The 144,179-nt window shown below is 41.6% G+C and overlaps 1 pseudogene; it reads left to right on the top strand.

Moving 5' to 3' along the window:
• Window positions 1–138,314: 138,314 nt before the first annotated feature.
• Window positions 138,315–139,798, top strand: LOC150018933 (band 4.1-like protein 5 pseudogene; annotated as a pseudogene).
• The last annotated feature ends 4,381 nt before the right edge of the window (window positions 139,799–144,179 follow it).

A 144,179-nucleotide genomic window follows, 5' to 3' on the forward strand; every position in this document is an offset into this window, starting at 1 on the left:
GTCCCTTTACGTGGATGGATCAGTTGACTGTGGAAGGCTTTTGGTCTCAGCCTCTAGCTGTGGCCCCTGGAGCCTGCTTTTGGAATCATCCCAACAGAGACAGCCTGGACCCCTGCTGTGGAAGAAGCTGTTCTGACAAATGCTCAGATGTTGCTCATCCCCTCTCAGACTGCAGTGCAGGGTCACAGCCTGCTCTGCTTGCCAAAGAATCTGTTGAGTCTGAGTGTTTTTTTATGGGGATGGGGAGAGGGATGCAGGGCCAGGGTCACAGGAATTTAAAGGAACTGAACAGATTTATTAAATGAGATCTCGGTAGGACTGAACTTTTAAGTTGTCATCATTTGTGCTTGTGATTCTCACCTGCAAGAATGAGGGTTCTTAGTAGTAAGCAATAGAAGCTAATTCCAGCTGATGACGCAGGGGAGGTTTGATAAAGGGATGTTGGGTGCCTCACAGAATCAGTGGAGTCTAGAGAACCAGGCTTGAGGCTATATATCTAGAATAATGTCCCATTACATGTTGCAGAACTGGCCTAATGAGAAAGCTGCTGTTACCATCCCCAATTGGAGGTGACAATGTACATCCCTGCCAGGAACCTGATTATCAGTGTCAGTGTCAGTGCCACATCTGTCTCATGACTGTAACCTTGGCCATTCCTGCTGCGTCTTAGTTACCAGCTTGTGTTTTTAGCTCAAAGGAGGCTGGAGAATGGATGGTTGCTCTTGTTACTACCCTTGGGAGGAAGGAGCCATTGGGTGGGAAACTCCTCAAATGTAAAAATTGTGTGCAGAAGGTGTAGGCAGTGAGAAAACTTGAGAACTCCCACGAAACCTCTGTGTAAGGTGTGCACCTGCACCTCTGTGAGAAAGCAGCTTCCATTTCACTCAAGAGTGCTGCCTGCGGGAGTTAATGCAGTCACCACATCTTCAAGGTGGCAGAAGTGGGATCAGGCAGTAGGTGGGGCTTGTTGGGCTAAGTCATAAGAAGAATACACAAGTTCCTTGTGGGAGTGATGGGAGGACAGGGGCCTGCATGAGGGTAGCAGTGACAATGTCTGGGGTCTTTCCTCTCTGTGTCTCCAAACACAGATGATGGGGTCTCAGTTGGTCATTCTGGTTGGTCCTTGCCCTTCAGATCCAGGTTGCTAGGCTTCCCTAAAGCTGTGTGCTGTAAAATGCTGGGCCATCTAAGATTTGCCTAGCAGAAATCAAAGGAGGAAGGCAACACATGGAGTCCGAAAGTGGAACTTAATTCATCACTGTCGTCTTTTTAAAAAATACCTTCTTCACTCTCGCAACAAGATGGGGCATCCACAGAGTCTTGCTTGGAGACTGTGCTACCTGATACCTGAAACAGGTTTCCAAAAATAAAGCTGACATTTAGTGAATGCCATGTGTCATGCACTGTATGGAGGATTTTACATAAATTATCTGAATTAATCCTTGTAGAAATATGATGAAGTATGAGCTATGATTATCCCTATTTTACAGTTGAAGAAACTCAGGCTTAAAGAGAATGACTAGCTCAGCCCATGGTTAGCCAGTCAGTAGTACAGGTGGCATTTGAACCTGAGCATTCTGACCTCAAAGTCCATGCTGCTAAACTCCTTCTCTAAGATCTTGCCTGAGAGCTCCCAAACATAAGCCCATGTCTCCTTTCTCCTTCTAGGCTTCAGTCTAAGTCAAGATTAAAAATCTCTGCTGTATAGAGATGGCTGTGTTAAGTCTTACATATGAATAGAAGACCCAAAATGACAGAGTGGCAGCCCCTTCCTAGGTCATGGTCTGCCATCTTCAGAAGCTTAAATCTGAAGTTTAAATAAATTGCTCATTTGTGAGCAAAAGATGACCAGGGCACAGAGGAGCTGAGACTGAAGGCAATATCTCTCAAGAGGATGTTCACATATGAAGCTCTCACTATTTAGAGGAGACCCAGGAAATGACCTAGGTAAGTAGGGAGATACAGGAGTCTGGAGAGAAAGAAAAGAGATGAATCATTGAAAAGATGAATGGAGAGAAGAGGCTTGACTGGAAAAGAGTAAAACGAGGATCACCCTGGAAGTCTCAGGGAGCTGGAGGAAAGCCCTCAGGCTATATTAGGTTTTTTCCTCTGGACATACTTTCCACATATTTTCTGATTATGTCTTTAGTTGGTTGCCTGTCCTACTAGACTGCAAATTACTCAAGACAAAGGGTGTGGCACGCAGTAAGTGCTCAATACATGTTTGTTTATTGAGATGAATGAATGAGTCCTATACCCTAGGGACAGTAAGGATTTGGGGGAACTAGAGAGAGATCCAGCCTGAGAAAGGAAATCCTAATACTCTTTAAAATTAATTTCTGCATCTAGTTGGGCAGAGGCATTCTGGAGATGTGAACACCTGGATGCTGAATGTCCCACCTGTGAAAGGATGCTACACTCCGCAACCCCTCTTGTTCCACTGGGGCTGCTTATGCTCATGGAGCACCAGGGGTGACAATCAAGAGCCAGAAATGTATCCATTCTTGCTATCCCAGTAGAGGGAGGTGGGTGAAACCTATACTCCGAGGCTAAAAGCTGTCAGGTAGAAAGACATAAATGGCAACAGAGATGGGGAGCAGTAAAAAGTCATGAGTCAGCACAGTATCTTGGAGGAAGCTTCTGCATTAGAGTCATTCATTCAGTATATGTTTATTGAGCATTGATTGTGTATCAGACACTGCTAACCACAAAGGACAGAACAGTGAGTGAGACAGACAAGCCCTGCCTTCACAGTGTTTATAGTCAGAGAAGATAATCCACAATTAGGATGTCTGAAAAAACTGGGTTTCAGGGGTACAGGGTGCTATGGGAGACAGAGGAAAGGCATGGAGCCTAGATTGAGGGAGTTGTAAACAAGCCAGGGGAAGGTGGTTTCAGTTATAGGAAGGAAAACCTGGCCTGTTAAAGGAGCTGAAGTACGTTCTATCCGGCTGGATGTAAACTAGGACTGGAACAAGGGTGACAACCAGAGCATTACAGCTTCTAAAGACCTGGTTAGCCATGCTAAGGGTTTAGACTCTGTCCTGATATAACCTGAGAAAAAACCGTAATTCCATGTTGTTGAGTTTCCATATAAAGTTGCATTTAGATAAAAGAACTCCAACCACCAAGTAATGATTTAAATCTTTACTTAGATTTCATAAGAATGTTAGGAGAGATCCATTTCACAACCCACGGTAACTCCTCAGAAGTCCCTTTCTCCATCATCGTCTCTCTCCCCACAGCTGCCTCTGACCCCCCAGATCCCACACTTCTTCTCCAGCCCAACTAATTTGGTTTTTTCTCTCTCTCTCTCCTTACTCTTCTCCCCCAGCCTGTGTGGTGTAGTTTTAATGATTAGGCATCGAGTCAGCCTAAAACAACCTTAACCCAGGGCTAAACATGTGAGCCTGTTAACCTTCCTCTCCTAATCCTAGTTCCTGGTCTTACGCATGCCCAGCGAGCCCTACAAGGCTTGAGAATTCAGGGCACCTTTGCCACTGGGCTTTTCCCGAGGCCATTGCACATCTTCCTGTTGCCTGCACAGCAACCAGCTTTGGATCCTGACAGGGCAGAAAAGAGAAAAAGTGACCCAAGAAGGCCCAACTGGAAAGAAACAGAAATCAGATAGAAGATCACCCAGCAGAGTCATGAAACCAAAGGATCTGGGAGGAAATTGTACATCTAGATGCAAGGCAGTGGACAGAAAGTTGAAAAGTACATAAAAAAGGAAAGTTTTAAAGTGAAAGGTAGAGGTTAGAGCCAGTAGAATTTTCTTGAATTGGAGAGGGTAGCACCTGGGTTTTTAGAAGGCACCTGCAGCCTGTGATCTGCAATTGAAGGAAAGAAGACAGGCCATGGTAGCCAGGCAACCAGCTCAGTGCCCCAAACACAGAGGGTGGGAAGGAGGAAGAAGAAGAATGAGGAGGAGGAGGAAGGTCTAGAGAATGGAAAATAAGGAAGAGAGAAACAGTATACTGTTCCCTCCTCTGCTCTAGAGGTCCATCACAAACTGTGTTGGCTGGACTCTCTCCAAGGGTCCTAACACCTGATTTTACCTCTAATAGGTTTCATTAGAAATGGTTGTGAAGTACTTTTTTCTTTAAAAAACATCCATAGAGATGTATGCTTCTCATTAGCTTTCCTGTTTTTGGAACGTTGAATGGAAAACCATTATCCCAGAAAGCCAGTTCTAATCCTCAACAGATGGGCAAGAAGTGCTCATTGAGTGGCTTCCCAAGTGATTCCTGAGGCAGTGCTGCCCTGCAGAGTGTGAGCTGGACAGCTTTGGGGTCTGAGGGGCAGACAACTCCTGAAGGCGGACCAGTCATGAGAGTGTCAGCCATCCAGCTCTTTACAGGAGTTGAATCCTGTGCCCCGATTTGTGTAATTCTGATGAGCTGGTAGATCACTGAAGAATCATCTAGATAATGATTGTCCTCAATAGGAGAAGATACATCTGCTAAGACACCAACATTACAGCCTTTTAGGCCTTAATTAACACACTGATATACACTCACCTGGAGTGAGCAGCTGGCACCCAGCTTGGCAGTGCATTGCATATGGATGAGTCCAGACGCCAATGTAGACAGGGCTTTTTGAGTGAGTAATCCAGGTTCTCCCCCTGCCTCTGTGGGCCCCACTATCAGACATCAAAAGAGCTAGGCCAGCTGGGTAGTTTTTGGATCATAATCTCTAAAGAGCATGATAACATTACCCAAAATGTGGTAAGATGGAGAGAACTTCTCTCAGGAAGAGTATTCCTTGAGCTCATTAGGAATGGTCTGATAAACCACTTGGGGGTAAAAGGGAAGCTTGACCTACGAGTACAACGAACAGTTGTTAAATTGCCTTTTACAGAAGATGAGTCCAAATAACAAGGGGCTACTGTTTTAATGATGGGGGTACATGTGTCTGGTGCTAGAGTAAATTGCTCAGGGAGGTTGAGAGCTGGCAATATGTTTTTCCTTCCCTACCTCTCCCTACTTCAAGCTTAGAGCCTCCTCTAAAGCTTTCAGTTGCCTTGTCCACAGCAGTCCTCCAATGGCATTTATAAAAGCATATTGCTTTTGTTGAGAAGGCCAACTTCTTTTCTTCCCCACCCTTCAGTGGACTTCCCCTCTGCCAGCTCTCCATGCAGGGCTCACAAAGGCAAGCTCCCTCACAAGCCAGGTGTCGGTCCTCCCCCCAGTCCCGTAGCACTTGCAGGCCACTCCCCAGCTTTTGCCCTCATTCCCACAGGCTTAGTCCTTGCTCTGGGCCTCACTCATTGAGACCTGCACTTTACCCTCCAACAATTTTAATTTTGTTGACCGTATTCTTCCTGGGTTTTGAACTTTTGATTCTTGCAGTCTGATACTGTGACCACACTTCCAGTTTGGAGGAGACCCCTGCAGCCTCAGATGAGAGAACTTTGCCCTAGCTGTCAATGAGGGAACCTCCACCTGGACCCACCCCCATCTGACTCATGCAAGGAGGGAAGGATTGCATGGCTAAAGCCTTCAAGAGAACCCGCTGTGATCCTGTTGGGCTTATGCTGGATACTGGGCTATACAGCTCTGAGCATGAGAAAATAGTGGGCTGAGAAGCAAGGCACTTTAAAGGGTTGGGAGATTTTTTTCAACCCACAGGCAAGGGTTCACCTTTTATTAAGAACAGCACCTCTATGTATGAGCCCAAAGAAAACCCTGTGAAGTTATAGTTACTACTGATTGAATACTTACTACAGTCGATTCTCAATCTTTGCGGGAGTTGTGTTCTATAAAGTCTCCAAGAATTATCAGATAACGAACTGTTTCTCCTAGGGGAAATACAAGGTTAGTTTCACCCCAACCTCTGGTCATAATATTGTTGTCAACCATTCAACACATACCCTTGTTTTATATGTGTTTCTGTCTAAAGACACCTTATTTAATATATGTTGTTGATTCATAACATTGCACTCATGGCCAACCACACTATAACTCATGCCTGAACGAAGTTCATCTAACACATGGATTTTCTCCAGAAGGCACATTCAGTCTTCTCTCACATGGGAATATTAGGCAGCACTGCAGCACTAGGCTTGGTGCCACTTTAAACAGTCAAATCACACACACACACACACACACACACTCACAAACACAAATATGAGGAATGACAGAAAACAAACCATGAGAAGGACGTTTGTTTGCAGTATGAGAGCTGAAATGAGAAGGCAGAGCATTACTTTGTTTAGTCACAGCAGGACACATGTACATCAGGTCATTCAGATTTGTCACTGCTTTGTGCATGTCTGCAAATGACTGAAAATGCTGTGAGTATTGATTTGGGGATTACAAATATATTTAGCAAGTAGGCAAATTTGCAAATAATGACTGAATGATGAGGATTGACTTATGTCCGGCAATACTCTGGGAGGTGATGATGAGTGTGACCCATATTCTACAGATGCTCTTGGAAAGTCCGCATTTGACTTTTCTTCTCAGCCCATTGGAATCTGAGGTCTGGAGGGGAGGTTTCTGCTGCACAGAGCCAGTGTTCCAAAGGAAATCCTTCTTTTTCCAAAGGCTCAGCTCCTTTGTGGGTGGAGGAGTGACCTTCAGCGGGAATCACCTTAATAGTTAAGGGGCAGAACATCTGTGACAGCTCTGTTTGTACTGTACAAAGAACAGATCCTTGTAATTTGGTTCTTTTTGAATCATTGCTAATAATTTTGCACTCAATTTCCATTTAAATGGAAACATTAACCTCTGAAGTCTGGAGAGGAGCCTAGGAGGGGTTCATAAGTATGGCTCTTATCTCTACGGCTCAGAGCATCCCAGGAGTAAGTCCAAACATACTCCTAAATCACTTTCCTCAGTAGATGAGGGTCCCACTCCTATTTGAAAGACCTCTCCCCTCTCTCCCAGAAAGAAAGTCCACTCTCTCATTTACTCACCTGCTGCAAAGTGAGAAAGTTCTTTCTTAAGTCTAACCTAAAGCTTTTCTGCTGGAAAACACAGGGCTTCTTTTTCTTGGCCCATCTCTGGAGCAGGCATTGGAAGCCCACTCCCTAAGCTGACAGTAAAGCTCCTAAAAACCGAGCAAGAGAACCAGGTGAGGCTGGAACAAAGCTCATGTGTCATCAAAAATAACATTTTGTCATCCAACAAGAAGCCTTATAATGTCATGTGAGTCATAAAACATTTTCACATGTATTCTTTAACTTTATTCTCATAATTCCTTTTGTGAAAAGGTACTCCACTTACCTGATTCTAAGATGAGGAGACTGTAGAGTAGAGTTATCCTAAACCAACTAGTAACTGGCAGGGCTGTGAGAAACGCTCACAATAAAAACTGGGACACAGGACTTGAGCAGTAAAGCGAGGCCTTTATTCACGAGTCTGCAGAGCCGGGCGCACCCTCACAGCCAGGAGAATGTGCGCCCCAAGTAGACAAAGGAAACTGGTTTTATAGTCTTAGCTTCCCCACCCTGAAATTGCCACCCTAAAGTGATTATCTTCCTTGATCTAAAGTGAGAGTGATTAGCTTCCCTGCCCTAACGCAATTAGCTCCCCCTCCCCTCTCCTTCTTCCGCGTTTCTCCATTACTGGTTACTCCGGAGTTACAATCTAACACGGTTATCTAAATGCCCCTTCTGTGGTTTGTAGATATGCCAGTGCTGTCAATTCCCTTCTCAGAGATCCTCTAATTACATTTGCCCTTAAGACCCTTTAATTACATTTGCCCTTTGTTACTAATGACTTTTTACTGGTTTGGGAGTCACTATGTCCTTGTTTCTAACAGAGCTGACGCCCCAGAACCCCTGGCCTTTACTCTGCAATGATTCGGAAGTGCTGAGAGCTGGTCAGCATCTATATCAATAAGTTAATAATGATGATGATGATGTAACCTTGAATTTAGTCACAGGATATCCCTAAGTCATCTAACTTCCTCCTTTAAGGTTTCAACAAAAATAGCTTTCCCTGCCCTCTCATATATGGCAGAGAATCTCTGTCTTTGTCCTTAGTGGCTGCACCTTTAGGCCCTGAATTACTTCTAAATCCTTGGTTCTCATCTTGTGTTTTACTTCCTGCACTGGAGCTTCCTTTTTTATTTTTTTCAGATATTATCTCCACTCATGAAGAGGACAAGCTGAGATGTGCAGATGTGAAGAAGCCACATACATTTGGAGGTGGATGAAGGGCAGAAATCCAGCCATGCAGGATTTGTCCAGTTGGAAAACCTGAGGTATTGCCTACAACTAGAGGGAATTCTCTTATTTATCTGCCCAAAAAGGATGCTGTCTTCAGATTTGCACAAAGATATCTGATAGTCTGGAGCTGGTTTCAGGGACACCTTCAAGGTCACACATCTAGAGAGTCATGTGGCCAGAGTGGAAAGGGAGGTCAACTTCCATTTTCTTCCCTGCTGGTGCTTAGTTTCCAGACTGGGAGAGCGAGACTGGGGGTGGGGGTGAGGCAGAGGAGAGCAGGAGGGGGTGGAAAGGGGACAAAAGCTGCCCTTGACCTCTTTGGGGAAGTGCAGCCTCTCTGGTCCCACTTCACAATCATCCTCCTCAGCTTCTTTCTCTTCTGCTTCTAATAACAAAGCAACCTCTTCGGTCAGCTTCCCCTTTTCAGGATATATGTCCTTCTCTTGTCTGCCATTTACTGTTAAGTTTCTAAAAGTAGTAACAATTAGAGAAGACTGCCCATCATTTCTGGTCTTTCTTTTTTATCTTAACTTAATTCTGTTGGTTTTATCTGCTGTAAATTTTGACTGAGCTGGAGAAGCCTCTGTAGACTGTGAATAAGTGTGGCGTGTGTGCGTGCACATGGGTATGTATTTGCATATGTGTATACATATGTGTATGTGTCTCTGGGTGCATGTGTATATGTGTATGAGTGCATTATGTAGCTCTGTGTTTGCATGTATGTATGTGTGCACACACATGTGGGTATGGGTATATATCTGCACGAGTGTACACATGTGTCTGTGCACACATGTGTGTGGGTGCATGTGGCATGTTTACATGTATATGGGGATTTCTAGATCAGTAGGAAGCAGGAAAGAGTGGTGACCAGTTATCTGTTGTTATCCATGGGCTTCCCCTTGCAGGACTCCTGACATACAGGGATGTCTCAAGGATGTTGGTGACTGGATCAGATACTTTCCATTTGCTCAGCCATATTCACTCTCCAGCTCTCTCTGCCCGGGTCTCATCCCCAGGGACTGACCTGATAAGATTGTATCAATGTGCTCCTTGCCTTCTAGATTTCTGTTGAGTTTGGCCAACAGGGAGCCTTTGTGGTCAATGGTAGGGAAAGGGGAGTGTAAGGTCAGGGCATTTATCCGCGGGGCCTCTTTCCTGAAGGATTACTTTGCGCTGGCCATGTTTGTTGACCTCTCTGCTGGCTCATTCCTTTTGGGTTCTGGTAACCACCCCTTCCTTATCCCTCTAGACTATCCCTTCCTCCTCTTTTTGTAGTCTTTTGTTAAAACTTCCTGTATCATCCTGACTTGAGGGTGCTCTGCATTCTCTATTGGGATCCTGACTGGTATAGAGACTGTCCGGTGAGGGTCTTGGTGAGACCCACCAGCTAGCTGCATTTGTGATCCATAGCCAGCCTCCATTAGTCTCTGTCCTTCTGGGTCTGGGTCTGGTTCCCTTCTGGCTCACAGGAAGAAGTTGGATATTGAGCTTTGCAGTTTCCCCAACTGAGCTGTTTTCTATAGGCTGGTACTTCTCCTTGCTCAGTGGAGCTGCTGCTCTGCTGGGAAGGAGGGCACCATCTCTCTTCTTCTGCCTATTATGAACATTCTCTCCTAAAGAGTACCCCTGCTGGGCCAGGAGAAAGGTTTGAGCAGATTTGTACTCAGGAATGGGCTGTTAAGACCCTCCTCCAGTTGCCCGGCTCCCTTCTCCACACACGAGGTGAAGTCTGGCTGCTGAGCTCTCTGATGGCATCTTCCATGTGGATGCTGCTGGGCTGTGGGTGGATTTCCAGCATGGACCACAACATGCCTCCCTCCTTCCCATTTTCCTTTAACTCTTTCTTCCTCTGGTGTCCTGGCTCCCCCGCCTTTTCCCTGGATAGTTCCCTACAGAAAAAGAAAAGCCCATGTGCGTGCATTCAGCACTTCCTTTATCTGGTCTAGGGTGTCCACGCAGGCTGATAGCTGTTCTCTGTGGCCTGCTTCCTGCTAGCTCTCCATGGGGATGTGTAGCCTGAGGCCTTGGTGGTTGCTGGCTCCACAGCGGGGGAAGGAGAGGTTGAGCTCTGGTCTCATGAATGGGAAACAAAGTGGTGTTGGCAGTGGTTGAGGGAAAGGCCCATTTTGAACAATAGCTTGTTTCCCTCTAATGTCCTTTAAGTTAAACACATCTTGCCAGAATAGAGATTAGTTTCCTTCCAACAACTTCACTTCTTTTTAGCAATTAAATTTCATTTCTATTTCTTGCAAAAATTTATTTTCTCCTGTTCTGGACTACATTGTAAAGCTCCTTTATATTTAATGTCAATTAAGGATGTTGTTTCCAAATACTTTCTTCCATTTTATGCCACTAAAGGGCCAAAGGGCAAAGGGGCTTTGAGGTGAAAACCCTTTGTATGGTTAATTTTACGTGTCCACTTGGCTAGGCTATAGTGCTCAGTTGTTTAGTCAACTGCCAGTCTAATGCTGCTGTGGGGATGGTTTTAGATGTGATTAATATTTAAATCAGTAGAATTTTAGTAAAGTAGTTTATACTGCATAATGTGGGTGAGCCTCATTTAATCAGCCAAAGGCCTAAAGGGAAAAGACAGGTTCTGGAAGCAGAAGCCATGAGACCTCAAGATCACAGCATAGAAATCCTGTGCGAGTTTCTAGGCTGCTGTCCTGAGGAATCTGGAATTGGGTTAAGAGCTGCACCATCAGGGTTTCCAGGTGGCTGACCTGGCCTACAGATTTCTGACTTTGCCACACAACCCTCCTTTTCCCTACCCCTCCAACCTTGTTGTGTGAGCCAATTATTTAAAATAAATATCCTTAAAATAAATAAAATAAATTTCATTGTAAGTTTATATACCTGTAATTTATTGTTAATGGCTTTGTTTAACAACATGCTAGGAGAATTTCATAAAATTTAGCAATCTGCTGTAGAGAGCCAGAACACATCACTCTCTCTAGGATACCTGTTTTTTTATTTTATTTTTTCCTCACTCAAGGACATTTTTTAATTGCTTTTAGAGAGGGAGGGAGGGAAAGAGAGAAACATCGTCATGAGAGAGAAACATCAGTTGGTTGCCTCCCATACACTCCCGGATCAGGGATTGAACCTATAATCTTGGTACATGCCCTGACTGGGAATCAAACCTGTGACCTTTTGATTGTGGGCCCATGCTCCAAGGAACTGAGCCACACCAGCCAGGGCAAGACACCTGTTTTGAAGTCCAGGATTCCAAAGAACACAGTTTGAACAACTGGTGTATACCTCCTAATTTTACAAGATGAGGAAAATAAGAGGCTATGACTTTATTAGGGTCATAGAACTAGAAGAAATACACTGTGCTCCAGATTAAAGGGCATTATCCCTTCCCCTGTGGAAGAGAACCTGTTCTCCTCTCCTCCCTAGACACACAACTTAGCTACTTTCTGCAGCTCCCCTTGCAACTAGGTGAGCCATGTAACTGATTTTGGTGGATGGAACATGAGCCTAAGTAAAGTGTGCTGATTCTACACCAGCTTAGCCATAAGCTATTCGGTATGACTCTCTATGATCTCTATCCTCATCCCCAACCATGTCACAGGGAGTGAATGGTCCCCATGGTCCTAGAGGAGGAGGAGCCACATACTGGAAGGAACCAGATTTCTGAATCACTGGGTATGAATCACCAGACAAGAGCCACCTAGGATAGATATACTCAACTAGGTACCTCCACATTAGATGTGAGAGTGAGAAATAAACTTTTATTGTGTTAAACCACTGGGATTTGGGTTGTTTGTTGCAGTAGCTAGTGTTGCTTACATGGACTAATACACCTTGGAAGTGAATAATATAAAACAGGCCCACTTAAGTCATAAGGTATGAATATATAACTGAAAAGAAAGGAGGAATGGGAGACAATAAAGGACAAGCCTTCCAGAGGATATAAAACTGTGGAAGTGTAAAGGCAGAACACAGGAAAGAAATCAATCTGGCAGAGAGATGAGTATGTGGGATCTTGGCTGTGATATGACGACAGATGTGAAATATAATGATACTAACACTAATGATCATATTAGTCAGCACTCTTCACGTGTGAGTAACAGGCACCAACTGGAGCTAGCTTGAGCTTGGAAAAAGAATATTTATTTTAAGTACACAGGAACATCTCATGGAGGCCAAGGGCAGGAACAGAGCTGGGCCTCTGAAGGGTCTAGAAAGCACACAGGCCCTGTCACTACCTCTTACCTCTGTACTTTTTCATGCCTGCTTCAATGCAGACCAGCTTCATCTGCTATGTGCCCACCACAGTGACTGGAAGGTGGCCATCTCCCAACTCCTGGATTCACTGCTATAGGCCCAGCCAACCACACTGAACTGTCACTCCATTTGTCCTAATTCCACATGGACTAAATTAGCTACCTTTGGACCTTAATTTCAGAGTCCAGAGAGACTCTAACTGACCCAGTGTGGTCAGGTGTGCTTCCTGGCTGAATCCAGGGAGGTGAAGGCCAGGAGTAGAAGTCATATTGTTGGCTGCCAGGGGCCTTCCTGCTACTTGGAGGGAGGTAATTCCCTGAGAAAGTGAGGTGACTGTTGAGTTAAAAGTGGCCAGTTTATAAAAACTATTTGGCAAAGAGGAACAGTCCATGAAGAAGAGGGAGGAAGAGGCTGGACTATGCTTGAGGTTCTTCTTCCAAACCTGACGGCTGGGTGACTCACTCTGTCCCTCTGTGGAGGCCCGAGGGTGGGGCAGGAGAGAAGGTCAGAGGGCTACCCTGGGGCATTCTCTGTGCAGGGGGAATGTCATGAGTGCACTTCAGGGCTCTTTCCCTCTTCCTCTCTCCCCTTCCCAAAATCCAGACCTGCTCTCTCTCCTTTATTTGTGACTGACAGAAACAGTGCCAGATGGAGTCATACTGCAGCCAAAAGCAAAAGGAATAAACAATAATACCGATCCTATCTTTATTTTGTCCTTTCTTTTTTTTTAAGTATATTTTATTGATTATGTTGTTACAGTAGCTCCAATTTTTTCCCCTTTGCTCCCCTTTGCCCAGTACTCCCCTTCCCTCCAGTAATCCCACCCCCCTTAGTTCATGTCTGTGGGTCATGCATGTAAGTTCTTTGGCTTCACCCTTTCCTATACTATTCTTAACTTCCCCCTGTCTATTTTGTACCAACCGATCATGCATCTTAGTCCCTGCACCATATCCGCATTTCTCCCCCTCCCCCCTCCCAGCTGATAACCCTCCAAATGATCACCATACCTATGATTCTGTTCCTATTCTGGTTTGCGTAGTTGGATTTTATACTTATTTTTTAGATTCATTTGTTGATAGTTGTGAGTTTGTTGTCATTCTAGTGTTCATAGTTTTGATCTTCTTTTTCTTAAGTAAGTCCCTTTAACATTTCATATAATAATGGCTTGGTGATGATGAACTCCTTTAGCTTCACCTTGTCTGGGAAGCACTTCATTTGCCCTTCCATTCCAAATGATAGCTTTGCTGGATAGAGTAATCTTGGTTGTAGGTTGCTTTTCGTCACCTTGAATACTGCTTGCCAGTCCCTTCTTGCCTGCAAAGTGTCCTCTGAGAAATCAGATGACAGTCCTATAAGCACCCCCCAGTAGGCAATTCTCCGCCTCTCTCTTGTTGCCCCCAGGACTCTCTCTTTATCTTTCACCTTTGGCATCTCAATCATGATGCATCCTGGTGTGGTCCCCTCTGGGTCCAGCTTGCCCAGGACCCTCTGTGCTTCCCGGACCGATCTCCTTTGCAAAATTTGGGAAGTTTTCCTTATTTTTTTCAATTCTTGCTTCCTCATTCTGCACTGGTTGACTGTTTTTTTCTTTCTTATGTTCCAAAATCATTGATTTGAACCCTGGTTTCCTTCCCTTCACCATTGGTTTTGTGTGGATTTTCCTTCTTTTCACTTAACATAGCCTTCACTTCTCTTATGTGTTTCTGTACTCAAGCATATCTGTCAAGCCTGTGAGCATCTTTATCACCAGTCTTTTGAATTCTGCATCTGTTAGGTTGGCTATCTCCTTGTCACTTAGTTCTCCCACTGGAACCTTGATTTGTTTCCCCTTTTGGGCCATACTTCTCTGTCTCCTCATTCTGACAGGCTCCTGTGTTCATTTGCCTCTGCATCCCAGGTAGAGCTGTCCTCCTGTTACGTTGGGAGAGGCAGAGCCTTAGGGATTCATTAGTACAGGGTGACCTGTTTCACCACGTTGTGGTGCTGTATATGGGGGAAGGGTCTGAGAGGGAACAATGCCGCCTGGCCAGCACTTGCCCCTTTTCCAGGCTCCTCTCCCACTTCTGCACCAGACTGGTGCTCTGCTAGCTGCTGCCCTGGCTGTCGTTCCCAGAGTGGGTGGGTCTGCATACGTTCTAAAACAGTGTGCACCTTTTAAACAAGTGGAGTCTGCTGAGAGACCATTTCTGCCTCCACTCCAACCCCCACTGGTCTGTACAGTCAGAGGCAATGAAACTTGATTTTCCCTGGTGCTGGGACTGTGGGCTGCGAGGTCCAGTGAGGAGCTGGGAACGCTCCCTAGGTGTCCCTCCTGACTTTTTAAAACATGTGACTGCGCTTTCTGGTGGCCTGCCACTGCAGCCGCTGCTGCCGCCACTGCTGCCACCGCCACACTTCATCCTCTCCACCCCAGCTCCGCCCCTCCTATCTGTCTGGATGAGTATTTCTTCTTTATATCTTTGTTTACTGGACTTCCATGCAGTTTGATTTTCTGGAACTTCTGGTTGTTTCTAGTTTTGAGGTAGGTGTATTTCTTCTTAGTTGAGGAGGGAGACGCAGTGTGTCTGTCTACGGCTCCATCTTGGCTGGAAGGCTCCTTCATGGATTTCTTGCATTGACTTTGACTTTTAAATTACTGCTTCAACATAATATTTATGCTGGTTATTGAGTACTTGGTACTCTCTTATTTTGTGCTGAGGCTACTGCCTCACTCTCCTCACACTGGTACCAGCCTTGCCTGTCAAAGGTAGTTGAAGAGTAACATGAGATCCATTTCCTTTCCTCAGCAGCAAGCCCTTCCTGACTCCTTGGGTTAAAGGTTTAATTCAGTGTGGTTTTGAAAAATAAAATTGTTTTCTGCATATACTTGTATGTGTGCAGAATATCATTGGAAAGTTACCCAAGAGACTAGTAACAGAGGTTGCTTCTGGGGAGAGGAAATAGGAATTAGAGGAGGAAAGAAAGAGAGGTTTGCCTCAGCAAATGCAGTTTTAAGAAAAACTGTATTAAGATAAATATTTTTTTCTTATTATAAAAGCTGTATGTTTGCTATAGAAAATTAGAAGATACAGATGCAGCAGGAAACAGAAACTAAAAAATGTGCTGAGTGATGAAATTGTGAAACTAAAAGCAATCTCATCATTCAGCAATATTCTGTTAATATCTTAGTGTTTATCTTTTTCTATTCATCTATGTGGAGATTACCGAATTGGTATGATTGTGAATAACATTTTGCTTTTTTATTTAACATACATAGAGTATATATGTTAAACATATTCTATTTAGCATATCTTTTTGCTGCACATTAAGTTTATTCCCAAGTTTGCATGATTAAAAACAGTGCTGAGATAAATAACCTTGTTCTGTAAACTTTTGCATATTCCTAATTACTTTGTTAAGATGAATTTCGGGAACAGGACTTGCTGGTCTCAAGAGAATATGGTCACTTTGAGTTTTTTGGTACATATGGCCAAGCTACCCTCTAAAAAGCCTGTACTGTTTATACTACTACAAATGTATATGAGTCTTACTGTCACTTTAAAACCCAAACCACTGGTGGACTGAGCAGAACATGAAGTGAGTATATCTAAACCTATATAACCTGAATATTACTATAATGTTCTGCTCTTATAGTAAAAATCAGTCACATCATTGACATCTAGTTTGTACTGAAACACTGGAAATGTCATGAAGGAGAAGCTGCGACAAAGTTTTGGGGAAAAATCTAGGATCCCAGAAGTAGAGTTGCAAAGGAGAAGTTGATCCTCTTTCTCTCAACAGCAATAATTAGAATTCTAATCTACTGGGTGGATGAGAGAGCCCCTTCCCCACTTACCTGACCTCTCATCACTTTCTAAACTTTTTCTAAATTCTACCCTTTTCTTCAAGTTTTAGACACTCAATTTCCTTGGGTTTCTTGGACAATGAAAATCACCAAGTGGTAATACCGCTTTTAAAAAGCATTAAGAAAGGCATTTCTTTTCAGATTTGCTACCTGCTATTTCCCCAAGTCTCAGATTTACACATTCCACAAGTTATCATCATCGTTATTGTCAGGAAAACTTCAAGAAACCTGCTAGTGAAGCTCTATTTCAGACTGACTTTCTTTTCTTCTTGCAGACTCTGGATTCAGTAAGCTTTTTGTCCCTTTTCATAGCTGCTATAGCCTGTTCTGCCTCTTGGGATTTTCTTTCTCTGAGAAGGAGATACCTTTTAGAATTCTAATTGTTATTGTGATTATCTTACCCTGGGAGTTAAGAACAACAAGGTTAAGAAGTTTCACTTTGTGCTCTCTGTGCCTGGGATCTTCTCGGTAGACTTTATGCCCCATCCCCAACCCTTGGGAAAAGATGGAAGTCAAGGCCATTTCATTGTCCAAGGTTCCAGTAGTTGCTCCAAAGATATTATGAGTTCAGAACAATTTTCTGGGATCCATATGAATGTTTGGTTTATTGTCCATCCTCATAAGTAAACTAATAGGTAGAGTTTGACGAAGGGAGTAGAGAATCTTTGAGCTCTGGTCCTGTCCTCGGGTGCTGTGAGTGGCCTTAAACCTGTCCTGTCAGGATGCGGTCCTGAGGGTCATACTTCTCTGGCTTTTGTCAGCCTCTTCCTAGATCTGTGAGAGTCTTTTATTTGCCCAGGGGCCACAGTAGACAAGGGGGGAATGGAAGACTGGTTCCTTTTCTACCTTTTCCTTTTGTTCATGCACACAATAAACAAATAGGCTTTTTTTCTATTTTACTTCTTTGCATTACTCATTATGGAGTGTTTGACTGAGATAAGCCATTTGAATGGACTGAGGAGAATAGAAATAGGTGATAAATGACTGAAGTTTGTCCACTGAAGTAATTTTTCAGCAGCCTCCAAGATTATCTCCCTATTTCCTCACTGTTCCTGAAGCACACACACAACATCACTCACTTTAATGGATTTTTAAACCACTAGTTAATAGAAAGAAAGAAAGTGGGTAATATAATCAACTAACATGTGCCAGGTATAAAGATTCAGACAATGTCATGAAGTTCTCAAGTGTTATTCTTAATCTATATAGGAATGTAAATGTACTGGTTTTTAGAATCCCTCTTCAGGCTCCGTTCTAAGAGCACCAAGAGTAAGAAGCTCTATCCTCTTTTTTTTTCTTTTTTTTTTTTTTTTACCAAGGCTTTGAATGGAGCTTCTCAGTTCTCTGCTCACTGAGCCTTGGAGACCTATTTGGGTAGAGCATCAGCTATAAACCATTCTTAAGCTAAAAATGATCAGTAGGGGATGGGTAACTTTTCCCAATATTTGGAAAACATTACGTTAATTGGTAGAACTTTCTCTTTAAATTTCATTTCCTTAAGCCTTTGACACAAGCTACTCCCCTTATGTAAACTAGAATCTGGTAGTAGATGGTATCTGACATTGCAAAAAAAAGGTATGTCGAGGTATTGCAAGTTTAATATGTCTATATTTCATGATGTTCCATGAAAAACAATACAACTCATAATTATATAGCCAAAAGGACAAGCTTGATTAATGCCAGAATAGATGATACCTGTGCTTCTTAACTCAACAGGGACATTTATATCTTGGAGAGATAGTAGGTCGGTTTTGTGGTATGTATTTGTACATATTTCCCATGTACCTCTAAACCAGTGGTTCTCAACCTTCCTAATGCCACGACCCTTTAATACAGTTTTTCATGTTGTGGTGACCCCCAACCATAACTAAAGCATAGTGATTAATAAAAAAGAAAAACAATATGTAATTATATATGTGTTTTCCGATGGTTTTAGGTGATTCCTGTGAAAAAGTCGTTTGACCCCCAAAGAGAGATGAGTCACTCAACACACTGGCCTCTGTGCTCTGTGATTTTCTCACAACCATCCATGTGTTCTTTTATTCTTCCTTGCCTCTCACTCCTATCTATGATCATACTTTGAGCTTTACAATCAATAGAAACTTTACCACTTCCCAAATCTAAATTTTAAACATTTTCTGACCCACCTCCTCTCCTTACTCCTTATTTATTTATTTATTTTCTTGCCTGTATACCTCCTCTACCATAAATCTTTGACTTCATGGAGACCCTTAATTCCTTGACCCCATTCATTTCCCATTTTCTATTAGCACCTGCCTAGCTTTACTTCTTTCCTTATCAGCTTAGATTCTATGGCCTATTATAATTCCTTCACTAATACCCTCCGATCCTTTGCTCCTCTCTCCTTCACTAAACTTGTCTTGCAAAACTCTTCTGTTGGACTTCTAAACACTGTTTTTCTTCTCTGTGCCTACTCCTGGGCAGCTAAACATTAATGGAGAAAAATCACAAAACAAACTTTGTTCTTTTTTTTCAATTACAGGTGTCCCATTTTCCTCCCATTGCTCTCCCCCACCCAGCCCACCCCTTCTCCCACAATCATATCCCTCCACAAACTTTTATTTTTTTAAAATTAAATTTATGATGACACATTTCTCTTGGGCTCTCATCATTGCTTGGCTACCCTATTGTCCTTGCTGTAAACTTACTGTTTTCCAAGATAACCATTTCCTGCCTTCTCTTCTTTCTCCAAACTCCCCACACTCATTCTCAGTTGATGACCTCAGTCTTATTTGAGGAAATAGAAACTATTGGATACTGATTCCCCTTTGAACCTATAAATCCACCTACATTAGCAACAATTTTCTCCTTTCCTCCTACTACCATGGGAAAGTATCTCTTCTTAAAGGTCAATTCTTCCTCAGATGCTCTGGTTCTGAGTTACTTCACTTTCTCATAGATTGTATTTCTTTGGTTACCCCCTGTCCCTACTGCATCATTAACCTCTCCCATGCTACCAAATCACTCACATCACACAAACATGCTCTAGCATCTCCTAACTTACAAAACAATAACAACCTTCCTTTGATCCTACCAATCTAACCACTGCTTTATCTTTGTTTGTTTCCTGAGGGAAGGACTTTGTTTTAGTCTCACACCTTATATTTACAACTCGACCAATTCCCATCTGGCTTCTGCCTCGACACACCCCCACACAATGAAACCTCCTCACAGAGTTCCTTAACCACCGCATCTAAATAACATATACAGCTTCCTCCTTATTATTTGAAAATAATGAATTAGTCCTTTATTTCTTGGCTTCATTGAATTTAGGGTAATGCAGAGTTTTTTGTTTATTCACTTTCTATAATCTTTACTAGAATTTAAATTCTGAGAGCAGGAACCATGCTTTCTGTGTTTCTCATTATGTCCCTATGCCTGGTACAGTGCCTGATTCACAAACATGTAGAATGGATGGATGAATCAACAATGAATGTTACATAAAGATGCATACCATGCCCAGCCCATTCAATACATTTCATGAATCTCAGCTCGCCTTTGATTTGAGTCTTTTTCTTTCTGGGATATAAGTGGGTGGAACTCTAGAACTGCTTGAACTATTTCTCCTGGAAGATTAGTGTGTTCCCAAAGTGACCAAAGGGTTCTTTTTAATTTTTTTTTTTACAAGGATTTGTCTTGTCTTCTACAGTCCAACAGTCACTATAGAGTAGGTAACATGATCTTTAGGAGAAAAAAAGACTGTGAAGCAATGGATTGAATCCCAGCATTGCCCCTTGTGAGTTGTGCAGTCTTGGGCAAGACACAGCCCTCTCTGATCCTCCATTTTCTTGTCTGTAAAAATGCAGAGTAATATTTCTTTAATCTACTTAAAAGGGCTGCGGTGGTGATTAAGTGGGTTAGTGTAAGTGAAAGATCTTTTTAAACTGTAAAGCATTGAATAATTAATTTCCAAAGTTTCATGGAGCTCTTCTTGTCAGAAAGTAAACAGTGACTTTCAGATCCCTCCAGGAATGATTTAAATAATGCCCCTCCACAGTGCTTGACCTCTGCTGGGCTGGGGCTTCACTGAAGTCCTGTGACCTCTTCCCGCCCTCACCTACTGCCCAACTTTTTCCTTTCCCATAGTAAATACACGCATCAGCTGTTTCTGCTCCAGTAGTTGCAGTTTCTGCCTAGTAGAACGGAGGGAATGTGGGGCTCACTGGCCTTTGGGTCAGAATTATGGTCTGGAACCAGTCGGTGATATTTCTTGTTTGGGTCTGAAGCAGATGCCACACTACTCTTCACCATGCCCCTTCTACTCTCAGTCCTGCTGGAAGGGAACTGGAGCCAGCCTTGCCCCTCATAGTGTCTGCACAGATTCTCCAGTTGACTTGATGATACCAATCTTAGATCCTACAGGAGGAGAGCCTCTTAGCTTTTCCAGAGCACCTGCCCAATGCCTTGTCTTATAGACTCTCCTGTGGTAGGTACTCAGTGCAAGTACTGGGTGTCAAAGAGGCTGTGTTATCCAGGTTGGACAGGGGTTGCCTACCGATGCACCATAATGCAGTCCTGCCTTCAGGCTTTCTCCTGGAAAGCTCTTCTTCCACAACACTTCTAACATAAATTTTACATCACTTACCCCATAATTCAAGGTCTTTCACAATGTGGCACTAAACAACCTCCTGAGGCCTGTTGCCCACCACACCATACGTTCTGTTCTAGCCTCTCTGCTCTACTCACTGTTCACTGCATACACTTGCTTGCCCTGCCTTATTCTCCATGTCCTCAAAGTTACTCCAAGAAGTCTTCTTTCATTCACTTGGCCCATATTCTCTTAAGGCAAAGACATTTAAGGACTGCATGGAGTAGCACCTTCTTTGCCTATTTGCTTCATCATTCTAGCATTTACCTTTCTTTTTCCTTTCTACTCCACTACCCTGAGTATCTGGCACTCCTCTCAATCTAGTACCTTGAAGGGCAAGGACTGAATGTTATAGTATTAGTAACACAATGCCTGTCACATAGAGGTGCTTAAAGGCATTTGTTGAAAAAAATGAACAAACGAATGACTAGTAAAAACACCATCTTTTCTTCAATGTGCTTTCTGCACAGAATTTTTTCATTTCAGTTTTTTAATCTCTTAGAAGTAGTACCTTGAAATTTTTTCAAATCCTATGTTTTCTCTGGTACTTTTCTGCCTTGCTCTGCCTGGGTATTTATTCATTTAATGTATACAAATATATATATGATATATATATATATATAATATATGTTTGCTACTATTTTTAGCATAGTACACTTATATTAGGCAGAAGTTTAGATGCAAATTCAATTCTACTTTCCATTTCCTTTTTTAAAGTATATTTTATCAATTATGCTGTTACAGTTGTCACAATTTTCTTTTCCCTTTGCCCCCCTGTGCCTGGTACGTCCCTTCCCTCCAGCAATTGCCCCACTTTGTTCGTGTCCATGGGTCATGCATATAAGTTCTTTAGCTTCTCCATTTACTTTACTATTCTTAACATCTGCCTGTCTATTTTGTACCTACCAGTTATACTTCTTTTTTTTTTTAAATAATTTTTTGTTTATTTATTTATTTATGTATTTTTAGAGAGAGAGGGAGAGAAACATCACTGTGTGGTTGCCTTTCACTTGCACCCCCAACTGGGGACCTGACTTGCAACCTAGTCATGCACCCAGTTATACTTCTTGATCCCTGCACCTTTTCCCCCATTATCCCCCTTCACCTTCCCCACTGATAGCCCTCCATATGATCTCCATATCTATGGTTCTGTTCTTGTTCTAGTTGTTTGCTTAGTTTTTTTTTTTTTTTTTTTTTTTGTAGATTCACTGGTTGTGAGTTTGTTGTCATTTTACTGTTCATAGTTTTGATCTTTTTCTTAAACCTGTCCTTTTAACATTTCATATAATAAGGGCTTGGTGATGATAAACTCCTTTAGCTTTACTTTACCTGGGAAGCACTTCATCTGCCCTTTCATTCTAAATGATAGCTTTGCTGCATTGAGTAATCTTGGTGGTAGATCCTTGTTTTTCATCACTTTGAATACTTCTTGCCAGTGTCTTCTTGCCTGCAAAGTTTCTTTTGAGAAATCACCTGACAGTCTTGTGACAATTCCTTTTTAAGTAACTCTCTTCTTTTCCCTTGCTGTTTTTAAGATTCTCTCTTTCCTTTCACCTTTGGCATTTTAATTATGATGTGTCTTGGTGTGGTTCTCTTTGGCTCTAGCTTGTTTGGGACTCTATGCTTCCTGGACTTGTATGTTTACTTCCTTTGACAAATTAGGGAAGTTTTCCTTCATTATTTTTTAAAATAAGTTTTCTATTTCTTGCTTTTCATCTTCTCCTTCTTGCACCCCTATGATTTGGATGTTGGTACATTTAAAATTGTGCCAGAGGTTCCTAAGCCACTCCCTGTTTGTTTGTTTATTTGTTTGTTTCAAATTCTTATTTCTTCATTCTGTACTGGTTAACTGTTTATTTCTTCCTTATGTTCCAAATTGTTAATTTGAACCCTGGCTTTCTTCCCTTCACTATTGGTTTCATGTAGAATTTTCTTCATTTCACTTAGTGTAGCCTTCACTTCCTCTCTTATGTGTTTGCTGTACTCAATCATTTTTGTGAGCAACATTATCACTAGTGTTTTGAACTCTGTATCCGTTGGGTTGGTTGTCTCCTCATTGCTTAGTTCTCCTTCTGGAGCCTTCATCTGCTCCATCTTTGGGGCCATACTTCTCTGTTGCCTCAACTTGACTGCCTCCTGTGTTTGCCTCTGTGTCGTGGGTAGAACTGTCTCATTTGTTACATTGTAAGGGACAAAGCCTTAGGTATTCATCAGTGCTGGGAGACCTGTTTCATAGCCTCGTGACATTGTATGTGGGGGAGGGGTCAGAGAGGGAACAATGCCCCTTGCTCAGCACTTGTCCCTTTTCTAGTCACTTCACCCACTTCCTGTATGCTACTGGCACCGATTTAGCTGTTTCCTGGTGTTGGTTCCCAGAGCGGATGGGTTGGCGGACATTCTAGAACCATGGGGTTCCTCTAAATGGACTCTCCCGAGAGAAAGTCAGTTTCTCCCACTGCCCCAACCCCCACTGGTATAATATAATGATTTCCTATTTGTGTAAATATCCTAGTGTTGTCTGTGTTTTAGTTTTTTTCTTCCCTACTAGATTTTAAGTTCCATGAGGTTAGGATGGTGATGTTACATAGTGGTTAAGAGCATATTTGGGGAACCAGACAAATTTGAGCTCAAATAACACCTCTACCACTTATCAGTTATGTCGTGTTTATCAAGTTACTTAACTTCTAAGGGTTTCTCTTTCTTCATCTATGAAATGGAGATAATGATAGATCTTACCTATTGAGGTAAAATTGTGAGAAAGAAAGTGATAGCATATGTAGTATGTTTAGCAAAATGCCTAGCATTAATAAATGTTCAACAAATGATAATAATAATAATTGTTATTTTAGGTTCTCTTTTCTACAACATATGTCCTCATACCAAGTGCATGGTAGGTGCTTATCCAGCAATTGTGGTTTATTCAGAATCTATACAAATGAATTCATATCAAGAGTTAAAAGGGAAAGGGCAGACCAATGAACAGACTTGCCAAATGTTCCACAGAGTTTATCTGGGTCAGTGCCTAGGTAACCTGAATGCTGGTCTAGGGCTCTTTGCCTTTCCTCATGTTGTTCAGTAGGCCAAGAAAGTTCTCTTGGGTGAAGAAAGGGAGGAGATTATCGTGTGATCTCCAAGCAACACACACCAAAAAATAAATTATAAATACTTTATTAGGCATTATTTTACCTTGGTATAGATAAGAAAAAATGGAAGTAATTAGGAGATGAGATTTTTTCCCTAATAGAAGAAAAAATGTTTGACTAATTACAGCAACCTGAATATGGTTTGGGTACCCTATATCTCTAGTTCCCTAGTACTGAAGGCCCAATGGTCACTTGCTAGGCTGGACAAGATGACCTGAGGGGCTTCCTTTATCACTGTAGTCAGGCTGGTACCAGACACGTGTGATGGAGAGCAGCATGTGTATCAGAAGTTGCCACTGTCCTCCACACAACCCTTCTTATGTTCAAGGTCCCAGCTGCAGAAGTACAGGAAGATTTTCAAGAATGCTTGTGAACTATGTCAGTTATTCCTGGCTTGGCCTGGAGGAAGTTCTGACATGTTCTTCAGGCCTCTGCTGCCCTAGTTCCCACTGCCAGGAGGACTCGACAATATCCCAGACTCTATTAACTGTAGTTCTATTACACCTACACACTATGGACCCTTAAGATAGTAAATCATGCTGTCCCTTTGTCTTACTTAAACACTACCACAGGATGAGGTCCCTGGACAGAGAGAGATGTCCCTTCCTTCACCTCAGAGTGCAGTCTGTTTCTGTGGGTCAACTCAGAGCTCCCAAGTCCTCTGTTCTGCATTTAGCAGCCCCAGTCCCTCTGGGCCCAGCTGCAGAGGTGCCCTTGGGTCAGAGTGCTGCAGAGGGAACTGTGGAAAGCATAGCTAACCTAACAGAGGGAGGGATGGGCAGGCAGCCACTCTCAGAGAATGAGTTGGAGCCTGACGAATGGAGAGACTTTTTGTAAGATCAGCAAAAGAGGAGACACAGACACTTGACCTGGTTCAGAATTATTGCAAATCCATCAGGCTTTGTGCAAATTGAGACCATAATTCAGATTGTTCATATCATCACCAGCATCCCCATTTCCATTAAGACCTGCTGTCCATCTCCCCTGGGACTGGCTCTGTCCAGCAGCTAATTGAAGGGGTCAAGCTACCACTAAATTAACAAGTCACTCTAGAGGGGTCAGCCTCTACCCCAGCCCCTCCAACTCAGAAGCCATGGTTAACCTTGGAGGGGTTTCTATGTCCTTCTCAGACTCTGTGCAGCTTCAGTAGGAAGATGCTTATTGACAGGGTGTGATGGAGGGAACACTAGACCGAGGACCATATGAAGTGGATCTGAACCCCCAACTCTGCAACTCATTTGCTCTATTATCTCAGGTAATTTATATAAATTGCTCAAACCTTAGGTTTCTCATGTAAAATGAGAAAGATAAAATATATACCTGCTTTATCTTCCTACTACTCTATCTGGTGTTAATTCCGCCTGATGATGTAGGTGAATATACTTCGAAGTTTGTAATGTGTTATGCAAATATGGGTGTGTCTGGATACTTCTTTGGGCAGCTTCAGGGGCTCTGTGCTGAGTGAGAACCCATCAGACATCTATCACCTGTCCAGACTGTCCTTTTCCGAGGGTTGGTGCTCTGTCCTGTTTTTCTGTGGATATATCCCCTCAGGGAGAGGCTCATGCAAAGTGTATCAGGTACCATTAGAGCCGGTAGCAAATACTCTGAGGCTGGGGCCCCCATACTCTCCTTGGACCCTGCTCAGAGAAAAGGGAAAGTGGACAAGGACCATTATTCTGTACCTTTGTGACAGGTCCTCACAAAACACTTTTGAGATAGATATCATTATCTTCACTTACAGAGGAAGAAAGGGAGGCATAAAGAAATTGAACAATTTGCCCATAGCCACCCAGCCAGTGAGTGGAGGCCTGGACTTGATTCACTTTGTCTCAGAGCCCCCTCTTCTGACCCCACCTGCTGTCTTTGAATTGGCCTCTGTGCATTTTGTCCTGGGGCAGAGGCAGGAACAGGGACCAAGTAGCCATCCCTTCTGAAGTGAGGCTTCTTGTTGAGGCGGATGGGGTAGATGGGGGCCTCTAAGCAGCAGCCTGAGGATTCCCCCATTCTCTGGAGAAACAAAACAGGATGTCTTTGGGATCACCCTGAGACTCATGCCGGGAGTCCTCTGCTCTCCATATTTGGGAAAAGCTTGGGGCTCAGTCCTGCCTTGGGTTAGCTGTGTAGCCCCCTCTTGTTCCTCTGACCCTGTGCCTCTCGTTAGCCCCACCCCACCTGGCTGTGTTACCCATGATCTTCCTCTCCTCACCTTGACCTCAGTCCTGCAGCCCTCTGGGCCTGAGGCTCTCTTCTCTGTGGGCACCCTGACCTGGCCTGCAAGCTTGTGCTGGCCACTGCATTGCAGGCCTCGCTAGTTTCTGCTCCCACAGTCCCCCACAGCTGCGGCTCCTTTCTCAGACCACAAAAGCAAGTTTCAAGTCATTTTTAGAGGCTTATTTTCTAAATTAAACTGAATGGGAGAACAGCCTAAAGGGACAACAGACTTCTTCTTACCATTGAAATAGAAATTAACCAGAAGGGGAAAAATACTGTGTGAAGAGATCCTCAAGGGACAGTCCAATCCTGGTTTCTATGTAGAGCCAGTTGAAGTCTGGCTGGGCCTGTGCACCTGCTTTGAAAACATGCAGATAGTGAGGGGCAAAACTAAGTTAGCTCCACAGAGGCTCTGACTTCCAACTCTCAGGAAACCTTTGGGGGTTGACTTAATTTTCCATGTTTTATTAAAGATGTGTTTTCATATATTACAGTGGCCAGGCTCTAGGATACCACAGAAGCATATCATTCCAAGGCCTCCTTGTGACATGTCTCCCCACTGCAGAGGAGGCCCCTCTGGCTCATTCTCCAGAGGGAAAGGGTCAAAGTCAAGACCTACATGGCTATGAAAAGAGCCTGCTCCATCCCTTCAACTGGAATGGGTCTGGTCCCAGGGCTGATTCAGGACGACTGACTGAGCTCCCATATGGCTGAGGTGGAATTCCAGGGGAAATGACAAAGCCTCCTGCCACCAGCCAGGAAGGATTTTGGGCAAATAACTGCCTCAGCAGTTCTCTGAGATGATATATTTAAGGTGGCATAGGCACCAGCTTCAGATATTCATTTGCCATGTAGGATACTCATGTTTCCTCTGTTTATCCAGGCTGCTGGTCTGCTGCCTCCTTAGCTCCTTGGGTACTAGCCCCAGCCTAGACCCTACTCCTCAACTCCTTGTGGCTGTTATACTCCTCTCCGTGTCTCTTCTCCTTCTGCCCGTCCCCTGGGTCCTGATCGAGTGCGGGTCTAGCCTCTACCATCCAAAGTTTTGATATCTGGCTGGCCAGACTCACAGGGACTAAGGCTCACCTCTCAGCTTCTGTTCACTCAGACGGGACCCTGTTTGTCAGAATTGAGTTGGCCTAGCTGGGGAGACCTGTCTTTGCTGCTCCTGACCTCTGCAAACAAGCTGTGGTGTTCGTGTCCATTTTTTCAGTCAGGAGCCAAGCACGCATTCACAAGAAGGTCCCTGAAGCAGATGTAACCATAATACAGAGTTGGCCATTGTACCATCTCTGGGTTGGTCGTCAGTGGCAGTGATGGTTACCTAGTGTCCTTCAGTCCATAATCAGGGCTCCTTAATCAAGGTGCACCATGCTGGCACCTTGTACTCCCCCTTTTCCTTATCAACTCCTCTTAGAGCTGGAGAGGAATGCCCCTCCAAGCATTTCTGTGGGATATTCCTTCTGATAAGTGGTCACACTGAGGTGGGATACTGGTAGAAACTCAGTACATTCATTTTCCCATGGGTACTTTTAAATGTAGAAGTGCCTGAAGTCAGCAGTGGCTTAACCTAACTTCAGAGCAAAGAGTTGCTTTCCATGATGTCCATGGAAGAGTGATCCTAGGATCGGGGATGGGCCAGAGCTTTTCTAAGGACAATGAAGGTACCAAATGACACTTACTGCTTGCAGGGTGTTTACAGGATTTGACAGGCATGTCTCATTTTAAATCCTCTGCTAGGAAGCACTTTGTCTCCTGTGTTTCAATTCAGACTCTATCACCTGGTGGTTGTGGTCTTGGGCAAGCTACTTAATCTCCTTGAGCCTCTGGTCTTTCACCTGGAGGTGAGAATAGCTCATGGAGACCTTGAGATAATTACATTTGCATAATGATTAGCAAATATTAAGCATTCAATAACTGTAGCTCTTTCTTTGTAAAATGAGCATGATTATGTGAGGCTAAGTGAGAAAATGTAAGTTAAAGTGCTTTGTAATGGTTAAGGGCTAAGTATGACATGTTTTTGTTATGAACTTTATTTTATCATTCTCAACCTGGATGGGGGAATCAAAAAGCCCTCTACCCTCTGCGTAAGTGCAGCAGGAACCTTGGCCCCAGCAGAGCAAAGCTCCCCTCTTCTGAGTCTGAGTCCACCCCAGCAGGTGACCAAGGAGAAACCTGTGTGCTCTGGAGCCAGACAGGCCTTGCTGCAGTGGGATTCATGTAATTCCCTCCGGAATCATGGAATAGTCCCCTGGATTGGCCTGTGACTCCCAAGATGGTCTCTCATCTGATAAGTCAAACTGATTAGCCACATCTGAAAGTTACTTATTACCAACGGTCTGAGATAAATCACAGTAGTGCTCCTATGTGTCTTTGTGAGAGGAAAAGAATGAGAATGGATCATATGGGGTTGAAGGCAAGTCCCAATCTCTTCCGGTTTCCCAAGAGCCAGCCTGGTCTTGCTTCAGAGAACACAATCTTCTTTCTCATAGTTGCTATTCCTTTCTGTCCTCTCAACACCTTTATCCACCATTGCTCCGATCATTCATGATAACATACTATTTTGTTGTCCTTTTCTTATTTCACTTTGTTTGGTAATGGTTCTGATTTTTGCAGGTCCTATCCAGATGCATGGGGTAAAAGGAAAAAGTTTAGGACTTAGTAAATGAAAATCACTTAACTCCTTGGTGCCTTTGTCTCATTTGGTGAAAAGGGACTAATAATCAAATGAAATAAAAAGCATAGAACTGCCTTGTAAACAATACTGCAATTAAAAAGTATTTGCAAGTCCCACAACCTCTGAGTCCTCTCCCTCCTTGGCCCAGGCCATTCCTGCCTATTGAATAAAAGGAAGAAAGAGAAAAACCGGCACTTATGTAGACCAGGTGCTTTTACATACCCATTTAACAAGTTTTATTGTCTGTGAGAAAACCTAGGCTTAGTTAAATGTGATGTATTCAATATCATACAATTGTTAATCAGAAGATTTGAATATGTATGAACCTAGAAATGGGGTTTTTCTGTTTATGGTGGGTTGAAAAACTGCCTCAAATATGTCCAAGTTCTAATCCCCAGAATCTGTGAATGTGACCTCATATGACAAAAATGGACTTTGCAGGTCTGATTAAGTTATAGATCTTGAGATGGGGCAATTATTCTAGATTATCCAGGTGGGACAGATGTAATCACAGGGTGTGATTATAGAGAGAAGGTGATGTAAAGACAGTGGCAGAGAGATTTGAAGATGCTACCTTGCTGGCTTTGAAGATGGAGAAACTAAGAAACAGGCTGTCCCGTAGAGCCTCCAGAGTCAATCAGCTCTGTTGACAACTTTGCTTTGTGGTAGGCAGTTAGACAGATGTGAGCGGAGCAAGGATGATGGGCCAGGTGCAGGTCGCCAGGGCAGAAAGCCCCAGGTGCCTACCAGTGGGCAATACTAGGGAAACAAGGACCTCACCTCCAGGCTACATTTCATATTGGTTGTCAGGCTGTTCAGACCCTGCCCTGACTTTTCCTCCCCTGGGCTGTTGCTAGTCATGTGGATTAGATAGATCCCCTTCGAGGGGTTGCGAACCAGGGTGCTGGAGAATATCCCTTAGACTGTTAAGCCTCCAGGAGAGTGAGGGTCTGGTCATCATCACATACATCCAGGCCTCAGTTGTATTTCAGCTCCAGGCCCAGAAGAGCAGCAAAACCAGACAAGCAATGCCAAGGCTGACCTCAGGACCAGCTGCACTGCTTAATGACTCCCTGCTCTGGCACCAACCAAACAATGGAGAGCACAACCCTGCAAGGACACACCTGGGAAGCCGTTGAATATTCTACTGAGGTCCTCCCCTGGGACCTCTCCTAAACCCCCTGCGCTTAAAAGCCCTAGGACTGAATGCGGCTCTCCCTAGGGAGCACACCAGCGCCTCCCCCACCCCCTAGGCACATTTTCCTTGCTTCTCTCTTTCTTCTAAGTTCTGGGGACCCTTCTTTTGCCTCAGCAACTTGTTTCCTGAGCCCATTTCTTCTACCTCAGTGACTTTCTAAATAAACTTTCTCTTACAGTTTGAGTCTTAGCTCTGAATTCTTTCTTAGCCAGAACTCAATTACTGAGGTTGCTGAACCAAGGTCCAGTCTGACTCCACAGGTCTAACACCTGGTGCTATTTCACCATCAACACCTTTAGGCCAGTAAAACAGATTTTTGAATTCTGACCTCTAGAATTGTGAGAGAATAAATTTGCATGTTTTAAGCTGACATGTTTGTGATGATTTGTTGCAACAGTCATAGGAAACTAATAAACCTCTATACCTTGTTGTGTCCTTTGTTCACCATTTTATAGACTCTTTGTTAACCTAAAAGTCCAAATTATAGCCTTCTCTTGACTTTCCCATGCCCTGGCGGAGGCTGGCAGTCCTTCCTGGTCAAAACAATTGGCTTACAAATACTTAACAAATACATATACAAACTATGAGGCCAATCCTATGCAAGGCATTGAGACAGATGCCACAAAATGGCCCCCAAGAAGTTTATTAGTTATCTATAGTGCAACCCCAAAACTCAGTGGCTCAAAACCAAACACATTTTATTATCTTACAGTTTCTGTGGGTCAGAAACCCAGTTGTTACTTAGCAAGTTAAGTGGTTTTGGCTCAGCGTCTCTTGTGAGGCTGTTACAGGAACAGGGGAGTCCAAAAACAAACCCCAGAGTTTGCAGATGGGAGATAGGGAAAAGGAAGCAGCTTTCAGGATGCCTTTGCATGCCTGGGGCTAGTGGCTGGACACTTTGTTGCACAAAGATCCGCTTTGAAACTTCCAAGGCTCAGGAAGATGGGAGGGTTCTTAGACTGTGGGATGGTACGGAAGGAGCCTACAGAGCCTGCATAGGGTTCTGTGAATGGTCAGAACTGCTTGCAACACCCACTGCGTCAGAGGACACAGTCAGGGATATATAAGCAGCGGCGGACATTTTAGGGGGTACTCCCTCCATGTGGCTTGGAAGAGTGGGTCTCTCCAGGCTGCTTTAAGGGAGGCCCTTGCCATGCGGTTTGCAGGAAGAAGGCAGTTTACAAGGAGGCTGAGAATCTAGGCGGTCCTGCATTGAGAGCTGGAGGGCACCACAGCACAGAAAGGACCTCCCCAATCAGAATTGAGTGATTGGCAGCTACTGGTAAAGCTGAACTGTGCCTAGAAAGTAGGGAAACTTTGTTTCTAACTTTCCTAAGACTGGCCAGGTCTGGGAGTGGGAGGCAGAACTACGTGCAAATAAACAATTCTTTTTCTTTTCACTAAACTCTGGTATTGAGGGTTATAATTCTGGCGGCGGGCAATCGGGCCCCTAAGTAAACAGCCCATGGGTTCTGTTTCAATCGGAGCAGCCCAGGGGTTCTGTTACAAAGGCTGCAAGTCAAGATGTTGGTTGTACTACAGTTATCTGAAGGCTTGACTGGGGCTGGAGGATCCACTTTCAAGGTGGAGAAAAAATTAGAACTTCATATCAGAAAACCCTGGTCTGGAATTTCGTTCCTTCTCTAGTGAATGACCCACGAGGTTGGCAGCAGAGCTCAGTTTCTTGCTGGTTGTTCTCAGGAGGCTGCAGTGTCTTACATGTGGACCTCTCTATAAGACTGCTGGAGTACCTCTGGCATGGCAACTGGCTTCCCCCGGAGCTACAGATCAGAGAGAGAGCACACAGAAAGAAGCTTCTGTGCCTTTATGACCTGGTCTTGGAAGTCACCTGCTCTTACCACCACCACATTCTATTTGTCAGAGAAGCAAATTACTAAGTGTAGCCTACATTTGGGAGGTGGGATGGGGGTGGGAATTAGACTCCGTTATTGGAAGGAAGGAGAATTTGTGGACATACTTGAAAATCACCTCAAGGAATTTATAGTAGTGAGGCAGAGTCTGAACATTCCCGCAATGGAGAACCACACAGGGCAGCCTCTAATCACAGGCAGAGGTGGCTCCAACTCCCCGTCCCTGGAGTGAGGAGTTGGAAAACAAAGGTGTGGACTGCAGGGATCAGCAAAACTCTTCAGGGGCTGGCACAAAAGAATGAGTGTGACCTTAAAAAATATGAACACCACCACTTCTAAAAATTATTAAAAGCAAGTTGTGCACAAAATAGACAATTCGAAAACGCAGAACATTAAAAAAAGTACAAAATCATACAGGTAGAAAAGGAACAAGAAGAGCATTCCCAAGGGGACAATAGCAGAAGTAAAGGTAGGAATCAAAACGACCTGCGCCTGTGGTTTCCTAGCAGAAACAAAAGGAACCTGTGATACAGAACTGGATTTTGTAAACCAACAAAAACTCAATGAGTAGGAGGGAAAGCAAGAGAAAAAGAGAGTAGGAGTAAAATTTTATAAGAGCATTTTATTGTACTTGGACCCAGGGGTATAACAAGGTAGTATAGCAACAGAGAATCAAGAACCCAATACTATTCTCGGACCCTAATAGGTGCTCAGTAAATATGAAGAATGAAAAAATAAAATCCTGGAAGCTATTAAGCAATGCTTAAAAAATCAGCAGAATGCATTGAGTTAAGTGAACTGAGCTATGTCATTTATTCCTAGCTTGTACCCTGAGATACTCTCCCACTTTAGTGGAATAATTATGTTAGAAGTACATGGAGTGCCAGAGTTAGAAGGGTTACAGGGGCTCTACCACAGGCCCTCGTTTTAGAGATGAGGGAACTAGGATGTAACTGACTATATGCTGCGCTACTGTGCTCTCTGGGGGGCAGCAGAGGGGTGAGGAGCAGATGAAGAGTGTTAGTTTTCTATTGCTACCATAACAAAATACCACAGACCATGTGGCATAAACAACAATTTATTTCTCACAGTTTCGGAGGCTAGAACTCCAAGATCAAGGTGTTGACAGGGTTGGTTTCTGCTGAGGCCCCTGTCATTGGCTTGCAGAAGGCCACCTTCTCAGTGGGTCTTTACCCCCCCCCCCTTTTCCCTGTGTGTGCATACCGGTGTCCCTTATAAAGACATCAGTCCTATTGTATTAGAGCTCACACTTATTATCTCATTTAATCTCAGTTAACTCCTTAAAGGCCATATCTCCAAATACAGTCACATTCTGAGGTGCTGGGGGTTAAAACTTTAACACATAAGTTTCGAGGGGACACAATGCAGTTGATATCAGAGAGGGAAACAAAAGACAAGAGAAAATGGCAAATTCTAGAGTCCCAAAGGAGTGGGATTTGAAGGTGAACTCTCCCCAACCCTTGGGTGGTGACAGTGGAAAGTTAAGGAGAGAAACTGAGATATTGGAGAGATATTTCCAACAGGGAGCTGCACAGTAGTGGGTCAGAGAATCCACAGGAGGTGAGGAGTTGCCCTTGGCATAGACTTTCCAAGATCTTACCCACCCCCAGTATCAGGGCTCCCTTCTCTCATCCCCTAACTCACTCCTGAGACAGTGGGAGTCCTTTTATTTTATTGTCCACATGGGAGACAGGAAAGATACACTGGTAGTTGAAAAGCAATGAACCTGGGTGTCTGACACATCTTGTTAGAACTTCATCTTCCCTCATATGCATATTTATATGTATGTATATCACTTGACCTCATATGTATATTTATGCTTAAAGATAAACATTTAAGAAGCTGCGTGTAGCATATTTCTTTGTGTTGGTTGCGTTGTTCTAAGCTAAACATTTTCTTTGTTTTAATTAAAGAATCTATTGGAAATTTGGAGTGAAGAGATGGTATCATTTCAAATTCTAGTATTTGAAGTAAGTTGTCCCACAGAAAACTCACCTGACAGCATAGTGACAGAGGGGGCAGCCTTGGTGAAGTTTAATTTGTACCCATGTATCTACCAGAGGCATTTCTCCGATTTTTCCATATCTAGTCAGCACACCTTGAATAACTTTATATCTCTTAAGAAGACAATTTTGCATGATTTTGAACACAGAATCCAAGTCTTGATCTGCACATTTTATTGTAATGGGTAGATTTTGTTATAAAGTACCTCTTGTGATCCTCTAAGCTTTAATTAACTTTAAGGCTATAATTAACATTTAACTCTACTTCAATCTTTTCATTGTTTCTGCACCACACTTCAGGAATGTGGCTTCATGGCCATTTTCTTGACCTTGACTTCAAAACTACCTGCAGTTTCTACTTTAGATAAATGAGTGGACATTCAACCTAGAGTTGGTTGGAGCTGGGAATGAGGTCTACATGGTTGTGTTCAGGAAGAAGGTTTGTGGGGAGACATTGCTGACGGGAATATGCCTGCAGATGAGCAGACGAGTCACCATTTTCTCCATACACCCAGACTGAGCCCTGAGCAAGTGGAATTAAAAAACACTGACAATTATTCTATTTAGAGGACTGTCCACATCTCCACATGCTTGGGTTGGGTAATTCCTAGTTTTAAAATAAGGACAGGTGACCAGCCCCCATCCTGAACCTATCCAGGAGACCACCAAGAATCATCTCAGTAGAACAAAAGGTGTTCCTAACATCCAGGAAATTCCAAGGGACTTAGGCGCTCCATGTAAGATGCTTCTATTACCCTCATCACCCAGGAAATTACAAGAGCTTTAGGGCCGCATGTTAGAAACTGGAATCAAAGACCAAATATTAGAACAAAAGATGCTCCTAGTTCCCTTATGATTCAGGAAATTACAAGGGTTTAGGACATCTTTATCATGAACTGAGTCTAGAGACCAAATATATATTTCTAATTATGTTACAACATCACAAATAAATTGCTTGCTAGAGTAACTCAAGCCAAGATAGAGTCCCATGACTGAGTGCCAGACATTAGGAGAGGTACCTGCAGCACCACCTGTGTCCCAACTGCCCAGAACTCAAGGTCACCATCCAGTAATTGTGTGACCTTGGGAAAGTTATTTAATGCTCTTTGTGTCTTGCTTTCCACACTGAGAAAAAAAGCCATAGCCCCAACTTCATAGTGTTGTTATGAATGTTAAATAAAATATCCTATAAAAAGCAGTCACAATAATATCTGGCACATAGTAAACACTTAATATATTGACTCAGAAATCTTGATGTTGTTCTTTTCCTTTTTTTAAAAATCCTCAACCAAGGATATACTTATTGATTCTTAGAGAGAAAGAAAGGAAAAGAGAAACATGGATGTGCGAGAGAAACATCAATCAGTTGCCTCTCATACATGCCCTGACAGGAGATCAAACCTGCAACCTAGGTATGTGCCCTGACTAGGAGTCGAACCTGCAACTTTTTGGCGTACAGGACAGTGCTCCAACCAATTGAGCCACCTGGCCAGGGTTTGAAATTGTTCTTAATGCCTCTTTCCCCTTAAAGCTTCATGACCAAGTCTGGACAAGTTTATCTTCTCAATGTCTCTCAAATTCACCAGATGCTCTCCACACTCTACTGCTAGCTGAGCTCTCTTCTGGTTTGCAGCCAGCCTCCCTAAATGGTCTCTTCACCTCCAGGAGTGTCCTGTAACTGCCCACTTTCTGCATTGCAGTCCAGTGATCTTCCTGAAAATCAGACCTCCTGTGGCTGCTTCCCTACCTTAACCTGTTCTGAGACTTTCCATTTTCCTCAGTAGAACGGCATGAAGGACCCTCTATGGCCTGACCCTTGCCAGTCCCTTGACTTCACCTCTATGTATTCTACTGTGCACAATACATCTAGTCCTATTAAACTGCCTCTAGCTTCCTGCACACACCATGAAGTCTTGTTTTGTGCCTTTGCTCATGTTGGTTATGCTGCCTGAAATACCTGTTTCATCTTTCTTCATATGGATACAATTAATTTATTTTCTGAACTCAATTCAGATGTGTTTGCCTCCAGTTGGCACTGTTCGGTGCCTGGACTCAGCCTAGTGGTTCTCCTCTCTGCTTCTGTGGCACATGGTATACCCACAAATCACCGTGCACCACTCTGTAGAAATAGAACTATTTGTTTCTCCAGTTAGATGGCAAATGCTCTTAAGACAGAATCTGAGTCTAATTCCCCTTTGATTCTTGGAATCTAGTACAATACTTGACACACGATCTGCATGTAACATGTTTTTGTTGAAGTGAACTGCTCTGCAGAGAAGGCAGTACACAGCCAGGATTTAAACTGTGACTGCCAAAGTGACCAAGTCTCCCTACCCAGTACAGGGAACTCAGATGCAAGCATGCACTCTCTCTTCCACCAGCCCTACCACCTCCACCCCTTAGGGTTCTATTTTGGCCCAAAGCAATTTCTAGCTCACAGTATCCTGTCATTCTCTGTGCTGCTGAGACAGCCACTGTCACCTTGTTGTGGTCCAGGAAGCTCTGCCAGGCTCTCCGAGGTCAGCTACCGCTCAGGGACCCAGAGTAGACAAACAGGCTGTTTGTGGGCTGGGCTTGCAGGAGTGTGTTTTGATAGAAACATGAGAAACGCAGATCAAGCTTGTCTCTCTGCCTGCTAAGCTTACTGTTTATTGTTGTAGCCTCAATGTTTGGAAATGTCAGGCTCCAGATGCCTTTTCACTCCTCTGGCTTCACCATGGGGGTCAGAAATGTACCGTGGCTGCAAAGGAGGTTTGAAAGAACTTCTCCTGTGGCTTTCTTCACAGTTTTGGGACACCACAAGCCAATTGTGTTTCTGATTTCCAAACATTTCCACATTCCGTAGAAATTCCAATGTCTAGCGAGGCTGCTGGGGGCAGAATGAAGGTCTTGGGCACACAGGCCACTCTGGCAGTGCCTGAAGCTGTCTGGGCTCATCCATAAGAGGAATCAGGCTCACCTTCTATCAGGTGTAGCTGTGGCCTTTCCTACCACTAGGGCCCTTACCTGACTTGGGGCTGTAGTTCAGACCCTTGAGGTCTGGTGTTAGGGTTTTAAATTATTCTTTCTTTTCCCAGAAATGTTGGGGCACTATGTGTGTTAGGTAATGGGGAGATAAACAAAATATGGCTCCTTCCCTCAGGAATTTGTAGTTCAGTTGGGAAAAGAAATAGAAAAAAAAAAGGCAAGAGGTCAGAGCCCTAACAGACTAAGTATAGAACTCCCTGAGAGCACAGAAGAGAGAGTAACTACCTCTGCTTGTCAAGGGAGGGGGCAAACCTTGACCCAGTCCTCAAGTAAGAGCATGAATTCAACAAGACTCTCGAGGTAGAAGCCTCCCTATTATTTCTTCACCTGAAACCCACACTATTCATAGTCCACCAAAATTATTTTTCTCTTTCTTTTTCTTTCTTCCTTGTCTTTTCTTTACTCTTCTTCTCTTCTCTTTCTTTCTTTCTTTCTTTCTTTCTTTCTTTCTTTCTTTCTTTCTCTCTTTCTTTCTTTCTCTCTTTCTCTCTTTCTCTCTTTCTTTCTTTCTTTCTTTCTTTCTTTTTCTTTTCCTTCCTTCCTTCCTTCCTTCCTTCCTTCCTTCCTTCCTTCCTTCCTTCCTTCCTTCCTTCCTTCTTTTTGACTACTTCAACCTCAGAGAAGAGTTCAAATTGGTCCTTAGGTTTAATACACAAGATCTATCCTCAGTAAAGACTGGGCCATTAGCTTGAAGCTTACAGCCCCTATAGTCTCTGATATAAGAGCTCCATTTTCTTCCCTTGACTCCTAAAGGTCTAGAACATCATCAGGGCTGAAAATAAGGGGAACCAAATAGCTTAAAACCCTTTGCAGTAGAATGGAGCTGCTCTATAAATGGTGAAAGGCACACCCTGAAGGAGTCCAAGCCATGGCTGCACACAGGCTCTGTCAGAAGGAGCTGGAGAAGCCAGCCAGGGCTGTAATTAGTAGGACCTGTAATTGTGGCATAAATTAGAGCTCAGGCACTGACAACTATTGTTAGTGAAATGTCATGTTTTGAATGCAAAAATACAGTTAAAATGTAGAGAATCTGGGTGATATTAATGTATGCAAATATGCTTCAATTGAAGCTCAGCAACCACTGGTTTAAAGACCTTGATTAAAATACTTAAGCAAATATTATAATGGCTCTTATGATAGGCCATGAAAATGGTAAATGACACTACAAATACCACCAAGAAATATAGCCACCCAGACTTCCCTCTGTGTTAAGTATTGACTGAAGAAAACCAGAAGTTCCCAGAGTGGGGATTCTCCCAACTGATCTCTGTGATGTCTAGGGTCTGAGGGTCCCTGGGTGTCAGGGTCTTCAGAAGGCAGTTCTAAGAGGGAATGGAGCAATGGCCCCTTTTGACTATACTGTTCTGCTGACCAGCTGTCTCCCCAGCAGATCTTCAGCCATCTGAGGGTAGCAGTCATGTCCATTCATCTCACTGAGTCATCTCTTTATTCCTGGCCCCTGGCTCTGTGCCCTGCACATGGGTAGTACTCAATATATAGCTGTTGAAATAAACTTCTCTGTATCTTTACCCCTGGAACAATATTAACTGAGGAAATTTGACAACAGCTGATGGATCTCAAGGTCCATGCTCTCTCTGGCATCCTGGCAGCTCTGGCTTCTTAAATGTATGTTCCCGTCTCTATATCCCTGTCTCTGCTCTGGCTGAAATCCCAGAAGTCTACCTTCTCAGTAGGGAGAATGGACCTGTGCAGCACTGTACTGTGGAAGATGTGTGCTCTTTAGTGGATGCCTTAATTTTATAAATCACTAAGGGTAGATCTTGAAAGCCCTGAGTTCTTACAATGACATTTAAAATATAGTGAAATTAAAATAAGCTTATGGGCAGTAAAATCAATTATTACATTTTAGCCAACAGAAGTTATTTCAATGAAGACAGAAAGAGTTAGTTCAGACAAATACATGTTTAGAGCAGGTAGATATATAAATAGGTCCTCAATCTATAAAATTTGCCAATTCATAATGCTAGAGATATTATAAACATATACTGATGCCATAAGAAAAAGATATATAGCAATTTCTGTCAGGTTCAGAATGAGATATGAGAAACCATGCTTTGGGGAAGGTATATCCTTAATCTTTTACAATCACATCTTTCTGTTAGTGCTTTTCTCAAAGAAAAAAAATATAGGGCTAAATGAATAATGAAGCACTATCAATGAACTTAGTGGACATTAGTTGTCACTGTTAATGCTCATTACTAGATGTTGATACCACTTACTGAGTTACTATTTGCGAGGCATTGAACTGACACCTCCATATTTTACTGTGTTGGCCAAGAAATCTGTTTAGTTTTTTCCATAAAATAAAAAACACAATTGACTTCCGGCCAAGATGGAGGCATAGACCAACGTGCTCTGTCTCCCTCCACAACTAAGAAGGACTACAATTACCACAAAACTAAAAATAACTGGAAGTTCCAGAAAATAAAGCTACATGAAAGTCCAATATATGAAGTCATAAACAAGTGGTGCTTGTCCAGATGGGTAGGAAGGGCGAAATTGCAGCTGCAGCAGCGAACAGTGGGACCCAGTTAGCAGACACCTGTATTTGGGGGGAGGAGAGAAGTGCCTGGGAGCCGGCTCTGGCTGCAGACCAGACCCATGGGCTCGTGATTCCAATGCCTGGGAAGGCAGACCCCATTGTCTCGGACTGTGAGGCCCAGAGGGCGTGGGGGCAGAGGAGGAGGCTCCCAGTTCCTCAGCGGAGAGTAGCAGCAGGAATCCAGCTTGGGCCCCCGCCCCCATGCAAAGTGCCACAGTGTGGTGAGAAGGGTCGCCAGGTTGTGACGAACCCAATATAGCATAAGAGGCGTGATAGCGCCCTGCCCAAGAAGGAAAGGTAAACAAAACGGTCAGAATGGCAGAATTAATGATTGAAATACCAATCACACAGCTAACAAAAAAGCAAATAAGACTTGACCAATGAACAAATAGCGAATCTTTCTGAGGCTCAGTTCAGAGCTATAGTCATAAGGCAGCTTACAGACCTAACAGCTGGGCTGAATCAAGACAGGGAAGCAATGAAGACTAGTCCTGCTGAAATGAACAAAAATACATACAAGACAAGTGGTGAGGAAGGGAAAGCCAGGGATCAAATCAACAAATCAGAACATAGGGAGGGAACAAACAATCAACCAGTGCAGAAAGAGGAAACAAAAAGTGAGGAATATGAGGAGAGAATCAGAATCCTCTCGGACAGCTATAAGCAAATGGACATTCAAAGTATAGGATTGCCAGAGGGTGAAGAAGAAAAACTCAAAATTGAAAAATTATGTGAAAAAATAATGAAGCAGAACGTCCCTAATTTGGGGAAGGAAATGAACTTACAGGTCCAGGAAGCACAGAGAGTTCCAGATAAGCTGGACCCAGGGAGGACCACACCAAGACACATTATCATCAAAATGTCAAAAATTAAAGATAAAGAGAGAATCTTAAAAGCAGCAAGAGAGAAGAAAAGAATTATGTACAAAGGGGTCCCAATTAGACTATCAGCAGATTTCTCAAAGGAGACTTTACAGGCAAGAAGGGACTGGCAAGAAATATTCAAAGTAATGAAAATCAAAAACCTACAGCCACAAATACTCTATCCAGCGAAGCTGTCATTCAGGATATAAGGGCAGAGAAAGTGTTTCCAGGACAAAGTAAAACTGAAGGAGTTTGTTATATCCAAACCACTGTTATATGAGATGTTAAAGGGACTTGTTTAGAAGAAGAAGGATCAAAACTATAAACATTAAAATGAAAACTATCACAAGAACCAACAGCAGAAGCTAGGGAATCGAAACAAAGGCAAACTAAGTAGGTAACGAGAGGGGGAAAAGAATTATAGGTATAGGGAACATATTGGGGGGAGGTCAGCAGGGAGGGGCAAGGGGGGAAAGGGAGGAAGATGATGCAGGAATTAAGAAGCATAGTAGGAGGGAGTGGAGTAGACAAGAAGATGCTGAGAAGAGCTATATGCACAACCAATGGGCATGGACTAAGTAGGGGAGACAACTGGAGGGAGGGAGGTCATAGGGTGGAGGAGAGCAGGGGGAAAAGAAATTGGGACAACTGTAACAGCATAATCAATAAAATAAAATAAAATAAAATAAAATAATAAAAAACATATTTTTCATTTTCATGAATAACTATTGATTTTGGTATTTTTGAAGATATTGGCTATCTCCCACTTCTAGTGAGTAAAGGCCAGGGGTGCTGCTAAACATCTTTCAAGGCATAAAACAGCTCCACCACAAAGAATTATTTGGCCAAAATGTCAATGCTACCAAGAAACTTCAGAAACCACTTTTGATACTTTGGATCACTCACAGCACCTTCTCCATCCACTGTTCAAATTTTTTTGTGTGTTTCAGTTGTGTTTTTACCTTTCTTGAAATAATAAAGCATAGTACACCAAAAATGCTGCATATTTTCTTCCATCTTCAGTATTAAAACGGCTGCACAAAAATTCATGGGTTTTGGTAAATTCTTTTTCTTTAAATGCACTCTGCTATGACAGCTGTCACAATACAATCTAACAAAATTGTTTTGAATGAAGTTAAGGACAACTAAGCACTACTAGAGCCATCATATGGAAAAAAATTAACTTTCTGGCTCACCCAATATTTACACAATAGTCTTACATGGTACATATTATTATCCTTCTGTAATTGATAAAAAAACTATGGGTCATAAAGATTAAGTAACTTTCCAAGGATTTATGATAAGTAAGTAGTAAAGGGAGGTTTAAGAAAAAATTAAATCTGAAAATCTCTTTCAACTGGTGTGTTCAGACTACTCATAATTAATATAAATTATTGATATGGTTAGATTCATTTTATTACTACAGCTCTCATTTGCTGTGCTCAGGGCAATGCTGTGAGAGAAAATGTAAAGGAAAACCCCAGGAACTCATGCTCATATTGTTTGCATCTCCAGGTGTTAATTCCTTTTAGCAATCTACTTGCTCTTGTTCCAGTCCTCAGAGAGTTGCTTTTGGTATTTTGTCCAGAGACCTTAGCTGTAAATCAGCAGGAGAGAAAAGCTTTTCAGGACATTCCACCTTGGAATATCCTTAGGGTAAAGTAGAGTTTGAACTCAGGATTGTTTGACCATAACCCTTCCATTTTTCGTACTGCCTCTGATTCCTATGCTCCTACATGACTACCAGATTGGACAGGAAATTGTCCATAAAGCGTCATGTACTTTCTTCACCTTTGCGCATGAGGTTTATGATTCAGCGAAGGGGGCAGAACCAGTAGAAGCCAGCAGTTAGTTTATCTTCACAACCGAAACAAATGAGCTACATGATGACTTGCTCACTTACTTAACAGTTGGCTTCTCTTAGGGTTGATAACCCCACCTCCTCCACACACTCACTTATCCAAACTGCACAAAATTGTCCTAAGAATCCTTGATTTGTTTGTGTCTCATGGCTATGGCCAGAGGCTGGAAGAACCTGAGAAAAAAAGAAAGAAGAGGAAGTGGAACAATTGTAGAACCAAGTGCAAACAAAATCTTCTTTTTTACATTTCATTCTGTAAAAGGAGCACAAGAAATGCACACAAATAATGTAAATTCCCCCAGGGGAAATGGATTTAATTATAGAACAACACTGCCCCCCCAAAAAAATAATTAAAAAAAATTAATACTAGTACACTGAGCTTCAAACACACACACACACACACACACACACACACTCTCTCTCTCTCTCTCTCTCTCTCTCTCTCTCTCTCTGTCTCTCTCTCAAGGACTATGGAAGACAGATGAACAAGCAAGAAAGAACAGAGAGAGAATCCTGCATATTTACAATTCACAGTGTCGGGGCAATGCTCCATTTTGTGTGTATGTACTTTTGTATGTGTGTAGAGAGGTTTTTCCTTTTAAAATTCTACACAGAATCATTCTGAACTGCACATATTTTACTTTTCCGATTAGCAAAAATTACTATTTGCTTTTCTTTCCTTCTTGTCACTAAGGCAGTAATTGCACCCTCAATGAGAGAATTTTGCAGGCCACTTTCTCATTTGCAGGCACTTCCTGGACAAAATACAATAATAAACCATAATGAAATAAAGTTGGTTCATTGGAGAAGACCAGCCTCTCCTAACAGACAGGCCATTAAAGGTGGATTGTGGAAGAGGATCAGCAAGCAACCATCATAAATGTATCATCAGGCAAATTACCAAAGCATTTACTACTCAGTGGTGAAAGAAAGTTCTTTCCAATACCTTTCCCTAATGCCACCATAATTGGGGAAATATCTCCTGATACAGGGCTGCGAAGCTCATTATCTGGATGGGCACTCAGCTCTGCTATCTGGCACCAGGTGCATTCTGTCTCGAGGACTTCTGTGAGGTTTAAAGGCCCTGATTGGGTATGAGCATACCAGGTAGCTGTGTATTCCTCACTCACATGGCTCTCTGGGAACTACTGGAGTTTGTAACAGAAATGTGGCAAAGGGTGTGGTTAGGAGTAGCTCACCCAGGGCTATTTTTATAGAGCTTTCAGAAGACAGCTTACTTGGCTTTGAAAACTGGATAACATGGAGAACATTTCCACCACTATAGTTTATCTTTCAGGAGTGAGGTTTGGGGGCATGCTTTTTCTTAACTTGCAGATAGTAATTATCTTCATCTCTCTTTACAGTTTATAAAACACTTCCACAGGCATCAGTTCAGTGGATCCTCAATACAGCTTTGAGGATAGATGATTATTATTCTCATCTTACAGCCTGGTAAACAGAAGCTCCCAGAGGAATAAGAAGCTCCCCCCAAATCAAACAGTGAGTTAAATAGAAGAATCTGAGGTTTTTAACTCTGATCTTCCTGTGATTGAAAACACACCTCTTAGAAGTGTTTCTTCCATTGCTCAGCTGTCTTGCAGAATGAAGACCTGTGCAGGTAATGTCTCTTCCACAGCTGCAAGCTCCAGCCAGTCAGGGATTGAACTGAGCATGTCTTTCTTCTACAACAGTACCCTGGTCCCTGTGTTCTGCATAGTGGAGTCTTCATGAATTGGGTTGATTGAAGACGGTTACATACAATGGAAATCAGGGGCTGCCTACATCTAGTGCAGTGCCTGGTACATGGTAGGTACTCTATATTTGAAGAATGAATGGATAAAATTATTAAAAAGCAGCCATGTGGGGTAAGTATGAAGTGCAGGGTGAGGTAGGGAGATAGAATGGGAGGAAGGTGCAGAGACATGGGCAGAGTTCAAGCTTCAGGCTCCTGATGTGGTTGAAATGGGAAATTTGATCAATGACCAATTCCTCTGATTGAGAGAAAGATGTTTGGGGACAACCTCTCCATGCACTGGTGTGGCCAAATGGAGCTCCTTGGATTTTGAACCTAGTGGTCTTAGAAGTGATTTCAGATCAACTACCTCTTATGTTCACTTCCTCAGTCTCCTCTATCTTAATATTCTGAGTGCTCACCTTGTGTGTTATAATAGTGATAGATTTAAAAACAAAGATCCTGAGAAACATGGGTCACTCCACCAGAGCTCACATTGAATTTGATAGAGGCTGATATTGGATTGGGGAGGCCGGAGAGTCACATATGAAACCTAAAATATAGGACCAATAGGCAAAATAGCACGTCAGGCCACAAGTGAAGAAACAGTTATTTAATGAGAGTTACCAATGTGCCAATCACTGTTTTGTGAACTGGGGCAGCAGAATAAACAACAAAGTTCTTGCCCTCATTAAGCTAACATTCTCTAGTGGGGGGAGACAGACAATATACAAATAAATGACTCCAAAAATGTTAAGTGCTGTGGAAGAAAATAAAGCAAGATAAAGGAGTTAGAAAGTGTGTGTATCTGAATGTGTGTGTATGTGTACAAATGTGTGTGTGTGTAAGTTATTTTCCAATGATACTGCCATTGCCAACAATATGAAATTACTTTTAGGGAATTCCTTGCAAAGCTCAATCTTTCGTGGATGAAAGTCTAGAGATTTTTTTTTCTATATATTTTTTCTTTCTTGTGTTTCTGGAAGCAAATCACATAAATTGCTTGATGGTTCAAGGCAGGAAACTTCTAACCAGTCTGAGGGGTGGCTTGGGAGATGCCTACAGGGGTGCTGGCCATGGAACACCCCCATCCTTCTCCAGTCTTCTCCCCACTTTGACTTCCACCCATGAGGACACAGCATGCTACTCTGTCTGGTGGGATAACTTGAAACAGGAGCCTCATGCTCTCAGCAGCCCTGCCAGGCTGTCAGAGTGATTCACTCAAAGGAATAAAAAAATGACGACAGAACTGCCAGCGTCTCCAATGGCCCAACATCTGCAAAGTCCTGGCCTTAGGACCTGACTACTGGTTGCTACTTCAACCTCAAATGAAAGCCAGATAAACAAGCCAAAACACACATTTATTGGTCTCTCAGAAAAGGCCATTTCCCCATTGAGCTAGTGCTCTTAGCACGGGCCTTGGGAACCATATATTTTATTTTTAAAAACAGCATCACCATCCGAACTAGGTCATGCATCTTCCCTTCCAGCTAACAAAGGCAGTAAGCTGCTTTTCTTTCCTGTCTGTGCTTATCATTCTCTGGGCTGGTGGCAGGGTCCACTGCTCAAACAGTTAATATTTTTCTGACACAGCAGTGAGTGTGTTTGGAATTCCAAATGTAAAGGATGTCGGGTTCTGCATTTCAGAGAGAAACTTGGGAGATCAGCCAGGTCATTCATTTGCCAGATTCTGTGCTTGCAATAATGGAGTCGGGGGGAGGGCAGGAGGCAAACGAAAGAGAAACTTTCTGGGATAAAAACCACCAAAGGAGAAAGCTAAATGCAATACGGCCTATTGGCAAGAACAGTAGATGAGTCTTGGGGGACCTGAGTTATGCCCAGCCCTGCTATGAATGACCTGGGTAACTTCAGGTGAGTCTCCTATGTTGTTTCTGTCTCCTCATTTCCTTATCTACTTAAACATAGTCTTATGTATAGGTTAGGTAGGAGGCTTAGGTGTTCTAACAGATGTAAAAGTTCTTACAGCAGAGTAGTGTGTTCCTGATATAAAGCATCATAGTTATTGCTTTTGTGTAGTCTTACCATTCAGACATTAGGGGCCTGGGTCTCCAAGGTTTAGTTTCAAGGAAAGTCTGTAGATTAGACAAGTAAATTCTTTGCAGATAGATAATGTCTTCTACAGAATCACAGAACAACAGGAACCAAGAGACCCTAGAGGTCATCTCACCTCCCTCCCACCCAAATATGAAATCCTCTGAGTTCCCACAGCAGCTTATAGCATAAAGCACACAGTTGTTTGCTTTTGCATGAGCCTTAGATCCAGGGGCTGCTTTTTTCTTTTCTTTTTTTCCTTTTTAGTCCAAAGCTCCCCAGAACGAGATGAGAGCATGTAGTAGGCACGCAATAAATATCCTGTTGACTAAGTAAGTGACTTTATGGACACACCTGGGAGATGTTCCTCCAGACTCTGCTTTCAAAGCCCCAGCAAGGAGGCACTCCTTGCTTGGTGAGGCAGCTCACTGTGTTCTTGGCAGCTGTAACTGTCTGACGGTCTTTCGTGCCCGAGCTGGAATCAAACCCCTTTGGTGCTGCTTCTGAGGCTCTATGCGATAAGGCTGCTTCCTTTTACCAAGGAAGGCCCTTAAACTGTCTTCACCTCCTTCATCCCTCAGTCTGTCCTGCCTTCTAAACCTCCATTCATTTTGATCTCTTCTCTATAATTTGTAAATGCCCTTCTTAAAATGTGATGCCCAGAACGCTCCAAATATGATCTCACTGGCATATGAGTCAGAGGGACATGGATACAAAAGTTTATTTTTATGAGGTCCCAGGTGACTTCAAGCCTTATGGACACCATTTGAAGTCTGATAGCCGATTCCACTTCATTAGAGCTGCAAAACGACCCTGGGAGATGAGGACCATCTCGCCATGTTACTCATGAGGAAACAGGTTCAGTGTGTTAAATCTACTTTCTGGCAGGTGGCAGAGCTACACTTGCTCACAGGTCTGCATATCGTCTTCTCTCTTATCCTTCTATTCATCAATTATTTATTAAATATCTACTGTGTGCCAGGTTCTGAGCTTGGTCCTGAGGATGAAATTACCTCCACACTGATTCCCTCAGAAACACCAAGCTCTGGGGAGAATCAGTATTAACACAGCACTTTGCAAACACCATCATTTTTAGCACTTCTCACATTGTGATGTGTGTGTTTGTGCATTTTTCCAATCGTGCTGGCAGGTGCTTGGTATTTCTCTTGGTTCTCACCCCACCCCCAGCATTAGATGAGGCATTACATATGTAGGTGCCAAGTAAATGTTTGCTGAATTAGTGAAATGCTTATTTGCTAAGTCAAAAGTTATGCTCTTTATGCCTCAAGGTAGAACTTCAGGAAGGAAAATCAGACAGAAATGAGAGAAATTTTCTAGCTGACCAGAAAATCAAATGAACCCTGGTCGTTTCTGAAGTGACAGCGTGCCTGAATCAACTTTGTGCCCAGTGGGACTGTGACGTTCTCTTGATCTGAAACAGAATTGCTATGAGTGCCGCCTCCGAGATCTTATCAGCTCTCTGGGTAGTCGCGTCACCCCTCTGATTCAGGTGAGCCTGAAGCTTCTCTGAAAGCCAGGATGTTTCCTAGGCTTCAGCTGTTGCAACCTGCACGGCCCCAGGGCCTAAATTTGGGGGTTTGTGATTGTCTTTGTTAAATGTACTCTATCACTTCCAGCCTTTTACTTTGAGTGTGAGTTTACACTTGTTTTAAGTGACCCTCCCAGTGCTATGTCACTCACAATCTTGATTAGCATGCTTTCTGATTATTTTTTTTTTCATTTAAGTGATCGATAAAGCTATCAGATAAGGGAATGCCAAGGACAGAGTGTCAGGCACCTTGCCAGAGGCAGGCCTTTAGAGTGACCTCAATCAACATTTTCTGAGTAGCATTCGAAATAACAAAGATTGGATCTAACTGGATTATTATATTGCTCATATCTCTAGCTTGACTACAAAAATATTTCAGGAGTCATGGTCAAATTTTTACTGAAATCTACAGACTTACCGAAAGGAAATAAGTAAATGTGCCTTGGATATGTTGAATGGAACCACAGAGAATGGGATCACCATTTTAATTTATAAGGATTCTGCAACCATCTCCTTAGTGATCCAGTCTGGGCTCTTACTATGAGTCAAACTGAGCTTCTGCTTCTGGAGTTCACTTTGACCCTTTTTGTGGAAGGCTGGAATAGCACCCCCTGCTCCAGTCACTGGCCTGTGGACAACCTGCTGAAACTATGGACCTTGCATTCACCATTTTGCTTATACTTTCAGGAAACCAAGGCCAAAACCCTCAATTAAATTTATCAAAGAGAATGACCTCTAAATTGGAAAGGATAAAACAGCCACTTTCAGTGAGAAAGTGAAGCTTCTTACAGCACCTCACTGCTTGAAAACTTATAGCTGTAACCTAAGTGTTGCTAGTGAGATACTTTTAGAATCCAGAAAAAGAATCAAAATACCAGCTCTGAGCACTAGTCCTGCTTCTTCCTTGATTTGCTTGCCCCCAATGTAACTAAGCGTAAACAAGCAACAACAACGTAAAAAATTACAATCATATTACATAATCAATCCTTCTTTTTGGTAAAGCCTGAACTCACTTCTGGGTTCAGATGAAGCTCTCTTTTACACTCAATAGCAACTAAAGCAAGCGATCAATGAAATTACTGTGTGGAAATATTCATGTCTGCCAGTATCTCAATGGTGATGGTATATTTCCTGCTCCATAGATTTAAGGCTTGGCTGTGTACTTGCTTTAGTCTAATAGTAGGAGGAGAATACCTTCTTGCCCCTTAACTTGGGGTTTGGCCTTGTGACTGCTTTGGCCAATGGAATATTACTAGATATGACAAAGCAGAGGGTTGTATGGTTGGGCTTGAGCTTTTCCCTTCTGCCAAGGCTGTGAGAAAAACATTCCTGGAGTAGCTGATGGATTCACAGAGGATGAGGTTCATAGTCCCCAGCTGACCCACAGACATGCAGCCAAGTTCAGCTTAGCCCAACTGACCCCAGATCACCCAGATGCATGAGAAAGAAATTTTATGCATGAGAAAGAAACCTCAGAGGTTGTGTTGTTGTTATTGTTGTGCAGCATTATTGTAGCAATAGAGGGCTACTCGTTAGACTGAATAAAAATCTGTGGAACTGAACTAAATTGAAAATGTATCTATCCATTGTCTCTATGGCACCCTCAGAGAAAGGGTCTTGCAGAGGGGCCCAACTTGTAACATAATTTTTCAACCACATATCCACAGCTTTGAATCTCAATTTTGCTGAGGTGGTTAAATATTTTCATATACACATGCCCACACACATCTATTAACCATCCATCAGGCCCTAACCTACAGCTTCCTATGCCTGGAAGGGCTGAGCTATTTTGAAACCAAAATAGTAAGGCCCTGAGGCTGAAGGAATAACCAGCAACTACAGATTCTTAAAATGTACAAGCTTGGACTAAACCAACACATGTGGGCAAGAGCCGGGCTCATGGTTTAGACAAAGCAGTTTTTAGGTCTTATGTATAAGCGAATATCTGGCATTATTTTCTCTTAGAGGCATTTGAGTACTTGTTGATGGTGATTGTGGTTGAAGGACAGGGATGGACCTAACATCACCCTATGCATGATGGCAACTTCTGGGTATGGTAGGGAGAGTACAGCCCTGTGCTTAGTAATAAAATGATAATAATACCTATCAAACCCGTATATGCCAAGCTCTTTGTGTGTGCATGATCTCATTCAGTCCTCAGAAATGAATGAGAGGGTTATTGGACTCTCTGAAATAGGCAAGATTATTGCCTCTATATCATGGATGAGGAAACTGTGGCTCCGAAAAGTTAAGCAACTTGCCCAAGTTCACACAGCCAGTACGTGAAGGGGCTGGAGTTTGAATCTTGGTCAGACCAGGTAGACAAAGACGAGTAATACACAATTTGTGCCCTCATGGAACTCTTTTTTTAATTGACAGATTAATTCATAGGTTATAACAAAAGGGTATTTTTAAAACTTATCATTATAGTCTGGGGGTGGGGCCTGGGAGAAAACAGTAAAATGGGAAAAGGTACCTTCTGGCAGCTGAAGCTTGTTTGCTGAGCTGTGATGGAAAAGAGCTTATAAGTTTGAGGTAGGAGCTGGGGTGGTCTTAGATCATAAGATGGTTGTAAGGAGGAAGAAGGTGTACGACAGGGCCCAGGGTTGCTGCTGCATGGGCTGGGACAGGAAGAAGAGGCCTGGCTCTGCTCTCAGCAGGAGTGGGCCTTTGTGGGGAGAACACAAATGGGCTAGGTGGATTAGTGAGATTGTATGCTACAAAGAGAAAATGCAGAACTCTCCATCTTCTTCCCTGTGAATTTGCAGTGAAGTCTACAAAGAAGCCACAAAATGCTAAATGTAATCAAGAAAAAGAGTGAAGGAACTGAGGTCATACGCAAGGGTCATGTCGATAAAATTATGCCCGCAGGACCAGAGTGGAGCTGAAGTGAGCTCATCAGTGTCTCTGGGCTCTGCAGGAAATAAGGCAGCCCTGGGCTGGCTCAACCAGAGCCAGGGCTCTGTATTTATAGGAAGGAAAGGTTCTTTCATGCAAGCAGGAAATGAATTCTGGTCTTCAGCCCCCACTCACCCCCTCTGCTGGCTGTCTTTGGGCATTAAGGTCTGCAGAGGCCCAGGCATTTGTCGGGCACAACAGTGGGACAGCAAGATATCTGAGTTACAAGGTTGTGATACTTCTGCACTATGTGGACTGGGTACAGGTGTGGCCAGCTTGCCTCATAGCCCAGAGGAGGAAGGTGTGATCTGCCTAGCCAGAAGGGCACCCAAGCTGTAAAGATTTTATGCTATAGCTGAACCCTGAGGGCTGAGCAGAATCTCACCAGACAGATGACAGAGCGAAGAACCATCCTGCCCCCAGGAAAGGCACAGAAATATGAATTTTGGACCCTATCCATGGACTGCAAACATAAGCTCCCCACAAAAATTCTTCATGAGAGGCCTTTCTCAACCATCCTAAGCAAACAAATACTCTGAGGGAAACCTCCATGCCTGTCAGGCATTCTGGCTTCAAAGCAAGGCTTCTAGTTTTCCATGACAAATAGCCTGAAGCTTCTACACACACACACACACACACACACACACACACCACTGGATCAATAGGTGACTCAATTACAGGATATCTGTGACTGGCATATGAAGGTGACAGGCAGGAGGCAGGGCTGGGCAGGAGGGGACAGAGTCTGTCCGGAGAAGGAAGGGTGTGGAGACACCCTTCCTCATAAAAAGGAGCATTCAAGTTTCCTGTTACAGGATTACTAGGGAGAGTTAATTATCTCAGCATTAGCTATCAAACCAATTAGTACATCTGATGCACTACCCTGTCTCCCAGCCAAGCACTGACAGAGCACGACACAGGGCAGGTGAGTATGGAAGGGTGTGCAGAGGCACCTCCTCTTCAGGAGCATGAGGTCGGGGAGGTGGCAGAGCAGCGCCCAGGAATGCCACAGGGCAACCAGCAGCCAGGGAGCTGGGATAGCAAAAGGACATAAGGAGGATAGAAAAGCTTTATTCTCCCATCCTCCTTTTCAAATACCATGAGGTGAAGAGCTACTGTGTGCTAGGTATGATGCTAGGCACTGAAGTACACCACTGAGCAACAGTCTCCTTTGCATGCTTCCACGTCCTCTCTTGGTCGGGCCTTGAGTATACACACCCAGCACCTTACCCATCTTAACAGCACACATGTCATGATTCGGAATTCAGAGTTGACGTGCTAACATCTCTCTTGTCTTTGGAACACTGGGGGTCTAGAATAGGAGAGTTCCCCAAGAAAGCATGAGCAGTCAGTGGGCAAGGAGAAACAGGAAAGGGTGGATGGGAATTGTGTCCAGTCAACTGGGCGGAACAATAGAAGTTGGTAATTGATGGCTATGCATTAGCTCTGAATTCTTGGGGAAAATGCAGTGAAGCTATAATAGCATATATCATTTTTTCTCTGGGAAAGAGAAACAATTGCACATTCCTACCTATTAATCACATCTTCCATTAATCAGGATAACTCACCATAATTGTGATTACTGTTTGGAATCAATTAATGTTCACCTTAAAATAAAGTGCAGAGAGGAAAGCAATTAACATAATAGAATTAGACATCAAAATGACACAAATGTTATTGACAATCATGAATCACATCTTGCAGTTTCCTGGTCTTTGCTCTTTCTTGGAGAGGCTTACAGTGGAGGTGGCGAAGCAGTAATCAGATCTTCCAGGTAAAAATGTGAGTTCCAGCATTCCTCATTACCGTTCACAGAAAGTAGCATGCCAGCGGGTTCCAGGCTATCTTCTATCTCCACCCCCAGCTTCAGGTCCAGGTAACAAGGCTCCAAGGTGTGGAAGGACCAGGCCAAAAGAAGGGACAGGTTCGCTGTTGGCTAGAGTGACTGATTTATCTCAGACTTGGCCTGGCTTTTGTTTCAAAAGCAAATTCTACGATATTCCAGGCATGGATTATTCAACTGTTTGTTTGGTAGGTTTCATTTGGGATCCATTTATAATATTAAATAGATTTAACCTAATCTAAACAGAAAAAAAGGCATTTTAAATTCATATTGAGCATTTTAAGGAAGCACTTTTTGCATCTGTCTGTATCTTTCTCTCTTTCTTTCACCAATCCAGAGAGTGAGATAGAGGAGGGGGTTATAATTTTCATTTTTTAGGTATGGAAAGCAAAGTCTAAGTGAATGAATGACTTGCTAAGGTCACACAATGAATGAGAGGCAGGCTGGAACCCAGGTAGGCTGTCTTATTAGTAGGTCCTCTCCACAAAAATAGTTGTATTACACCATACCTGATAATCACTTGAGTTTATATTCTAGCCCCATCAGCCTCCTTGGGAGACATTCCAAGTAATAGTAAAAACGCCAAGATTCAGTCTGTCCCCAGACCTTGTGCACACTTCAGTCGAAACTTGAATAAACCTCATAAAAAATGTAGACATGAAGAATTCAAATTCAGCAGGAAGAGATCTGAGAAGTAATCAAACTTACCCATTCATTTTCTAGATGAGGAAACTGAAGCCTGGGTTGAGGTTGGGGGATCATGATTTGCTTCTATTCCCAGTCTTGGACAGAAACTTCACAACCTCACTAGATAAGGGAAAAACTGTAACCTAGGAGAAAATGAAGCTACAATAACTGATAAAGAAACATTTGCAGACCTCATCCAAGTGTTTTGAGTATATTTAGTTTATATACTAATGTGGTTGTTGATTCAAATGCTTTGGGCCATACCAGGCTTCTTGTCCATTTTGAACACCAACTTAAGCACATTTGCTGATTCCTTGTGTAGAATCGGATTCCTTTATTAAACTCTCTGAAAATTCAGCAGGTCAGCAGTTCTTTGATGGGCTCTGTCCCCAAACATCTGCTTGTCTGTCCTCAGAACAACCACCCCAACTAATTGGAAGCTTTGACAAAGGGAAGTTCTAGGGTCTAGACATGGCCCTTTTTCTTTTTCTTCTCCATATAAGGGCATACCCCTTGCCTGGGGGCGCTAAGCCCTGGGGGCTGCCTGGACTGTATGACACAGCCCTGTCTGAGAATGACTGCAGGGACCCAGCTCTCTGTTTTCCAGGTAAGGGCTTCCTCCCTTCACCCAAACTATGCCCATAATCTTCTCTGGCCACTGTGGCCTGCACAGAGAGCTCAGCATAGAGCAGTGAGGCTCTTATTTACAGCATTAGCAATGACTAAGCCTTTGTAAGGCTCTGAATGGCAGTTTTGATTCAACTACCAAATAAACTCCAGAACACTGATGACCCATAGGCACTAGATTTTTAAACTTCTCATTTTTCTCTTTTAATCTACGTCAAAGAGAACAAATTATGTACAGTGATAACCCAGGCTGATGGATTCAAATCCTACCTACAGGCCACTTTAAGACCTGCTGTCGTAATTAAGAATAGCTTCTCTCAAATCAACGCCCCACTTCAGGTCCATCAGGAACTGCATCATTAAAGTCCTCCAAATCCACTAGATGGCAGTAGTCAGTTAATCATGTCGCGATAGCAAGCCTAGAGAAACAAGATTCCCCACAGAGCAGCTAAACTCTAGGGTTTATAATCAAGTCCAGAATATCTAAATATAAGGACACCCTCTCCCCTCCTCCATTCCCTGAAGATGACTCTCACTCTTTTTAATTACTATTTAAAATAACATCAACTTTGGACTAGACAATTTATGATACATGGCAGAACTATTGCAGACATAAATAAACAAAAGCTCCAAAGCTGTAGCTGGGGGGGAGCAGTTTTTGAACTGCGTCTTGTTGAGTCCAGGTGAACTGGCTTCAGCTGTTAGCTCCTTCTGCAAGAAAAAGATTGCTCCCCTGCACTTTTCCAGCCACAGCTCTCTAGATCGTGTGGCCTGCCATTAGGGACCTCTGCCAGACCATGAACCCCAAACCACAGCTTACCACACAACACTGCTGAGCTCTGAACCAAGCTCTAATATTAATTTATGGAACCACAAGGTGATTACAAAGTTGTTTTCTATTTTTCTTCTGAAAACCCCCTACTGAAGAATGAGTTTGAACTGGAACAAAGCCGACATATTTCTTAGAACTACTGAAGCAGGGCATCAGAATGTTCTCTGAACCCCAGCTGAACTGAACCTATATATTTCATGGACCTGGTCCGCTGTTTGAGACACAGTTCTTGCAAAGAACCTTATTTTAGCTGAAGCTGCCACCAGTCCTGATTTGGCCTCCCATTTCAGGAAGTCTCACATCAACGTTTCCCGGTCAGTGCCCTCAAGCTGCCTTTCATGTGTAGATACCCTAGTGACTGCAGCGCACTCCTTATTAGGCTATTTTCTAGTTGGTCACTTCTGTAGCAGCCAGGGAGTCTGATGGTTGGACGGGAAATTTATGTAGGACACTTGGCTAAAATATAAACAGTGGTTTAGAGAAAGGGAATCTGCTTTTTGTCAACAGTAATATGAGGCTGGGGACCTCCAGCAAGCTGTATTGGATGTTTATCCATGGAATCAAGTCGCTACATCATCCGGCCCTGTCTGACCAGAGGGGCCCTAGTTGGAGAGTGCCAGGCTCCCTGCCAACTCTACAGCCTGCTTCTCAACCTGGGTGGGAGGTGCAGGGTGTCTCTTGACTTCCCTTCTCCTTCTACCCCACATCATGTGCATAGAGGGGGTGCTGAACAGGGACTTCAGAATCAGATTTAATAAGCATTTATTTCCAGCTGTCTGCATATATATATATATATATATATATATATATTCTTTTTTTTTCTTCCTCTTTTGTGGCTACTTCGTTTAATTCATGAAACAACCCCCTGAGGTATTTAGGGGTGGGTCCAGGTTTTGTGAGATCTGAAGCTGGTACAATTTAGGGTGAGGGGGCTTTAAGAAAAAGAATACAAATATAAAATTAGATATAAAAGTGAGTCTTCATTTAGGATGATACAACATGAATCACACACATACAAAATGACTATAGCCTTGGAAACTCAGGTCTCTTCTGCGATCACTAGGCAATTATGGGAAATGCTTACACACGAATGACTCTCTACTGGCAATCTGGCTTCCCTCTTCCCCCAGAACACTGCACCTGGAGGCCATGAAGTGAGGGTGGGGTGCTTAGCTCTGTCAGTTTCCAGGTAAATCTGCTCTGCTTGGATGTGATGATCTCTCTTTTAACTATGGTGACTCTGACTGAGATGTATGACAGGCCAGGGCACAGCCTTAATAAGGTATGAGGCTGAAATCTGTAAGGGGAACTTTTCACTGAACTCCACTCTCTCCACGGCTGTCAGGCTGCTCTGGGACGATGGTGGTCCAGTTTGAAACCCACTAGAGGGCCACTTCTGATCTGAGCCACAAATCCCACAACCCTCTTCTCTCCTCCTGAGGCCAAGGAGAAACTTTAAGAAAGAAAAAGGTGGTGACTTTTTCACCTTTTTCTTCAGGAGGTGGACCACTTAAATTTATTTTAACTTCTCTCCACAGGATGATGCTCCTGCCTTTCCTGTTGACTCCTCAACCTTGAGGATGCCCATCCCCATCTTCTGGGAGGGGCTGGCTCTCTGAAAGTGGGAGCTAGATGAGGGAGGGGCTGTTTGAAGGAGGGCTATGTAAGGGAGGGTCTATTTGGGAGGGGCTCTCTGTGGGAGGGACTCTCTTGGCCTGCTGGCCCTTTTTCGACAGACCTGTAATGCTAAGTGTGTCTTTGTTATGGCCTTTGCATCTCCACCCTCCTTCTGAAGGCCTTTCTCCTGTTTCTCACCTCTGAATGCCCTTCCTCTGAACCCTGTCTTCTTACTCCCTCCTCCCTCTCCTTATAAAACCTTTTTTTTTTAATGTGGAAGGATCTATTGTTAGTCATTTGTGTCTTAGGATGAATTTAAGTCATTTGGCTTCTTCCTTCAGGATGAATTGTAATTCTCTATTAAGGAACAAAAGCTCTAAACCTTCAATGGAATGGAGGAGTAGGTGAGGGATGTAACTGAGTCTGTGGTAGGGATGAAGAGATTTCCCACAATTTTGAAATTATATCACAGAGGCAGCTGTTATACTCTTTTATTATCATTATTTTTAATTTATAAGGAAAAGAAGCCCTGTGCTAGAAATGTTACTTTATTTAATCCTTGTAGCAATTCTATGAGGGTATGAATGATAAAATGTGTAGGCTCGCACAAAGGCAGAGGAACTACTTTTTGGTAATTCTATCTTACACCCGACACTCTGCTATGCCTTCTCACATGTATCTCATTTGTTCTTACAGTACAATCCAGTATGTAGCACTAGCTCATTTTTCTTTTTTCTTAATGAAAAAACTGAGGCTCAGAGTTAGTGCAGTGATTTTTCCCAAGGTCCGTGTCACGTGGGAAATTATCTTGATGCAACAGTAGCCTCCACCCCGATCCTGGCTGCATCAGCCTTCCCTGCTGATGGTATGGTTATGAGGATAGAGTCGAGATTTGAGCAAGAAGATTTGAACTAAACACAGAAGGTTCCTTGGGCCAAAGCATAGTTTAAGTTTGCTCTCTGAAAGAAGGAATACAGGGGCAAAAACAAGGATGATTGGCCACGGCTATAGCTTGCCAATTAGCCTGAACAGCCAAGAATCTTATTTGCATTTCTTGCACAGAACACATGTGGCCAAAATGAGACCATATGGATATTAACCAATGAGTTTCTGATTTAGAGCTGACAAAGCTGTCACCCCATAGGTGGCACAATCCCAACTTGTTCTTTTCACTACTTTCTATCTATAAGTAACATTCTCATTTGTTTCATCATACATTCCATTTGCTCTGTATATCTTTAGTATGTTATACAGACTACTAACTTATTATTTATGATTAGCATATCATGAATTCTGCATGTCTCATAGCTATGTTCTTACTCATCATCTACATTTCACACAATTTATGTGTTTTACCTATATCTTATAAGCTACTTCAGAGAAGGAAAACTCTGATTCCAAAAAACCTCCGCTGCCTTGCGGCATATCTCTTCAGGGGAAAGGCTAGGGGAGTAAACCCCGACAGAAAATCCGGAGTCGGAGTCCCTAAGGCGGTTTGACGTTGTAGTCAACACCGGCAACTCCTGCGGCGCACCTGAAGCCAAGCTGTATTGACTCCGTCTTTCCCTTGGATCCTTCAGCTGCGAAGAGAGGGGGGGTCTGCTGCATGGGCAACAGCAGACCCTCCATATCACCCTGCCCAGGCTCTGTAGCTTCAGCTTCACTGGAGAGGACACTCCAGCGACATCGCAAGATGTCGATTCAACACGGGAGGAGACAGATACCGTGTCACTCCCGAGTCGGACTGCACACCCATTCTAGGCGGTGCAGATAGACTCTTAAGAAGCTACACCATCGTCTCTTGAGACGGACGGCTGCCGCCGCCGCCGCCGCCGCCGCCGACGGTAAGCTACTTGCTTGCTTTCCATCTATGCTAGCTTTAGTTATCTATTACGTATAGCAAATTAAAAATTAAATGAAAAATTTAGCAGCTTAAAACAACAGTATACCTATATATATTTTTTTATCCCTTGGTTTTTGTGGGTCTGGAATTTAGGAGCAGGCCCACTGGGTAGTTCTGGCTCAGGGTGTCTCATGAAGTTGCAATCGAACTGTCACCCAGGGCAGTAATTGTCTAAAAGCTTAATGGGATGGAGGATCTACTTCCAAGACGTCATTTAAATGGCTGGCAAGTTGGTGCTAGCTGATGGCATGGCCCTCAGTCTCTCACCACACAAACTTCTCCACTAAGCTGCTTGAGTATCCTCATGATTTAGCAGCTGTCTTCCCTAGAGCAAATAATCTAAGAAGGAGCAATGTCTTTTATGACCTAGTTTTGGAAGTCACACATAATTATTTCTGCAATATCTTACTGGCTATACAGGATAGCTCTACTCATCATTGGAGGGGACTCTACTAGGGGGGCAGGATCATTGGAGCCATCTCAGGGACTGGCTTTCATAGTGGAATACTTATGAATTTCCTCCATCACATTATGATCATGATCATCATCATTGAAGAGTGCTTCTCAACAGGGGCACTGTGAATCAGGTTCGTGGGGACCTGGGAGGTGTTCCATGCTAGCAGGCAGAGTAGAAAGACAAAGTCTCTCTTAGCTCTAACACAACCTCTTCTTAGAGGCTGCTTCCTATAGAAGCTGCTTTCCTCCTTGGGAGATTAGAAATGTGACTGAATAGGACCTGGAAGTCTTTTCAACTTAAGACTTGAGAGGCCATAGTGCCTCTTGCACCCAGGCAAGTGGGAGCAGCTTATGCTTTAATTTACCAGCCTTGTAAATCCTGGCCACACATGGTGGTGTTTCTTCACACTTTTTGTGATGATATTGTCCTGAGTATTTGTTCACATATGGTATTAAATTTGCTTTTAATTAGTGGCATCTCTTTTTGTGGGGCCTGAAGAAAGTTCATTATTAATTCATGCCTGATTTGTCCCAGAGCTTCTGATGATAGTCTTTGTCAAGAAATGCAATTGTCTCACCCCTATTGGTGCAGATGTTCTGTGACCAGACACACAGAAAGGTTATAGTCAAGCTGTGCCTGGGTTTCCTAAGACCTTCTGGATATATTATCCTATGGTTGTCCCAGGTTATCTCATGTTAGTACATTACATTTCTTCATGCTTGGCTATCAGGGCTCTTTCTTTGGGTTGAGAAGTGCCTAGCACCACTAGATTGGGATATGCATAATATCAGATTTTCATTTATTTATTAGTTCTTTTGAATCTTCCTCCCCTTTCCCCTAAAGGAAGGGGAGTGGAATGAGTATCTTCAGATGAGCTTCATTTGAAGTCTTACCATGATCACCCTTCAATTCTTGTTATGCTTAATTAAAAAGAGTAGTGGTTTTGGAATCTCACTCTTCCCTGGACATGGTTAATTGAAATGACTTTCTTTGATTACTGATATCATCTCCATGATTGGGAAAATCATAGCATGTCCACTCCAGTAATATGTGGCCATTGATTTAGCCAAGATTGTTATCTCTATTCCTTTCTACCTCAACTACTAGAAACTGTATATCTTTACTTGGGAATCTCAGCAATACACACATTCATTACCCAGCCCTCTGTCATCATACAGTGCAATAAGGCCTTTCTCCTCTTCGTTTAACTCCACCCTATCTCAGGAATTGTCCTAAGGAAGCATATTGATTTGTCCTCATTCAGGAACTATTTGCCTACACTATTGTATTGGTTTTGTTGTACAACATAGTGATTCAATGTTTGCACACATTGCAAAATGGTCACCACTATAAGTCTAGTTACCATATGTCAGCTTACAAAATCAATACAATATTATTGACTATATTCCCCATACTGTACATTACATGCCCATGACATTTACTTTATAACTATGAAATACAATTCTGTATGTACTTCTTAGTCCCCTTCACCCATTTCCCCTAACTCAAACCCCCTCACCTTTGGCAACCACCAATCTGTTCTTTGTATCTATGATTCAGGGTTTTGTTTTATTTGTTTGTTTTGTTATTTAGATTTCAAATATAAGTAAATGAAGTCATTCAGTATTTGTTTGTCTCTGTCTGACCTATTTTACCCAGCAGAATGCCTTCAAGGGCCATCCATGTTGTCACAAATGGCAAGATTTCACTAGTCTTTCATATAGAGATGTCACTTCATTTTACACTCTACTGAGAGTTCTGTTTCTTGAAGATGAATTTGTATATATCTATTTTCTGCTATTTTTACATTTTCTGCTATTTCTATGAGTTCAGAAAGAGGGGAAGATCTTATCATGTGCTCAATCTGCCATCATGAACTGACAGGAAGCCTGATTCCTGCTCTCAAACTCAATTCTACTCTCTTGATTGTGTAGATCAACTTTCCTCCCCATCCCTTGCTCAGCTCTGAGCCCCTGTTTATATATGCAGAAACTCATTGATGTATTCTGCTAAACGTAGATTATGTATTTCAAATCTACTCTTTGGTAGCTTGGAATAATTGGCAGAAACTTTGAAATTTCCATCTGTCCCTTCATTCTCACCAATTAATCTTAGCCAGGAGAAGGGGACTATATAAAAATTTATATCCTCCCCAATATTATGTCTTCTTAAAAAAGCAGATGGGATTGTTTTAAGTAATATTTTTTTCTCTATTACAATTATATATATATATATATATATATCGTCGGCAGCCGTCCATCTCGAGAGACAATGGTGTAGCTTCTTAAGAGTCTATCTGCACCGCCGAGAATGGTTGTGCAGTCCGACTCGGGAGTGACACGGTATCTGTCTCCTCCCGTGTTGAATCGACATCTTGCGATGTCGCTGGAGTGTCCTCTCCAGTGAAGCTGAAGCTACAGAGCCTCCAGAGACGATGGTGTAGCTTCTTAAGAGTCTATCTGCACCGCCGAGAATGGGTGTGCAGTCCGACTCGGGAGTGACACGGTATCTGTCTCCTCCCGTGTTGAATCGACATCTTGCGATGACGCTGGAGTGTCCTCTCCAGTGAAGCTGAAGCTACAGAGCCTGGGCAGGGTGATATGGAGGGTCTGCTGTTGCCCATGCAGCAGACCCCCCCTCTCTTCGCAGCTGAAGGGTCCAAGGGAAAGACGGAGTCGATACAGCTTGGGTTCAGGTGCGCCGCAGGAGTTGCCGGTGTTGACTACAACATCAAACCGCCTTAGGGACTCCGGCTCCGGATTTTCTGTCGGGGTTTACTCCCTTAGCCTTTCCCCTGAAGCCTTTCCCCTGAAGAGGTATGCCGCAAGGCAGCGGAGGTTTTTTGGAATCAGAGGTTTCCTTCTCTGATGTGCCCTGACTGGAAGATCGAACCAGCGACACTTAGCTTGCAGGCCGACGCTCAATCCACTAAGCCAAACCAGCCAGAGGATATGTTTTTATTGATTTCAGAGAGAGAGAGAGAGAGTGAGAGATGAGAGAGAGAGACAGAAACATCGATGTGAGAGATAAATATCAATCAGTTGCCTCCTATATGCACCCCTACCAGGGATTGAGCCCACAACCTAGGTATGAGCCTTGACTGAGAATTGAGCCCACAACCTTATTTACTTATTTTTTTGTTTGTTTATTTTCTTATTTATTTACTACAGGGACCCCGGCCCTGTAACAATTTCCCCCTCTCAGACTTAAGGCCCTTTATAATCTTATAAAGGACAATGAGTGAAGGTCTCATGCTCCTCTAGCTGCTTCAAGCTGGACATGGTCATTGTCCTACCTACCCTTGGGTCCAGAAATCCCTAAAAAGAGTGGGGGTGTGGAGGGGAGGGTAGCCTTCCCATATGGGAAGGATCTTGCAGACTCCAGGTCAGTTGGCTGTGCCCAGGCAACGGCATACTTGGTTTAACAATCCGGCATCCTTGTTGTATTCGGGGGGCAACAGATGTAGCAACAGGGTTAAAAGGCATCATTAAAATGATAATCACTAGATTAAAAAAGGTAGGGATTAATTTTTCAATGTCCCACATTAGAAAAAAACAAAAAACAAAAAACGCTTCTTTGGAGGAAGGTGTGGAAGGCATGTCACACCTGTCCAAAGCCCTTTTGCCCGCTATACTTAGTTTGAGCCCACAGCCTTTGATGTATGGGACAATCCTCCAACCAACTGAGCCACCTGGCCAGGGCTCTCTATTACAATTATAAGTAACATTTGTGGAGTACTTATGTACCAAGGGTTATATTAAATAGATTACCAACATTAGTTCACTTAATTCTTACAACATCCTGAATGGAGGTGTTTCATCGACATCTACAGATGAGGAATCTGGGACTAAGAGAGGTTAAATAGTTGTCTAGGGTTTCATTGCTATTGAAGGTCAGAAATGGAATTGAAACTTGTGTCTGTATGACCTTAGAGTAAACCTCCTTTTTTTTTTTTTTTTTTTTTTTTGTGAAGACCTGATGGTAAATATTTTAGGCTTTGCAAGCCATATATGGTTTCTGTCACATACTCTCTTTTTAAAATAACTTGTTAAAATGTAAAAACTATTCTTACTTGGATGGCTATAAATAATGGCATGGTCTACATTTGAACTGCAGGCCATAGTTTGTCAGCTCCTGCTTTAGAGCACCCGTCTTCAACTGCAGTAGCCAGCAGTGGGTGGCCAGATGGAGTACAATTCCATCTTGCTTTTTGCCCACACAAGCACGATGAATACCAGGCACACTGCAGCAAACAACGATTTCAAGGCAGGCAAAGCCTTTTCTCTTCAAATAGCTAGGATGTTCCAGCTGGGTTTTTGCCCTGCTTTCTGAAATTGGAATTAGGACAATAGGGTTAGGATTGAGGTTTTTGTTTGTTTTCTTCATCACCTTGTTCATTGGTCACACTGAGTATTTGTGGCCTCAGGTGAAGACACAGTGAACTGCGTGGCACTTTTCTCCTCCAAGACTTTAAGCAAGAATTGCTTTGCTGTGCCTTCTGTCTGAGAGATAGTCATCATAAGCCTACTTGGGAAGAAAAGAAGGGGATGAGAAAGGTGATAATCAGGGTCTTCACATCCTCATTGCCCTCCATCAGTAGAGACCATTTGGTAGAGATGTAATAGACTAGAGCTTAGAGATGGTGAAGGTCTAATGTAAGAAAGATTGAGAATGGGATGAATTCAGTGGACCTTAAGGGCTTGGTGTAGGGTATGAATAACAGGAGGTTGATTCTGAGAGGGCCAGCTGAGGTGACTGAAGGATGATGATGCTACTTAGTAATAGAAAACACAGCAGAAGGACCAGGTTTGGAAGAGGAGGTGTCAAACTCTGTACTGAATGAGTTAAGTTTGAGACTACTGCAGTTTTCACATCAAAATGTCAAGCCAGCAATTTGAAACATAGGTTCAGAACTAATAAAACTGCTAGACTAAAGATTTTCAAATTTAACCCCAGGACTACTTGGACCTATTGGAAAAATTTGTGCAGAGGTGTGTCTTCACAAACGCTTTGTTTAGAAATAGTATTTTAGGGAAGGAAGAGGTAACATTTCCAATGGTCCTGGCTATGGTATGGTGAGGGTGGAAGCTATGGTGGGGGCATTAAAGCAGGAAAGTGACAGAGAGATATAAAAGATTTTTTGCAAACATGTAGAAAAAATTATAGATTTTTTCTTTTAAAAATAGCATTTCTTCCAATATTTTACTTAGAAAAATTCTAAACCAATTATTAGAAAAAGTTGTACAATAAATACCAATATTCTATTTATATAGATTTGTCACTCATTAACATCTTTTGCCATATTTGCTTTGTCTTTCTTTTTTCCAAAAAAAGCACTCTTTTATACAGTGACAATATAATGATAACACTCAGGACATTTAACAAAGATACCATAGTTTTATCTAATATAAAACCTATGTCCAATTTTTCATGATTGTCTTAACATTCAATGTCTTTTATAGCTTCTTTTTCATTATTCAGTCAATGGTCCAGCATTGCATTTAATTTATCATGTCATTTTAAATATTATTTAATTTAGAACAGTCTCCCTTCCTTGTTTGGTCTTGTATTACATTGACCTTTTGGAGAATCTAGACCCTGGCTTTGAAGAATGCCTGATGATTTGGACTTGTCTGAATGCTTCTCATGGTGACATTCAAGTGAGTGGATTTTGGCAGGCATCATGTGCAGGTGGTCTGAATCCCAGTGAGAGTACATTGGGAAGCATGTAAAGTCAACTTATGCCATTGTTGCTAATGTTAGTTTGATACTTTGGTGAAGTTGGTGTCTGCCAGATTTCTTTGTTCCAAAGGCACCTTTCCCCTTACCTGTTTGTTGGGTGATACTTTGAGACTATTTGACTTCCTGATCTCCAAAACCATTCACTAAATGTTTAAGCATCCATTGATTATCCTTGCCTGAAGCAGTGATTTACACTGGTGGTTGAAAAAGGGAGATTTTCTAATTCTAGAATTCTTTCTACATTTGCTAACTGGCACTGCTCTAAAAAAAAAGAACTTTTCTTCTCCCAACATTCATTTTTTTTAATATCACTAGGGACTCATGAATTTTTAAAAATATTGAGTTCAATATGTTGTAATATACTCAGATTTCTATCACTATTTTTTCAAATTTAGGTATAATTTACATACAGTGCAATGGCCAGGTCTTAAATATGCAGTTCAATAAATTTTGACAAGCATATACATTCATATAACTCATACCCTTATGAAGATATAGAACATTTTCATCACCAGAAAAAGTTCCTCATGTCCCTTCCCAGTTAATTCCTGTAATCATGGAGTCATTCGCTTTTCCTTATTCTGTCTAATATTCATATTTTTTCAAATTTAGATAATGAGAGCCCTTTTAAGCTGGCTCCTGGGTTTTTGTCATATTCCCATCCATTTCTGAACACATCCTTGCTTTCTGGCATAGTAAGATGCCTCTGGAACCAGGTATTTCTTAAGAAACTCCTATTCTTTTTGTGTCAGATGGTATTTAGAAACCAAGATTTGGTTGCTGGATGTACGAATTTCCTAGTGCTGCTCTAGCAAAGTACCACAAATTAGGTGGTTTATACTAACAGAAGTTTACTGTCTCTCAGTTCTAGAGGCTAGAAGTCTGAAAGCAAAGTGTCTGAAGAGTCCTACTTTCTCCGGAGGTTCTAAGGAAGAATCCTCTTCTGCCTCTTCCTAGCGTCTGGGGGTTGCCAGCCATCCTCATTTCAATATCTGCCTTTGCTTTCACGTGACAGTCTTCCCACTGTCTGTCTGTGTGTCTTCACATATCATGTTCTTAACAGGATACTAGTCATTAAATTTAGGGCTCATCCTAATCGAGTATGATTTCTTCTTAATTTGGTTACATTTGCAAAGACCCAAGTTGCAAATTAGTCACATTCACAGGCATCTGGGGCTAGCACTTCAGGATATCTTTGTGGGGGACACAATTCAACTCACAATACTGGGCATGCCATGGAAACTAAGATCTCATTACTTTTCTGGGCCATTTCAGTGAACAGAGCTTGACTTAGAAAAAAAAGTTATATATATGATATATAATCAATCATACATAATCATGAATTTATAATTATATACTTAATACCAACCCAATGCTACAGGTTCTCACTCTCGTCCTCTTCATTCTATATTTGTATCTTGAATGCTGGCAAGTAAGATTTGCCTACTCCTACAATACAAATAAGATAGAATCAGAATTCAGCATCAACACAACTATCAGCAGCAAATTAAAGTTCAATGGTTCTGTGCAGTTTCTTCTGTTCTTAGAATATATTCCATTGAGGGTATTCAACTCATGTACTGTGTTCAAAATTTACTTGAATTACTTCTTTTTGTTTTCCTATGTGGTTATATTATCATTTTGATATGTAATTAGGACTATTTGTTTCATTTGTATTAAACTTTAGATTTTTTTTATTGATTTAGCTTATATTTTGAATATTTAAATCATTAGCTTTCTTGATTTAGTTTGTTTTTAAAGTATTAACTGGTTAAAATTATGTGAAAGGTATACTCAGTATATTCTCCCTCTCTTTTCTAATCCTTTTAGCTCATTTCTAACCACCTCCCCCACTTAGGTAATCAGTTTCATTATTTCCTTGTTCACCTTCCTGTACTTTGTTTTGTAAAAATAAATATATATATATATATTTTTTCCTCCCCCTATTTTTGATAAAACATGTATTTATTTTTATTGTATTTTTTCCATTACCATTTTTCCTCCTCATAGCCCTCTCCCCTCTGTAGTCACCACAATATTCTCCATGTCTATGAGTCCTCTTACCTTTTTGCTTGATCCTCCTACTATTTCTTACACAAAAGCCAGTGTATTGTAAAAGTCTTGTGCATCTTGCTATTTTTTTCCAGTTTACAACACATTATTCATTCAATATCAGTTCATAGATATCTTTCTCATTCCTTCTTATAGCTCTGTAGGCCTCTATGTGGTCGTGTTATCATTTATTTAATCAGACTCATCTGGATGAACATTTAGATAATTTCCAATAGTGTTTATTACAAATAGTGCCACTAAAATATCCCCTTGTGATTGTTTTCATTTTGTAATTGTTGGAGGAGCACCTTCAGGGTAAACTTGAAAATAAGACTGCTGAATCAAAGGGCAAATGTGTTTGTAGCTCTATTGGTTATTGCACAGTGCCTTCTGCAGGAGTTGTACCATTTTCTCATTCCCACGAGCAGTGTATGAGTGGCTTTCCTCCTGCTGCTTCACCAGCAGAGTGCTGTTAGACTTCTGATATTTCTGTTCATTTATCAGGTGAGAAAATAGCCTACTTTTTTTTTTCTTTACTATATTTTTATTTTTTAAATATGCTTTATTAATTATGCTGTTACAATTGTCCCAATTTCTTTTCCCTTTGTTCTGCTCCAGCCAGTGACATCCCTTCCTCCAGTTATCCCTGCCCCCTTAGTCCATGCCCCTTGGTTGTGCATATAGTTCTTCCCAACATCTTCCTGTCTACTCCACTCCTTCCTACTTTGCTTCTTAATTCCTATATTATCTCCCTCTCTTTCCCCTCTTCCCCCTCCCTGCTGACCTGCCCCCAATATGTTCCCCATACCTATAATTTTGTTCACACTCTCATTGCCTACTTAGTTTGCCTTTGTTTCAGTTCCCTAGCTTCTGTTGTTGGTTGTTGTGATACAGTTTTCATTTTAATGTTCATAGTTTTGATCCTCTTTCTCCTAAACAAGTCCCTTTAACATTTCATACAACAGTGGTTTGGATCTGATGAACTCCTTCAGTTTTACTTTGTTCTGGAAACACTTTCTCTGCCCTTCTATTCTGAATGACAGCTACACTGGATAGAGTATTCGTGGTTGTTGGTTTTTGCTTTTCATTACTTTGAATATTTCTTGCCAGTCCCTTCTTGCCTGCAGAGTTTCTTTTGAGAAATCAGTTGATAGTCTTATTGGGAACCCTTTGTTTGTAATTCTCTTCTCTCTTGCTGCTTTTAAGGTTCTCTCTTTATCCTTAATTTTTGACATTTTGATTATAATGTGTCTTGGTGTGGTTCTCCCTGGGCCCAGTTTTTTGGAACTCTCTGTGCTTCCTGGACTTGTAAGTCTATTTCCTTCCCCAAGTTAGGGAAGTTCTGCTTCATCATTTGTTCACATAATTTTTCAGTTTCTAGATCTTCTTCACCTTCTGGCAACCCTAGGATTCAGATGTTTGCCTGTGTATAGCTGTCCGATAAGTTTCTGAGCCTCTCCTCATGTTCCTCCCTTTTTGTCTCCTCTTTCTGCACTGGTTGACTGTTCTTTCCTTATGTTCCAATTTGTTGATTTGATCCCTGGTTTTCTTTCCCTCACCACTAGTTTCGTATGTGTTTTTGTTTATTTCAGCAGGTCTAGCCTTCATCCCTTCTCTGTCTTGTTTAAGATCTGCTGTTATGTCTGTAAGCATTTTTATAACCAAAGCTCTGAATTGGGTCTTAGAATGATTATCTATCTGCTGGTCTGTTAGATCATGTATTTGCTGTCTGGTCAGCTGCATCACTGGGATCTCTATCATGATCTGTGCCATCCTGACTGTTTTGTGTTTAGCTTTGCTTCCTGTGCAGGGCTGTCACACCTCCTATGCTATAAGGGGCGGAGCCCTGTGCACTTGTCACAACCGGGTGGCACTTCTCACCATGCTGTGGTGTTTCCTGCAGGGGTGGGGGTCCAAGACGTGTCCCTGCCCTTCACTCTCTGCTGAGAGACCAGGAGCCCCCTCCTCCATTCCCGTCCACTCCGGGTCTCACAGTCCAAGGCAATGGAGGTCTGCCTTTCCTGGCCCCAGAACCACAAGCCAATGGGTCTGGTCTGCAGCCGGGGGTGCTCTCCAGGTGCTTCTCACCTCTTCTTAAATATCAATGTCTGTACTTACAGCCATCCCACCGCTGTTGCTGCTGCCACCAACAGCACAGCTTGACCTCTCCGCCCCAGCTTCACCCCTCCTACTTGTCTGGATAAGCACCACTCTTTATAACTTCGTATGTTGGACTTCCATTTATTTTCTAGAACTTATGGTTATTTCCGGTTTTGCGGTAGTTGTATTCCTTTTTAGTTGTGGAGGGAGATGGAGCCTGTCAGTCTAGACCTCCATCTTGGCCGGAAGTCTCTGAAAATAGCCTACTTTTAATTTCATTTTTTCATTATGAGTGAAATAAAACATTTTTAATATCATTAAGGAACATTGTAATTTTTGGTGAACTGTTTGTTTATAACTGTAACAAATTTTTCTATCAATTTTTAACATATTTATTCTAAATATGAATCTAGTAGGGATATACATTAGCCCTTTATATGCTATATATGTTGTACTTTTTTGTCTCTCTATCACTTGTTTTTAGACTTATGATGTTTTTGTTATGTGAAGGTTTTTTTTTAAATGTAGTTAAATAATGAGTTTATGTTTTTATTGTCTCTGGATCTCTAATCATATTTAGGAAGCCTTTCCCTATTACTAGTACCTGTATGGTTCCATCTTTCGTGCATTTGAAGTTTACTCCACTAAAAATATGAAGAAAGAAGCCAATTTTATCCACTTTCTAAAAGGTACTTTAGTTATTCTAATGCCATTTGTTAAAAAAGTCTGTCTTTTTTTCTCAGAGATTTGAAACATCAGCTTTATAATATACTAAACTCCCATATGCACTTGGGTTATCACTATGCTTTCTATTTCAGACCATTGGTCTGAATTTTACTTCGATGTTAGAATCAAAACCTTTCTTTTTCATTGTTTCCATTTGCCTGATATAACTTGCCCATCAGTTTATTTTTAGTATTTTTGAATTACTTCATTTCATATGTATCTTTAGTATTCACTATATAAGTTGGTTTTGCTTTTTGAGCCCACTTGAAATTTTCTTTATTTTAAAAGATAAATACATTGATAAAAGTTAATATAATTGATATGTTTGGCCCCAACTTCGTTGAATATTTGCTATATTTACTATAAGTATTATGTGGTATTTATTGCGCTCCTTTCTATGTTATTTGTTCTTTGTTTTCTTTTTTGTATTTATTTCAGAATTTAAGATTTGTATGGTTGTTCCAGTACTTTATACTTTTTATGGCACCCACAATCTCCCCCTTTTTTTACTTAGGCATTTACTATTTGGTTGCCAAGTTTAAATGCAACTTTTGACATTTCTGTAGACAGGGACTGAGGAGGCTTACTAGAATTTTGTTGGTTCAGGAGCACACTCTTGCTGGAATATGAAATACAACTTTTTTACTACATAGTGCCCGCGACAGGAGAGGGGTTGAAGTGCCTTCTGAGTTGGTGATTCTCTTGTTCTCTAAGAACATTAGTTCCCCTTCCTGTTCCTTCTTTCCTTTTGCCACTAAGCCTCTAAATGATGCTTTTAAAGGCTTTCTCTCCCTCAGAAGTAACCCCTACTCAAGATTGCTTCCTTTGGGTCCTTGCATCTTCAGGCCTTTTCCAATTGATTCCAATTGGGTCAATGCCGGAATTTACCAAGTCTCTAACATATTCTCATCATTTTCCTACTCTGGAAGGTATTTTCTCTTCCTGGTTCTTGCACCCCTTATTTCCCACCCACCATCCTTGTTTCTCTCTCCTCTCTGGCATGCATTCTCCAGATGACTCTGCTGATTTGGTTTACTTCCTGACTTGTGCACAATTTAGATTTCATAGTACTCTGGACTTCTTATAAGTGTTTTTATTTACTCTTGGGTTGATTTTTAAGTTATTTTAAGGATTATGAATTGATTTGAATTTACATAGGTACTATACTCCTACTAGAACTTGGAGGCCTTTGTAAGCTTTTAAATCTGAAATAAATGTTAGAGATTATTTAGTCCAACCCTGTTACTTACAAATGAGAAACTTTGTTCTAGTGACAGCAAACACTCTTTTCAGAATTACATGGGAGCAGATTCAAGACTACTACTGTACCCTTCTCCATCTTTTAACAACAAAATTCTCTTCCAAGATACAGTTAAATTACACTATGGGGAAAAATCCACAAAGACAGAAGTCTCAGGGTTCCCTCATACTTATTTGTATCCTTAGAGATAACACAGAATAGCAGTTGTTGTCCTGAGTTGCTTAAAATTCTAACAGTCATTGAAGGAAACATCTCTGGTCATGGAGAAATTGTCTCCATTTTCTTATCTCTGCTTGTGCAGTCAGAAAGGGTAGAGATTTTGGGAAATCTGATCTAAGCTAGCATATTTTTTTTTTTTTTTTGCATATAGGAAATTAAGAGAAAAAATAAGAACACAGAAATTTCTCCTCTCTTCTCCCCCAGAATCCTCAGGGATTGTTTTTATCACCATTAAAAAAATATTTTTCTTCTTATTCCTCTGACAAAGAAACCATGGGAGAAGAAGAAGAGTCAAGACCCAAAGCATTGGCTAAGATTCATGTATTTAGTCAAACACACAAATGGTGAACCTATGATGTGCTAGACACTCTGCTAGATTTGGAAGAAATAGTGAGAAGTAAAGCAAATCATTGCCCCAAAGGGTCCACTATCAATGAAATGAGTTTGCACACATTATACAACTATTGTAATTAGTACTATAAGATGTAGAAACACCAAAGGTTGGGTGCTTTGCTAATAAGGTGGCATTTGAGTTGAGTTTTAAAGAATGGATAGGAGTTTGCTATATAGAAGGTACAGAAAAGGATGTTCCATATTTAGTAAACTGGAAGCAGATAGGAAATGGCTGGAAGATTAGCCTTGGCTACATCCCAGAGGGTAGACCTTAAAAGTCCCAGTGTAACTCAAACTTTAACTTGAAGGCAATAGGAAGTGTTAAAGTGTTTTAAGTAGGTAAGTGACGGGATTGATTTTGTGTTTTAGAATGCAGGGTGGATTGAAAGGGGCATGTCTGGAACCAGGGGAATGAATTAGGAGGCTACCATCATATAACTGAAAGATAATAAAGGCATAGACCTTGATGACTTCCTAGTTTCTGTCTTCACTCTTATGTACAACTACTGCCTGCTAGAAATTTATCAGACACTTTCACTCAACTTGTCCAAACCTAAACTCATCATTTCCTCCCTTCTTCCTTAATATGCTTTCCCTACTAGACTAGTCACTCAAATTGGATACCGAGAGTCTGCTTTTTCTTCACTCTATACATCCAGCAGTTACCTACCCTTAAACATTCAAATACTTAAATATCCCTTTTTTCAACCCCAATTGCCACTACCTTGGTAAGGATATGAGGAACGGGATGTAGAGTGAAAAACCAATGGTGGGGTCAGTGAATTAGAGGTCCCAAAGAGGTCATAGAAATTCTAGAATGGGAGTACTAGACTGTGTGATCAGTGAGTGTGATGTTTGAAGGTTTTAATGATAGTGCAGTTTTTGTTGATGCTAAGGTCTTGGTGTGACCATGTGAATGAGGACTGAGGTGGGGGAGGATATTATTATTAGAGACAAGGAGGTTAAGGAACATAAAGGCCAGTGTATTAGGTGGATCATCAATCTGGATATTGAAGTCCCCAGGGAAAATGATAGGAGTAGCAGTAGTAGTTATAGTTATACTGGTAGAGAGAGATCCAGACACTGAATTCATCAATAAGTGGAGAGAAGTATCTAAGAATACTTCTTAGAATATTTTTTAGATACTAAATAGGAGGTCATGTTCATCCCTAGATGCAAATTGTATCAAAACTGCATACAGAAATATTATAACCCAAAGATATCCCAAATGACCTGATCTGGGTTTGAGCCTCAGAGAAATTTTTTGCTCATGAGTTAAGCCTGCTTTTTTTGACTTTCCTATTATTCTCGGCCCCAGAGCCCCTTTCCTTCTTTAGATACCCAGACCCAGCTCTGATTTTTCTAGTCAAAAATTTCTAAATGAGAGGGAATGTTAGCAAAAGATGGTGAACATAAAGGTTCCCATTGTGGGTATACATATTCTGGGTTATCTGAGAATTTTCCTCAACCAAATTCATCCTCTTTGCTGTCTTCTCCCAAGGGTCTAGACAACTATTTGGAGGTACCAAGGGCCAGTAGGATTTTTTCTTCTGCCTCCCACTCTTTAGTGGTTATTGAATTCCAAAAAAATATTCCGAAACTTCCTTTACTCGTTGATGGCCCTTCCATTTATTTATGTTTTAGTTCAACCTTTGAATGTGTGTGCTTTACTCCTATTCCCCTCCCCCTGATCTAGGCTAAGAGTTGGGCCCTAGTACTTTAGAATGTAGCTGCATCATTATGTGTCAAGATGTGAGCATGCTTGTGTATGCCTGGCATAGGGGTGATGGCTGGTGGTGGGGTTTGTGTTGCGTAGGCAGGCAGGAGACCAGGCAACATAGAAGAACTTGGGGAGACATTAAAGTTGGAAGAATACCAGGGAGAAATGCAAGCTGATTGGAGGTGAAAGAAAACGGCACACACCAAAATAATAAAATATTGACAAAGACACTCATTTAGTTCACAACGTGGCCTGCTATTTACTCCTGTGAACATAATTATTGAAACTGAATTTTTTTTAAAGGACACATTGTTTTATAAAGATTTTATTTATTTATTTTTAGAGAGAGGAGAAAGAAGGGAGAAAAAGAGGGAGAGAAACATCAATGTGTGGTTGCCTCTCGCACTCCCCCCACTGGGGACCCGGCCCACAACCCAGGCATGTGCCGTGGCCCTTTGGTTCAGGGACTGGCGCTCAATCCACTGAGGCACACCAGCCAGGGTGAACTGAATTTTTGAGAAAGAGAATGCTGAATACTGAAGTATAAACCTTGATAAAACCACACATTTAGTGGTGAGGAAGAGGAAGAGGAGAATTGGTCAAAGGGTGAGAAAGAAAACTATGATATTGTTCCTGAGGTCAGTGGAGGAGAAAAAGAATTTCGAGAAGCAAGTGTAGTGCCTACAGCACCAAAGGATGCTTTGAGGTCTTGGACTTGGTGCCTGAAAGCCCTTAGTGCCCTGGGCAGGAACTGCTCTAGTAGAATGAATGCTTGGCAGTAGGGATTCAGATAGTAAGAGGAGGAAGCAGATACAGGGTCAACAATTATACAAAGGGGTTGAGGAACTCATCTGTGTATAAAAGATGAAACAAGGTGTTGCTAATGAAACACATTCACCAGATGAAGGAGGTTTTTGTTGCTTTTCTTAAAAAAAAAAGTTAAAGCTAAGAAAAATCTGTGCGTATTTGTGTTTCATCCGCTTTCTCTGGGGATCAAGGGAAGAGTTAAGGAAAGGTGGGGTTTTGTGGAGCAGGAAAAGTCCAAGTGTTTATATCTAAGTCCTCCATATCCTTGGTAAGAAGGATGTGAAAACACAGGGGGTTCAGCATGCTGTCACTACCCCAGACTTTCCAGGGGCTATCACTTGGAGAGAAACAAATGCCAGCTTTCTGAAATTAATTGCTGAATTAACTTCTTGTTCAGTTTTGAACTTTTGAACTTTGGCAACTTAGAGGCAGTTGTTATGGACTGAGTGTTTGTGTTCCCCCTCCAATTCTTATGTTGAAACTCAGCCCCCATGTCATGGTATTTGGAGATGGGACATTTGGGAGGTGATTAGGTCATGAGGGTGGAGCCTCCATGATGGGATCAGTGTTCTTCTCAGAAGAGAGACTCAAGAGCTATCCACTTCTCTCTGTCTTTCTCTCCCCCATGTGAAGGAGACAGTAAGAAGGGGGCCATCCACAAACCACAAAAGGGGCCCTCACCAAGGACTACATCTTTCAGCACCATGATCTTGGACTTTCCAGCTTCCAAAACTGTGAGAAATAAATGTTTGTTGTCTAAAGCACCCAGTCTGTGGTATTCTGTTACAGCAGTCCCATGGACTAAGATAAAGACGAATTCTACCTGCTCTGCAGCCCCAGACGGTGAGGCTGCTGTCTCTCCCTTTCTCCTCCACATGAGTCTTTAAACTGTCTACCCCAGTGTTCCCAGATTATGATCAGCTTTCTGTTGACAGGCTGCACTGAGCGCTGGCTCATTCTTGGGGAAGACCGTTTCCTGTTCTCCAGCCATGACAAATTGCTGACTGTTGGCATCACTGGTGAAATAAGTAAGGTCTCTGCCACCCCAGCTTCTATTACTTTTTAATATGAGTTACTTTAATAGAAAGACTTAAATGTTCCTTTCTATTGCTTTGCCTCAGCACTTCTGGGGTCATAAATTCTTCTTCTTCTTGTCTGCTTTTACTGGCATATCAATCCTTTCTAGTTCTGTAAGCACTAAAATTGAAAGAAAACAAGGTTGTGGCTTTATGCATTTTTAATTTAACAAAATCTAAGCTTTGAAGTTGAGGAAAACAATGCATGTGGCAGAATGATGTGGCCACCAGGAAAGCCTTTGGAGAGGCCGAGCAGTGGAAGCTTTGCAGGCGGTTGTCTCCACCCTTACCTTCCACCCAGATGAGTGTGTGTGTACTCATTAGAAATTCCAATCAGGCTGTAAGTCTTCCTTACTCCCTCTCTTGTTCGGTCTCTCCCTTGAAAACATACAGAGACTGACTGGGATGGAAGATTTTGAGCCCTCGGCCTTGGAGAAGAATTCACACATCATTTGGTTTGTCCCCAGGACTGCAGAAAAAAGTGTTTAGCTGCTAAGTTGACAATGAAGGGAAGAGTGTCTCCATTCTTAAAATTTTCTCTTTAAGGCAATTCCCTTCCATGCTTACTTAGTTCCAGCATCTCAAAGGCTGTTAGTCAGAAAATCTTTCCTTACCTCTAGCTCACATTCCATCCTTGTGGAGAAAGCTTATTTTCTAGAAGTGGAAAAAAGTACAAGTTGGCATAGGGCCCAAGAAAGAATGAAATAAATGTCCCTTTAGGCATGGCCCAGAAGCATGATTAACACCACTGCTCATCAGCATAAAATATATTCAATTATGAGGGATTAAGAGGCTTGGGAAAGCAAAATGCTAAAGCAGATGAAATATGATCATATTAGTGGAAAACAGTGCCACAGGAGAGCAGAGACTGAGGCTGCCTCTGGGATGGAAGTGCCGGTCAGATGATGTTAAGGACATGAAGCTACACACTCTACTAAGGATTGCCTTCCAAATTCTGGGTTCTTGAGAGGTTCTATGCTGTTAGGAGGCTATGGAGCTGGAGAGGCGCAGTCTGCCCACTCTGGCTACATTCACCCTAAAGGAGAAAGTGCTTTGCAAGATATTTGTTTTCCTTATAGCAGTGATTGCTGAAATAAATCACTCAAAGGACCTCCCAATGTGGGCTCTCTGTTGAGATGCTCCACAAGGGGGAACCACTTGAATAATTCTCCCAGGTTTCCTCCTGTGGATTTATACAGCTTAGGCAGAGAGGAGAGTGGGCTGAGCATGCTGTGCCTTTGCAGTGGGGGAGTGGAGCAGGGCACTGAGTGGGTGAATGATAGCTTGCCAAGCAAAAGGCAGAGAATCAGAATGGCAAGAACCATGCTTCAAGATACAAAGTAGTGACCCCAGAACCAGGATCAGAAGGCCTACATGCATGGGGTAGAAGACCAACAACCCATCAATTAGCTGAACAAGTATATTTGTGGCACCTTCTATTTGCCCAACATTGTTACTCCTTATGCCTTTGGGGATGCAGAGAAAAGCTAGGGAGTGTAGGTATTGGGATAGGACTAACATTACAGAAGCAGGGATGAACACTGTTAATTTTTCCATAAGGTAAGAAACACTTTTTAGATAATACCAGAGCTGAATTTCCAAAAATAGAATGAGATACTCCAAGATCAGGGCAAGTTGTTGGAGAACAGTGTTGTGGTTAAGAAAATGGCCTTTAATTAGGAAGATCTGGGTTTGAATTCTGCTTCTTATACTCACTGGGTGTATGAGTTGAATGAGTTGCTTTACCTTCCTCTGTCTCTCTGTATTAGAGACGGAGTCATAATTGCACCTATCTCATAAAGTTGTGGTGAGAGCGATGTCTAGTAATGTATGAAGTAACACAGTGCCTAGCCCATAGTACCACTCAATGAGTTTTTATAAATATTATAATCATTTGAGGTGGAGCTGAGAAACTGAGCAGAGAATAAGAGAAATGGGAATTCAATGAGGTGACAGAAACAAATGGCAGGGGATTTGAAAATCTTTCAGGTATATTTGTCTGGCTTGGGGCTGTTTGACTTAAACCAGGAATATCTTATTTCACTTGTTGTAGGGGTCTTCTGGAAATATAGTAGTTCAGAAACCTAATCAGAGTGCTTCACCATATGTGTTGGGATGGCTTGAACTGGATCCATGATCAATGAATAGGTATGATATTAGGTTCAGAGACAGTGGCTTAAGTAACACTGGCAGGGCAATCTGCTGCTTGTCCCTATGGTGGGGTGGGAAAGGTGAGCCCATTGACATTTAATTGGCCTTTCTGTTCCCTGGTCAGATGTATTCTATTTGGGCTGTTTTACAGAGGAAAGGCTTAAAGCAGCTTTGCAAATAAGGTTCAAATTTATCCGTCTTACTTAGACAGAACTTAGGATGCAAAATGAGAGTTTCTCCCGTTGATACCAGGAGAATGGAAAGGTGGCTCCCCCCACCCCAAATCGGCCTCTCAACTCCTTTTGAAAAAAACCACTATAAGGGTATCATTTGTATCACGTTGTAATTCATTCATTCATTCATTCATTCATTTATTTGATGAAACTTTATTGAGCTCCCCTTACGTGAAAAGCACTCTGTTAGACCTTGGGAATAAGCAAAACAACCCTAAAGGAACTCATAAGGGAAATAAGCCAGGTTAACAAACATCTGTGATCAAAAGAGAAGAGAGCAATAATGAAAATAGGTAAAGAACTGATCCCTTCTGCCTCTGGGATGTGTAATCAAACTGCAGAGCAGGGATGGTAAAAGGGAGCTGTAAAATGGAGCCAGGGCCCTTCAATTCTCTGTGAGATTTGAAATGATATAGTCTCATGGTGACTAATAAGCAGATCTCTCTAAGAAAGTAGAATAAAAGACATGAAAGAGAGATCATTAAGGTAATAAACATACGGCATCTTTCCTGGTTCCTGAGTTTCCTGATCATTTAGGCCTCCAGCTCTGCTACTAGAATTCAAAATAATTGCTTTCCAGGTTTGTGTCACCTGGCCAGAGGCAATGTGGGAACCAGGGAGGATGGGCAGCATGTCCCTGATCTCATTCACATTCTGAGCCACTTGCACCTAGATTCTAAGCCCCTTAATACCCTAATAACTGGAAGCAAGTCCTTTCCTTGAAAACCAGTTGGCCCCAAAAAACTGAAGGCAAACCTTAAAGTGGATCAGTCTGTCACAGGAGCTGAGAAACAGCAGCAGGAGCGGAATTCTTTCATGTCTATCAGAACAGGAAATTAGACACACACTTGAAGGCTATGCTATGTTGGGTTAAGGTGACAACAGAGCAAACTAATATATGCAACAATAAAGCTCAAGCCAGAAAGTTGAAATAGACACCCTACCCAATAGGAGTGTGTAAATATCTATTGAATAGATGAATGAATTGCATATGCATGCACCATATTCTTCCAGCCCAAGATTTGATTTGGTTTCCATGACTAGAGGCTAGATGCTTACTGGGAGGTCTTCCAAACTGCCAGCCTTGATCTTTTCTTAACTGCTCCCAGGGGATCCAGAGGGTGATTCTGGTATCTGGCATGAGCAGCATGGCTCTGTGCCCTAAGAGGGCCAATGTACAACTCATATTGGCCTTAGGTCCAGGCACCTGCTATGCAGAAGGTGGTATAGGCTCAGATTCCAGTCCACTTAGAAAGGCCAGACCCTGCCAACTCCACCTCCAAGCGGACAGTGTGGATAGAACCCACATGCCAAACTACCCAGGATTTTGGCAACCAAAAGATGGTGAGTGGTCCTGTCCTAACAGCCCTACCTAAACCAGGCAGCAGATGGGAAACTGGGGCTGGGGGTGGAGAACAGCTGGATGACATTTGCTGCATAATAGCTCTTGAGGGATTTGAAAATCATTGCTTAATTTTCCTTCCCGCCTCCTCATGTAAACAAATGTCCTATTTCAGGGGTGTGGAAATCAGAATGCTTAGTGGTTGAAGTTCATCTTCACAGCTCTCCAGCCTTGTTCTTCCCTACTGCCAACACACACATACAAATGCACACACACACTCACGAGCGGACACACAAAGACATACTCATTCACCTTCATCCACAGGGCAACTTGGCTGACTGTGCACCTAAAGCCTATTTTGTTTATTTAAGGCCTTGCCATGGGGCCAGGCTTCCTCTCTTGTCTCTTTTAAAAATTAAATCTGGCTCTTTGGGGCTGCAGTAGGAAAACTGAATGCAAGATACAGTAATTTTAGATATTTATATTCTTTCATCATTTGCTCAGTTGGTCTTCTGCAACTGTGGTCTGTTAGGAATTATCCCACCAAAAGAAAGAGCAGAACTACACATATTTAATAAGAATTTTTTCTCTATTTCTTTCCCTGGCTGTAAATTGCCACTTGAAGGGAGGGGGGGCTCTGCCACAGGAGAGAATCTCAGGGGCCAGAAACAGTTGCCCAGGAGCTAGGGGGCCAGGCCTGCCAGGAGAGAGGAGGGAGATGGGAGCCTGGAAAAGCCGGAGCTGGAGCAGGGTTCCCAAATTTCATATAGAGGAGAGGAGCGTGGTCCTGCTGATGCCCCTTTGCAGAAAAATTTAAAGCCCATTTCTGCTTTCTTTAGCCTCTAGTTTGAAGGCCAGGGGTTCTCTGGTCTGGGCAATCCACTACTGACTTTCTTCATTGAGACTGGGTATATTGTTTTGGGCTGGAAGGACACACTTTGGGACTTTGGAGGACTCCTGACACTCTGGAGCTGACATTGTGGATCATTCCTTTTTATTGGCAGGAGGGACAAGTTCTTATCTGGGTGTAGGCTAACTCACCTGCAGACCCCGGAGCCTCAATCATAAACAGCCAGTCCTTGGCTTCAATCCTAAATGTCCTGTCAGTCTACAAATGCTCAGAGAGTACATATCCATTTGCCATTGACTGACAGTGTCCCAAGAATCTTTGGTTGGGGGAGTTTGCATAGGTGTTTCTTGAGTCTCTTTTGCAATAACCCTTCAGTCCAGGCAGGGGTTTATTCTTCCTAACCAGAGAAAAGAGAGAGAGAGAGAGAGAAGACAAGACTTTTCTTCTCTTTAAAATCTGTGCCCTTTCAATTAAGAGGCATTCAGTCTAGCTCTCTGCACTGTGGCAAAATCTCCCCAAGGTAACTCATCGTGTTCCGGGAGCTCAGCATAAAAATTACAGCTGCCTCAGAGGCCGCCTGACCCTGATGCATCAATCCCTGGAGTGCGGCCAAACCTCCACTTAAAATAACAATCCTGTACAAAGTGGCACAATGACATGTTAAATATATATAGATGGATATAGATGTAATATGAAAATATGTATTTTCTCTGTTCTCATCGTCAGATGCAGGCATGTTAAAGGTATTAACAATCGGTGCCCCTCTCCAGAGGGATCCTCTAGTTATATGCTTTGGAACCCAGACAGGAAGCATGAATCATGCAGCAATGCAAAATTAATCCAGCCAAAATGAAATGGTGTAGCCTAAGTATCTGGGATGGAAGGGCCCCAAGGGAGGAGGTCTAATCTGTCCCCTGCCCAAGTGTTCCCCACATTTGTGGGAGTGGAGAGGCTGTGTTTGAGGGGAGGCTTGCTGCGGGACCTGGGAGCTACTGAAAGCAGTGAGTTGGCACATCTTTTCATTCTGAGGGGCAGAATACCCTGGGAGGAAATCTTTGCAGTGGCCAGGCCTCCAAATGGCTGTCCTTGACTATCTGGAACATATATACAAAGAAGGCACGAATGTGGTTCCCAACCTCCCACTCTTCAGGGCTAGCTCCAGACATACAGAATTAGAGGTGATTTTTCTACTCTTAAGATGTAGCACCTTTCCACTGCAAACTACTTGCTCTGGCTCTTTGTAGTGTGATGTGAAATTCCTGGTACTGACAGACTCACAGATCAAATTTCCGGAGTAGAAGAATAATTTGGTAACATGCTCTAGTGTTTTCCAGCCCCTTCAGGGCTTGCTGGCAACCACATTACAGCTTTCCCTATTAGCTCCAGCATTTACTGCTCTCTCTCTCTACTTTTTAATTCTTGTTTTTGGAATTCTAATGTCTGCCTTTAAAAAAAATTTTAAATTGAGATATAGCAGTAAAGTGTACACTAATCTTACCTGCACAGCTCAATTAATACTTATGTGTAAATACACCCAATCAAGTTGGAAGACCCGTCTAGTGCCCTCACCCCCTTCTCCACCCAGGTGTAACCCCATCTTCTGTGTCTTTCACTGTAAGTAAGAGCTGTCTTTTCTGGACTTGCGTGTGAATGAAATCATACAGTATATACTCTTGCCTGGCTTTTTTGATTCAATACTGTGTTTTTTAAGATTCTTCCATATTGTTGCATGTGTCAACAGGTTTCTTATTTTTTAATGCTATATAGTACTCAATTATAGAAATATACACAATTTATTTTCTTGTTGGGTCGTTTCTAGTTTGGGTAATATGAATAAAGCTTCTCTAAATATTCTTTTACATTGTTTTATGGACATATATTCTCATTTCTTTTGGGTACACTTAAGGGTGAAATTGTGGAGTCATAGGGTATGTATATGTAAATACTTCTTTTTTTATTGTTTACACTATTACAGATGTTCTTCAGTTTTCCTCCTTTTCCCCTCTCCACCCAGCCCCCACAACTCCCCTGCCCCCGCCTGCATCACATTGTTGTCTGTGTCCATGGGCTATGCATATGTGCATATATGTTCTTTGGCTAATTTCTTTTAGTTTCCCCCACCCCTTTGAGATCTAGCTGTCAGTCTGTTCCATGTATCCAAGCATCTGGTTTTATTTTGTTTTCAGTTTATTTTGTTTATTAGACTCCATGTATGAGTGAGATCGTATGGTATTTGTCGTTCTCTGACTGGCTTCTTTTGCTTAGCATAATATTCTCCAGGTCCATCCATGCTGTTGCACAGGGTAAGAATTCCTTCTTTTTTACAGCAGCATACTATTCCATTGTGTAAATGTACGAAAGCTTTTTTACCCAGTCCTCTACTGATAAGCACTTCTAAATCCCATGTTCCACAGTGATTGTAACAATTGACACTCTTATCAGCAATAATGAGAGTTCCATTATCTTCATATCCTTTCCCACACTTGATTTTGTCTCTCTCTGAATTTATGATTATATATGTATGAAGTTGCTGCTTGCCTGTTTACATGGTGCCCTTTTCCCCTTAACCACACCTTAAATTCCTCAAAACATACTATGCAGGAATTAGGGTTACATGTCCTCTGGGCTGCATTAATGTTAAAACTGAAAGTCCTATGTTCCAGGAATTCTCAGTTCCAAGCAGACTGGGATGGCTGGTCATCCTAACAAAAAGAAAGTGGCTTTGGAAAGGCATGGATCTGGTTGTAATCCTAGTTCTACTAGCTGTGTGAAATCAGTCAAAGGAAAGAGTGGTGAGCAGATGGATAGATAGATACATGAGAGAGCAAACATAGTAAAATATTAATGGAACAACCAAGGTTACGGGTATACATGTATTAATTATAAAATTCTTTCAACTTTGTTGTATGTTTGGAAATTATAAAATTTTGGGGAAAAGACAAAAAAGGGAAAATTCTGTTTGGCTCTAGGGCACCAGATCTCAGAACTCAGAGAAAACTTTGTTTCATGTCCTGGAGCAGCTGAAGAGAACAAATGCCTTCATCATTCTGATCCTCACATTGAAGCTGCCCCATCCAGTCCCTCTGTTTCTTAAAAACCTATCAGGAAAAAAAAAAAGAGACAAAGGAGTAAATAGCAAATAAGGACAAATGGAGAAAACTTGTCTTTAAATTCCAGCGGTCACCTTGCTTTGCTCAGGGTCTTCTTGTGAGCAGAGTTGGAAGCTTGGTGCCACCCCCCCCACTCCTACCCCATGACCCCCCACTGGCCTCAGGTAGAATAGACTGGACCATTACCTATGACCTGATGCTGTCTTGGGTCATAGTCTTCAGACTCTCTGCTTCTAACTTTGCTGTCATCCCTGACAAGGCCGACTTACTTTTGTCCTCTTTCAAAGTCATCTCTTGTTCCCATAGCAACTTACTGGGGGTCTTCTATCACCATGGGAACATGGCTGCTGGGTTTAAATACACCTTATCATCACAACATTAAAAAATATGGAAAGAAGGGGAGACTGGTTGTCAAGGAAACAGAATTCAGGTCTTCTCTGTGAGAGATAGTCTAGGGAACAGGAAGTGCTGTTTGGAGTTTAGAACCAATGCCACATCCAATCCTGGGATAGCCATGCACTCACTGTGCAGATTCTATGGGGTGTTTTTTTGTTTTTTGTTTTTTTTTTGAGAGAGGGAGAGAGAGAGAGAGAGAGAGAGAGAGAGAGAGAGAGAGAGAGAGAGAGAGAGAGAGAGAGAGATTGTTTTTCCATCTTGGCCATCTGAAGAACCTCATAGGAAGGCACCTTGGGGGTTTCAGAGGAAACTCTTATATCTCAACCTGAGGGTATAGAAGTAACATGCTCTCTCTCCCCCTCTAGACCCCCCCCACCACCACAATGAGCAGGTCACTATAGGGCACCTTCCTTGGCATTGAGAGGGCAGCGATTCTATGGTGAGCAGCCCAGGAAAACCAAACCAAAGGAGAGACCCAAAGTATAGAACCAAAGGGCATAAGAAAGGTTTTAATGAATGGAAATATGAATCCCATCTATAACACGGATAAAAATATCATATCTGAAAGAGGCCAGTACTGTTTCTTCTGGGTTGTCTATTTTTTCTTTCTTTCTTTCTTTCTTTCTTTCTTTCTTTCTTTCTTTCTTTCTTTCTTTCTTTCTTTCTTTCTTTCTTTTTTCTTTAGGCAAATGGGACACTCGGTCAGTCAGCCACCCTGCTGGAGGGATAGTTGATAAGTATTGGGGGCATGGACACTCTTAATCACAGTGAGAGCTGCTGAGCAGAGGAAGGCATGTGGCTGCTTCTCGGTGGAGGAGAAAGAAAACACATAGCAGACTCCTAGGTCATGTGCTTCCAAGGACCAGTCAGTGTCATTACACATGCAGTCAAAGAAAGATTCAAAGAAATGAACAAAACAAATACCACCTAATTAACCTCTACATCATTACTTACCAAGGGCGCAGGCCCTTACTCATACTTGGGAATTTGTCTCTAGTAGGCCTGGCCCCAGGAAGAAATAGGAACAAACACATCCCAGGTTCAACAGAGAGCTCTTCTCCCTTTTTGGCAACTTACAGGTCCACAGGGCCCTCAGGCTGTCCTTGGCTGCTCAGGGCCACCTGTGGTGATCTCCTGCCCAGCTGACTCCCTTTTCCACGCGCAGTTTCATAGCCACAGCCCTCTCATCCCACAGGCGAGGACAGAGAAAAGAAAAGGGGCTCTGGTCTTAGAAAATTCTAAGGTTTGAATTGAAGCCTTACCACTTTTTAGATTTGTGACCTTGGAGAAATCTCTTACTGAATATTTAAGTTTCTATTTCTAAAATAAATTCATAAGATGATGCTAAGGATTAAATGACGTCATGAACATGAAAGTGCTCAGCACACTACAGACACTATGAACTGACAGGAACTGATTGTTAACTTCCAGGTACCACATTCCCAATCTAACACGGAGCCTTAGACAGTGGGGATGACTGAGGGGTGCTAGTCCAGGGCAGGACCAGGATGTGGCATTTCTGGTTGTGAGCTGATGGAGGCAGGACCCATGCCCTCAGGCCCCAGTGCTGTGCTGGGTTCCTAATAAGTTCAACAATGGCTGCAGAATGATGGGCCGGATGCTGGTGACTGGGACTTTTGGTGCCCTGTACACTGTTCCACACAGGTGGGTGACAGAGTGTTCACCTCACCCATGGGGCAAAGCCTCTTCAGCAGTGAGTTACAGTGCCCAGGTCCAGCCTGAGTTGAGGCAGCATGTGGATCAGCAGCAGGTGGAGGGCAGGAGGAGCGATTCTCCTCCAGGACTGACATGATTTATCATCTGGCTGCCAGGAGGGGACTTCTCTGCAACTCTGACTCCATTATTTTGAGCTCATTCCCCACCCTGGCCACTGCTCTATTTTCTCCTCTTAACACTTGTCCACTTGGCAGGCCAGCCCGGTAATAGCTTCGAGAAAGACAGATTATCAATCCCTCTCTAGAAAGAACCAATTATTCATGACCTCCTCTGAGTTTTACGAAATAAAAAAAGATGGGAAGAGGAGTGCTACCTCCTGCTGTCACTTAGGAGGCTTCGCCTGAGAACAGAATGTAGGTCAGGTTGGGCTAGATTAGAGCAAAGGTAGGCTGTGGGACAGAAGGACATCAAAGCAGAAGTTGGGTGCAGGATCCAGGCAACAGGATGCAGGGGTGGAATCAGCACATCACCCAGGACCAGTCTCCCAAACCAGGCTGTGTGTACCTCCTGGGTATGTGGCAATATGCCTGGGGCAAAGCCACAAGGCACACACAAATTGTACTCTCTGGTAAGTAAATGAAAACCTCGTTTTACATATAAAATGAAAAAAGATATATTTTGATTCAAAGTGTAATTTTTGCATGAATTGTTCAGAAAACAATTGGGACTTAAAATTATTTTTTTCGCTGCTCAGTCCTCTGGTCATGCCTTTGAGATATGAAGCTGTTCTCTTCTGCCATGAGGATACTTCATTCAATCATCCATTCATCTATTCCACAAATATTTATCGAGTGACAACTATGAGTTTGGCACAGGAAATGCAGCAGGGAGTAAAACACACATGAACCTTGATTTCATGGAGCTTACATTCTAGGGGAAATCTTTAAAAGTATTGATGAGCCAAAATTCTCTCATTTGTGTTTGAAAGTTCGATCATGGTGTTACCAAACAGCAGGTGGGGTGCTGCTGTCCACCGCCACTCTCTAGGCAAAATTCCAGAGGCAAAGTTTTGGTGATAAAGGAAAGAAGACTTTATTCAAAAGCAGTCACTTAAGCCTATCAAGCCACAGCTTTAATCACTTAAACCTATCAAGAGGTTTCAGGCTGAACTCTAACCCCTGGGTTCTCCTATCATTCTCCCTGTTTTAGTTATTTCATTTCTATAAGGATGATTAAAAACAAAACAACATAAAATACAAAAGTTACACAATTTCGGAAGAATGGCAGGCTTCTGCTTCAGAGGTCATCCCCTCCAGAACATCCAAAGAAGAATAACCCTGCTGCCCTCTGCCAGGCCAGCCCCACCTTAGGCTGCACCAGGACTTCCTTCCCATCCAAAATACCATCTGTTGGGGAAAGGCAGGCAGCTGCAGCAGGATCATCCAGGCATCCTCGAGGAAGAGAGAGAGAGAACTTGAGAGCCAGAGCCAGCCAGGCCAGGAGCCAGAGCCAGAGCCAACAGCATGAAAGCCCTACTTTTATTTCAGATCTTCATGCCCATAATTCCATGTGCTCTGTGGGCATTCAGCTTCTCAGCCAATCCAGTCCCAGACTGCTTACCATTGCCTTGGCAAACTCATCCTGCGGTCCCTCCCTACTTCTCCCCAGTGATCTGATCACATGTCTCTGTATCAGTGGGAAATGGTGAGTTTCCTTTTCTGTCACCAAATCTGAAAGCAGAGATTAGATAAGTAACAGTTGCTTGTTGAATGAATGAATGAGTGAGGAATGGTGTTCAACATTGAATGAGAAAGCCATCTAGCTGTCTCCTAAGGTGCTTTCCAATCCCTGTTTGTGTCTTCTCATTCCTGTGTGCTCTGGACTTGGGAGGGAGGTACCCTGTGCCCTGGAGGGGTTTCTGGACCTCCTCTCTATTTGCCTCTTCTAGAGTCTCATACTTTGATGACTTAAAGTCAAACTGAGCTTTCTTCTGGAGCTCGGGCAGTCCAGAATCTCCAAGTCTTTCCATCACCCCTTGTCTCCTTTGACCAATCAGGCAGTGAAATCCTATGGACCAAGAATCTAAAAAAAAAAAAAAAAAAAAAAAAAAAAAAGCCTGACTGTCAGAGATAAAGAGGGAAAATGAACATTTTTCTACTAGTTCTGTTTTGGCCACTGAATACATTTGCTTCAAACATGGTGGAAGGCCCAGCAAAGTCAGGGTGGTTCCTTATCAGAAATGTACAGAGCTCTAGCTCTGAAAGTCAGAACCCAAAATGACACAGTCCAGAAAGAGGAAGTAGAGGTATATAGTGCCTATATACTCTTCCCTCCAGTGTGGGCACAGCCAGTAGGAGGGACAAGAAGGAAGTCTCTGGGCATCTGGAAGACTGAGTTGGGCATGAGAGTAGAAGGTTATAGATGGGCTAGGCCCTGTGGGATGACCATTTCCATTGGTTTGCTTAGAGACGTGTGTGTGTGTGTGTGTGTGTGTGTGTGTGTGTGTGTTGCATTCACAGAATATTTTAGACATGTTCACATATATTACACATCTTATTCTTACAACTCATTCATAGGAGGTGACATTGTTATTTTAGAGTCAATAAAACTAAATTTTAGAGGGTCTAGGTCAAGGGCACCATGATGCCTCTCCTTTTTAGCTCTCATATAGCATGGGCTTTAAAGTCAGAGCAATTCAAATTCCCAACTCCTTCCAGATAGGAGAAGTACCTGGCTTTTAGAAGATCACTGTCAGAGTGACTGGTCAGCAGACTCCACGGGAAGCAGCTGCAGGCCCTTAAGTAAATGCTCAAGAAACTGTTGGTTCTGGAAAAGGAGATAAAGGTGGTCCTATACCTTCAGAGCTGCTGCGCTTCAAGCTGTGGGCTTCCCTGCACTGCTGAGCTGCTCTATATGCAGGCCTCAGGCTGCTGCCACTTTCCCAGGCTTCTCTATGACATCTTCCACACTAAGAGATAGGGCAGCTCCAGAGCTAGCTCCCCCAACAATGACTTAGCAGCAAAGCACCCTCCTTTCAGCTCTGAGCACCACTAGCATGGAAGCATCCTCAGCACTGGAGAGAGAGTTCTCACTCTTGGCCTTTCTGAGTAATCTATCATCCAGAAACAGGGTTATGGAGAGATATTTAATGTGGAAATAAGGCTTGTGGGGAGCTGGAGGAATAAACCTGTCCCAACGGCTCCATGCTGCATTCTGGCTGCAGTGGAGGGACAAGGAGGGAGGTGCAGCAGGGAGAAGGTGAGGCTCCAAGGGGCAGCTGAGTGAACACGGTGAGGCCCTGAGGAGAAACTGGCTGATGAGCTGCAGCTCTGGGAAACTGTTGAATGTCCTTTTTACCTGGAGGCCTAACAGTCCTTAAACATTTCTGGTGAAATCCCTGTTACTCAGTGACACAGGTGTTTCAGAAGCCCTGGCCCCATCCTGGGTGTATGAACACCTCATAGACAGGGAGCAAAGAGCTCAGAGCACCAGGATTTCTGTGTTCCTATATGGCTTTCTTGATCCGAGGACACGCAGAAGTGGAGTGCTGTTTGTACTGGGCCTGAGATGAGTTTTGAGGCCAGAGAGCAAGAGAGGAATGTAGTTGTCTAGGAAAAAAGCAAACCAAACTTTGTTGCTATGAGAAACAGCGACTTGCAAAGGGTGAGGTGTCCCTATTGTATTTCCAGGACCCAACACTTGCCTCAGTTTCCCTCAAGTCCATTGCCACCCAATTGTATTGAGGAGGGTTCTCTGTCATTCTGCTTCCTTTCGCAATGAGAAAAATCCCTCTGTCCCTGCTGATTAAGTGCCTGCTTCCTTTTTTCTTCAGTTCCAATGCTACAGATGGTCAGGGATGAGGGTGAGGTGACTAAGGCACTTACCTCTGGCATGGAATATCAGAGACACCAATAAGCTCAGCATTAAAAATAAATGATTTTAAATACATTGTACAATTTAAAAACATGTTTTTAGATTTTATTTATTTATTTTTAGAGAGAGGGGAAGGGGGATAGAAAGAGAGGGAGAGAAACATCAATATGTGAGAGAAATATCGACAGGTTGCCTCTCACACGCCCCCAACTGGGAACCTGGCCCGAAACCCAGGCATTTGTCCTGACTGGGAATCGAACCAGTGGTCCCTGAAACCTTCCACTAGTGGAGCTCCTAATCTTAGTGGACCAGTGAAACAAATGAGGAAATCATCAATGGTGAAAACTGTGACTTGTGAGACAGTTGGAGTTTGGTGGTAGAGATGGTTGGAAAGGGTAATGAGAGGAAATTCTCTAGGGATATGATGCTTCTGCTGCATCTTGAGGAATGGGAAGAAGCCTGTGTATATGGGCTTGTTTGCATACCTTCAAAATTAATATCTTGAAGCCCTAATGTCTAGTACCCCAGAATGTGACCTTATTTGGAAATGGGGTTGTTGCAGATATAATTAGTTAAGGGAAGATGAGGTCATACTGGAGTCCCCTTAATCTAATATGACCGGTGTCTTTATAAAAGAGGAAACTTGAACACAGACAGGCATGCACACAGGGAGAATACCATGTGAAGATAAAGACAGAGATCAAGGCAATGCTTCTACAAGCTAAGAAACACCAAAGATGGCCAACAAACCAACAAAAGCTAGGAGACAGGCCTAAAGCCGATTTTCCTGTGGTGCCATTAGAGGGAGCCTGACCCTGGTGATGCCTTGATCTCAGACTTCTAGCCTCCACAATGTTGAGACAATGCATTTCTGCTATTTAAGTCTCTCAGTCTGTGGAACTTTGTTATAGTAGCCTTAATGGACCAATGCGTTAACCAAATAGCAAAGACAACAGATGTCCAGAGAAAGTGGATAGTGTGCAAAGGCCTTGAGGTAAATAAGGTCTTAACACATTTGGAGAACTGGAAGAAGGTGAGTGTGTCCAGAGAATTGAGAATGAGGTCATTTGGAGGCAGGAGCTAGGTTATGCAGCACTTTCTGGATTAAATCTGCATTTTATTCCTTGTATTAGGAGACCTTCTGCCTTTCCTATGATCCCTTACTTTACAGCAATACCACTGGACTCAAGCCCTTTTCAACACCACTGAGCTAAAGTTCTTCTCTGTTTGGGAGTAAAGACACGGGTGTTGTGGTGGCATAGAAAGCAGAACAGGATATGAGAATTGAATGGGTCTCACTAAGTCCCCAGTGGACAGTTCTGGATGTGTGGGGGTTTGTTTGATAAGACCAGCCTTTGCCAGTTTAGTAACTACTGTCAATTATGATTAAGTAATTCAGCCACCAACACCATTGAAGTGAAGATTTCAGATGAGAATCTGAAAATGGGGAAACAGGAAGCAGAGAGAAAGATTGACATTGTGAAAATCCCTAATGGAAAGTGGATAAGAAGGCAGAAGAAATATTGAAAATCTGGTAAAATAGATTTTCTTTCTTCTTGTCCTCTCTTTCACAGAAAATCAAGCTGTGTGGGACAGAGGAGTTGGCAGAAGAGTTTGTCCTGCTCCATCAGTCACCAGGGAAGCCCTCCAGTCCAGCCTCCTGCCCCCTGGAATCTCATTCTCAACAGCAACCTCCCAGGGCTTGTCCAAAGGCCTTGATGGAAGGGGCTACCCAGGCTATAGAGGTAGCAGGTGTACTCTTTAGGTACAAGGATAGCATAATTTTCAAGCATGGTGGTCAACAGTATCTTTCTTTGGGCAATATAACCTTAGATCTAGAGCCACAACTGTCAACTTACTCAGCAATCTTTGTCACTGGCGGGGACTGACAATGATCGATACATGATTCTAATATCCAATGTAAGCTTATTCTTACTCATCTTTTCTTTTAACTGCATCACCTCTTGTTCAGGTTCTTTCTTGTCATTAATAAAACTGTAGGAACCTGGAGAAGACATCCAAGAGTGATTATTCACATCTGAGCTAATCTCTCTTACCACAGGGATCCTGATGGAAGATGGGCAGTGAGTTAAAGGTCAGAGGTCAGGAACAGGAGTCTCTTGGGCTGGATAGAACCATAAGGATCCTTTATTCAGTCCCCAAAGTATGGCAGGAGGGGCAACATCACATACAGCAGAACATGGACCTGAAATAACACCATGGGGTTGAGGGAGGAGTTTTGACAAAACACTGCACATCTTTGGAGCAGGTGACCTCTTCTATTTCTACAATCAAACAGGATTTTTTTTTTTTTTAATTTGTTTTGTAACAGACTGCTGCCTGGGATCCTAGAACCACTGTGCTTTTTAAAATCTCCTCTCAGAATGGACTGCAAGTCTCCAGCTTGGAAGCCCTGCCTTGCCTTCCTTTAAACACTGGGGGTCCAGGGAGGCTGGGCCCTGGGGGAGTCCCAGAAATTGCTGGGGATGTGTGTGTGCACAGTGGGGTCTGAATAGCAGCAGCCTGTTATTTTTTTTTTTTTTTTTTTTTTGCAGCAGTCTTTTCTAATTTTCATGCAGGGACATCTAAGAGAGTGGATTTAAAACCTCTAGTGAAACTACCTTGTCTATTGATTAGTAAACCAGTGCAAGAGAAAAGGAACCGTAGACTTGTCTTAAGAAACAACCATTATCTGTTCTTTTTCTCTTCTCCCCAGTAAACAGCATCCAAAATTGGAAGTATCACATATAATTTATTGTCCCACTTTAAATGTTTCTTGTAACTGTGAAGATTATACTTGGATTAAATTCCATTTTACTGAACTCCACTTGGGCTCCGAATTCTTTTACAACAGTGTAATTTTGCTAGAATGAATGCATTGTTATAAATCACACATTCAGATTCCAGTCTGGAGTTTGCATTTGGTTTTTAGCTCCAGAACTAACAAGCAATGTGATCTTAGCAAGCCATTTAAACTCTTTGATTCTTAGTTTCACATTCCATAAACTGCAGACATTAGGTGTAGCTGCCCTAATTCCTTATAGATTTGCTGGGAACCAACAAGATTATTTTGTAAAAGTATACTGTGAACTCTAAAACCCCACCTAAATGTTAGCTTATTCTGATACAACATTGATCACAATTGGAGAAGCTATTGTGGACTCTCTGCTATGTAGGGTAGTGGTTTGAAATCCAATCTGCTTTGGCTAATTCATCTTCTTCTTTGCCTTCCAGCATTAGATATGCAGACTCTGCTGTAACCTTGCATTTCCTTACCTAGTCAACAGGGAAAACTACTGGCCTGCCTCCTTTCAACTCTTGCATCATTTAGCTTTTACTTTTTCCCAGTTGACATGTAGGACTTCTGTAATTTTGGTGGCTATCTGACTTATTGATGCTGGGCAAAGAGGAGGAGGAAAGCAATACATTCAGTGCCAAGTTAGATATTGAGAGAAGCTCATTTCTACTTGAAAGGCTCCCGGTGCTCATGAGTGTTTCCTGTATATCTGAAAATGCCAAGAGCTCACAGGAAGGGAAGTGAGGCCAGTAAGGCAAAATTGGAGGCACAGATTGCATCAGTAGACTCCTTCCTCCCCCTTTATAATAATATTCTGAAGATTATCATGGGATGTGTTTTTAGTAATAATAAGGGAGGGAGCACTGGATTAGGAGAAACCTGTGAAATATAACAAAAGAAAAAATTTAACATAGAGCTCTAAGTTAAAGATATTTTTAACCTGGGTTGGAGAGACCTGGAGTCTGCTCCTAAGATACCAGCTTGCAGCCAGTGCCATAGATCATTAAGTTACACTTTTCACCCTCATGCACCTCTAGTGAGCATGGACCTGGGGAGGCATTCTAGAAAGCAATCAGGCATGATTTCATCAAATTGAGTTTACACATACCTTCTGACCCAGTAATTCCAGTGTCAGCGATATATTGTAAAGGAGACATGTGTGCTCACAACAGAATGATTTGTGGTGATGGTGAGAAGTTAAATGCAACCTGGGCATCCATTCCTGGGAGAATGAAGCATGAAGCCTCTGCAGCAGTTAGCAGCCATTGATTAGATGTAAACATAACACAAATCAATCTTAAAACAGAGCTCGTGAAAAGGTAAGAAATAGAATGAGATCTAAACAGAAAATTTACACAAATCAAAAATGCATGCATACAAAACAATACTATTTGCATTAATACATACAAATAAACAGATGAACATTGAACCATTAGAATGACTGGCTGTGAGTATGGGGAATGAGGAGATGGCTATGTGAAAAAAAGAGAATAAAGAAATACATAAAATGAGTGAGGATCCCTGAATGGAAAAATATAAGATGTATGATTTACTCAATGCTCTGCACTGGAGGACCAAAATTAATTAATTAATAAAAATAATATGAAATATCTTATGTTTTTGAGTTAATCTAAGCTCTCTAGTCTATACATTCCTCAATGACTGAATGAGACATATACTAAAAGGAGAGGGTGTTTTGTTGAATTAAATAAAACAAACAAACAAACAAAAAATAACTTGTTCTGCATGATCTCTCAACTGGGTCTTACATAAATGCTTTTGGTTCTCACAGCTTCTCAACAATTATTACATTTTTCTCTTGGGTGCTCCAACATGTCTCCCTCATGGCACTCTTTCTTAAACTTCACTCTCTAAGCCTCCAACCTCAGTTAGTTTCGTCTTCTCCCTTACCAACAACTTCCTGGAGATCAACATCACCTGTCCCATTTAGGGCTCTTAACAACAGAAACTAGCCTTGTTTATCTTTAGCAAGACAAGAGATGGAAGCCAATAGAATCCACAGGAAGCTGGAGGAGCAAGGTTGAAAAACAAGCAGGACTCAAAATGGGTCTGGAGGCTGGGCTGAGGGGTGTGACTGGGTGTTCCTGTTGCTGCTGCCCCTGACATGCCTGCTGCCACCGCGGGACACTGGTGCTGGACAACCAGCCGACTGACCATGAGTAGCCATGGCAGCCAGCCTCCAAAATGGTCCTAGTGACCTTTAGCCCCGTCTCACACCACTGGTAGTCCTGTCTGTACTGGGCAGGGCTTCCCTGTGTATCCAGTGGGATCTTGAGGAGATGACTGTATGTGATTTCTGAGGATAGGTTATGAAAGATGCTGTGGTTTTTGCCTCTCTTTCTTGGATCATTTGTTCTGGGGAAAACCAGCTGCCATGCGATAAGGCCACTTATGAAGCCCTACAGAAAGGTTCTTTTATTTTATTTTTTTCCTGTAATATGTAAGGATTTTTAAAAATTTATTTTTTATTGTTTTTCTATTACAGTTGTCCCATTTTTCCTGCTTTGCTCTCCCTTGCTCCACCCACCTCCTTCCTCTCCCACAGTCCATCCCCATTGAGTTGTCCATGTCCATGGGTCATTCACATTTGTTCCTTGACTAGACCCTTCCCCTTCTTTTCCCCCTTCCCCCTCCCCTCTGGTCACTGTCAGTCTGTTCTTTGTTTACATGTCTTTGGTTCTATTTTGCTCATTTGTTTGTTTTGCTCATTAGTTTCCTGTATTAGGTGAGATTATATGATATTTATCTTTCGCCACCTGGCTTATCTCACTTAGTGTAATTCTCTCTAGTTCCATCCATGTTGTCGCAAAAGGTAGGAGTTCCTTTTTCTTTCTGCTGCATAGTATTCCATTGTGTAAATGTATCACAGTTTTTTGATTCACTCATCTACAGATGGGCACTTAAGCTGTTTCCAGCACTTGGCTATTTAAAGTAGTGCTGCTATGGACATATGGGTGCATAGGTTCTTTTGAATTTGGTGTTTTGGGATTCTTTGGGTATAATCCTAACAGTGGAATCACTGGATCAAAAGGCAGTTCCATTTTTAGTTTTCTGAGAAAATTCCATGCTGTTTTCCATAGCAGTTGAACCAGTCTGCATTCCCACCAACTAGGATTCCCTTTTCTCTAAATCCTCACCAGCATTTGTTGTTTGTTGGTTCGTTAATAATGGCCATTCTAACCAGCATGAGGTGGTATCTCATTGTGGTTTTAATTTGCATTTCTCTGATAGCGAGTGGTGTTGAGCATTCTTTGCTGTGCCTGTGGGCCCTCTGTACCTACAGAAAGGTTCTTATAGAAAGAAACTGAGGCCTCCTACCAACAGCCAGAGATAAACTGTGGTCTCCTGCTAATAGTCTCTTATGTGAACCATCTTTGAAGTGGGTCCTTGGCTCCACTCAAGTCTTCAGGCGACTGCAGGCCTGGCCAAAATCTTGACTGAAATCTCATGAGAGATCCTAAACCAGAAACACACAGATGATTTTCTGACCACCAAAAACTGAGAGAACAAATATCTGTTGTTCTAAGCCAATAAGTTTTGAGGTAATTTTTTTATACAGCAATAGGTAACTAATATAACTCCATTCACTTTTGGGCCACACTCACTGCAATGAAAGGCCATTTTCTTGACTGAACATAAGTCCAGGGTAATACAGTGGCTTCCAGGGGCTAGAGGAATAGCACGAGATGAAGACAGGCTGTTTCTCCTTTGCCTCTTTAGCTGAGGAGGGCACGCCTCAAAAGGGCAGCCCCCTAATGGGAAAGATAGCTGGGGCTTGGGCAGTCAAGATGAAGTAATACTCATTACCCCTTTGTATATCAATTCTGACAATGTCTGTGTTCTTCTAATCAGTATCTGCCAGGATCATCCCCTCTCCTCTTCCTGTCTTTTTTCTCCCTAGGGAAGATGCATCCTTTCTTCTCTCCAAAGCTACCCTTGATTTCTACTTGGGCCCTTGGGCCCATTTCCCTCACTGGTCTCCTTTCTGGCTCCCATATTAAACATTTGTTCTGAATATGAGGATATTCCCTTTGTGGGTGAACATCCTGTTCTGAATTTTCTTCCCAAGTTTTTCTCCCCAAGTAGGAACATTCTCTTTGGATCTGGGAGTTTTTGCACATTTTTTCCTAGTGAACCCCTGGCTACACAGCCTACCTGAGTAGGAGAGTTGGGGTGGCAAATGGCTTGTGCTTGAATAATGCAAAGTCAATGTGTATATGCTCCAGGGAGGTGGAAACAGTGGTCATGGTCAACTGACTGCACACTTCACACAGGTGCCCTGTTCATGTCCATCATTCAAAGCCAGTCTGTAGAGAAAGAATTTTGAAATATGGGTGGGACTCCTGGAGCCCCCTGTCCCCACAGGCTAAGATGTCACTAGATTAGAAACTTCTTCTTAAAAATTTTTTTTTCTTTCTTTATTTTTAGAGAGAAGGGAAGGAAGGGAGAAAGAGAGGGAGAGAAACATCAATGTGTGGTTGCCTCTCACTTGCCCCCAACTGGGAAACTGGCCTGCAACCCAGGCATGTGCCCTGACTGGGAATCAAACTGAGATTCTTTGGTTCATAGGCCGGCACTCAATCCACTGAGCCACACCAGCCAGGGCTTAGAAATTTCTTTAAAAAAAAAAATAAATTAAAAAAAAAAAAAAAAAATATATATATATATATATATATATGCTTTATTGATTATGCTGCTACAGTTGTCCCAATTTCTTTTCTCTCTGCTCCCCTCCACCCAGTGACCCCCCTCCCTCCAGTTGTCCCCCCCACCTTAGTCCATGCCCATTGGTTGTGCATATAGTTCTTCCTAACATCTTCCTGTCTACTCCACTCCCTCCTACTGTGCTTCTTAATTCCTATACCATCTCCCTTCCTTTCCCCACTTCCCCATCCCTGCTGACCTCCCCCCAATATGTTCCCCATACCTATAATTCTTTTCCCACTCTCATTGCCTACTTAGTTTGCCTTTGTTTCAGTTCCCTAGCTTCTGTTGTTGGTTGTTGTGATACAGTTTTCATTTTAATGTTCATAGTTTTGATCCTCTTTCTCTTAAACAAGTCCCTTTAACATTTCCTATAACAGTGGTTTGGATCTGATGAACTCCTTTAGTTTTACTTTGTCCTGGAAGCACTTTCTCTGCCCTTCTATTCTGAATGACAGCTACACTGGATAGAGTAATCATGGCTGTAGGTTTTTGCTTTTCATTACTTTGAATATTTCTTGCCAGTCCCTTTTTGCCTGCAGAGTTTCTTTTGAGAAATCAGCTGCTTGTCTTATTGGGACCCCTTTGTATGTAATTCTCTTCTTCTCTCTTGCTGCTTTTAAGGTTCTCTCTTTATCCTTAATTTTTGACATTTTGATTATAATGTGTCTTGGTATGGTTCTCCCTGGGTCCAGTTTTTTTTTTCTTTTCTGAACTCTCTGTGCTTCCTGAACCCATAAGTCTATTTCCTTCCCCAAGTTAGGGAATTTCTGCTTCATTATTTTTTCACATAATTTTTCAATTTTTAGTTCTTCTTCCTCACCTTCTGGCAACCTATGATTCAGATGTTAGCCCACTTATAGCTGTCCCATTGGTTTCTGAGGCTCTCCTCATTTTCCTCACTTCTCATTTCCTCTTTCTGCACTGATTGACTGTTTTTTCCTTCCCTGTGTTCTGATTTGTTGTTTTGCTCTATGGTTTTCTTTCCCTTACCACTAGTTTTATATGTGTTTTTGTTCATTGTAGGAGGACTAGCCCTTATTCCTCCCCCGTCTTGTTTAAGATCTGATGTTATGTCTGTAAGCATTTTTATAACCAAAGCTCTGAACTGTGCCTCAGAAAGATTTCCTATCTGCTGCTTTATTTGATTAGATATTTGCTGTCTGGTCAGCTGTGTCACCAGAGTCTCTATCATGATCTGTGTTATCCTGACAGTTTTGTGTTTAGCTTTGCTTCCTGGGCGGGGCTGTCACACCTCCTATGCTATAGAGGGCAAAGCACTGTGCACTCGTCACAACGGGGTGACCCTTCTCATCATGCTGTAGTGTTTTCTGTGGGGGTGAGGGGTCCAAGATGGATTCCTTCCATTCACTCTCTGCTGAGAGACCAGGAGCCTCCTCCTCTGTCCCCACCCCTCTGGGCCTCACAGTCCAAGGCAATGGGGGTCTGCCTTTACCGGCGTTGGGATCGCAAGCTGACAGGTCTGGTCTGCAGCTGGGGGTGCTCCCCAGGCACTTTTCAGCTACCCTTAAATGTGGTGTCTGTGCTTATCGCTGTCCCGTCACTATTGCCACTGCTGCCGCCACCGCCAGCACAGCTTGACCTCTCCGCCCCAGCTTCACCCCTTCTACCTGTCCGGATGAGCACCACTTGTTTATAACTTCATATGCTGGACTTCCATTTATTTTCTGGAACTTCTGGCTATTTCTGGTTTTGCGGTAGTTGTATTCCTTTTTAGTTGTGGAAGGAGATTGAGCATGTCAGTCTAGGCCTCCTTCTTGGCCAGAAGTCTCCTGTCCAGAGGGCTTGGAAACTTCTTGATGAAGGATCTGTGCCTGTTGCCATCGTGTCCCAGTACCTAGTACAGTGTCTCAAACTTAGAACATAATCAACAAGTACATGTGGAAAGAATAATCAAGTGATCAAGCGAATATATGGAATGTTTGGAAGGTAGAGAAACTCTGACCCCCCCACTGCATGCATGATTAAAGTGAGTTCCCCCAGACAGGCCCTTGAGAGGGAATGAGAATGAGACCTAGTGCTGGGGAAGAGAATGGCTGTGACAACAGAAGATACTTAGAGGAAGAGCTGAGGAGGGCAGGCCCAAGACCAGAAATTTGCTGAGATCAGGGGTTTCTGATCTGAACTCTGGGAGGATTTATAATCCTTCCATGGCAGCCCAAGAATTGACAGACCCTTCACCAGAGTGTCACTGCATGGCTGAGACAAAGTGGGGCAACAAAGGAGAAATAGAGTGAAGACAGCAAGTTAATCTGCCTTCCAGATCCTGCTAATTCACCTTCAGCTTCTGGTTTGCTACAGAGGGCCATTCTGCTCTTTGCAGTAGATACCATACCTAACCCATCCCTGCCAGGAGCATAGGTTCAGGTTCAGGTCTTCAGATGCTGAAGACTGGAGCTTGGGGTCTGAGATTGAGACTGAGACTGAACTTACTTCCCAAGTTCTACACCCTGAGTGATGATTCTCATCTGAACTCTGTCTCTTCCCTGCAGTTGACCGCAGGATCCTCTTGTTCAGGGAGATGTTCTACCCACAGGGGAATGGTCTTTCAGCTGATAACACACAAAGCAATGCAGTGGCTGTGGCTCTCATAAGAGTGAGTGACATTGTGGAACTGGGGGTCTTTTTGTGATGCTGAAGGGTAATGGGGCCAGAAAGGACGTGAGCCTAGAGGTGGAAGATGGAACTGAACATGATCTGAACTTTCCCTTTATTTTTTCTTCTTCTTCTTTTTTTTTTTTTTTTTTTTTTGGTCTTTTAAAAAAATTTTGGTGGGGGCATATTTTACAGGTATTAAAACTGTTTGGGTAGAACGCCATCAAATAAATCAGACTAAGGTAGGTGTGGTGTGATAGAGTTTGTAGAAACATCTGTTTATAATAAAATGAAATCTGTGACAACACTATCACTCTTTCTCCTTTCACTCCATTCCTTACCTCTTCTTTCTTACTGCCCATTCCTTAATCTTATGTCTGGGAGCTATTCTTATCACTCTATCAGGAATGTCTCTACCCACACGTGGAACACCTTCCTCAGTTCTCTCCTCCTCCTTCCTTTCTGCAGTGTTGACATTGTGGATATTGCTTTCCCTTGGCTTCTTTGAAAGCATGCTCTCTGCTGGCATTTCTGACCACTCCTCTGTGCTCCCTCCTACTTCTCTTTTTGTTGTTTGTCTCTTAAATGCGGAATGCCCCGAAGTTTCATTTTCTGCCATCTTATCCTCTCCTACTCCTCTCTGAAGTCCACACACAACCACTGTTTTATTTACCACTCTGTGTAGTCTAGAATTCCTTTCCAGGTGTTAGACCCACATTTCTGATTATTCATTGAGCATCACCATATGGACATGTTTGGGAAACACCAAGTCATTCAGTGTGGCTAGAATATTGAAGAGAAGGAGGAGGAAGGGTAAGAGAGTAAGAAGACAGCAAGAAGCACTGAAGGGGCCATGCATGCCAGAGTTCAGACACCAGTAACAAAATCTGCTCTCTCTAGAGCAAGCAGGAAGGGTTTTAATACAGGGGGTTAGATGCTGCAAAATTTTTGGAAGGAGTAACAGTCAAGTCTTAGAAGCACTCAGCTGATAAAGAAAGCTGCCTCTCCAGTGCAGAAAGCTGTCAATCAGTAAGTGCCTCCCAAATTGGGAAGCTACTGACTGCAGAACAACTGCCTTTCCTCTGCCTCACCAGCTCCCCAAACTGGATGCTCCAAACCCTGCCTCTCTTCCTGTTTGACTTCAGTTCTGAAACCAAGGCTCACTTGGGCTGTTCTGGTCTGTGGAATCTAAGTCTTATCCAGAGGTCCATCTACAAGAAATCCTAGAAAATTTATGATTTTATTTCCAACCTCTGCCTTCTATATTATACCACGTTGGGATAAATGACTGAGCAAGCCAGCTTACAGTGTCCATGATGCTGTGTGCATTAGGCATGGTACTACAGCTGGCAGGGATCCAAATTTATCTGACTGATTTTAGAAAGAAACATTATTGACTTGTAATGAATGCCAAGGAAGGGCAGGGGTCAGTTTGGCTTCAGAGGCAGGTGGCCCTAGAACTTGTTCTTTCTTTATCTGCTCCCTCTGCTTTTCTCAATATTGATTCTATCCTCCCCACTGAAGATGAATTTTCTCCATAATCCTGGAGATATGGCCATAACACTTCCAGGCACATATGATACATTTTACCTTTTTCCACTTCAGATAAAGAGACTAGCTCTTCTTGGTTTTTAATTGTAAAAATAGCAAGAAAAGACTCTGATTTGTCCAGCTTGAGTCACATGCCCACATGTGCAATGGAAGCAGGATTCTATGATAGGCAGCCCCTTTGAAAACTTCTTTTTGGAGATGAGTGACAGGCAGGTACCCAAAGGGGGGCTAATCGCAGAGTCACAACCACCGGAGGACGATCAGGGGTCAGGAGGCTGCCACAATATGTGTCTACTACGTTGTGATATGCTTTTTGTTTTTTAAGTCCTGAACGTAATAGAGGACTAACGCAAAATCTTTAGCAGTGAAGTGGCTTGATGAAATAATATTTTTTCTTTATTCAATTGCTAACAGGACTAAATGAGATAATGAATGTAAAATACATAATACACAGTAGGTGCTTGTCTTGGTTTGGCTTCCCCTAGAAGCTGACTTTGAAACAAGGATTCAAGTGCAAGTCACTTACGTGGGAAGTACAGGGATAGCAGTAGCAGAGTGGAGAAGGAAAGGCAGAGGAAAAGGCTGCAATGTTAATGCACTTGCACAGTGGTTGGCTGGAGCTTAAACCCATGAGGATACTATCTGGAGCTCAACAAAACACATGCCTCAGAATTATCCCACCTGGGAGTTGAAGGAGTTCAGATATTTATGTATCAACTCCAGAGAGTCGTTGGATAAGGGCTGCTCCAGGGGGTGCTATTCCTCAGTACTGCTTGCCTGCTGCACATGTGGGCAGAGTGCTTTTCCATGATTCTATAGGCAGAGTCTGCAGGGCTTAATACATGAGAGGTCCTCTCCAGTCCCCTGTTTTCCCACCACGACCTAAAAATTCCCTTGAATGTAGGAACCACATCTTATTTATTCTCAGATCTTCCACATAAAGTAGCACAATATTTAATACACAGTATATTGGTCAATAATATTTATTCTTTGCTTAATTAATGCCATTTTAGGGCATCATTTCCTTGATGATCTATTGATATGTCTCTGTATACCTTTGATTTGCTGGGACAGAATAAATTTCATGCCATTATATTTTTATTCATTAAATATATAATTGAACATGATTCGATTTTTATACTTTGTAGTACTTCTCAGACAATTGCTTCATAAATAAATAAGAAAATGTCTACTGGACCACAGAGTGAATGAAAAAAATATCAACTCTATGTGAAGCAATCTCCAAATTGGGGGAATTTGGAGATTCCTGGTATGTAGATTCTTGTTAGCCTTCTTGCCTGAATCAACTAGCCACCTGCCAGCAATAATAACCTGCCCCCTGCATGCTTAGCCTATTCAATCTTTGAGCCATTGAGAACAAGGTTTAATGTTGCATTGAGAACTCCCTTCCCCTGTGGGTAAGGAGTATGTTTCATTTTCTAGGTCAGACCACCTGGCTTCAAAAAGCTTCAGGTATTACATGAGCAAACAGCTCTAGCTCCTCCTTTCCACATCACTATAGGGAAAGTCAGCTTCCTTCCAGGACCCTTGTCCTAGGTCAGTAATCCTGGACCCTAATTCTAGTCACTTAAATTAGGGCACTCCTCTCTCCCTTGTTGCTGTGTTGTTCTTTCAAGAGCCCAACAGCTGCCCTAACTTGGACAGAATCTATGTCACTGTAACTATCTCTCTCAAGAATTGTTACTGCCTAGAAAGCACTGGCATTGTGCTTATCTGTTCCATCAGATTGAAACCGTTAGAAACTGATGATAGAGTTTATCATATCCCATTACATTTGGGTGGTCTTGGATGGTCCTGGTCAGTCCACTCAGTCCTCAACTCTTGCCAGCGTGTGCTAGATTCTTATTCACAATCCCTTCCATTCTTCTTGTATTGGTCTTCCAGTATGCTTGGAGCTGAAGTCCCATCAGTTAAGACATTTACTTTGGGGCATTGTTAGATGGGGCTGTTTTGTTAACATTTCCTAGATTTGGGATTCCATCTTGCTTTTCTTACCCCTAGGCAACTGGTTACTGATGCCATCTTTCTATTTCCTTGTACATGGGAAAAACCGAGAGACAGGATTTGAAAATGAGCATCCAGCAGTGAGTTGTTGAGACTAATTGACACGAACGCCTTGCTCACACTAAGCGAGGTGACCAGACCAGTGTCCAGTCCCAGGTGCCTCTCCAGTGCCCTAATTGCTTCCTTGACATAATTCCTGAAGAATGAATGCTGTCTCCATCTGAGGTTTGTGGTAAATAGAGATGGAGATGTTTCTCTGTGTCCTGGGATTCAATGTGTTGCCAGAACAACCCTGTTTCCTCTTGGATTCTTCTGTTGCTCAGAGTTCTTGATGTTGCCTTTCTTTACACCTCTTCCCTTGAAACATCCCTTGAAGCTTACTTCCTCTTTATCTCCATCTCTCCCTCTGTCCATCGCTCCTTTTCTTTCTTCCTTTTTTAATGTTTTTATTCTCATGGTCTTAGTACCTGCTGTATTTTCTGTCTGAATTTCCTACCTTAGCTCTGAGCTATAATACAATCATTATTTCCAAAGGAGTTAGATTACCTTGGTGCTTTCCTTTGTTTCCCAAAGGATATATGTATTTCTTGAAAAGCTTCCCAGGAATCAAGTGACATCTACCAAAGCCCAGAAAATTATTTCTCATGTAGATTCTTTGCAAAGTCACCATCATAGTTTCCAGAGCTTCAGTCAATAAATAGCAAAGCTAGGAGACCTAAGCAATCATCTATGGGTTGTACATTCGATCTAGAAACAGTTCCAGCCAGTGTCTTACTTGGAGCCTGAGAAGGAAAAAAGGAGGGAGAGCCATACAATTTTCATTTAAATTGACAATATTTCCCCTGGAAACCCAGAGGCCTCTCTGCTGGCCTCCTGCTGTTTGCTTCCTTTTATGCATCCTATTCAGAGGATAGCATGATTATTCCCTAAACATATTACAGCAGCTCTGCCCGCAGACTCTCTCCTCTAGGAATGTCACGAATGAATTACCATGTGGTGTTGGCATGAGGCCTCAGCCAGCAGGAGCCAATTATTTTAAAAATTTCCAAGCAAATCAGATCAGCATTTCACAAGTTACTGGCCAAGAATCTTCAGAAAGTTACATGGCATTCCTTTGCTACAATTATGAGTTTCCTACCTAAATATGTACAAATCTGGTATCTCTAGGGCCATACTCCTAGCACTGGTGTTTTTTTAGGACACCAGCTCACACCCATTTGCAGCAATCTAATTAGATAATTTCACTTTTCAAAACTGTAAATGGATGTTTGATCAGATCAGATCATTAAATTTCCTAATTAGGCAGTACAGACTCCTCTTTGCCAGATGGGTTGAGGTGCACCTCCTTGTGACACAACTTAATCACACTTCACCTTGAGTAAAGGCTGTGTTTCAGGGAGGAAATACATTCTCTCAGCTAGGTTAACATACGTGGTCCAAACCTGGCATCTCCAGTAAGAGAAGGAGACTTACTTGCTGAATGGAACAGGGAGGGATGTATAGCTCACAGGTAAAGTATATTAGCAATCAGTAAATGGGAAGATTCTGCCACATGCAATTTGAATTCTTAACAAAATGGTTTGTTTATGGGAAGAGTGGACTCTGCCTTCATTTAAGCACATCCAATGGATATTCAAAAATATTTAGCCTTAGAATAAAAGAGTATGCACAAGAACAAGGTTTATGTTTCTTTGAACTGTCAAGATGCCTGGAGATGGTGCAGTCCCCAACTGACAGGTGCTTTCAAACAGCAAGACATTTAAAACATCACTTAGACAATAACTCCAGGATCTTATGCTTCTTACCATCAGGTGTTTCTCCTGCTGTCTCATCAAAACCCTTTCTGGTAGTTTCATTCTCCTTCTTCTTAGATTATTAAGAGAGATAGAGGGCCCTCTGTCACCAATACCTATACCCAGTGGGTATTTTACTCACTGGGTATTGCAGGGTCATGTAAGTGTTGAGGATTTAAGAGAAAAACATTTTTAAGAAGTTCATAGTGAAAATGCTTGATAAATCATAATATATAATTTTGTCCAAAGAGTGCTAATTTACTTTGATTTTGTGGATTTTATAATAGGATCTGAGGTGCACTATTGTTACTCTTTTGCAGGATTATCACTGAATCAGCCTGAATCTGCTCTGATCTCCAGGCATACATCTCTGATTATGGACCACTGTACTGAGAGGATTTTGTTGTTGTTTTTTCCTTTCTTCTATAGGAGGAAAATATACTCCTTCATCTGTGAAAATGCTTATTGATTGTAGAGAGAGGGGAAGAAAGGGAGAGAGAGAGGGAGAAAAACATCAATGTGAGAGAGAAACATTGATCAGTTGCCTCTCAGATACGCCCCGACCAGTGACTGAACTCAAAACCTATGCATGTGCCCTGACCAGAAATCAAACCTGTGATCTTTTGGTTAATGAGATGATGCTCCAACCAACTGAGCCATACCAGCCAGAGCAAAATATACTCATGTTAATTGAGATACTAACTTAGGTTAATTTTAGTTATTTCCTAGACTCTGAGTAGAAATTCATCATATTAATATTAAACTTAAATTTTCAGTTATTATGTATTTGCATCCGAAATACAACTATATTCATTTGCATGAATAGAGTTATAGTTTCTTGACCCTAGGTGTCCCTGGGAATTCTCCAGAGGTTGCCTTAAATACATCAAGAATTAATTAGCTTTGGACCTTACTCATTGTTAAGCTAACCACCCGGAACTGTTGGTGAGCCCTGAATTGTTGGTGAGAGCAGTGCCTTGTTTTCATTGTCTACACCATGACTTCTTGTTCCAGATCCCTGGGACCTTAATGCTGCAAGTTCATCACTGCTACTTCAAAGCAGGTCACCTCTGACTCATCCTGAGCAATAATGCTTTTTTTTTTTTTCCAAGTGAGGGCTTCAGTGGTGTGAGACAAGCTCAGGGATTTTGCCTGGGCTCCATTGCTAAGAGCTCCTTGGCCCAGCTCTCCTTTCTGCCTTGAGCCCATTCCTGTTGTGCAGCCCAGGCTGTTGCTGTCCATCTCATTGGGCTGCGTTGGTTCTCTTTGCTTTATCTTGGGATGGCCCTGCAGGAAATTCACAGAAGGCAGAGGATGCCCTTGGTGTTTACTAGGCTATGGTAGCTCCAAGGTTGATAAGGAGACAGACTGTTAAACTCAGTGGGGACGGAGCTGTAGTTCAGACCAACAACATGTCCCAGCTGGGTGGCTCAAATCCCAAAGTGCTACCAACTTCTGTGAATCAGTCCTTTCAGTTCACACACACTGCCCTTTTCTCCCCACGGGCGCACACTGCACCACGGCATCTGGGTTGGGCTGGGTTCCCACACAGCTGCAAGATGCATCTGGAGTCACCAAGTCCCCTCCTTCCTGAGTACTGGCTCCCAGTGACAGCCTCCTCTCTCCTGGGCCCCATCGTACTTCTCACTTCTGTGGAGAAATCTCCAGTGCATTGGGTGTCTGATGATCTCTTACCTACAATAGATAAGGTTTCGGTTGTTCCAGGAGACTCGACCCCCCATTAAAAGGAGTGATAGGAGCATAATAGAGGGGAAGAGCACTAATTACCTCTCCATGCTTGACATACTGAGCATCATCTCTGCTCCCAGAAGTGTTCTCACAGACCATGTCTTTTGTTATCTTCTTTCATTTTATAGAAAGAATCTTGTGTTTCTACAGGCTGTCTTTTCAGGTTTAAGGTTATTTTTAAAGGGCCACGGACTGGTGCAAATAATATATTTTGACATTTTTTTTGATATTTTAATTTTTAAGGCAGTTTTGTTGAGGTATAATTGATATATATAATTTTTAATTTACACATAGTTAAAATGTACAATTTGATAACTTTTGACATATGTATATATTCATGACATCATAGCTACAAATCAAGATAATAAACGTATCACCCCTAAAAGTTACTTCTGTGCCCCTTTATACATTTTTTTGTTATCATCTGGCTTCTTTCATGCAGCAAATTATGTTGAAATTTATCTTTGCCACTGTATATGTTAATAGTTCATTCATTTTCATTGCTGAGTAGCATTCCAATTAACAGATATGCCACAGACTTGTTTATTCAGTCACATGCTGGTGGATATTTGAGTTGTTTCCAGTTTCAGGTCATTACAAATAAAATTGCTATGAATATTCATGTACAAGTCTTAGTATGGATGCATGCTTTTATTTAAATTGGGTGAATACCTATGAGTGGAATATTTAGGTTATGTGGTAGGTAATTTTTTTAAAAAAACTGTCAAACTCTTTTCCAAAGTGATTGTACCATTTTATATTCCCATGAGTAATGACTGAGAGTATTAATTACTAGACATCTTTACTTTACCTACATGATATGGTCAGTCTTTTTAAATTAGTCATTCTAATAGGTGAATTGTAAATGTTGTTCTGACTTTTATTTGCATTTTTCTAAGGATATTTGAAGTGTACAAAAAGGATGTCAACCATATTTTCACATTTATATTTGCTATCTGTGTGTATTTTTTGATGAACTGTCCATTCAACTCTTTATTTATTTATTCATTCATTCACTTATTTATTTATTTTCTTACTTAGTTTTGAGAAATCTTTATGTATTCTGGATACAAGTCCGTTATCAGATATGTATTTTACAAATATTTTCTCCCAGTCTGTGGTTTATCCTTTCATTCTCATAACAGTGTCTTTTGAAAAGTAGAAGTTTTAAGTTGTTGATGAAGTTCAATTTATAATATCAATTTTTTTCTATTTTGGATCTTGCTTTTGATGTCATAGATAAGAAATCTTTTCCTAACTCAAGGTTACAAATATCTTCACCTATATTCTCTTCTATAAGTATTGTAGTTTCATGTTTTATATTGAGATCTATGATCCATTTTGAGTTAAATTTTTAATGCAGAAAATATGAATTGAAGTTCTTTTGGGGGGAGGATGGAGTACACAGACATACAATTATTTCAGCACCTTTTGATGAAAAAATATCTTTTTTCCCCTGAATTGTCTTTGCACTTTTGTCAAAAATTAGTTGTCTATATACATGGGCATCTGTTTCTACGTTGTCTATTCGGTTTCATTGATCTATTTGTTTATCTTGGCACTAATATCAAACTGTCTTGAAATCAGGTAATGTTAGTGTTCACACTTTGTTTTACCTTTTCAAAGTTGTTTTGGCTATTCTAGGTCCCTTGCATTTTCATAAGAATTTTAGGATCAGTCTGTTGGGAATTCATCAGGACTATGTGAATCTATAGACCAATTGGGGAGAACTAACATCATAACAATATTGAGTTGTTTGACCAATGATCATATTATTTATCCATTTAGTTAGGTCTTTAATTTCCCTCAACAATGTATTGTAGTTTTCAATGTACAGGTGTTGTATAGTTTTTGTTAGATTTATTTCTGAGTATTTTATATTTTTATGCTATGGCAAATGATGTCTTATAAAAATTTCAATGAATAATAGTAAATTTGGGGGGCATTTTTCACTATATTCTGCATTAGCAATCATGTCATATGCAAAAAAAAAATGACAGTATTACCTCCTCCTTTTCAGTCTGGGTTCATTTTATTTATTTATTTTTACTTATTGTAATAGCTAAAACTTCCAGTACAATGTTGAATGGAAGTGGTAAGAGTGAGTATCCTTACCTTGTTCATGATCTAAAGAGGGAAAGCATTTAGCCCTTCACCATTAAATGTGATGTTAGCTGTTGGTTTTTAATAATGTCATTATGGATTAAAGAAGTTCCTTTTATTTCTAGTTTTCTAAGAGAGTTTTTTAAATCATGAATAAATGTTGGATTTTGTCCATTGCTGTATCTAATTAAATGATCACATAGGTGTTTTTATTTGTTAATATGGTAAATTATATTGATTTAAATGTTAAAGCAGCCTTACATTCCAGAAACAAACCTCACTTGGTCATGACATAATATCTTTTTTATATCTTGTTGGATTTAGTTTGCTGATTGGTTTGCAATTTTTGAATCTATGTTTGTGAGGGATATTGGGCTGTAATTTTCTTTTCTCCCAATGTCTTTATCTGGTTTTGTTATCAGGACACTTGATTGACTTCATAGAATGAATTAGAAAGTGTTCCCTTCTTTTTCATTTTCTAAAAATATTTGATATAAGTCACAGACAAAGCCATCTAGGCCTGAAGTTTTCTTAGTTGAAATGTCCTCTGGCCCTGACTGGGTAGCTCAGTTAGTTAGAGCATCATCCCTATATGCCAAGGTTGTAAGTTCAATCCCCAGTGAGGACATTTACAGGAATCAACCCAGAAATAAGTGGAACAACAAATCAATGTTTCTCTCTCTCTCCCCCTACTTTCTCTCTCACTAAAAACAATAAAATTGTTTAAATGCAAATTTATTTGTTTAATGAATATCGGGCTATTTAGGTTATTTCTTCTTGAGTGAGCTTTGATAACTTGTGTCTTTCAAGGAAATTGTTTTGTTCATGTAAGTTATTGAATTTATGGGCATAGAGGTGTTTATAATATTCACTTAATATCTTTTTAATATCTGTAGAATTTGTATTGAATTTATTTCTCTCATTTCTGATATTATTTGTTTAGTTCTTGTCATTTTTTTCCCCTCATCAGTTTGGCTAGAGGTATAATTGATTTTCTCTGTTGATTTTCTGTTTTCTCATTCATTGATTTCCACTCTGGTATTATTTATTTTCTTTCTTCTGCTTATTATAATTTTAATTTGTTCTAATAGTTTTAGTTTCTTAAGTCATTGATTTGAACATTTTCTATTTTTAGTGCTATAAATTTCACACCAGCAGTGATTTAGCTGTCTTCCACAAATTTTAATGTTGTTTTTTTTCATTCAGTTCAAAACAATTTTATTTTTTCTTCTTTGACTCAGTATATTATTTAGTTTTTAAATATTTGGGAATTTTCCCAGAGATCTTTTCTGTTATTGATTTTTAAATTTAATTATGTTATGGTCAAAGAACATATTTTGTATGATTTGAATCCTTTTACATTTATTGAGATTTTTTAATCATTCAGATTATGGTCAATTTTGGTAAACGTTATGTATTTATTTGAAGAGACTGTGTATTCTTCTCTTGTTGAATGCAATGTTTTATAAATGTCATTAGGTCAAATTGGTTGATTGTGTTGTTCAAATAGTCTATATACTTGCTTGTTTTATTTATTATTGAGAAATAGGTATTAAAATCTCTGACTACAATTATATATTGGTTTATTGGTCCTTGCTGTTCTATGTTTTGCTTCATATAATTTGAAACTCTATTAAGTGCATAAGTATTTAGGATCATTACATGATCCTGATGAATTGATGACCTTCTTTATTTCTGGTAGTATTTTTGCTTTGATTTTTACTTTTTCTTGTTTTAAAGTATATTTTATTGATTATGCTGTTACAGTTGTCCAACTTCTTTTCCCTTTTCTCCCCTCTGTCCAGCAACCCCTACCCTCTAGGACTCCCATCCCCCTTAGTTAATGTTCATGGGTCATGCACATAACTTCTTTGACTTCACCCTTTCCTGTACTATTCTTAACAGCCCCCTGTCTATTTTTAACTTACCAATAATGCTTCTTAATCCCTGCACCATTTCCCCCTTTCTCCCCTTTCACCCTCCCAGCTGATAATCCTCTAAATGATCCCCATACCTATGATTCTATTCCTATTCTGGCTGTTTGCTTAGTTTGTTTTTGTTTTTTATTTTTAAATTCTGTTATTGATAGTTATGAGTTTGTTGTCATTTTAATGTTCATAGTTTCGATCTTCTTTTTCCTAAGTAAGTCTGTTTAACATTTCATATAATAAGGGCTTGGTGATGCTGAACTCCTTTAGCTTGACCTCATCTGGGAAGCACTTTATCTGCCCTTCCATTCTAAATGACAGCTCTGCTATATAGAGTAATCTTGGTTATAGGGCCTTGCTTTTCATCACTTTAAATACTTCTTGCCAGTCATTTCTTGACTGCGAAGTTTCTTTTGAGAAATCAACTGATCATCTTATAGGCACCCTTTTGTAGGTCACCCTCTTCTTGTCTCTTGCTGCTTTTAAGATTTTCTCTTTATCTTGAACCTTTGGAATTTTAATTATGATGTGTCTTGGTGTGGCCCTCTTTGGGTCTAGCTTGTTTGGGACTCTCTGTGCTTCTTGGTCTTGTATGTCTATTTCCTTTGCCAAATTATGGAATTTTTCATTCATTATTTTTTTTACATAAATTTTCAATTTCTTGCTCTTCCTCTTCTCCTTCTGGCATCCCTATGATTTGGATGTTGGCACCTTTAAAGCTATCCCAGAGGTTCCTAAGCCTCTCCTCATTTTTTTCAATACTACTTGTTTTCTCCTTCTGTACTGGTTGACTGTTTAGTTCTTTCTTATGTTCCAAATTATAGATTTGAACCCCGGTTTCCTTCCCATTCACCACTGGTATCATGTAGGTTTTTCTTCATTTCTCTTAGCATAGCCCTCATTTCTTCCTTGTCATACTTATTCTTGTCTGCCAAGTCTGTGAACATCATTATCACCCATGTTTTGAACTAAACATCCATTAGGTTGCCTATCTCCTTGTTGCTCAGTTCTCTCACTGGAACTTTGATCTACTCCCTCCTTTGGGCCATACTTCTTTGTCTCCTCAATTTGACAGTCTTCTGTGTCTTAGGTAGAGCTTTCACACCTGTTATGTTGTAAGGGGCAGGGCCTTAGGTATTCATCAGTGCAGGGGTGTTTCACCACATTGTGGCACTGTGTGTCAAAGAGCGGCCTGAGAGGGCATAATGCCCCCTGCTCAGCATTTGCCCCTTTTCCATTAAACAAACAGACTCTGCCAGTGCTGCCACCGCTGGTGCTGGTGCCACCACCACCTACCCCTGGTGCTGCCTGCCACTGACAGTGCTGCCACACTGTGTCCTCCTTACCCCGTCTGCACCCCTCCTACCTCTCTGGGTGAGTATTTCTTCTTTATTTCTTTGTTGGACTTCCCTTCAGTTTGATTTTCTTGAACTTCTGATTGTTTTTTATAGTTTTGAGGTAGATTTATTTCTTATTAGTTGTGAAGAGAGCTGCAGCGTGTCTACCTACACCTCCATCTTGGCCAGAAGTCCTTTACTTTTTCTAATTTCAATAGAACCACAACTTTCCTTTGGTTAGTACAAGGGTTGATAGTAATAATTAGTGTTGATATATTTTTTCATCCCTTTACTTTTAAGCTTTTTGTGTTTTATACTTAAAGTATGTTTCTTGTAGGTAGTTTATAGTTAGGCCTTATTTTTCTATCTAATCTGACCATGTCTGTCTTTAAATCGGGTGTTTAATCTAGGGGTTGGCAAGTTTTTATGTAAAAGACCAGATAGTAAATATTTTAGGCTTTGTGGGCCAAGCCTATATGATCTTTGCTACTTCTGCTCCTACTGCTACATACTCCTCCTCCTTCTTTTAAATGTCTAAAAATGTCAAGACCATTCTTAGCCCAAGGCCCTACAAAATGAGACTGTAGGCCAGATTTGATACATGGATCTTAGCTTGCTGACCAGTTATATTTAATGTGATTATTAATGTTGTTAGGCTAAAAATCTATCATCCTGCTGCTTTTCTCCTTGTACATGTTTTTTGTTTTTATTGGTGTTTTTTCCTTTCTCCACATTTTTTACTTTTTCTGGATAAATTGATTTTTGTAATTCCATTTATCTAATTTTTGCCTTATTAGCTGTAAGTAATTATGTTGTTGTTTTATTGCTTGCCTTAAGATTTATAATATGTATCTTTAGCTTATCATGGTCTACCTCCAACTAATAGTAGAAAGATCACTTATAGTATTAAAACCTTAAAGCAGTATACTTAAATTTCTTCCCTCTCATTCTTTGAGCTACTGTTGTCCTACATCTCACTTTTACATATATTCTAAATTTTACAACATTGTTATAATTTTGGTTAAACAAATAATTATCTTTTAAAAAGATTTAAATAATTAGGAAAGTTTTCTTGTGTAGTTACCATTTTCAGTGCTCTTCTTTCTTTTGTATAGATTATGATCTACATCTGATATTATTTTTCTTCTGCCTGCATGACTTCCTTTAGCATTTATTGTAGTATGAATCTGCTAATGATGCAGTCTTCTATCTTTGTATTTCTGCAAAGTCTTAATTTTTATCTTTGTTTCTGAAAAATACTTTCACTGCATATAGCATTCTAGGTGACCATTTTTTTCTTTCACTATTTTAAATATGTTGCTCTACTATCTCCTCACTTGTGTTGATTCTGATGAGAAATCTTATGTCATCATTATTTTAATTTGTATTTTTCTTTTGTATGTAGGGTGTCTCCCCAACTCTACCTTCAGGTTGTTTCTAAGACTCTGTTTACACTTATTTTGAAAAATTTGATCACAATGTGCCTTGATGTATATTTCTTTATGTTTGTTGTGCTTGGGGTTTATTGAGCTTCTAAAGTTTTAATCAAATTTGAAAAAAAATGGCTATTATTTCTCCAAATTTTTTTCTTCTCTCTTCTTCCTTCACGGACTCCAATTAAATGTATAATAAACTGTTTGAAATAGTCTCATAGCTAATTTTATAACATTATTTTTTCTCTGTGTGTTTCATTTTGAATAGTGTCTATTTTTATGTCTTTATGTTTACTAACCTTTTTTTTGCAATTTCTAATACACTGCTAATCCCATTTAGCATAGTTTTAATTTCAGATATCATAGTTTTCATCTATAGAAAGTTTACTTAGGTCTTTTCAATATCTCCCAAGTCACTATTTAACTCTTTAAACATATGAAGTTAAGTTATAAGAAATATTTTAATGCTCCTTCTGCTAGTCTAACATCTGTGTCTATTCTGGATGGTTTCAATTGATTGATTTTTCTCCTCATTATGGGTCATATTTTTCTACTTCTTCTAATGTCTACTAGGTTTTGATTGGATGCCAAACATTGTGAATTGTACTTTGTTGAGTGCTGGCTGTATATTTATTTATGTGAGCTTAAAAATATTTTTGATCTTTTTTTTTCTGGGACAAAGTTCAGTTATGTGAAAATACTTTACTGCTTTAGTCTTGCATTTAAGATTTATTAGGCAGCACCAGAACTGTACTTAGTATAGAACTGAATTTGTTAATTCTGGTGTTTCGTACTCAGTCTTTGCCAGAGTAGGAGTCTTTTTTGACAGATTCTTAATTTTAGGAAAACTGTTGAGGGCCTAATGGAAAATTGTACCAGCATTCAGGAGTCAATTTGGTAAGTTAATATTTCACTCCTCTTAGTACTCTGGATAAATTTGTCTTCTCATATTTTCCTTCTCTAATAAATAGATATATCCAGCCTCTTTTATAGAATTTTACCTTCTTCTTTCTTTTACTTTGTATGTAGGATTTATATAATTTTTTAATTTGTCTGTTTTATTGATGCTGGACCAGGGATAAACTTAAGCAATTCTTTAAGGGATAAAATTTTATGAGAGCTCATGTCCGTATATTGTAGTGTACCATATCACTTTAAAACTAAATGGCCTTTACAACTATTTTATTATATTCATGGATTATGCAAGTCAGGAGTTCACACAAGCACAGTGGAGTTGGCTTATCTCTCTGTCATGATTGTCTGGCACCGCAGCTTGGAAGTCTCATGGCTGGCTGTGACTCAGTGGCTTGGGGCTGGAATCATCTGGAGACATCTTCACTCACATATTCAACAGTTGGTACTGGCTGTCATTTGTGACCTCATATGGGCCTGTCAACCAAAGTGTCTACATATAATCTCTCCCTGTGGTCTGGGCTTTCTCACAGTGGCCTCAGGGTAGTTGGACTCCTTAAATCATGTCCTGTAAGTCAAAACTGTATCACCTTTTATGACCTAGCCTTGGAAGACACATATCATTGTTTCTATTTTACCCTATTGGCTAAAATTGTCACAAGCCCACCTAGATGCAAGGGGGAGGAGTTAGGTTGCATCTCTTGATAGCATATTAGCAAAGTTATATAACGATGTGAGATATTGTTGTGGTTGCTTTTGGAAAACATAATCTGTCATAGTCTACTTCTGGCCACAAAAAAAAAAAAAAAAAAAAAAATCACACCCACTTTCATATGTATTCAGTCATTTCCATTCCCCAAGACCTTCAAAGTTTCATCCCATTGTGGCATTAGTTCAAAGTCTAAGATCTTGTTAACTAAATCAGGTCCAGGTGACAATGGGCTTTCTCTGGTGCAATTCTTCTAGTATAGTTCATCTTGCTCTAAAGATCTATGAACTAAAGAGACAGGTTATCTGTCCCCTCTTCCCACACATCCACATGAGGCAAGCTATATTTTTCACATTTGGAAAGAGGAAAAATAAAAGGCATACAGAGATATTGGTCCAAAGCAGTCAAAAAATCCAGCCAAGCACACACTGCCACTTCCTTACTTAGTTCTGCTCCTTGGAGTCATCCTCCAGGACTCTTGGCTTTGCCTTCTGGGCTATAAGTTCCACCCTCTGAGGCATTCATCTTTTCTACACAACATCTTCCATGTTTGCAATTAAGTCATCTCTCCAGCCTGCTTGGTGCTCATAAAAGTTTAGGGACTTAAAGAATTCTGTTCATTTTGTACTTTCTTTGTCTCTTTCTGTTTGGCTGCATAATTCTTTTAAAAATTTTCTGTGTGTCTTGTATATTTCCATATTTCTTCAGTTAAACCTCACATTACAAATCTCTCTGAGATGAGCCCTTCATTACCTTAGGATGTCTGGAAGCTGCTATAAGACAACATCCTTAAGAGTCTTAGGAACCCTATTGTTTAATAGAGATCTGCAAAGAATGCCCTTAAGATACTTAGAAGTCCTTTGTCTATTTAAAAGAATCTATGACAGATCACTTTTGATCTTTCTAAGGTCCTAAGAAAAAAATTCAGTCACAGCCTTGGCTTCCTATTTATCCTGAGATGTTTACATATTTTAGCATTTGAGACAATTTCTGTTTTTGAGAATTTTCTTCTGTGAGTGAGTGGAGAAGATAGTTTTATTTTCAAATCCAACAAGTCCTGGATCTTTTATGTTTCCTCTAAATTTTCTTTAACACTGAATTGTTCCTTTTATATGGCTCAAATAACTCAGTTGGCACTTTGACATTCTGCTTGGACATCTCTTTAGCCAAATGTACCCATTCATTAGGTTTCATATTTTTATTTTCCATGTCATTGCAAAAAACAAGCAAACAAACAAACATAACAAAACAATGTTGCTAAGCTTTCTGCTACTACATGGCAAGAATCATCTTTTTGTTCCAGTCTTGTTCTTTGCCTCAAAAGCCCCTTGAGGCTGTTTCATCTCTACTGAGCAAAGCAGTCACAGGGCTGCCCAGATCAAGGGGAAAAGAGTGGCAAAGTCTTGGTGGGGATAAAGCCAGGTCACACTCCACAAGAGCAAGGGAGGCTGTAGCCACGTTTGGAAATACAATCAGCCACATCACCTGTAGCAGTTTCAGTGCTTGTGGACAAGTGGGGTTTATCACAAATGCAAAAAGCCCACAGGAAAGCATCCTCATAAGATAAGACTAATGAAACCTACTTCAATTTGGGAGCAAAAATTGTATGATTGGGTTTGACCCTCTTGCATCTTCTAGGAATACTATTTATAAAATAGAATTGTTATGGTGAAGGCTGAGGAGAGATACCGAAAGGAAAGGGCAAAAGGTAAAAAGCATGATGAGGTTCTGAAGTTGCCAAAACAAAGTGTGCTAGAACAGTCTTTGCCTTTCTCTTTATTACTCTGTACCTCAAGGAATCAGGGTCATTAAATAAAGGGTTCTGCATTGTAAAGCAGTTCAGTGGAGATATTCTGTCATCCCACACATTCACCTGCTCCACTTCCATATTTTAAGGCTTACAACAATATTTAATGAGCATCAACATTGTGCCATTTATTGTGCTTGGTGTTGGGGCTATGAAAAATATGGTTCTTGACCTACATTAGCTCAGAGTAATGCGGGAGAAATAAACCTGTTAACAAATGATTTGAATGTACATGGTAGGTGGCCAGAGTATTGTTGATATGTGTTAATTTATTAAAAATATAAATTAATTTTAACAGTATTCTTGGCAGAAGGAGGAACAAGTACAAAAGCATAGTTGTGAAAAGGCACAGCTTTTTTGGAAAAGATTGAGACATTCAGTCTGACCGCACCAAAGGGCTCCTCAGGAAATGTGAGAGATGAGCTTGGAGAAGGTTTGATTGGACCCTGTATGCTACTTTATGCAATTTGGTGTTTATTTTATAGATATTGAGAGGCCAGCAAAGGTCTTTAAGTAGAAAGTGACCAGAAAGATGACACTGATAGTGAAATGAGAGTAAAGGGAAAGACTGGGTGGCAAAAGAATGCTTAGGAAGTTGTAATAGTTCAGGAGAGAGAAAGCAAGCTCAGTGCTAAGAGTGACAGTGGGGTTTTAGGGAAGGGGTCAGTTTCAGATGCTTATTATGAAGCATTTGGAGATCAAATAAATGTGAGGGGCAAAATCATCCAGCTTTCTAGCTTGGGAAGCTCAGTGAACAGTGATACCGTTCATGAAACAGAGAATATATAGAAACAAATTTATAGTAGGATAAGGTAGAAAACTAGAGTTGAGTTTTGTGCCTGTTAGGTATTTGGTGCCTTTAAAATATTCAAAAAGAGATGTCCTAGAAATCATTGAAAACATGAGTCAGATTTGGGAGAGAGATTGAAATCATGGGTATTCTCATGTTTTAAATTATGCAAGTTTTGGGACTTGGGATTTGTTATTGTGCTGAAGTAGAGCATGACAATTATTGACAAGCCTTTGCTCAGTTTTAAAGTCAAGAGCCTTTCATCATTTTAAAAGATCCTGTAACTCTTCCTGGAGAACACTAAGAGAAGGCCTGGGACCAGTCAGTAATAAGAGTCAATAGAATATTGGTGGATTGAACTGGGGTTAAAGCCCAGACCCCTGGTGATCTGCCCCTGGCTCCACCACTGAAGTATTATTTATTAAAAACAACCCCTCATTTTCTAAGGGAAGATATGGCTCATATAGAAGATATATACACATTAAGGATGATTAAGAGAGTCCAGTAATAAAAGGGGAAAATAATTTGTCAAAAGCCTTCAGCTAAAAATAAAAAGTACGAACCATTGAGTACAACACATACCTGTGAGTTTACTGGCAGCCCATGAAAGGAGATAAACATGATGATTTTATTATTATTCTTTGAATTCCTCCTTGAATTAAATGCTAAGGAAGCATTTTGTCTCAGTTATCAGGAAGGACAATCTGCTTCCTTAGTATTTAATTCAAGGAGGAACTTAAGAGATAATAATATGAAGAGCATCTTTGAAACCTACCTTATAAAAGACCAAATATCATTTTTATTTTGTTATCTGATTGAAACAAATCTCATAATATTAAGTTCTATTTTTGTGAACACATTTATATGAAGATCCAATATGGTATGATTTATTCCTGTCAAATCCTCTCTTCTGCTTCCTCTAGAGAAAGGCCAGGGGCAGTGATCCTTGGAGAAGAGTACAGATTAATGGAAAAGAATAAAATTCCAAGAAAAATATAGAAAAAGTAGTTTCAGATTGGGCTTAAGTGGAAGATGAGAAGAAACAGTTCATGACACAACAGCCCCTTTCCAACTCAGGAAGCAAGGTTGATGACTCCAAGCAGTATCTGTGGCTTGAGGCTTCTTATAACTGTGTAGAAAAAAAGAAAAAGCTGTGCAAAGGATTAATTGCCTGATACAGAATCAAGGAAAGGGAGTTCCCAGAAAGATTTTGTCAGTCAAAAGTCCCCGTGGGCCAGGTGTTCTGACCTGCATGAAAGCACCATGGGAAGCCAGAGGTATGTGCCAGTCACTTCTGAATTTTCATCCAGTTCCTAGATCCTTACCTAAAGTGAAGGAGACCTGTCTATTGAGTGCATGTGTCAAATGTGTCCTAGTCCTTGTACCAAGTTCAATTGATGGCTGCCTCAACACTGTTGAGAAGGTTTCTGAGGCCCCACCTAAGTCCAATAAGGAAGAGTATCTTTGAATAGCAATGTCTTCCATAGATGTGGGATCAGAGTAATTAATATAATTGATTATTATGTTTATTTATTAGTGGACATAAACACTATTAATCAGTATAATTAATATTAACATATTTGTCATCCTTGATGTTGGCACAATAGCAAAGGGGTTGGCAATGATTGCATATAGACTTTCTAGTTAGTACTCTTAACTGTGTCCCCAAAATTTATATGTTGAAGCCCTAGCCTCCACTGTGGCTGTATCTGGAAATAGGATCTTTAAGAGAGTTATTGAGATTAAATAAAGTCATAAGAATAATCTTAAACTAACAGGATTGTGTCCTTATAAAATGAAGAAGAAATACCAGAGCTCATTCTCTCTCCATGATGAGAAAATGCTATGTAAGAACACAGCGAGGTGGCAGTCTGCAAGCTGGGAAGAGAAGCTCACGAGAAACCAACCCTGGCAACTTGATATTGTTTGGACTTCCAGTCTCCAGAATAGTGAGAATGGACTTCTGTTGTTTAACCCTCTCAGCCTGTTGTATTATGTTATGGCAGCCTGAGGAGACAAATGCAGTACTGAATCAAGCATCCAGGAAAAATTTTCATTGACAGAAAAAAAGCAGCAAAAAAATCCCTCCTCTCCAACTCCATCATACTTTCTGAGACAGAGGAAAGAAATTGAAAGGCCTGGATTGCTATTAATTTGCCTACTGGCTATAATCCTAGTGTGTTACCCTAAACGAAGCATCTGTTACTTCAATATGCACATTTCTGGGTGATAAGACTTAAAACATGGGTTTTACAAACTCAACATCCTCAGTGTCCAGACAGAAAAGGTAAATGAGTGAAGCCAAACACGTGTGTGGCAACAAGACTCAGTGAGGATTGTGGTCACCTGGAAAGTGAAGATCATAGCCTAAACCCACTCAAAGCTACATTTTGAAAAACATACATACTGTGTGTGTGTGTGTGTGTGTGAGAGAGAGAGAGAGAGAGAGAGAGAGAGAGAGAGAGAGAGAGAGAGAGAGAGAGAGAGGAGAGAGAGAGGGAGAGAAGTGGGGGTGGAGGAGACTGCACAGACATCTGTGGCTGAGCTCAGCCAGCTGGCAACCAATTTGCTATGTCTGAATGCAGAGAGCAGTGACTGGCATGGCCCTTGAACAACGCCTCCCAATGACTTTTTTTCAGTGAAAGTGAGGTGAGTGCTGCAGGTGCAGATGCTTTCTGGCATTGCTGAAGAGGAACACCATACCTTAACTACCAAATGAAGAGGCAAAGGTGATGTTTGCTCGTGAACATTAATGGGGTCAAACCATTGTCGTCTTTGGTGGAGGTCAATCAGCTCTGCAAGGTGTCAGAAGGCTCCTAGAGTGTTCACAGACAGAGCCAAGGTTGTTCCAAAAACCAAAACCAAAAACAAAAACAACTACCTTGTATTTGTTCAGAAGCTTGACCAGATTTTCATGGAAATTTCAAGCATTCTAACCATCTAACATAAGAATGAGATGGCATTGACTTGGAAGATTTTGAGTTTCTGCATTTACATTAATATTCCTGCTGAACGCACTTAATTTTGGCCAGGACCTTGTCTCCCTGGGCCCACCAGGATGAACTGGCTATAGAAGAACTCTGCAAGTAATGAAATGAATTGCCCTGTTGAATGGGGATATTCAATCATGTCCATCTGGATGCTGAATAGTCTCTGCCGAATATGACCATTTGAATTTAGCACAATTGATATTGAGCTATTCTTTCTGAGAGTAATTGGCCACCTGGTTCATGGCCATCCCTCTAATGTCAGGAAGGCTGTGTCATCAGCGCATTAAAAGCTACTTGTCTCCCAGTCTGGCAGCTAGCATTCCGAGTACCTAAGAGCAGAATTACATTTAGTAGGCTTTGGTTACAAAACAGGAGAGCCAGGACCTGGTCCTGCTCTGGGTCACCTAAGGTTAAAGTTTGCTCACTTAGAGCCCCCTTCCCACCCAGAGTCACTTAGTGCTGTGACCTTTGGGGAAGAGACACCCATCTCATTTTCCTATGTGAACTAGGAAGGGAAAGTGTCAGCTGCGTGGGAAAAATACCCATTAAATGTACACAAGCTGCTAGACTGAATTATGAAACCAAATGTGTTTCTGAACTTGGCATTGTATTAAAGGCTGAAGTTCAGAATTGCATCAGATAAAAGTTTGTTTAATTCTCAATTAGGAATTTTTTTTATGCAGTGTCAGTGGCATGGGACTTTTATGAGCTCTGCTATTGATTAAAATGATACCCTCATTGGGTGTTGATTGAGTGATCTTTTGATTCCCTCCCCATTAACATGCTAATGATTAGGGGTACAGCCCCTCTCAAAGGCTCCTGTTATTCCAAGGATGGATGTGTCTGACCTCACACTGTTCTCCCAAGAGGCGGGTGGGTGGGGTGTGTGTGTCTGGGACTGTTCAGTGGCTTCATTAGCATAATGTAGCTCAACTCCTAAGGGTGACAAATTTGAAGGAGGTGGAACACAATTAGGAAGATGTTCAAAAGGTTACAAATGGTGGGTAGGTTCTGAGAATGTCTGGATCTCCACGTCAAGGGCATCTAAGTCAGTCCTGAGAACTGCTGGAGCCCAAAGGCCAGTGCCTCTGTGTGCATGGAATTTACATAAGCTTTGAAGATATTTTTAGCTTCCTGCACTCACTCTTCTTAATATTCTCCTGCTTCTCTGTTTCACAAAGGGAAGGCTGCAAGCTTAGAATTTGGAGATTTTGGTCTTCAGATGTTCTGATGTTTCCTTTTTCAGATCTTGTGAGGATAAGTAGAAACAGAAATTGATGCAGAAGCCATAGCTGCTATACTTAGAGCCCTTATGTATGGGATCCAGGGGACGGTGGGGGCACTCCTTTATAATGTGACATCTGCTTACTTGGGATTGCTCATTTTAAAATGAGATTCACTGGGATAATATGTATTTAAGTATCTGCCATAGTACTAACAAATTTATTGTTCTCCTTTCTTCCCTCTCTTTCATGTGAAATAGTCTAATTGGGACTCTGAATAAAGGTTATAGTGAAGGCCACAGGAATTTGGGCAAGGTAAACATTCATTACTATTAAACATTCATTCATTCAACAAGGATTTTGAGTATCAACAACATCCTAGGCACGGAGTTAGGTGGAATTCAAAATGATAAAAGAATAAGACATAGACCCTTTCTGTAGTCTAGGAGTCTCTGAAGTAGACACTGAGATACCACCCAGATCTTACATTTGTAACAAAGGACTTATTTCCCCAACTGCCAGGAGTGCTATCAGGAGACAGCCCTCAGGCATTAGCCCTTTGTGGATAGCCTTGCCAAGGTCACATTTCCTTTTAGGGGCAGCTCAAATATAGTGACTTAAGGGGAATGCCTCCTTACCCCAGCTTGTGCCTTCATTCTTCTATTCTCTTCTAGCCACTCTCTCTTCTTCTCCACTAGTTTTGGTCCACCAACATATCTTCAAGGCCTGGCACAGTGCCAGGCACATGGTAGGTGCACACTGATGATGTGTTGAGTGCTTGAACGAATGAAGAAACTGGATGACTAAGCACCAGGAAGGAGCTGAAAAGAGATGCCTGTCCATATAGATGGTTGGAATAAGTCACCCCAGGGTCCCTTCCAACCCAGACTATGATCCAATGATTCTGAGAATTAACGGGCACTTTCTCCCAGAACAGGAGGAAGCTATCCCCTCCACAAACATTCACTCACTTGTTTGCCTCTCCTCCCCCATCTCTTGCCACTTCCTTCTTATTCCTTCTCTCTGTTCCTGATCCTCAATCCACGTATCCTGTGACTCCCAGGTCCTGTTGCCTGCACTCTCACAGATCTCATGACTATCCCAGTCTTTCTGTTCCCACCTCCCTAGTTTAGCTCTTCCATATCAGTCCCCAGAAGAAAGTGGGCCCTCAGCCTACCCATCTCCACCCATTTCCCACACTACAGCAGAACCCGCTTTCTCAAGGCAGCACTCACCATCCCCTTCTCCTGCCCAAACCCTTCTCCTCCCTGAACATGGCAAACATAATCCTTTAAGACCTTTCCAGCTTCCACTTCCCAACACCCCATTTACACTTGGTGTCCAGTTCCCTCTGTACACTGTGATTTTCTGCATCCCCACCACTTTTCATTTATGGATCCTGTGTCCCAAAGGCCCTCTTACAACCTCCCTACCCACCTAGTTACTCCTATTCTCCTTCAGGATTCTGATCAGCATCTTCTCACCAAACCCCAGGACTGACTCAGGTGCTCCACTTCTGTACTTTCTGAACACTCACTGCCTCCTTCTAGCATACCATTCTGCACTGCTCTATTGTGACTATTGTTTCTCCTGGCCATATCCCCTGCAGAGACAGTGTCTAATTACTGTGTGTCCTAAGCACATGGCACAGTGTCCAGCATACAATAGAATCTCAATAAATGTGGAACAAATGAATGAGTGATTATATGAATGCTTCTCCCCAATTACCACCTTGTGCAATTCCTCAGTGTAAGACAGAACCTCATCAGTTGGGTAGGGGCCTGCAATACACAATGGGAGAGTAGCAGGAGGGTAGAAGGAAACCACTTTTCTGCCCTGAATTTTTTTCAGTGTTGGGAAAACAAGAATACTTAAGAAAATCTTACTTCCCTTGACTTATTTTCCCCCAGACCTCTGAACAGTGACCCCAGTATCCACTTCTCTCACTTGTCTCTTTGCTTGGGCTGGAGTTGTAGAAAAGGCATCCAGGTCATAGCCCTTTGGAATTCCCATATTCTTCTTCTCCCTTTCCCTCCTGCCTGCTTCACTCTCCTGTCTCTCTGGACCAGTTTCTGAATACTCAGTTCCTGGCTTGCATGGCAAGAATTTTGTCATCTGAGTTACTCCAATTTTATCCTGATTACTACAGATCATTTCAAATACTTCCTGAACACAATTTGCAGAGCCCAGTAGGGAGCATATCACTGAATCATTAAATAATATATTCCTACCCTGGGCTCTCTGTGGAAAGCCAATTAGGCTTTCACTTCAGAAGCCGCAGAACCTCCAAGAGTCTCAGGAAGGACTAGAGCTACCAGGGACATACAGGGGTCCACTGTCAGAGGAACCCAGATGGCCTTGAACACACTGTGTGGCTTTTAGAGATAGACAGAACCATAAGAACTCAGCTAGTCTATCGCCTGGTCCCAACCTCTCTCAGTTTTTCAATGTTTTTGTGGCCTTCACATTCTTTTCATTGGATTTTTACCTGTATCTAACCTAGATTCTCCATGCTGCGATTGCTGTGTCTTGGTATTTTCTTACAAAGCCACTTACAGCAGAGCCTATCCAAAATAAAGTTATATACTAGGAATTGAGATTCATGATCCCTCCATTTCCCTTCTTTCTGAGCTATGCTCTGTGAACTGCTGTTACCCAGGAACATTTATTTTTGAAGGAATTAATTCACTCCCATGTATTGATTTAATATTCACCAATCACCCCCAGAACCCATTTTTTTCTCTGAAGAAAGGAGAGAGTTAAAGAACATGCTTAACTCAAATGCTTACATCCCTAGTGATAGAATTGTAGACACTGGCATGCCTAAGATAATTTGGAGCAAAATGGAATTGTATCAATTCTACTTAGTTTACCAAGTCAAGGCCTTAGAATATTAGAGCCAGAAGAGGAAGTTGAGATTATTTAGTCCCTCATCTTTTTGATGCTGGTATAATTCTCAGTAAGTTCCTTTTAGTTCTTCTGGAGTTCACTGTAGTTTTTCTGGAGTTCTTTGTAGTTTCCACTGAGCTCATTGAGCTTCTCCATAATCCATGCTTTCAATTCCGTATCTGATAGTTGGCTCCCCTCTATTTTATTTAGCACTCTTTCTGGGGATTCTACCTTTCCTTTCGATGGGGGGTTGTTTCTCTGTCTCCCCATTTTTGTGACTCCTATTGTTTGTTGGTGCTTCTTAGAGTGTTCTGCACTTCCTGGATCTCCCCCTCATCTTTTTGCAGATGATAAAACTGAGGTCCAAAGAGGCATTCACTTGGTCACTGGCAGAGTCATTATTAAAACCCAGTCTTTTGTTTCCTAGTCTAGCTCTCTTTCCACTATGATATTGTTAACTTTCTTGAGCACATTCAACGTGCAAAGTATCAGTTTAAACTCTTTACATATATGTATTAATGTATTTAATCTTGACAGTCTTGAGAGAAAGGTGCTATTATTATTCCTCTTTACAGAAGAGGCAACTGAGGCCCTGGGAGGCTAAGTCTCCCAAGGACACAAGCTAGGAGGTGGCAGGTCTTCTGCTCTTCCCCCTGCACTATACATACTCACACAGCCTCCTCCACTGTATTTTTGGGACTCTTTTGAAGCCCTGTTGTGGCATCAATTTTCCACCACTTCCCATTCTTTTTTAGGCATCTGGGCCTTCTCATTACTAAAAATGAATCCCACATTCCCCACCCTAACCCTGTATTAAAGGCCACCAAGACCTCATAGGAAACCCTTATTTCATGCAGGAGGTGCCTCTGTTCACTGACAGAGCCACCCGCCTGCACCCTTCTCATGTGGTTGGTTGTCACTAGGGCTGTCATTAAAGCCAGAATTAGGGTCCTGAGCTCTTTAGTTCTCCTCTAGACTTCTCGCCCAGGAAGTTCCCACATGTCTGTGATATCTCAGCACTCCCGCTCCCCCTCCTCCTATGATGTCACCTACCCACCTCAGCTTACTCCCTTTTCCAAGTTCCCTCCTGCCCCAGGCCAGAGACATAGACTATCTCAAGTGTCCCCCACCCCACCAGTTTTACCCACGACACTCATTAGAATTAGAATCTTTCTCTGGTTGGGTCAGAAACTATTTTCTCCCATCTGCTTCTATCCCTCCCAAGGGACAATTTATTTTGGCTACACCTGTTAGCATGGCATCTCCCTGGGAGTGAGGTGGAGACTTCACATGCTCCTCCTTCTCACCATATGCCCATCTTCTTTTCATCATGAAACCAGAGCCAAGATCCTTCCATGCTGAAAAGTCTTGCACACACATGGCATCTCCATTCAGCTGTGTGTGTATGTGTGTGTGGTCAGGGCGGAGACCTGTGGGTGGCATGGAGTTGGTCCGTCATTGGAACTTGGTTTAAAATAAACTAAGTGCCTAGGTCTGTACTGGTTCCAGATCCACATAGGCCCACTGCCTTTCTTTTGACTCCCAGAGCAGTGAGGGTCTGGGTGTGGTTCAGGCCTCAAGAATGAGGAGTGAATCAGCAAGGGCCCAGGGCTCTAATCTATACAAAAAGTGCATATTGGCTTATGGCTCTCAGAAATGGGATTCAGACTTGTGTCACCTCAGTGCTGGGCGCTATGCTTGGTATGGGGTGCATACATAAGTGGTCACAAAATTTAATCATTAATTCAGATGTGAGGGAAAATGAGCTCTATGATTTATAAGTAATTTGGTCTTCTTCCCCAGAGAAAGTGGGGAAGGGTGAGGAAAAGTAGCCAAATGTCCAATCCAGTTTAGAGTCTGAGCTCATCCAATAATGCAATAGTCCTTTTAGGAAATGCCAGTCCAGAAAAAAAGATGCTCAGTCTCTTATTTTGCTTCTTTGTCTCCTGTTCCTCTCCCTAAGATGAAAGAAGAAAGGAGGGGGATTTATGCAGCCTCATGGTGCAGGGGAGGTTTCAGGCTTCTCCAGTTCCTTTGGTCTTCAGAACCACGCCCTTCTCCAAGCTGGCCTTTGTCCTGGTGGTGTAGTTCGCCAAGTCTGTGCTTACGGCATTTATGATGCAGTCTCTTTCTTTGGGTTTGGTCAGAGCCCATGTCTCCAACCTCCCTTGATCAGTTCACCGCAGCTGGACTCTGCTGGGGCTACGGACTCCCACAACCTTGAAAGTCTACACAGAGCCTTCTCTTCTGTCTGTGGCGAACTGCTCCACAGAGAACCCCAGGCTGCTTCCAGTTCTGTCCTGGACACACAGGCACCAAGGATGGCTCGGGAAAGCCCAGCATTAGGACTTCCCTTGTTTCTCTATGCCTGTGATCAGTTCCAGCCTACAAGGTAGTTTTTATATCTGTCTTGTCCAATGTCAGTAAACCCTTAAAGGGTAGAGATATTGTCTTATTTTTCTTTTTTATCAGCAGAATCTAATTCAACACGGGGCATATAGTGAGAGTTCAATAAATGTTTATTGAATGGATGAGTAAATAGAGCATGTTCAGCTGGGACACCGCATTATGAGGACCACAGAGCATCCTTCGGAAAAAATTCGCTTCTCAGGTGAAGACAACAGCTGTTTCCAGAGCAATTGAAAGAGGAGTTGACTATAAAAGCAGTTAACTATTTTTTTGAAAAATTACTGTGAGTCAGTCACCATGCCAAGAGCATTACAAACCGATTTCCCCATTAAACACCACACAATTCTTTGAGGTAAGTGAGTGGGTTTATACTTCTGTTATCTTCGTTATATGATGAAGAAACAGGCATAGAGATGTGAAGTAACTTGCCCAAAGTCAGTCAGCTGAAAGTTGGCAGAGCTTGGCCTTGAAACCCAAATCTGAGAGCTCTCTCCTCTCAGCTTAGACGCTTCATGGGAGCCTCCATAGACAAGGGAGACCCCCTAGGATGTCAGGAATGTTGAAACTGTGAAAATCCCCAGGGAAAAGGAAATTCTGATCTAAGGGAGCACAAGAATGAGCAAGAGCCCAAGTCCCAGTTTAGAAAGTAAAGAAGAGACAAGTGTAAATGCAAGGAGGAAGTTGTGTAAAAACCCAACACCCTACAGAAGGTCAAATAATTAATGTGTTCCAATAGTTTTCATTCTATGCTATGAGGTGGGCCAGACCTCCAAGTCAGTGTGTCCCATTAAGTACAGCAGACTTGGAACTCAGGATAATGAATCCTTGAACATGGCTAATGCAGGACGGAAAAGCATTTATCTCCTCTGAGGTTGGCAATGTAATTTTATACTAAATTTACTGTGGTTTATGTAATTTTTTTCATTCGCACCAGAAGGAGTTTCTTTGCTGCTTCCCTTTTCAAAAACTTAGACACCATATATCTTTGCAAAGTAGATTTTTAAAAATAAAATAGAGAAGAAAAGATTAAACCAGAGAAGTCCCCAACTTTTCTGGCTTCTGCTTGGACCAGCTTTCTGTGCTTCTTCCTTTCCAAAACTGATGTTGTAAATGTTACTGCAGTAGCACTGGCTCTGAAAAGCCCAGGCTTTCCAAGAAAACAACCTTCATGGAGGAATTCTGCACCACTCTCTCCTTTGGTGGCAGGGTGGGGCTGGGGAGCAGGTGGAGGTGGGGCTGCAAGGGCTAGAGTTAGGGGGAGAGAGAGACAGAGAGAATTGTCCCATCAGTGTGACTTTCAGAAGAATAAGGCCAAGTGACACAGAGTCCCGTATCTTATCTCCACGAGTCCCTCCTTTTTTCTACTGTATCCTGAGCCACTTCTAATCCCTTCAAAGACCATTGGCTAGCAGTCTCTAAAACATCCAAGTTCCCTTGTCTCCTGAAAGAACCTGCCTTCTTCTGCTCCTTCACAAAGGCAAGCCAGAGCCAGGAGCTGGGGTGAGAAGGTGGAAGGGCAAGTCAAGCTAGGGTGGAAAGTAGGGAGGTCATCAGAGTACTCACTACTGCAGTCCCCAAACTGGGAATACTGATCTTGAGCTGACCGTAGAATATAATCGTCTCTCAAATTCTACAAAGCCCTGTTAGATCTTCCTCCTGCTTTTTTTCCAACCTCATCTCATGCCATCACTTACCACATCTAGGCATGGTGATATCCTTTGTGTTTCTTTAACAAACCAAGGTCTTTCCTGACTTTATAGCAGCTTTCTCCTCTACTTGGAATGCTCTGCTCTACCCTCCTTAGTTACCTGGCTTCTTCTTAAGTTTCAGGTGGAAACCTAACTGTCTCCTTGGCCGTGAGGACTCCTAGATCACTCTTTCAAAAGCAGGTTCCATCCCTCTCATTCTCTGTCCCCTCACCTTTCAAAATTTCTTCATGACATTTTGCACAACAGGTTATGATATCCTCTAGGTAGGACTTTTGAATTGTCTGATTCTCCCACTGGAATGTTATGGGATATTCTCTAATGGCAGAGACCACGTCTTTCTTGTTCTTGCTAAATTTCCCGTGACTAGCACAGAGATCATACTCAACAAACATTTATCCAATGGACAACTGAATTCTACTTGTCTCTTGTTCACATGGCTGCCTGGCCTAAGGACTATTAGCTCCTTAAAGACAGGGTTTGTCATTCCTCTCTGTACCCTCAGCACATGGCACTGTGCTTGGACTAGAGAAGACCTTCCACACACATTTGTGAATAAATGAAATTATTGCCTTTATTCCATGCCAGAGCCATCCTGCCCATAATTTCTGCAGATGAGTCCATTTGATCTGTGAGAGCTCAAGGAGGCACAGTGGACCACACAGGCAACAGGCCACAGGTGATTATCCAATTCTCAGATGACATCATCTCCAGATGAGATGGAAAGAAAATGATCCTCAGAAACAGTCTCAGCCCATTGAATATTTCTCTGGTGTTTATAATCATTGTTATGCAGATGTTCATGGTCCCTCTGCCATGACTGCTCCAGAGAGCTGCAGATTTTGTGGGGGTGTTTTTCCCTGATCACTGTTGGAAAGGACTTTGGAGAGCTTCTAGTGCCTAGCCTAATTTCTCATCCCACTTACATCCTCAACATCTCTAGTGGCAAGGCACACACTGTCTCAAGATGCAGGGCCTCCAGTACTCCAACATTACAGGGTTTAAAAATGTCTAGCCCAGGTAGAATCCAAAATGTCGTCCCTGTGGCTTTACCCATTGATCAAGGCTTTCCCACCTGGGACCAGCTTCTAAGAAAGACCCTGTAGACACATGAGATGACCATAGGACCTGTTTGTCACCCCAGCTAATTGTTCTACACCAGTGACACTTTCCTATTTCTTACTTACTGCTGTTCATCTCTTTTTTTTCCCATGGTCCCCAGGACTCAGCCTGCTCTCTCCCCTCCAAGAGTATCTCTGCCCCCTCTAGCTGGCATGTCCTTGCCCCAAACCAAGTCAGTAGGAACTGGGGACCCAGTCCCTCAGATTCCTTCTATTGTGCTAAAGACATCTTCCCCATCCCCAGGGTTGCAGAAGGAAGTAGTTATTTTGCTTTCTTGACCAGGGTTGACCAAGAAACCAAAAATGGTGAGGTTGTGGAATCCTACTAGCCTTTCACACATCATAATCCCTGGTCTGTAACTCTGCCCCCTTGCCAAGATGGTACCTGGGAACGTCACTGAGCACCCTCTTTCACTGTCTTGAGGGTGGGATTTGTAACATTTCTCTATCTTCTAACTCTTCCCTTTTAGTCTCCTCTCCATGGAAGAGGTGCTATTAGGTGTGTTACAGTCTCAGGTGGGTGGTTTGCTGCTTCAGGCAGCTCTAACTTGGGGAGCAGCCAATCACGGCTTTTTATCTCTAATGAATGGCCCCACTGAGGGGAGTTCCTCATAACCCCAACTTTGGTCCCAAAATTATCATTATATGACATGGTCTCAAGTCCCTTCTCCTGCCCAACAGTTTCCCTCATGCCATTCTCTAGCACATCAGTGTCAGGAACATTGACTGGACTTGATGCTATGAGATGGCAATATAATGTAGATTAGGCCAGCTATAGAAGAATACCCTCAAATAATCTCTTATCTCCACAGGTTTCTGTAGTCAGCTCAGGTTGCTATAATAAAATACCATGGATGGAGTGGCTTAAACAACAGACATTTCTTTCTCACAGTTCTGGAGACTGGGAAGTCCAAGATCAAGGTGCCAGCCAATTCAGTTCCTATGAAGGCCTTTTTTTTGGCTTGTAGGTGGCTATTTTCTTGCTGTGTTTTTACATGGCAGGGGTTGGGAGGGGAAGAGAGAAAAAGAGGGGTGTCTTTTTACAAGTTATCTTCTTATTAATGGCATTAATCTCATCTTGATATCCCCACCTTAATGACCTTAATTAACTAATAACCTCCCAAAGACTCCATCTCCAATATCATCACATTGGGGGGTGGTTAGGAATTCAATATATGAACTTGAGGGGGACACAATTAATTCATGGGAGTTTCCATATATATATATATATGTGTGTGTGTGTGTGTGTGTGTGTGTGTGTATAAATGAAGCAAAGAAGGGTGTTATTAGGGGAGGTCCCCAACCCCAATGCAGCACTCAACAGAGCTAGGCTAATACAGTAGAAAATTTCTTTTGCCAGGTCCAGGCCAGAGTCAACCTAGAACCAGAATTGGCACTGCCCCTAAAGTTTGCCTTGTTCTATGCCTTCTCCATGGTCACACTTGAGTCTCAATGTCTTAGCCTCTATTGGAAGAAATGGCAGGTCCAACCCCACCTACAGCACCAGGAGAATAAGGTCAAAGAGACAGCAAGAGAGACTGTCCTGATATGGAATAGAATGGTCTTGGCCACCTAGCCCAGGTGTGCTCAGGCCATATCAGTGGTCCTGGGACCTAAATCAGTCAGGTGAGAAGAGAGAGGAGAAAGGATGTTAAGGATAAAGACCTTGGAAGCTGGTCCTGGTCCAGAGAGACAAAAATAAAAAAGGGCAAGACCACACCTGTATGAAAGGGTCCTAATATTTGAGAGGGGGGGGATAGTTAATTTTTATGAACCAGGGGTATGGACTTGGGGGGGACTGCTGGGGGAGAGGGGTGCTGGGGGGAGGGGAGCAGGGGGGAGAAAATTGGAACTGTTGTAACAATATAATCAATAAAAAATTCTTGTAGCACAAAAAAAAAAAAAAAAAAAAAAAAGAAATGAGAAGAGAGAGTCAGACATTAGGCCAGGACACACCACATAATAAGCTCTAGAGTACCTTGGAGGAGTGGGCAACACATTAGGCTCTAACCCTCTACCACCAATGCAGAAATCAGTGTCACATCTCTTAAAGGCCATAAGATACCTATCAGCACAAAATCAGGTGATACATAGCCCTTGTTGCTAGTGGGCTATAAGAACTCCTCTCATAAATTAGCACTCAGTGAACAATGTGACCAGGAGCTTCCCTAATGTTTCCCAGTAATTACAACCTTCTCCTTCATGGAGCTCCTTCTTCTCTCATTCCATGTAAGAGGATAGCGTAATATCAAAGTGGAATTCAGTTAAAGCAGCCACTAGAGGCCAAACAAGTCAGCCCTTCAGGAAATCTGTTGTAGCTTGCTGTCTTGATTGATGATAGAGTATTTGTTGTAACATTTACAGGAGCTGGGACAAGAAGTTGGGGTTGTGGGGGAAGCTGAAACATACTATAGTCTATTATATATAAATGTTAAGAGTCAGAAGTCAAGTTGACAAATAGAAGATATTATCTCTCTCTCTCTTTCTCAGTTGAAGTACATAAATATTTGAGCTCAAATATTTTTATACATCTTGTAATTTTGTCTCCATTCAGAGTAGTTCTTAATAAATAGTTTCACAAAAAAAAAAAAAAAAGACCACACCTGTATGCTTGGACATATTAATTCTTTTGAAAATTTCACCTCTTTAAAACATGACTCAGTTAAGTGCCCTTGAATCTGACTAACCCAAATTGGGGGTGGGTCTGAGAGATTGGTGCTCTCTCTGGAAGCCCAAACTCTATATCCCTTTAAAAGAGTGTCACCTAGAACAGCACACAGGCTTCATATTTGGTCATTTTTCCCTCCCTTAACTTAAAGTAACATATTAAACATGTAACTATGCAGCTCAAGATTATTTGAGATCTCTTGGCAGCGGCATCTCTCTCTTGAATTATTCTGAGTTTACATATGTTCTATCAAACCCCTAATTAGTGGCCCCATGAACTGTTTTCAAGTCAGCTCTTCCTTGTCCTAAAATTGTATAGATGATCATTTGTATCTACATTTGGAGGTTCACACTGATTTATGCTAAAGGTTGTCAGGTTGATTTTGGCCCATGATTGCAACATGTTAAAATTATTCTGAATTGTAATCTGCTGCTCAAGACATGAACTGTTTCTGCCTTCACTTTACTGAGATTTTCACTGCAATACTCTTCAAACTAAAAATGTTCTACTTAGCATTCATCCAGCTGCCTCCTTCACTTCTTCCAAAACAGAGCTCAAAGCTAAACTCTCTCAGGAAGGCTTCCAAGATTAAAAGGGGGCAGAAATCCAGCTTTTTCCTTCTAGGACCAGGGGAAACTTCAGAGCTCTGGCTCTGAGAAGCCTGGGGCTACTCATGGATTTCAAAGGGGAAGCTCCCTCCTTGGAAAGGAAGAGCACAGAATGTGAAACTGCATAATGTTAAATATGCTGCTTCTGTGGAGACAGGAGCCTTGTGCCTTATGCAAGGTGCCTTCAGATGCCAGGTGCCCCAGTGGCCTGAAAGGTCCATAACCTCTTCCAGAAAGAGAAAAAGAACTCTCCAAGAGCCATCGCTGTGAACTCCCAATCCCCAGCCTACCAGCAGAAGTTGCAGCTGAAACCAAAGAACAGCTGGAATATTTTGGCTTAAGGAAGGCAGTGTAGTACGGAGGTCAGGTACTCAGAGCTCTGGGCTCAAACACTGGCTCTGCCAGTCATTGATAGTTTAGCTCTGGGCAAACACTTCTGCTTTATAACCCTTCAAGTGCCTCATCTGTAGAGTGAGACACTTCAGAGTTCCTCCTTCTGAAGGATAAAATGAAATAATGGCTGGGAAGCACCACATAGGACCTATCCCACAGGAGGTGCTCAGTAAATGGAAGTGTTTATTGTCACTCTTTTCTTGGCTCATCTCTGACTAGAAACATGTGGGAAGTCTCATTTATTGGCATCAATTTCCCACTTGCAAGCATGCTGACCCACAGTGTATATTTAAAACAGAGGTTTTATTAAAAGCACTAAAGATCAATACACATTATGTTCTAAAACCAGTGAATTAGTGATGTTAACTAATCTTTCAATGTTTCTAAGCAATTGCTTTTAAGTCACCCTGTTTCAGTTATTTACTGCTACATAAACAACAACAATAACAACAATAAGAAAAACCCAGACTAAAGTTAGTGGCTTAAACAGCAAGGATTTACTATTTCTCCATTATCCTGTGGGTTGGCTTGGCTCAGCTGGGCAGGTCTACCCTCTATGATGCTGTCCAGGGTCACTCCTGCAGTAGCCTTCCACTGGAGTCTGGGATGAATGGAAACAGTCTTGCTGGCTTCACTCATACCTGGTGCTTCAGCCGGGCTGGCTGGGCCATTCTTGCTCTCTGTATGGCTTCTCTTCATTTAGTGGTTTGGTATGACTTTGATTATATGACAACGGGACCCCAGGAGGGTGAAAGCAGAAGCTGCAAGGCCACTTATGGCCTAGGATTGGAACTCATGCAGCATTACTTCTGCTGCATTCTGTTGGTCAAAGCAGTCAGAGGACAAGCCTGAATTTAAAGCCAGAGAAAACAGACTCTACTTCTGGATGGGAAGAACAGCACACTTGTCCAGAGATGGGAGGGATTATTGGTGGGCGTTTTTGTAAACAATCTACCACACACTCTTTCTCCAGTTTCTATTCCAGCCTTTTTTTTTCTGCATTTTTTTTCTTTTATTTTTTGATTTTTCAATTACAGTTGTTCCATTTTCCCCCCATTGCTCCCCCCCACCCAACCCACCCCTTCTCCCGCAATCATATCCCTCCCCATTGTCCATGTCCATGAGTCATTTATACACGTTCCTTGAGTAGACCCTTCCCTTACTTATCCCCCTTCTCTCCCTCCCCCCTCCCCCCTGTTGACTACTATTCTACTCTGTCCTATTTAGTTTGTTTGTTTGTGTTGTTCTTTAGTTTCCTGTATTAGGTGATATCATATGGTATTTTGCTTTCTTTGCCTGGCTTATTTACACAATGGAATACTATGTAGCAGAAAGAATTATGCTTAGCGAAATATTCCCGCCTTTTTATATGGACCGTGCAAGTCAATGCTATCTGGAGGAACCTCGCTGCCAGCAGTGACCCTTGCTGCCTCCATCCTCCCAACCTCACTGGCTGTTTCTCCTGCTCATGTTCTATGGTCCTCTTGGTACCATTTGCCTCTTCATCATAGCTCCCCATATTCACCTTGGGCCAAGAGTAAGGGTGGTCAATCCTTCCAATCATATTCTCCCAAGTTAGTGCTTTTTCCAGCATATTTTTAAAGGGAATACATTTACCTGACAGTCCTTGAGGCCACGACGGAATGACATTAGACCACGATGAGAAATACAGGCACAGAAGGCAGTGCCTGTTCTGTGTATCTTGACCTTCTCTCATAGAAAGAAACCTACATAGCTCCAGCAATGAAGTGCCAGGCCAAGGGCCCTTGCCCTCTCCTTGAGACCCAGGCTCCATGTCCTCTTCCTGGACAGACAGAGTCTCAGACAAGAAGGAAAACAATGTGTCTCCTCACAACCCCAGGACCTGGGTCCCATGATCCAGTGCACCACCTCCAGTATGTAGAGGGGCTAAAGCTTCTTGCCCCCTCCTAAATGAGCTCCCTTCTACCTCTCCATGCACATGCACAGTGCCTGTCTCCTGTTTGTTTCCTACTGAAGAGATTGCTCAATAATCCTCCGTATCTGAATAGGATGATGATGATGATGATCGTGATGATAAATAATGTTTTATGAATTGTTAGTAATAATATGTAGTTTCAATAATCAAAATAGAATTGTGATGATGATAATAAATGCATATTAAAACAATAGCATTTATTGAATACTTTCTAGCAGACACTGTGCTTAATGCTTTCCAAAAAAATATTATTTAAACGTCACACATTCCTAGTAATTTGCCAAGGTGACATAGTTTACAGCCAAGAAGTGGCCAAACTTGGCTTCAAACCCAGGTTAGGATAGCCATAGAGGCAATGCCATCTTCATCAGACTACGCTGGGGGATTCATTTAATCTGAAGTCCTCTCACCAGAGACAAATGCCACTCCCATCCCAGATAAAACTGTACCCTCAGCAGCTGCTAAAGTCAGCACACCCAGGACTCTGCCTAGTCCCAAAGACAGCATGGTGTGGAAAACTCTGAGCCCATGCTGTAACTAAACAGCACAATGTCCCTGGGAGAAGGATTGGAGAGGAGCCAGTGGAGGGAGAGGGGTGGGGCACTGACAACAAGCAGGCCTTGGAGAGGGGGTGTATTAGTTAGGGTTCTTCAGAGAGACAAAACCAGTAGGCTAGTTATAAAAGGGGATTTATTATGATGAATTGGATCATGTGGTTATGAAAGGTGGGATGTCCCGTGATTTTCCATCTACACATGGAAACCCAAGAAAACCAGTGGAGTAATTTAGTCTGAGCTTGAAGACCTACAAACTAGGAAAGCTGATGGTGTAAATCCCAGTCTGACTGCCAGAGAAGGTGAGATATGTCCTAGCTCAGCGAGGAAGGACAAAAGGGGCAAATTCCTGTCCCCTTCATTCTTCGTTTTAATCAGACCCTCAATGGATTGAATGATGCCCACACTGGGGAGGGCAATCTGCTTTCCTGAGTCCACCGAGTGAAATGCTGACATCATACGGAAACATTCTTACAGACACACCCAGCAGTAATGTTTAATCCGAGCACCCTGTAGCCAATCAAGTAGACACATACAATTAACCACATACATGGGGACTTTGGAGAAATTTTGTAGGAAAAGCTTCCTCCAAGAGTTCTCTTTGGCTCCCCTTAGCAGCATCCTCCTCTGCAGCAGAAAGAGAAGGCATTACTTTTCGAGGATCTCCACAGGGGCTTCAGGAATCCTACTCTTTCAGCTTTCCTGGAGCTCCCAGTTGCTGTGTCCTCAGAAAACTCTCTGGGCTGAGCTCTGAGTCTGGCTGTAAGGAGGCCATCATTTTGATTAGCCTCACCTGCCATACCACGTCTTCCCAAACCACCAGAGCCTTCTCTGTGGCTCTGATCCTGGCTTCTCAGGCAGCTGCTATGAACATAAATATCTGTGTTTAGCCCATCACAAGCCCAGGCACTCTGAAATGGAACAGACCTAGCTAGTTTTACATCTAATTCGCATGGCAAGCTATACTTTTGCTTTGGTGCACCTTGACATTAAACTTTCATGTTATATTCCCTTTGTTCATTTAAGCATCATTTAGTCTAAAATGACAAATGAATTGATGTCAACCCAGAAGGCAACCTTTCTGGGCTTCCTCGGGTTTGTGTCGCCCTCTCCTTTTGTTTCCTAACTATTTATTGTTGAATGTAGCACACACATAGGGAGTGACTTTTAAAACAAAAATCTACAGCTTAATTAGTTATCACAAAGCAAACATTCATAAGAAACATCACCCACCCAAATAAAAATGGAACGATATCGCAGAAGCTTCCTCAGGCCTCCTCCAAATCACCTCTCTTGTTTGCCCCAGAGATAACCACTAGCCAGGTTTTTATGATAATCACTTTCATTGCTTTAGTTTTATCACCTAATCAGGTATCTCTTAATAATACACATTTTATAGTAAAAAATAAAATCATACTGTATATGTTTTGTGTCAGGTTTGCTCAGGTTAATGTTATATTCATGAGATTCATACACATTATGGCTGGAGTTCATTTATTTTCATTGTAACAATTTATTTTCTATAAAAATACTGCAAATTACTTAACTATTCTTCTATTGACTGACAGTTGGGTTGTTTCTAGTTCGGGGCTATTACAAACAAAACTGTTATCACCATTATTGAGCACATCTCTTGGTGTGCCTGTGGAATTGCTGAGTCATACAGCATATGTATGTTCAGTTTTAGTAGATAAGCCAAACTTTTCTCCTGAGGGATTGTAACAAGTTTTACCCCCATAATATGAGGGTTCCCTTGCTCCGCATCCTTGTTAATACTTTTTATGGTCACTTCTTTTAATTTGAGCCATGCTAGGTAGTGTTCTGTATGACTATACTTTGATTTGCTTATTTTTCCATTTCACTGATTACTAATAAGGTTGACTCACTCTTCATATTTATTGGGTAATTGAATATTCCTTCTTGTGACATTCTTATTGGAGATTCTTGTCTATTTTCCCATCAAGTTGTCCATCTATTGCTTCTTGATTTGTAAGTCATGTTTTTATGTTAGAGATATGAGGCCTCTGTCAGTTATGTGTGTTGTGAAATATTTTTCCACATTTTCTTGTTTTTTTTCACTTTCTTAATGGTGTCTTTTGATGAACAGAAGTTATTAATTTAATGTAGTCCAATTCATCAGTCTTTTCCTTTATCTCTAGTGCCTTTTTTGTGTCTTGGTCTAGTAAGATGTCTTTTCCTACCACAAGTTCATGAAAATATTCCGTATTTTCTTTCAGAAGCCTTAGACAGTTGACCCTTGACAAACATGGGTTTGAACTGCATGGGTCCACTTATACAAGGATATTTTCCCCCGATGAACGTATTTAAAAACTTTTTGGAAATTTCCTTATTATTGTGAAACAATCTTATTGATTGCACTAGGCTACCATAAAGCAGTCATATTGCTGCTTCTTTATTATCAATGTGTGAATTGTTATACCTGTACATAAGTATAAATTTCTTCTTCACATTATCTTTTCATTTCTGATGTCTAGTGTTAGTAATACATATAACATCTATAGTATTTTGTATCATATAATTTAATATTGATGTAGGATACTGACAGACAGATTAATCTTGCAAACAGGTGATGTAAACTTCTGATGTGGAGAAATGTCATGAAGTAACTATAAATGTATTTTCCCTTCCTTATACCTTTCATAACAACATTTTCTTTTCTCTACCTTACTTTGTTATAAGAATATAGTACATAATATATAAAACATAAATGATAGGTGTTAATGGATGGTTTATGTTATCAGTAAGGCTTCTGGGCAACAGTAGGCTATGAGCAGTTAAGTTTTTAGGGAGTCAAAAGTTATATGCGGATTTTTGAAAGCTTGGGGGGCAGTGCCGCTAACCCTTATGTTTTACAAGGGTCAACTGTGGTTTTATCTTTCATATGCAAGATATTTCTTCTATATCCACCTGATAATGTTTTATTTATGGACATTGTGATATGGGAGTCAAGTTTAAAATGTTTTTCTGTATCCAGTTGATATGGAAAATTATTGCTAAAAATATTTTTTTCTCTGTAATGGTACCTTCGTATAAAGTGCAGTGCCGACGGAGCTTAGAGGGAACGTTTAAGGGGTTGGTCGGCAGGCAGCCAGGGTCCTCCAGTGGATTAGCGCGGTGTGGACTTGTGTCTGAGACCGCCATTTCTTGGCATCTTCCAAGGGGCTTCAGCTTCCTCAGCCTCTCTCAGTGGCCGCTGCGCCGTTGTCCCAGCCCAGTGACAGAAATGCTGAGCTGCTTCCGTAGAACGCTTGGGCATCAGTCAATGCGTAAACATGCTGAGAAGGAATGACTCCGGGAAGCTCAACAAGCTGCTATACACATTCCTGCTGCTGGAGATTCTAAGTCCATCATCACATTCCATCATCACATGCCAGGTGTTACTTCTGGACGGTACTGATGTTAGTGTGGACTTGCTGAGAAAAGCCAAAGGTCAAAAGCTGTTCGATCAAGTTACGTACCACCTGGATCTTATTGAAAGCGACTATTTTGAACTGAGATTTATGGATTCAGCACAAGTAGCACATTGGTTGAATGATACAAAGAGTATCAAAAAGCAAGTAAAAATTGGTTCACCCTATTGTCTGCATTTTCAAGTTAAGTTTTATTCCTCAGAACCAAATAATCTTCGTGAAGAGCTCACCTGATAAATTTATTCATTCTTCAATTAAAACAAGATATTCTCAGTGGAAAATTGGACTGTCCATTTGATACAGCAGTTCAGTTGGCAGCTTATAATCTGCAAGCTGAACCGGTGACTATGATCTTGCTGAGCATAGCCCTGAACTTGTATCTGAGTTCAGATTCATGCCCATTCAAACTGAAGAGATGGAGGTGGCTATTTTTGAGAAATGGAAGGAATAAAGAGGTCAGACACTGGCATAAGATGAAACCAATTATCTGAATAAAGCCAAATGGCTAGAAATGTATGGGGTTGATATGCATGTGGTCAAGGCTAGAGACGGGAATGACTATAGCTTGGGACTAACCCCAACAGGAGTTCTTGTTTTTGAAGGAGAGACCAAAATGGGCTTATTTTTTTTGACTTAAGATAACCAGATTGGATTTTAAGAAGAATAAATTAACTCTGGTGGTGGTAGAAGATGATGATCAGGGCAAAGAGCAAGAGCATATATTTGTTTTTAGACTGGACCATCCAAAAGCATGCAAACATTTATGGAAATGTGCTGTGGAGCATCATGCCTTCTTCCGCCTTCGAGGCCCTGTCCAAAAGGGTTCTCCACGATCAGGATTTATTTGACTAGGATCACGATTTAGATATAGTGGGAAAACTGAGTATCAGACCACAAAAACAAATAAATCCAGGAGATCAACTTCCTTTGAAGGAAGGCCCAGCAAATGATATTCTCGACGAACCTTACAGGTGAAAGCAAGTACGGCAAGACCCAAGGAACTCAGTATTCATAGTAATGTTTCAACTCAGAGTAATGGCTCTCAGCAGGCTTGGGGTGTGAGATCTACTCTACTTGTGACTTCTTCCATTCCCTCTGGTCCTGTGCTGGTGGAGATAGAAAATCTTCCGAGGAGTCCTGGAACAGACCAGTATGACAGGAAATGGCTCTCTGCTGCCAATGACTGCAGTCAACATGGTGAAAACCAGTGGAGCACAAGGGCCTTGTCCCCACCCCAGCCTGTACATAGAAACTACACTGACTTTGTCCATGAGCGCAGTGTGGAGAATGCAGGGGTCCATCATGATGTTCATTTTCCCAGTCATACAGCCATGACTGATACATGAGTGTTAAGCCTCTTAGGTATTGGGACTCTTTGTCATGAAAGTTGATGGCATACATTCTTTAGTGTTTATAGAGGGTTGATCACATTAGGAGAATTTGGGAGAAGTTATTTTATATTGAGTCACTAGTTATGTGATTTTTTTTATAACTGAATTCTGTGAAAGAGAAAAGGATCTGAAGAAGCTATATGCCATCAATGACAATGACACATGTTTTTGTGTTGAAAGGGTATGTATATCATTGTAATTTTGGAAAGGTTTTTCAAGATTTTAACATGTTAATATATCACTTATAAGACGTCCAGAAGAAGGTTTCTGTTTGTAAACAAGCTGCCCATTTTCACCCCAAATAGACTGAGGTTAAAAGAATCAGACACATAAAAACACATTCAAAAGGAAGCATGTACTGGTATGATATATCAGTGTTTAGTGATATTTTTTCTAAAGTGACCCATGCCTTAAATTCAGTTAAGTGCCTGAGATTTTATACCTTTAATTAATGTAATGTTTTGTTAAAAACACTTATTTTCTTAATAAACACAAGTATTTTAATTAAAAAAAAAGTGCAGTGCCATTCTATTTGTGGACTTGCTTTTGGGTTAGAGAGCTATTCTATTTTATTGGTTTATTTGATTTTCCTTGAAACAATTCTCCACTAGTGTTGTCTTCTAAGTCTTGTTTTTTGGTAGAGCAATTCTTCCCATTTGTTCTTTTTTCTATATGTGTCTTTGTCTTTCCTATTTCTTATAAATTTTTAAAATTTTATTTATTGATTTTAGAGAGAAGTAAAGGAAGACTGAGAGACAGAGTTAGGAGAGAAAGAGAGAAGGAAATATTGATTTGTTGTTCCACTTGTTTATGCATTCATTGCTTCCTTCTTGTTTGTGCCCAGACCAGAGATCTAACCTGCAACCTTGTTAATCTGGACAACACTCTAACCAACTGAACTACTCGGCCAAGGCCCCTATTTCCTATAAATTTGAAATGATTAACAAAATAAAAAGACAACCCATTGAATGGGAGCACATATTCACTGATACACCTGATAAGGGGTTAATATCTACAATTTATAAAGAACTTACAAAACTCAACATCAACAAAACAAATAACTAGATTAAAAAATGGGCAAAGGACCTGAATAGACACTTTTCTAAAGAGGACAGATAGGTGGCCAATAGACATTTGAAAAGATGGTCAACATCACTAGTCATCAGAGAAATGCAAATTAAAACCACAATGAGATATCACCTCCCACCAGTCAGAATGGCTATCATCAATAAATCAACAAATAACAAGTGCCAGCGAGGATGTGAATAAAGGGGAACACTTTTGCACTGTTGGTGGGAATGCAGACTGGTGCAGTCAATGCAGAAAGCAGTATGGAGATACCTCAAAAAATTAAAAATGGATCTGCCTTACGACCCAGCAATTCCACTTTTGGGAATATATCTAAAGGAACACAAAACACTAATTTGAAAGAACATGAGCACACCTATATTCATTGCAGTGTTATTTACAATCACCAAGGTATGGAAGCAGCCCAAGTATCCATCAGTAGATGAGTGGATAAAACAATTATGGGACATTTACACAATCGAATAGTACTTGGCCACAAAAAAGAAGAAAAATTTACCCTTTGTGACAGTATGGATGGACCTGGAGAACATTATATAAGTGAAATAAGCCAGTCAGAGAAAAACAAATACCATATGATTTTATGTATATGTGGAATCTAGTGAACAAACTGAATACCAAGAAAAATAGAAACAGACTCATATATAGAGAGCAGGCTGACAGCCCCAGGAAGCTGGGTGAAATATTAGGGGGTGGAGGGATTGAGCCAAGAGGAAAAAGGACTTATAGACATGGACAAAGGTGTGGTAATTGTGGGAGGAGGATTGTATAAGGGGGATAAGTGGTAATAGAAATAATACAATAAAAATAACTTTAAAATAAGTAAATAAATAAATAAAATCAGCTTGTTGAGATCCACCCACACAAAACAAAACTAAAACAACTCTTTGTAATTTTGATTTGGATTCCCTGATTCTTCACCTAAATTTGGAAAAAACTGACATCTTTATAATGTTGAGTCTTGTAATTTATGAGCATGGTCAACCCCTTTCTCTCCATTTATTTATTTAGGCTTCCTTTCATTCCCTCCAACAGTATTTTCAGTGCTTCCTGCATAAAGACCTTGCACAACTTTAATTAGATTTATTCCTAGGTATTTGATTCTATTAATAATACTGAAAATGAGAATCTTTAAAAATTTTTAAAAGTTTTTCTAACTACCTCCTTTTGTTAGCTAGAAGTCAAATTATTTTTGTATATTGACCTTGTATCTATAAACTTACTTATATCTGTAAACTTGTGAGAATTTGTAGTGGTTCTTTCCTTGCCTCATGGTCTGGCTAGGACCTTCAGTCGACATTGGCTTGGAGTACTGTTAGCTGACTGTGTTGTTCAAATCTTCCATTTTCTATTTGAAAGCTTTCAATATTTTATCATTAAGTCTGATATTTGTTATGGGTTTGTTGTAGGTTGACTTTTATCAGGCTAATATATTCTCCTCTATCCCTACTTTGCTGAGAGACCTTTGTTTGCTTATTTTAATGACAAACAGGTATTGAATTTTATTGCCTTTTTTTTTTTTTACTAAGATGATCATATAAATATTCACTTTTTTGTTCTGAAGTTTATAATTTATTTTTCCATTATTTACTTTTTTAGTTTTATTGTAAGGGGAAAAATCTATTGTTTACAGTCCTTCCTGGAGACTAGGATTTCAGACATTTGGGGCCTATTCTATTATTTGTTTCATCTCTTCTTAAAAGATTTCAATCATGATTTCTTCAGGTGCCCATTTAAGGAACACTTCTCAACTCTTCCATTCCAAAATATTTCTTTTTCTTTTTTTAATTTATTTTTAAAATAAATTTGTTTTTAATTTTGAAAAATGTTAAAACAAAGTATAAAACATGATAGACAGCTACATACTCATCACCAGTAGTAATTAATTGTTTACATTTTGCTTCAAATAACTTGTTTATATTATTTTATTCTTGTTCAATTAAAATTGTCCCAATTTTACCACTGCTGCTCTTCCCTGCCCTGCCCTCCTACCCCCCACCCCACTCCCACAGTCAATACTCATCCTGTTGTCTATGTCCATGGCTCCTTTATACTTGTTCCTTGACTAGACCCTTTCCCTTCTTTACCCCACTATCCCCCTCTGGTCACTGTCTGTTCCTTATTTCCATGTCTCTGGTTCTAATTTGCTTGTTTGTTTTATACATTAGGTTCCACTTATAGAAGAGATCATATGGTATTTGTCTTTCTCCACCTGGTTTATTTCACTTAGCATAATACTCTCCACTTCCATCCATGCTGTTCTGAATGGTAAGAATTCCTTCTTTCTTTCTGCTATGTAGTATTTCATTGTGTAAGTGTATTATAGCTTTTTTATCCACTCATTTACTAATGGGAACTTAGGTTGTTTCTATAACCTGGCTATTGTAAATAACACTGCTATGAACATTGGGGTGCATAGGTTCTTTTGAATTGATGTTTTGGGATTATTAGGGTATATTCACAGCAGTGGGATCATTGGGTCAAAAGGCAGTTTCATTTTTAGTTATTTGAGGAAATTCCATACCCTTTTCCACAGTGGCTGCACCGTCTGCATTCCTACCAACAATGTGCTGGGATTCCCTTTTCTCCACATCCTCACCAGCACTTATTATTTGTTGATTTATTAATGATGGCCATTCTGAGGAGTGTGAGGTGATATCACATTGTGGTTTTAATTTGTGTCTCTCTGATGGCTAGTGATGTTGAACATCCTTTTATATATCTATGGGCCCTCTGATCAAGAAAGAAATCAAAAAGGTTTTGGAAACAAAAGCAGTCCTGAGAGGGGAGTTCATAGCAATACAGGCCTACCTAAAAGAGATAGAAAAATTTCAAATAAACAACCTAACCCTACACCTACAAGAACTAGAGGAACAATAATAAACAAAGCCCAGAGCAAGTAGAAGGAAGGAAATAAGATCAGAGCAGAATAAAATGACATAGAACTAAAAGAACAATTCAAAGGATCAATGAATACAGGAGCTGGTTCTTTGAAAAGATGAATAAAATTGACAACCTTTTTACCAGAATCATAAAGGAAAAAAGAGAGAAAACTCACATAGATAAAATCAGAATCAAAGAGGAGAAATTACAGCTGATAACACAAAAATACAAAGGATTGTAAGAAATTACTAAAATATCCATATGCCAAGAAATTTGACAACCTGGGTGAAGTGGACAAATTTCCAGAAACATATAATATTCCAAAATGGAATCAAGAAGAAGCAGAAAGCCTGAATAGACCAATAAC

This window comes from Furipterus horrens, unplaced genomic scaffold, assembly GCF_987537825.1.
Source record: "Furipterus horrens unplaced genomic scaffold, mFurHor1.1.pri manual_scaffold_2, whole genome shotgun sequence".
Taxonomy (NCBI): domain Eukaryota; kingdom Metazoa; phylum Chordata; class Mammalia; order Chiroptera; family Furipteridae; genus Furipterus; species Furipterus horrens.